This window comes from Drosophila teissieri, chromosome 2R (assembly GCF_016746235.2).
Source record: "Drosophila teissieri strain GT53w chromosome 2R, Prin_Dtei_1.1, whole genome shotgun sequence".
Taxonomy (NCBI): Eukaryota; Metazoa; Arthropoda; class Insecta; order Diptera; family Drosophilidae; genus Drosophila; species Drosophila teissieri.
The window spans coordinates 7,458,706-7,602,884 of NC_053030.1; the positions used below are offsets into that span (position 1 = coordinate 7,458,706).

Here is a 144,179-nt window from a genome sequence, read left to right on the forward strand (position 1 = left end):
AATACCAAAGTGGACATGAGGATGAGACAGGAATACTCCGAGCAGAGGATACTCCGTAGGAGCTGAAGCTTTGCTTCAGCACTGAGTGCAATTAATTAAGCAAAGCTGAAAGTCATGCTCACAATCCCATCCTTTGGTCCTCACATACTCGTACGCACCAATTTAATTGCTTACAAGTTGGAAACATGGCCAGAACAAGAAGCACAAGGGGTCAAGCAGCCAGGGGCAAATAACAATTGTAATAAAGCGTCAGAAGCAAAGCAAGAAAAATTGCAACAAATGTTGAACTAAACCATAAAGTGTGATTAATTGAATATTTCTTATGCTGCACGTAGACGCGTCGAGAGCGCACAAAAGAAATTCACTTTAGTGGCCAACGATCTCCCTCAACTCCACCATTTCCCACATTTTCCAGAAGCACCGAGAGAGTTGGAGCTCTACGGTAGCTAAATTTCTAGCTGGCGGCAATAAATTTAAATAAATATACGATTACGCGTGCGTATTAAGTTGCTTCGGGCCAACGATGCCAGTGAGTCTAGTCCCGGGTCAAGAACAATGGGCGTGAAATGGTGTGGGCTGGGTAAAAATTATAGGACCAAATGGTTTTTCTTTTGGTTTTAGTTCAGCTCACTATCTTATAATATTACTTATTCACTCGATTTGAAACTTTGATTCGATCTTAGTCTTTATTTTATTAAAACCAATTTCAACTTTACTATATAACTTATACTGGAATATTTTGAATTCGGAAAATGTAATCTGTCTTAGCTGATGGGTATAAACTGTTTACTATTTATAATTTATAAAGGATTCCTGTATTTCTGTTTGTCCATTTAATGAAATAATATCATGAAATGGGAAACGAACAAACACGGTATAAGCTAACAAGCAAAGGACAATTTTCATTCCTTTTCATACCCGTGTAATTTATTTAATTTAAAAACTTTCTAATAGACGAGTGGCGAATATTAATTTGGATTTATTTTAGTCTTATAATTTCCTTACTAGTTTTGTACTTTTTTTTATTAGACTGCACTTTATTCTAATTCTTTGAACTTTTCCCTGTCCATCCCACGGTGGCCGGTTCCAAAAGTGCCGCCTATTTTGTATTTAGAACAATGGCAGGGCCTCGGCTGCTCCGGCCGCTGATACGGCGCCCCTGCCTCCCCTTGGACCCCACACCACCAGCGTCCGCTCTGGACCGCCGCTCCTCTTCCTCTTCCTCCGGCGGGCCGCTCGTGGCTCGTTATCTGCTGACTTCTAATTCAGCCGCAATAAATCAATGCAACGTGCTGCAACGGCGAACAGTGGCAACATTTTGCGGCGCAAATGTGGAAGTGGAGTTGATGAGAGGGGATAGGGGGGCGATGTTGGGGTGGGGGAAGTGGGCGTGGACTACCACACGACAAAAACCAAAGTACACACACAGACTTAAGTTCTCGCCCCGCTCGACTAATCGAAATTTGTTGGGCATTTGTGCCCATTTTTTATACCGTCTTGTTGCCGATTTTATTCGCTTTTAATTGGCCATAATAAAAATTTATTGGCCTCAACTTGTTAATGGTTCGTTAATGTTGCAAACTTTTCACTACGAATCGCGGCTAGCCGTGAATGCGTAATGTATTTTAATATTATTACAGTTGCCAGGTGAGCCGCCAAAAGGTAGCACACGCAATTAATTGAAAACCAAACAGATTAATTAATTTCGTATATTGTCATTGCCACAACAAAAACAAAAAGAATATTTGTAATTAACTGGCGCAAATTGAAAATATTTTTGCACTATTATTTTTACAAGGGTATACTGATTAGCAATTAGTGCTAAAAACATTTTCATAAAATTTGTTTAAAAAAACTAAAACGATAATTATTTTTGTATAATTGCACGGTATATTTCGGTTCATATCTTTGGAAGAGCGGTCGTTAAGCCCATAAATGTAATTTAGAGTGGTTTAGCCAAAAAACCTTGTTGTTATGATAAGTTAATAATTCATAAATACGCACAAATTCAATTTATATGCTAAATTTAAATGGACATGTTCATAAGTTCTGGCAGATAAGCTGTCAATCGAAACGAATCATATTGAAATATAAATATTTTTTTGTTCAATATTAAATCTGATCAAAGAAAAGTTGCGTTTAAAAATTAGAAATTTTATATAGTAAATTTACTGATAAGTGTTTCCATTTGCAGAATTATAAGAGCACAAGCATGAAAATATATTTTAATTGATTTTGATTCGAAAATTAAAAAGTTGGTTTAATTAGTAAGAATAACAAGGATAACGCTGTATTTGATATAATCGCATATTAAATACCCTTTACTCAGCTACTGTAAGTACCAGGCAATTTTTGGCAAATTGATGAAAACATAAAAAAAATTTAATTTCATAAAAAATATTTCATACGGACAGACGCACGGACACACTGACAGATCGACTCGGGTAGTAATTCTGATGAAGAATATATGTATAAACTTCGTAGAGTGGGAAGCGTTTCCTTCCACCTATTACTTCCTTAGCAACGAAAGTAGGTTCCCCTTTCACTTTACGATTACCGGGTACAAAAAACAATATTATTATGTTTCACAGCATCTTGAATACAGAACACAGCTACCTAGCTTCTTCAACTTTACTTGCAGTACTTATCTGCAGCACTTAAAGTTCTGTGATAGTCTGAAAATGCATTCAAATCTCTAGCACCCCATGAGCAATAATCATCAGCCACTAGTTTGGTGGGGCTTTAGTGCCTTTACATATCCTTCTAGGGAGTGGGAAAACCTGCTACAGAGGACTTTCGACTTTCGATTTCCACCAGACATATGTTGCACTTACCCCTTTGTGTGAGTGGGCGTGGAGGAGGGGGCTTCTTTACTACCTCGTTCTTGGGATTGCCCCCCTGCTCCGCAGACAAGCATCGATGTGCATTCACATCCTTTGTTGTCACATTTGGCACGCGTCTTGGCCACGGATCATCAGGTGCACAAATGTATTCCGTCGCCAGTTGGCAATTGTTGTTCAGCTTGTTGTTGGCCATGATTGGTTTTTATTGTTGTCGTTGTCGACACACAAACACCTTTTGCTGCACCAGAGGCAGAGACAGAGACGGAGACAGAGACATGGGGATTGGGAAAAGAGAGTGGGGAAGCGAACAGGGATCCCTTGGACCCGTCGACATGCAAGCTGCTTTGCATAAGAACCGGTTACCCTCGTGGATTTAACTTTTTCTCTCTTATTTTCGTGGAGTTTTAAATTGATTGGAGGATTTAATTTCAGTGGCAGCTGCCGTCGCTACCGAAGCTGAACAAATGTCGGGTGTTGAACACCTTTTGATATTTTCTTTTTTTTGGGTCCGGTCTGGTCAAGCCTTTGCACTAAATTACCGTAAAAAAGTGCTACCCCTTCCGACGCTTTTAGTTTGGTGTTTTTTGGTATAATTTTGCACATGTTGTGTAATACGAAATGATGGATGAAAATGCTCGTCAATGAGTGGCATATTATTTTACTTGAGGACAGCCATTTGGTAGTGTTTTTGCTTTGGAATATAACACATATCCATTTAAAAATCCTGCATTTTTTATTTATGAATGTATATAAAATATATTTTTCATGTATTGGAACGTTATATGATCAAAACATTAACTGCTAATTTAGTTTATCTTTTTATACACCCACACCCAACCCCAAGTGAAACCGCAATAAGAGAAGACGGGAAAAAATTATGGTTCAATTTGTGCATTTTGTTGTCATGAATCATTTGGCTTATTATGAATAACTTTTGAGTGGCAGTTGCAGCTTTTTGCGTGCTGAAATTAATTAAGTCTGCAATGCCATGGCAACAGTACCAGATGAAGGGGGGAGGGGAAGGCGCAGGGACATAACACACCCTGTCGGCACGTCACATGCCCCTTCCCTCTCCCTTTCCCTCAATGCCCCCTCTCACTCGCACCATCCTTCAGTCACCCACACAATTTGCAGTCCGACTTCTTTTTTTTTCCAGTTCTGCTCCATTGTAAGCGGCCCTGCTTAAATATGAATTGTGTTGCAGTTTCTCGAGGTACCTAATATTTCCCATTTTTGGGAGTATTAAATGTGTTTTAAAACATTATTTTAACAAACTAAATATTTGAATAAATTATATTATCTTTATGATAACTTTGATCTTGCGAATGCACTTCATTTATTATTAAACAACTGAAGTTTTTATTTTAGTGCTAACATTTTTAAAAGGCGCTTAAGAACAGAAACATGTTTTTTTTGCTTAATATTTTATTGAGACTCGATTAAGATTTTTCCAGGATGCACCGCATTCGAATACTGACCTCATTTAAACGCTAGTTCCTGGGCAAATTTTTCACTTTCGCCGAAGGTAGTCAACCAGCGGGCTTAGCAGCAAACTAAGGGGAGGAAAGACAGAAAGTCAGAAAGCCAGACAGACGCGTGACCAGGACGAGGTATCAAGCCAAGCCGAAAGCCAGGCTGGCTTGGCCCACACAACACATGGTCAGGTCGGCACAAATATGGTTTTTATGCCGGGTCATAAATGTCAATTCCCAATGCATGTTCGCCACTATTTAGATTCCTGCTTTCCATTCCTCACAGCGTTTTTTGTTCTCGTTTGGTTTTTATGTTTTTATAGTTTTATGGTCAATCCCCCAGGTTTGTTGAACTTTACAATTGCTGAGTCATTTGGTCTGTCGCGTGCCTTTGGCCCTGGAAAATGGAAAACTGGAGGAGGAGGCGGCTACGGCTGTGGGCGTGTCTGTGGTTAGTCACAGCACGAGTGTGAGTGTGAGTGTGTGTCCTTGAGAGTGACGGAGGAAGTGAACAGGCGAGTGCACACAATCAAGGAAAGGAAAAGTGTTTGTCTGGACTGCCAGGAATCAGCACGAGTCCAATGGCGATGATAATGAGAACAAAAGCGCTATTGTCGGGGTTTTCCGGGGTGGTTATGGCTTCTGAAATAATGGAATAATTGCAGCTCTAAGAAATTGTGGTAAAAGTGTTTAGTTACTCATGGAGAATCGATGGCAACATGGTTTCTGATATGAGCTGCACCCAAATGGAATATGACATGAGGCGTGGCATTACTTACTTTAAAATGCATGTTTTCCCTTCCCTAAATGTGATATGTAAGTATTGGTTATTTTTACTTTTCTTCAAGGAAGCTAGCTATATAAGCTAATAACTCCAGAGGGGCAAAAGGTTGCCTGTTATCCCTCAGGGAAGCAGCTCTTATTTTTATTATTTTGATTGAGTCCAACGCGTCGCAGCGTCAAAAATTAAGTGGAAATGAAGTGAGCACTTGAATTTCAATTGGAGTGGCCAGAATTCAAGCCCAAGACCTCATACAAAACCAAAGCTCTGGACCAGCCATCAACCCCAAAAGCATAAAACACAATTCCAGGCCGAGTTCCGTTCCGAGCTATAAATAAGAGCCTAAACAGCAAGACGAACAAAAAGAGAACATTATTCCCCACATTATTCCACTTTTTGCGGTTGCAAAGACCGGAGAAAGGGTTCTTCTTGCTGGCCCCTGAAATGGTTTGACTAATGATTATTTAAGTGAATTACCATTAAGAGCTCCGTTCCTCAGCGTCTCTCCGGCCAATTTGGCCTGGAGTGTAATTGTATAATTGTTGACGAATGTTTTAGCATTGTTTCTCGCCTCTCCGTGCTGCCTGCTCTCCGGCTTATTAATATTAATAAAGTTGATTAAAAGGCTTATTCGGAAAACTAAACAAAGGCACTTGATGGCTCAAATACGTTCAAGTGTTTGCAAACGGTTCCCCTAAGTGGACCTGCCTTGTGTTTTCATTGTACCTCGCTATGATTTCAAATCTGGCCCATGAATTAAAATGGGTATATTTGAAATTTGGTTTCTTAAAAATTTTACCTTTAACCATTTAGATTCGTTAGCATCAACATCATTGGCGTTCCAAAAGTACTCATCATTCCCGTTCAGTGCCACCCAAGAACATTGACCAAGTTTTTGGTGCCCGTTAATCCATTGGGATTATTCACGTTTTTCCAAAGTTTATCCAATAAATTTACGTTATAAGGTTACAACAAGCTTATTGGCCCGAACAGATACGAATACTGTTAGTGAGAACGAATGAAAAATCCTTTTCCACCAACTCCCGAGTAGATTACGATTAAGTAAGCTTATTTATTAAATGCGTTAAAACTGCAACTTCCAATTAAAAAATCAATTGTTTTAATTTAAAGCTCCCTACAATTGTTAAATACTTTAATCTTAGTTCACTGCACATAACTGCTAAACAGACTTATTGCTTTATTTAATAGAAATGTAAAAGATCCAAAAAATGTTGTCCCATCAGTTTATGTCATAAAAAATGTATGTAATATTAATAACCATTAATAAATAAGGGAAATATGTATTAAAGAAAAGTGATCTGTTAAAACGTATTTAAAGTCAGTCCGAAAATATGCGTGTTCAGGATAGTACCAAGTTGCAACGGAAATGTCCGAAAGGCTATTGGGTTCTCAGAAATATCCAGATTCCTTTGTCTTGATAAATGCTTGAGTGAAGTCCAGTTCCAGACTTGCAGCTTGCTCGGTCTCGAGACTGCTTACCCGAGCGCAATTTCCCATAAACAGGCGTTGCGAAAGCGATTTGCATCGGTTGCAAGTGGGCTTCCCCAAGGAACTCCCGTTCCCAGGCCTCTGCTGCAGCTCCAAGTGCCGCCCCAGTCGGGCGTAGCATGTGGCACTAAGTCGACAGGGGAATGCGGCGAGATAAGCACAAATTAGTGGTAAATTAAGGCATCAGCATCTAGTGCACATGCTGCACTGGAAAATGTCACATTCTGCGCCGATCGAACACTTTACTACACAGAAATACCATCAAGTGCAACCATTAATCATTTATTTGGAAATTTATGTCTATCTTATAAGGTCATAATAATTGGGTTTGCATACAATATAGACAGTATACAGAGCTAAATTGATTGTTCAAAATCTAAATATTGTAATGATCTAAAATTAAATATTTTCTGAACTATTTATTTTTAGGTTGTAAATTAGCTCAAATACTAAAATCTATAGTATGTTTTCACTCTTACAGCGAGTTGAGCTCAAGATTAGTTAGATTTACAGTGTCAGCAAGACATGACAGACTCCAGGGAGCTTCGCAGTGCCTTCGTGTGAAATACCCAATCCCAATCCCGATCCCAGTCCACTGACCGCAGACCAAGTTTGATGGACGTGCACTCAACACTTTCGCCAGCTGACAGTTACACTAATAACCCCCTTGCAACCCTTTTACACCCACTTTGTGCCCCTTTGCACCTATGAAACGCTCCGCCCCCTTCGAAGTCACTTCCCCAACGGCAATCCTGCGTTGTGTGGCTTATCAGTTCTCAATCGCATTTTGACTCGAATTTTGGTACATTTCGTGTTTGTTTGCCTGACCATAAATCAAGAAGACGCCCGATAATCCTCAATTCACGGCTGCCACTTCACGTGGAGAGTTGAAAGTGCGACAGAGGAGATAGGCACCTTCCCCAAATAGATAAACATTGACAGCTTGACATGTGTTCAAATACCAAATCCATCCCCTTTTCGGAGCGAATAAGTCCTGGCACGAATCGAATACGTGGGTTAATTTTTATTGTTCCGAGGTTCAAGGCTGATCTATTTTTTTCCTTTATTGCCGAGGGAAGAGAGCAGCTGATACAAACTCGAGAACAAATGGGGAATTCGTCTTGGCTTTCCTTCTCCGTGACACGTGTCATGGAGATCACTTGCTTACTTTCCTTTAAAATGTAAGAGTTATACATATATTGCATTTATTTAACCACATTTGCATTAAAACTCTCAATTTAAATACTATATAATGTTACTGTTTCAATCAAAGTTTGTCATAATTTTGTATATTTATTTACTTATTGAATTTGGAGCACTGGTTGCGGTGGCACTCGATAACATTTTAAGCTCTATTTATTTTATTTTAGGTGCTAAATATATTTGCATTTATATTAATCTGCCAGCAAATTTTTATTAAATTAAATCAGAAGTCCGAGGAGAAAAAGGCTCACAAATTCCCCGGGCAGTTACCGAGCCATTAGCTGGTGATGTAACCACTCATCGGGTCCGTTACTTCTGCTCAGGTACAAACACACATCAACTGCCATAGAGGTCCTTCGAAGAGACTGGACTCCGACTGGAAGACCATAATAAAGCAATAAAAAATGGAGGGATCCAGGAGAGAAAAGGCGAAAGAAAGGTAAACGCCAGTGAGGCCAACTAAAGAGCCGCAAATGCTGTCTGCCCCTCCCCTGTTCCACATCCCGCTGTCTAATTTATCATCAAAGCAGGCCAGGACAAAAGGATAAAGGACATGCGGCGGTGTAGTGTAGTGACCATGGAACCAGCTGGCTTCCTGACCAAACCGACGGAACACAAAACACAGCGCCCAACTGAAACCTGCGGGTGTGCCTGGCTGCAGGTATGTGTATGCCCGAGTTTATGACTAAATTGAAACAGGTTGAGCTGAGATGCGACAGGTGAGAGGAGTCCCGAAGGATCCAGCAGTTTACTTTTGTAGGTTAAAAGATGGCGAGGAAAGGTGTTGGAAGCAAAGGATCAGTGGCAATAGGAACTAATTATAAAAGTGAAGTATATAAAGAACAGGCAGAAGAAGTGATAAGGATAAAGGGAAGTTTAGAGCCTAAAACCATAAATACAAATATTTTGAATCTTGTTCTTTTTAAAATATTGTTTTCAATGCTGAAACTCAATGACATTGAATCTAGGTGGCGGCATGTTTCAGTCGGAGCAACCTCAATAGGCGCCTTTTAGCCATTCTTCCACGAAGAGAAAACTGTTCCTTTTGAAGATCTTTTCCTACTCGTCTTGTCAATCACTTGACTTCTTCACTTGAACTGATATCTGTTTACACAGCACAATCGCGCACAGCCCGAGATCAAAGCGACACCACTTGAACACTTAAACCGAGGCGAGCCCCGGATAAATCCCAGTCCCAATCCCAACTCCGACTAAGGACTCTCGGCTGCCCTGGGGCTTATCTCACTTACAAGTAATTGTAATATTATCCCTAATAAGCAAAAGATTGATAGCATTCCGGGGAAGGACCATAAAAATGGGAGAGAGCGACGTGGCTGGGGCTGGGGAAATTATTAGCAGGGTCCGAGCAGCGAGCCTCACTCGACACCGGCTTGAAAGGACACGAAGGATGGTATGGCCGGCTATCTGCTTACTCTTCTCATCATCACTTGAGTAAACAATGTCATAAAATCATCAATCAACCCGGGGAACTCCTCCCCCCACCCCTCCCTATCCTTCCTCCCGTTCCAATCTCGGCCTTCTCGGGTTGTTTTCTTAGCCTTATAGCCCCTTTTTGTATTGGCCCTTTGTGCGGGCCCTAAACTGTCTAAGCAAACAACAACAAACTGGACACGCGTCCGGATTTGGTTTTGCCTCGGCTTACCCGTGCCCCTAGATATTTATATATGTCCCTCCCTGTCTTGTATGTCTGGGCCTGTTAATACAATTAAGTGTTAAATTTGTTGCTGCCTTTGCTAGGGTTATTTGTAAGACGGGGCAAATTGTTTTATGGGCGTGCCGCTATTTACATTATAAGTAGATATGGTCAGGAGATTTTCTTGCGGCATGTCTCAATGGGGAATTCGGGGGCAAGATGGCAATCGCCTTGCTCTTTCGGTGAATTTCGGGCCACCGGATGCGAAGGTGCTTCATTAAGTAGCTGAGTTTATGCACCAGTGTTGGATTTTCTTTCTTGTAGGAACTTAAACTAAGTAAGAAATGTATGCCGTCTTCGGTATATTTTGTACCATTATGTTGTATTTATTAATAAAAACATTGGCTACGATTTGCTTAACTATTTGTAAACATGTTTTTCTTCCTTTCGTTTTTAAAGAAATTTGTTTTGTTCCTATTTCGATTTATTATTTTTGCCAATTTGTATATGCCAAACAAATTTTGAAATGTTCCGTTCGCACTTCCACTAGTTGAGTAATGGGTATCGGATAGTCGAGGAACTGGACTATAGCGTTCTATCTTGTTTTGTTTGTAAGGACATCTGGATTTCTACCTAGTACTGGCTGGTTATCTGAAATAACCCATGAGGTCTACCTGTTTATCAGTAAGGCACAAAATGCAGGACAAATATTTTGTCGGTCATGTTCATGCTTGATCGCTTGTACTTGTGGCACGATTGGTATCCTTGTCTTCAAATAATGTGTCCATATTTCAGAGATTTACTTGCGAATTAAAAATAATAATATAATATATTTTTAATTGTGAAATTAAAAGTAATATATATTTAAATCAATTGCTATTATAGTTTCAAATTGCCTTACAACTTGTTTTAGTTTCAGGACTATGACAAATGTTTTTCAGTGTATGGCTATCTGAATTTTCATTAGCAGCCTATACTCTAAGATTCATCATAGTCAATCGTATCATAATTCACTGCGTCCACACACCTGTACCCGAAGTAGTTTGGTAGATAGATATTACAACTGAAACTGTCAACTGACTGGTTTTAGTGCCAACTTTACTGGTTTATTTGCTAGCTTATTAACGAACCACCCACATTGTGTCGACTGTATGACTATGAGGCTGCAAACTAAAAATATAAAGCCGTGAAATAGAAAATCAGCTACTGTTAGCTCTTTATAAATGGTAATCAATATGTGTTTCAATGATCATTGACAGTGAAGTACCTTAGTAGAACTCGGATTGAAAGAGCGAAAGTAAATATTTTAGGAATTGGAAGTGTTCTGCCTGCTGATGCAGTATTGTATTCCACCCTAAAAAGCGGAACAAATTACTTTCGAAATGTTTTTTTGTATATTTATGTAAAATATTTGCATTTGCTTAGTTACCTATGTACCCAAATTTAATTGAACGGGTATCTGTTCAATTAGTAGAATAAATTGTAGCAAGTTCCCTTTCGATTTTAATCAGGGAAATAAAGGAGTTGAACAATAAAAACAACATTTTAAGATGGTTTCGTTGTTTTTCTCCCAAGTTTGATTGAAGCCCGAACTTTGTCAGTCGAACATTTAGCATGTTTCTGTTTGACTCTCCTCTTCAAACATTTTGCATCGAACTCGCGCTGTTAGAACACTGCTAAGCGGTATAAGACTGAGGTTGCACATAAAATCCGCAGGAGGGCGCTGCTTCGTGGGCTGTCGTCGCCACTTCGGCTCTGGGACACGAACGTTTTCGGCTGGACACGAAAAACGGGAGGCGAATGTATCTGAAAGATACGTTTAGTCTATTTCGACGCGAGCATTGCAACGGATCGCAGGTCACGGACGCTTGGATTAACGGTACTGTAGCCCTTAGTGTCATCTGTGTGTGAGAGTGCGTGAGAGTGTGACCGGTCAACAAAAAAATTTATCAACAAAGGAAATAAACCCCACAAAACCCCCAAAAACCGCCACTCGTGCATGAGTGGTTCGAAAAGTGCATAAGTGTAGCAGTTGGAATTTTGAAAAATCTCTCCCGATATGATTTCAAACGAAATATGATCGAAAGCAGCTGATAAACAGCGGGAAAACAGCAGTAAACCAAAACCAAGTGATCGAGAGAAAGGTGCATAACCGAATTGGTAACTTGAAAAGGGAGAAAAATCAGAGGCTTTCTAAAAAGTCAAAAAAAGTAAGTGCAGCACGGCTAAATAAAACAATACCAATTTCGGAATGTCAAAATATTTATGCAAAACGTAAAATGAGTGAACAAAAAAAAAGTTTTGTGCAAATAAACAAATATTTTCCTACTAAGATAAACAATAAAACCCACAATCGGGGTGACTGCCACGCCCCCTCAAGCTACGGCCATCTCCGCCTGCAGAGGCTATCCTTTTTGCACTCTTTTTTTGGGTCAGCAAATGGATCCGAATCATTTTTTGTGGGTTTTGCTTTGCTTTGTTTGCTTGGCCGTAAGAGCGCGAGATTTTCCACACAGCTTTTTCTACTATGTTTTTGGCATATTTGTTTATGCGTTCAGCCAGTTTGCTTCGCCTGTGGGCGCGGTAGAAAATGGGTTTAAAATTGGCAAAATCCTTGGCGGGAATATATCAAGCCACTGTCAATGGATTTGAATACATTTAAAACAATCTAAGGGACTTAATCTCAGCAGAAGACTAAGACTGTTAGCCAAATCAGAAACTGAGCTTACATTTAATAAGCTGATTAAAACTATTTGTTTAAATTGGTGATTAACAAAGGCTTTGTTGATCATAGGAGGAGGATCTTAATATTGTTTTCAAAACAACACAAATGTATTTGCTTAGGGTTATCGTTATGGATTAAAGTGGTAAATAGGCAATTCATGTGTACCTATTAGCCTTAGTACTTTACTTCAGAGATAATTACTTAAAAACGAAGTCAAATAAAATTTACGATGACCAAAAAGTTGTCGTTTTAGTGCTTCTGGAATTCTGCAATACTTCGCCCTACAAAGTTATTTACGCTGTTCCTAAGGATTTAATATCTAATACTACTCCAAAGGAGGATTATTAGATCCTGTACTACAATTTCCCAAAGATCGCAAGCAAAAGTGGGCTTAGTCCTCAGACGTTGATTACTCCTCGCTTGGCTTTCATTTAGATGTCTTAATGCAGATATTGACCTTTTCGTAAGTTAAACAAATCCGAATTTTGTAAAACACTCTGCTTAAGAGGGAATATGTCAAATGAGTCTCCAACGCCAAAGACTAAGAAACACCAAGGTTCGTGCCCTATTAGCCCCCAATAAAAATTAACTCAGGTTAAAGACAGGCGAAAATCCCGCCAAAGACATAAATCTTCGAACAGGCCGCAAAGTCAAATGAAAATAGCACAAACAGAAATATTTTCATTAAGAGTGTGGAAAATATTCACCAGGGTAAGGGAGCCGCCAGAAGGGAGAATCAACATACATCAATCTGTCAGTGGGGCCTGTCAGCTGTTTTAAGCACCCACAAAGTGCTGTTGCCTCCAAAATACGAAAAAAGAAGAAAAAAATAAGAAGTTGGAGACGCCGGGCAGACATTCAATAAAGATTGAACCCGAGGAAGATAAAGCAGAGCGGTGAAAAACCCCAAATGTAAATGTGAAATTTTACGAAATGCATTTTTCGTGAGGAGCCCCATAAGAAATGTGTGTACTTGTACTCGCGCTTGTTTTTGCTTATTGAGTAAAGTTTTCCTTTGTATTTATTATGTTTTCCCTTTTTTGCTTAGCCACGCGCAAAACGTGCGCCAATCAATTCCAAACAAAACTCAAGCAAAACATAGACGAAATCGAAGACAAAAAACCTTAACCGTGTGAACATTTTTCCACTCCCACGGCAAACAAATTAAAGCAAAGTTGCGAGAAGAAGAGCCCGTCAAAGTCGTGTTAAAATTAGAGACAAAAGCAATTTGTCTTTGTGCAATACTTATACTCGAAGATGTATCTTGCAGATACATTTACATCTGAGCGGGGCGGAGAGTCGATGGTCTATTAAGCGAACGTGTTGATTGATTTTTATTTTCGGGCATTACACAGAAATCGACACAGGGCTCGAAAACTCTCTGTTCCCATTCCCATTGCGGTTTTTTTTAATGAAAATTCAACGCCGCTTTCCGCTTGTAAACTCAGATAAAGGCGGGGGAAGGGCCTGCTAAATCATTCAACACTTGAGGGTTTGCTCTCCAGTTGATTCTATTAATTACGGAACCGTACTCGAAAGTGGGTCTGTATCGACTGCCATGGAAATCGATGACTTATTAAGGAGTATCGTCTCAATGGGAATATTTTGAACGCCGTAAATTAGGGATGTGAGCATAGAAAAGTTTATTCAAGCGAATGAATAAAAATGTACAAGTATGTATAGTCAAAAATATATATAACTAAAAGCAAAAAAATAATTCAAAGTGGTCTAGTTAATTTACGAAGAGTATAATCAGTTTTGTTTGGAGATATATAGCAAAATAAATAACAAGCAACTACAAAACGATAGCCAAGTTTTCGGCTGTTGCCAATCCCAAGTACTCCTTCACACTATTTCACTATCAACTTGAGCCCATCCTGCATAGAAGTAGTCGTAGCTCCCCGCAATACTTTCCCCATTTTCCACCCCCGTCTGCACACTTTTTGTCATCACCTTGGCAAATAGATTTCGGTGTCGGAAGAGCACTTAGAAAACTGCTTTGCTGCTGCTTCCACTGGTTGCTACTGCCACTTGCCAGACCGAAAATTGATTGATTTTATTTGCACGAAATGGGGGAAAAAGAAAACGTTAACCAACTCCTTCTCTGCGTTTTCTTCCCCCGAAAATTTCGTCGCGTTTGCGGTTCGTAAAGGGGAACAAAGTTTGGTGAGGTGTCTGTAACTGACATTTTGTGGCCAACTCATTTGCACAGTTTAAATTTTGGGCTTCCCCCTGTCAGCTAGCTGAAGTAATAGAAAATACGCATTTTTTTGGGCGTCGGAATGGGAACCTCTGCCCCAAAAGCCAAACTTCAACTGTGCTTGTCTGGCCAAAGATAAAGGTGTATTCCTCACTGAGTTATGGGATGAAAATTGCTTTATATTTCCTCTAACCCCGTTTTGCTGCGGTTTTTCGTATGCATTATCGATGGGTTTTTCATTTGCAGGAAAATGCACCTAAAAGCAATCGGCATAGTTGTGACTCGGTTTTCACTACGTATTTCCAGGATGCAGCTGAGAGAAGCAAAATTGTCATGAATAAATGATGGCCAAGGCGATGACGATGACGGTTGTGTTACGGGCCAAAATTGTACACAGTAAAATCCTATTTTCTCTGCCCTGTATTCCATTTTTCTGCAAATTTATGGCATATTCCCAATTGAGATGGCCTGGGCCAAAGTTAAATAAAACCATTGTTTCTGCTTCTTCGGTAAAATTTGCTTGGAAATGACTCCTGCTCTCGGATGTCTCACAATTAATTTGAGCCCTCTGCTCTCTATGGAAATCTGTTATAGAATTGATTAAAAATATGCAATTTTGAAATGTAATGAAACATTTATGCATAAAGTGGGCGGTCCGGAATTGATTGAAAGTGTCTTATGTTTTTTTTATTTCTTACTTATTTTAAATAAAAGAAGGGAGTGAGATTGAATTGACATTAAATGTTATGCCTTTTAGACTTTAAGTACTTAGCATGGTACGCAGTTTTAAAATATTGTTTCATATGTTTGAATTATTGATGGGCAAACAATGTCTAAAACAAAGTGATCCATTTCATGTAAAGAGAGGTAAAAAGTTAAAAGTATTATTTGCTTAATGCCGGAAAATAATATTGATTTTAAGTCCCAATCTGTATGCAGAACATAACTGAAATCAAACAATAAACGTCAGCAAATGTTATAAAACAAATGGGGAATTGTGTATTTATATATAGCGAATTTACAAACGGGAAAATATTTATATGGCCCAGAAAAAACTTTTGCATTCGCCAATTGATTGACAGTCAAATTAGCGGCAAACAAATGGCGAGAAGCCAAGGCAAATAATTTTAAAATTCATGCGATATATATGCGATGTATGTGGAGAAATGACACATATACACTGTGCGCATATATGGCATATCAATCAAATAAATTATGGCATTGTGTAAGGCAAATTACGGCAAATGGGCGATCCACTAGATGCAAATCAATATGTGCAGCAGGCAATCATTCAACTCGTTCGCTCGTCAGTCAATCAAGCGCTGGCCATTAGAGGAGGCAAAAGTTGGTGAAAGGGGGCAGGGGGGATTTTTCCAACAGCCTCAAGTGGCTTCTACGGCCATAAACAAGTGCCAGTGAAAACTCTTTTCGTTTTCCGATTGTTTTTTACTTTTTTGAATTGGCGCCGGCGTCGCTGCAACCTAATTTCCCATTTATCGAACACTTTTCGGAACTGGCGCTATGGCAAATATGGCAATCATATGCTGCTTCTATCGAACTGAATGTTTACATGGTGGGCGGTGAAAGGGGGCGGGGCCAAGGAGAGGCACACGCATCATCACTCATACGTCACGTTGTCTGCCTTGTATATCAATTCGGGTGGGCTGACGGAGGAGCACCTAATAAAAGATACAAATCGGACGAACGGTCGACGAACGAATTGGAAATGCTCTGGGTTTGAAATTAGCAGGCAATTAAAATTGCTATATTGAGCTATAAACAATGTGAATGGTGACATTTATTGGCCAGTTTTAATTATATGCAATTTGGTATCACAAAGAAAGGGTTTCTTTGACCCAAAGTACATACAATTAGCGCAATTTAAAATATAAAGACATAGACTTTTTATAAACTTACCTTTGTTTAATTATCCTAATGATGTATTTTTTAAATTACCTGCATTGTTGTAATTGTTATATATATAAAATAATATGTAATAGATGAAAACATTGCATTAATTTCGAATTAGACAAGTAATTTAAATTGTTAAAGACGCTTTGTTTTACATATCATTAGTTTACATGTAAGTAAACGATGTCGTGTTAGCTTAGTAAAACAAAACACACCCAGAACAACTCTTTCACAAAGGGTATTTCACAGATCCCGCTCCTCGGCGAGGCATCTGAAAGTACGTGCCTCATGCCTCATGTTTCATTCCTTATGCGCCATGCCTCGTGGCTCAATTCAATTGCAGCCCAATTGACGTTTGCATAAATATTCCCTTTCGACTCAGTTTCGCCTTTTTTACGGCCGCCTCTCGCCCAGAGTTCGCACAGTTTATAAATTCTGTAAGTTTGCCCCTGCCACTGCCACTGCGCGCTTTTTGTTTAACGCTGCCTGTTGATTTTTTATGGCACTCGATGCGTGTTGCTCTTTAGCACAAAATAAACAAATTAAGGCGCGCAAACTGCAGCTTTTGCTGTTTATAAGTTTCGATTCTCTTTGGCGCTGATTTTGTTGTTTCCAGTTTATTGGTCGAGCGGAGATTTCTCAAATCTCGCCGAAGGGGGATGCTTTGCCCGGGTTGTTTATGAAGTTTTGAAATCGATTTGGCAACCCAGCAAGTGGCCCGCCCACACGAGCATAATAAATTCTAAAAACACATTCCTCTTTATTTGGTCTCGCAATGGAATTCTTGCATTTCCCTATCAATATAAATATATTTTGGTCTTTATGGTACAGACTTATTAATTAATTCCCATCATCATAATTATGTTGCTTTTTATTCGGGCAATTTGATCTGCCTTCAATCAAGTCAAGTGGTTCAGTGGGTGAATCGAATTAAGTGCTGCTGTTGTGGGTTAATTTTTATTAGCCCATCGAAGCTGATTTGTTGCAAATTATACTAATGATTTTTTTTTAATGTTTTTGATTACAGTTTAAGTGAGTACAACAATAAATTAGCAAAATAAATATATTTAGGGAAATATATGATATTAACAAAAGCGTATTCAATTCAACAGTGTTCTAACTAGATTTTGACCCTCAGCAAACAATAACTTCAAATAATTACAATCGTAATCTAGTGTAGTAACCGAGCTGTGCATTATTTCGTTTGGCAATTTGAACATTATTCGTTATCCCCACATTATCAGCCGCTTGGCCAAAAACCAAAATTCAATTACCTCCGTGCGCCCTGGGGCCATGAAATTGTAACCTGAGCTAAAGAAGCTCGGAAAATGTGAGATGGGCGGGGGAAAGCCGAGAAAACAAAGCATTTTGGCATATGCTAGACTTTCATTTCAAAGTGGGCGTATGTTGGGAGACTCAATCACTCAAAATGGATCGGTAATTGATAACTTTTCAATTTTCCACAGCCAAGGGCAAAACGGCAGGGGTGGGGATTCTGGTAACTTTTCATCTTCCATAGAATTTTCACACATTTCTGTTGCTAAGGTCTCGGATCTGGTGAATACCTCAGTGAGGAAAAAACGAAAGTTTTCGAGTATGATTCGTATATTTGCCGACTTTTCCTTTTGTCTTATTTCGAGCTTTGACCGTAATGACCATTTCTCACAATGAAATGTATACGTTTCCTTTTTTCTGCTCTAAAATTATTTTCCATTGTAAAAGAATGTTAGTTCGATTTTAGTCTGTACATTTTATAATGATGTAAATTATGCTGCAAACAGAAGAGCACGTGAGTGTCGCCAAGTTAAAGTTTTATTTTTATGATTAGATATATTGATTCATTTTACCATCCTATACAAAACTAGAGAACATAGAAATTTATAACAATAAATATGATTCATAAGAAATAAACACAAATAGTAAATTCTTTACTAGTCAAACTTAAATGTTTGCATCAAGTAAATGAACAAATAATTCACACGTATGTGACATTTTTATTCCAAACCCCCTACGAATAAGAATCTAACCTCGACTTTCACCAACACTTGAGGTCACCAAGGACTCATCTGGGTAAGGGTATTGCTGACAGGGTGTCATACAGCACCACTCCCAACTTGAGCCACCTAAACCACCTGAACCACCGGAGGAAACCCAACAACAGGCTGGGGAGTGGTCTCAGTCACTTGCGACAGTATCGCATTTGCGTTAAAATTAGTTTGCCAGCAACTGAAAAAAGATATATGAAAACAGGAGCGAAGTGAGGAGGGAAAATGAGACGTGTGTGACTATGTTTTGTGCACCTGTCTAGGGGGGCGGGCAGTTCACCTGCCAAAGGGGGCGGGGCGGTTGCCCATGGCAGTCGGTCTTCGCCGACTTGTTTACGGTGGCAGCGAGCAGATACAAAGGAAGCGGATAAGGGGAGCCCAGATAGAGGGATACAAAAGATACACGGACATGCAAGTCACATTACAGTCCGGATGGCCAGAGTCTAGTTTGGCGGAATTGCCCCAGCTTACATCTGCATGCAAACACTTTTCTGACAGCCATTCGAGGCTCTAATTTATTTGATTTCATTCTATTCGCACCATAAATGTCTTCTGCATTTGTCAATCAAAAAGTTTTACTGACCCACATGAGATTTATATATAAAACTTGGTGTCACAGATTTCAGATATCATGTTGGCAGCACATGGCACATCGCAACGAATTTAAAGATATAGATAGGATGCCTGCATAAAGTTTAATAAATTGTACAAAAACGTGTTATTTTTTGAATTGATAACCAAATCAATTTATAGCTAAATGTTGGAGAAGCTTAGATTTGAATCGCAAAGTGATTATGTTTTAATAAAAAGCGATTGTTTTGCAAATTTTAAACTTAACTGGGAAAAAAATGATAGAAATATTCGATCTGCCCATACACAATTAGAACACATTTTCTGAATTAAAATGAAAAATGAAAGTTTTAGTAAACCAAACATGTTTTCAAGAAACGTGGTTACGCATAATTCCCTTAGAGCCTTTTAAGTATTATGAACCCAACCAATCCCCGAAGTGACATCATCCCATCGATGGATTTTCCATGCATGATCAACTTAAGCCCATCTTATACGTCACTCAATCGGGGGATTCATTCATCTGCTGCCTGCTACACAGCCAATTGATCAGTCCTCGCCTTTGCCCAGCAAGACCTTCAATTACCTATCAATTAGAGTCACAGAAGAAGACGAGCAGAAAGGGAAAGCCAAGCCTTTCCATTTAGAACGGAAATTATTCATGACTTCCATGGAAAACCGAAAAACAAAGAGGCCAGAGGAGCACAGAAAAAATCAAATTCGAGAAGAAAGCAAAGAAGATAAATGACCAACAATTAGTCACACCTACGATGACAATCATCGAGCGATTGGAAAAGGGGAACTGTGGGGCGAACGTGGGCTTACCGCTCACCAATGGCTCTAAATCGAATTCGAATTCAAATCCCCCTGTTCCTGGGTCAGACAATGGCCACAGTAATGAAAATTTAGCAGGCCCAAAACACAAAACCAAGCTTAATTGCTGCGGGGAGAGGGAAAGCGAACGAACCAAAGGCCCTTGGCCCCCAAAAGTGCATGTGTAGTTTTGATTAGCGTCAGGTGGCGTGCCAATCGGCAATTTGTGGCCCGCCCTCAGGAAAATGACATTTGAATGATGACAGTGAACCCGTGACTGGTAACAGCTAACAGCTCACAGCTAACAGGTAATGGAACAGGTAACCGATCACAGGTGACATCTGGCGTTCTTCCGCACTTGTTTTCCAGGGTTGGGCCCCCTGCTGGAACCCTCTATACAGATATGTCTCTATTATGCAGACCAAACAATCAAACAAATTGCTGCCTTCTGTCCCGTCGCTTATAGCGACTGACTCACGGGCGCGTCTGCAGCTATAAATAATTATTTACGTATTCATTGTTTTTCATCTTCCACCGTTGCAGATATCAGAAGGAGCAGGAAGCCATTCGAACACAAATCCGACAACAATCAACATGTTTGGCCAACTCAATTTGCTGGCCGCTCTGTTTTTCATCGGCACGCTGCAAGGTGAGTTAAATCAACGCAACGGTTCTTTCATCGCTATGCTAAAATAAATGGGTTTTTTAAAAAATATATCTTCAAAAAAATGTGGAAATCATTTTTAAGAAATAAGTTAGCTAGGAGCTCACGACATATGTAACTTTCTTCTCGACTTACTACTACTTACCACTACTTACTTACTGCTACTACTTTTGCTGGTATTTACCAAATAGTTAACCTGATATATCCGTCCGACTGGCCGCCCAATAAATCAGAATAGTTTCAGCCTGTACTCAAATTCAAAAACGCACTCAACTCCGTGACCAAATGTTAGCCAATTATGCAGACTTCATTTGTCAACGTTTTGGCGAGTATTCAAATATGAAATTTCACACTCGGCCTGACATTTCCCCGCCAGCCCCCTCAGCATCGTCCATGGGCGGGTTCGAGGGGGGTGTCGGAGACCGCAACTCTGGCGCCGGCTCCATGGCGTGCCTCATAAATTAATTTACACTTGAAACTGGCCAAGCCAAACAGCAACAAAAACTGCAATAACAACACAAAAAATAAAAGTGTTTTGTTGCCCCACCAGCAACAAACAACAACGAAATCAACAACAGTGGCGAAACTGAATGCCCAGAACCACCCACGATGGGTCGGAATTGCAAAATTGCAGTTGGGAATTGGCCACGGGAATTGGGTGTCTTGAATGGGGACGTAACTAAGAGTTCGAGTACACTGAAATTGATCAAAGTACAGATATGAAACAGGGCTTCTTTCCTTTTATTAGTTTCAACTTCATTTCCTATGCGAAGCATAACCAAATCACGATTTGCCGCTAAAGTAGACCAGTAGTAGGTGACTCCAGTCACAATCCTTTCATATTTTATGATAGTTCTATATTCAAAATAAAATAATATTAGTTCATGGTTAAAGTATACACATCAACTTTTAACTGCTACGAACACTTGTTATTTTTTCATACATTTTAACTAAAGTTACAAACACTTTGGATTTTGCTAACTTGAATTGATATTTAATAGCACCCATGGAGCTGCTCCCCATTGGGGGCCGAATTAAGCAAAAGTTCTAAGGGAGTTTTTGTTTTTTGGCGCAAAACGCCATAGGACCCCCTTCATAAGTCCCCCACCACCGCCACTGCGGTCATTATCAGCTTGAGTGGGCAACGGGAGCCACGAGTCTGTTTAATTGAAATCGACGCCGGCTGCGCTTACTTTCTTCGCACATGAATTTGTTTATTAAGAATTCCCTAAAAAAGCGATAAAGAAGCTGCGTTTTTGGGGCAACGCGGGGCGAAGCAAAGCAGAAGAATGCCCAGGGATTCTGGGTAAATTGCTCTGCGACGGCACTTTGTCGTCTGTCGTAATAATTCCGTTGCAATTGAAATAAATTAAATTGCATGCGGAGCCATTGTCAGCGATGTCGCCTGTTTTCCTCCGTTATTTGTGTGCGCTTTTGTCAAGCGGAATTGTCAGTGGGTACTGTATTCAGCACCACCGACCCACCCAAGCTACCCAGGCCACCCAAGCCACCCAATCCTGCGAACCCTCCCAAAAGCACCCAACTACCCGACTTTCCGACCCTAGATGGTGCACATGCATGCCACCATCACGAATGCAGATGCATAAACCGCAGCGGCCCAAACCAAAACCCCGGCAAAGTCATCACATCGCTCGTGATGTGCACATGTCACTGCGGCATTTGTTTAATTAACAAAAACGCTCGTGTCCCTGCCCCTCGGACCATGCCCCTGCCCCTGCCCTGCCCCTTTCCCTACCCCCCGACTTCAACTGCATCTCTGTGGATTGTGGGTGCTAAGTGGTGACCCCGACCAACTTCCCGACCCGTCCGTTTGGGAGCCGAAAAAGCCTTGCGGTTGTCAGTCATCGTTTGTCTTTGTAATTTGTGCCCTGATGAGTTATACTTTTGAGTGCGTATTCCGCTGTCCGTCCCACTGTCCGTCCTGACTGATTAATGTGATGGGTGTGCTTGTGAGTGTGTGTGGATCATGAGCTCGGCGGGTAGTCGAAACTTAGCTGATGGAATTTTGAGAATTTTGAGTGCGTCGCAGGAGCAAGTGAAACCATGATTGGGTGATGAGAGTGAAAGGATAATGTAAAGTGAAGTAGGAAGCATATACTCGATATACTCGTATATTAAATTGACTCAGTGACTGACAAATGACTTCATTTGAGTGGAAATGGTAAAGGTCCTAAGTAGAGTATAAAATAAAATTCAACAGATGGAAAGGGAAGAAGAGTTTCCAACTGCGTTCACATGATTATCCACCAATAAAAACTGCCACCCAAGAGCACTTCCAATAAACACGACACCTTCGGTTAGTTTTAATTCCTTCGATCTTATTGACACTAAACACTTGGAAACAATTTGGCCAGCCACAAATCTAGACTAAGCATAAAGGTCGCCGCAAACAAAACTTTCTCAATAAAATGTTGAAAGAAAGTTAAACCGAACTGACAACCACAACACGAAAAACATTTCAGCTCCGGGGGAGGAAAATAAAATTGAAAAAGCCAAGCTGGAAGCTGCTGATGACATTTTCCAAAGGAGGAGGAAACATAGGGAAACATTAATCATTTAATTTGATAAGCCATAAACGAAGTCGCCGATAATCTTCCTACGTGTCCCATTGCAAACAAGGGAGCATATTCCACACTTTTCGAAGGGGGTTGGCTTCGATTTGGAATCGAAGTTGGTGGGGCTTTGGCTTTGGATTTGGCTCTGCCAGTGACGCATTGCATGCTGAAATATTTCAATTGATTACGCCACGCTCGAGGGCCAGCTAAAAAAGATGAGAGGCAGATCCAGGGGCCCTGGAGGAAAACTACTTTTGGCTTTCACTTCACTTGCAGACAATCGGGGGTTGGCCAAACTTGTCGCATGAAAATGCAATTCAATTGATTTATGTGCTCGATGCAATTACTTGAGAGGAAGTTCTGGCTGCGTGCCGGGTGCCAATAAAAATCCAAGCTGCCCCTGCAACTGACAGCCGCATAAATTGCCGCCCCTTCCAGCGGAAAGCCAAACAGAACCCCAACTCAGCCACATCTACATCCACATCCACCCGATTTCTTGGGCGATGGCAGCCCTGAACACCTTGTCACTAGGTGTGAAAAGTGCTCCTTGGTGCCCTGCCACGCCCACCGCGCCGAAAATAATCAATGGGCGTAACGGTAGCGGGCCAATTAAATTTATCGCCAACTCTTTTGTGCCTGCAAAATTGTTTTTAATTGTCCTTGGCAATTAAATACACGCCCAGCCGCCTTAGTCCTTGGCCCTGCCTTCGCCCCCCGCACCCTCCTCACAGAAATTAATCGAGTCGTGTGCCCAGATAAACACAAATTTAAAGCGGATAAACCCAAGGGGGTTTTTGTGGTTTCTGGGCGGTTGGGGGTTGGAGGTTTCGAGTGTGCGGAAAGGGTGGCGAAATCAGGTCTAGGGTTGGCAAATTAAACACGGGGAGGATCTTGAAGAAAGTTCTTCATCGCCAGGAAGTTTTACAAAGCGCAACATTTTAGGTACGCGTTTAAAATCATTTTTTTAATACCTCCGAGCAACATTTTCGAAATTGAAATGCAATAAAATTGGGTAATAATTATGTGCTCCCGAGATTAAAACTTTGACAAACGTCAGCAATAAAAACCTATAATCTTCCGACACAATTCATCAACACGAATGAATTATTGGACACTTTTATGACACTTTTATTGGTAAACATATCAGTTGAACATAGACCAGAATATACAAATTTATGAAATAATAGAAAAAACAAATAATTTCAACTGATATTTTTAAAGCTTAAATGATCGAGGCTTAAAAAATCCTAATTATTTCATTAAACAAATCTCATAATATCTAAGCTCCCATATCCTAATCTTTAAAGAAATTCCTAATATTCCATGAAAATCCTTCTCAATTCAACTCAATTCCTGGCTTCCAGCTTGGCAATTTGGCTTCATGCAAATGAATGATTTTGATGAGCCTGGATAAAAAGGATGAGAAAATACCTGAAGCTGCTTCGGCTGCATCAGCCCGCAGCCGAAACCAATGAAAACTTCTTTATCCTTTTACCTTCAATTTTCCCACTGACATTGCTTTTTTATCCCTGTGTCCCGTCGTCCGAGGAGCAGTGCTTAAAAGATGCAAAGTAACTGCTGTCCTGGACCAATGCTGCCACATCTTGAGGCACTTTTTGAGCCACTTGCAGCCAGTCGAGCTTCCTATTTTCCACATTTTTTCGCCATGTTTTCCCCTGCAGTTTTCTCTTTACTTAGGAAAATCCACAAAATCGACATAATGAAATTTTATCTCGGTTCTGTTTTTTTTCTTCTATGACTCTACTCCATCTGCTGCTGGTCTTTTTATATCATCTATATTGAAGTACTTCTCTTTGGTTGTCCGCTGATTTTTAAAATCATTGACAAAACTTCACGGAAGTGAAGAATAGTTTCCGAATTGAAGCACCTTTAAAATGTGTTTTTACAATTGTTTTTTTCCTTTTTCAATTTCACAAGAATCACAGTGCTCGCTTTTCAGAGTGCGGCTGATTTCGATTGTGGTTTATGTTTGCATCTACAAATCTCCGAGCCGAGGCCATAAATCAAAAGTTTGTTCTATATTTTTTGTAATCTGTTATCTATAGCTCCACACTCGTTCCTCTTATCAAAAAATACCCCGCCCCCTGGTCGCTCAATTTTTACTCGCGCATTTTATTCAAATGCAACGTGTTGCATTTTTAAGCCTGCACATCGCTCATAACTTTTCCCTGTCCAGTTGGCACTATTTTCCCCACTCCCTTGGCTTTTCCGGTTTTGTTGTCTGGTCTGCTTTAGAAAAAGCAAACACCGGTTAGGTTATGAAAAAAATGCAGGCACTGCGACCATGGCTAGTTTGTAAAATATATTATTCAGATTTAAATTCATTTTTTTGAGATTGCATAAAACTGTTATAAATGTACGTTTTAAACAGTTCCAAGGGAAATTCGCGAACAAACTACCGAAATTTTTTAATGAACTATAATTTAGCGCCGAAGATTTTCCTGCGCGAATGCAATTTGCGGGTCTCTGGCTTTTTTCCGTTCCCGGTGCATATTTATTTCCCTAGCCAGTGATTATTATTTCATTTGGCTGCCGCTTTTGGGCCCTGTGCAGAATTCGCTGCCTTTCATAATTCTTGGCGACTTGTTTGTTTGAATTGTGTGCTGCTGTGTGCTGTGTGCAATGCTGTTTTTCGATGGGTGGGTGGCTGGATTGGATTTGCTGGCATGTGGGGCAGATTGCCATGTTGCTGGCGGAGCGTTAAACGCGGCAAATTGATTAGCATTTAAATTGCCTGCGAAATGTGTGGCACAAGCAGCACAGCACAGCACAGCATAGCAATGCAACAGCAAAGCGGCAGCCCCAAAAAATTAAGCCATAAAGCTGAACGCGGACCATGAACGGTGTGCTCCTCTGTCGCCTGGCCAGCTCCAACTCCATCTCCATCTGCTTCGCCACCCACCTTCCTGCCTTTTGCCATTCGGATTCCCATGGCAGCAATGAATTGCAAATAACGCATTGACCGCACTGCACCTTTGCCGCCACCTTTTGCGGACAATTCTGGGTGAACCTCAATCCCATTCCAGATCCCAGATCCAGGTGTATGTGTATGTATGTACATATACTCGCATATGTGTGTGCGATATCTGTCCAACTTTTGCCCGACTGGCGGCAAGCGTTGCATGTTGCTGGCACAACAGCAACATAAATGGCAGCAGCAACATTCGTTGCGTTTACCGCCAAAAGCAGAAACCTAGGAGCAAAAACAATGAAAAAGGAAACCTGCACAAAAAGGTTAAAAGACAAAACAAAAATAAAACCCACACCAAAAGTGCACAACACGGATATAAAATTTTTCATGCATTTGTAATTTATGTGCTAAAATGTTATCGTTGTTATCGCCGCCTTTGTGTGAGTGTGCCAGTTGTGGCCGCTGTTGTTCAAAGTTGCTGGCCAGCGAATTGTTGTGCACTTATGGTTGGCATCAATGGAATGGCTGGCGGTGGGCGGCTGCCCTGGGAAGGGGGCGTGGCACCAGGTTGTGCCACATTTCCAGTGCATGTAAACTGTTAAAAGCGCCCTGTTGAAAACAGGACAATGAGTAAATACAACTTATCAAAATAGCTGGCTGAGCTATTTTGTTTCAACGTACTTGTCGTAATTAAGTTGCCGAATATTGTAAAACCATTTGCAAGCTCATTTTGGGTAAAAATGCTTGTTAAACGGAAATACGTAACATAATTCTTCCCGATTATCCGAAAGATTTGATAAAGCTAATTGAAAATGATAATAAAGCTCATTGCAGAAATCTTATCAACTCTCCTTTTGTCCGCACCTTGATTGCATATATTAAGCAATTTGTGCGCCTGACTTATCAGTATTTTAATATTTATTAACCGGGTAATTAAATGCTCGCATACACACACTCTGCGTTATTGTTCGCCCCAATTGTGCTGAAGTTTCTTTCATCTCTGGGGGCCTTTCATCTTGCAGCCTTCCATTAAAAATATCATAATCAATATCGATGACAACGGCGGCGGCAAGAACAACAATTAACCTTCTCCAACGGCTGCGTCGCATTCTTAATGTGAAAATACAAAATACAAATTGAGTAAAGCCAGGCAAACTACAAAAAGAAACACCAAACAACTCAATTTGCCACTGTGCAACTTGCTGTTGGACGTCTGCTGTTTATTGTCATTTTACTCGCTCATTGGCGATGCGATGTGTGGCCGCTGTTGCATATGATCTGCCATCGTTAAATCGTGGAATCTCCCCACCCTGCGGCCTCCTCTGCAAAAAAGGACGATGACGTGGCTTTGATGAGTTGCCAGTTGTCGTCCAGCCGCAAACATTCAATTGAATGGCCCATCAAACAACTGAAACAACAACATGCTACACTCGCATGCTCTGTGGTTCGATATCTTCTGAAAGGTCACCGCCGGCGGGCGACCTTTGGCTCTATGTTTTTATTTTCGTCTGGCCAGCCGCTAAGTAAGCCGCGGCTCCAAGCATTAAACTTGATAATGAAATGGGAAAATATAGGGAGCGGGCAAAAAATATAGTAATACCAACGAAATAGAAAAGGGGTTGAACGAGGAAGAGTTTGTGCTTGTAACCAACTGGTTAAATACCCTCTAATAAAGAAGTACTCATTTGTAAATACTAATGAATATCCAAATAACATTTTGATTTAGTGCTAAATAGCTTCATACGGGAAAATGATTTGGCATTCAAACATTTTGATTTTGCGTTGAATTAATCAGTAAACATAAACCAACAGGCCACTGAAGGCAAGCGTCAATATTGATACTCATGAACGGGAATATATATTCTATATAGTTGTTCAAGTTGACTGCAAAATGTTGCAGTATTTGAATTAAAATTCTCTGCTCTATTTGCCTACAGCAGCATGCATATGCAATCTGCAATATTTATGAAGTCATTTTTGCATAGCCGAAATCCCAAATGTATTTATGGGTATTTATGAATGTACAGTATTGTTTTTTAATGCTTTTATTTATTAAACATGAATACTATTTTGTGGCGCTTTAAGTGTTATTCAACTTCAAAATTAAAACGCTAGTATCGTGATTTGAACCTGCAAAGTTCTTTCTTATTTCTTTCCATACCCTGTGAACCCTTAGGATTGGCTTATAGAGTGGAACTAAGCTCGAGCATTTTCACTTAATTTTTTTTTTTAGCTGGAAGGCGGCGGATCTACATGGAATACACATCCATATACCACATATCCATATCCATTAAGCTGCCGCCGTCAGCGATTCATGTTGGCGCTCATGTCCAGACGTCGCCTCTCCATTCTCAGCACTGTGTTCTCGCTTCCTTAGGTTTCTCCACATAGTTCTCCACCCCTTTCCTCACAATGCACTGAAAGTAATTCCAACATCAAACCGGCTAATAAACCCTTTTATCGCAGAGTAAATGAACCCAACATAACTGACTCTACTTGTATTTAAAACTACATTTAAATGGCATCATGCTATTTATCGATTGCTTATAAGAATACTCCTTTGTTAGTCGGGTAAAATCAGGTAATTTTTTCCAGTGCACTATTATTCCCCTACTTTTCCCTTCTGCTGTCATCGCTTTGTTTTCGGTTTCGCTTAATGCAGCGCGCGACATGCAAAGCGGTCAATCCACTGGGCTCCTGCTCTTTGGCCCCAGTCCCTCCGCCCATTCCCCCACTCAACCCCCTTATCCCCTGCCCCTGCCCACGCCCTCTTTTCCACCCCGCCCCCGGGACTGACCTTATCTCGCCAACGTTCGACGACATAATAAAACTCGCTCCGCTTCGCTTTCCAGCATTTATTCTGTTGTTTTGTTCTTCAGCTCGCCCGTTTTGGACTCAGCATCGTAAAACATTTTTATAATGCGTTCACGTTGTTCGCCCGAAGATCGTTCAAAGGTTTTTTCTTAGCTCGCCTGGGATTCGATGGTATGGGGGAGGCCTTCCACTTCGTAAGTGGAGTGTGCGATTGCTCAATAAATTAGAAATGTATTAGCAACGCAAATCGGCTTTAAATTCAAAACAAAAAACTCCTTTTCTACTTTTCTTTGTAATTTTGATCAGTTCTTAGAGCTAACTTCATTACTTCAACCATTCATGAACTAAGCTTTCACTGCAGTTCTTCAAAACTGAACGAATGGGTAAGAAACTGTATTCCAAAACCGCTGCGAACGTAACCGTTTTACACTCATGTCACGGCCTGTACCGCGGCATATCCCTCTTTCATTTGCATTGCGGAGGTGGCTCAATTTTGTCTTCGGGCCATCAAATATTGAGCGCGTTTTAAGTGACACTTTACATCACCATTGACACTCGCAGCGAGTCGCTGCTCTGGGCCCCTATTTGAGTACACTCGTACACATCTCGCCATCTCTTTCGTTTTGCGATGCTATCTCTGTCTGCTGTTTTAGCTTTATAGTTTGCGTGAGGATCGTAAAGTGTGTTTTTTATGGTGCAAGGCTTTTTAGGAATTGTTTTTTCGGCTGCCACGCGGTTGCACCACCGATGATGAAAAACTTGTGACTTCGTTTATCGATTGACTAAATTTAATGGATTTTCTTTAGCGTACCCCTCACTTGGCTTTCCATCGATAAATTGCCTGTGTTTATGCTGGTGGTATTTTCCGATTTCTGGATCTTTGATCTTTCCCTAATTGGAATTCTCTTGGACTTTCTGTTCCGGTTTCGTCACAACGCCTGAAAGTGAACGGAAGCATTGGTTGGGAAAGTTCTCCTGGCTTTTCCCATATTCTGTGCGAGTACCACCTGCAGTACAGGTGGTGCTTAGGTGGATTGTATACAGAGTGCTCGACTAAACTTCCTTCGAGTGCTGCTACTGGCGCCTGTCAACTGGCATCGATAAAAATCTGCAGCTTCCTGCAATTTCCGCTTTCGACAATATGCGGGCTGCATACAAAGTTTCCCTCCTCGGGCTAAATATTTCCTCGCCCACTTTCCCCAGCAGCCAGGTAAATATGTATTTAGATAAGTGTCACTTATCTAGCCCAACCAGCCGGGAGTTCTCATTCTTCGACAGTTTTTCCCTCTTTGGAGGCTCTTCAGGCTGACTGCCGCACACGCAATTAATTCCCTTAATTGAAACTGCAACCGTCTTCTGCCCATTTAATTGGTAGTTGCAGTGGGCGTGGCCACAAAGAAGGCGGGCTCCGGGGGTCAGGAGGCATATCACTTGCATCGGAAAGTGGCGCCCCAAATGAAAGCAACCAGCAGAAAGCAGAAAGCAAGGGACAAGTTGCGAAAGATGAGAATCCAGAATGGGCACCGAGAATGAATGAATGAATGGTTGACTGAATGGGCACAGTGGATTACTGGAATTTATGCTGAATTATTTAAAAATATACCTCTGCTTTTTATATTCTCCTTGGAATCTTCCTCAAGAATTTTTCTTATAATTAATTTTAAGCATTCCGCTATAAAGATGCCAGGTGATTGCCACAATCTTTATGGCAGCGCATAAAACTAAACTCACCCAATGGGCCAACAGTGATTTGGGGCTATAGAATGTATTTAAATGTTATGATAATTTGATTGCAGAGCCGTTATAAAGCATTAATAAAAGTTTAAGTTCCTAGGGAGCTACAATCCAATGTTAGTCAAATGAAGGTAGAGAAGGTCATAAATGTCAGTACATTAAATAAAGCCATATTTCTAATAATCACGGAAATAATAATTGGTATTTCGTGTGTTACAATTTGTCATTAAAATCATTTTTAAGCTGGATATTTGTGCAATCAAGCCCACTGTGCATGGCGTTGGACAAATGAATGAATACATGGATTCCGTGGCAATTTTAAGGAGGGCACATGGCAAGTGTGAGAAGCGGGCGAGGCGACAAATGCAGTAACTGGAAAATTGCGCGACAATTAAAGATTTCGCGGGACGATGGGAGGGGGTGCGGTGGGGTGTTGCAGGGGCGGTAAAAGGGAAAAAACAAGGCGGAGGCGTTTTCATCTCCGGTTGTCGTTGCCCCGAATGTAAGTCAAGTGAGGCGTAAAGTGCATGCGGGATAGGGGTGAAAGTGTACAAAGGAAACCCAGTGCACCGTAAGACTCCACGGCCGCTTCCCCGTCCGATTTTTCCCCCTCCCATTTTCCGGGCCTCCTCTCGGCCGTGTTTCCCTCGCTGTAGATGTTGTCAACTTGTTGCGGACGAAGAAGCGGTGAAGATCTCTCGCTAAAGCGAATGTGACAACTTAGCTGACAAAATGCTAACAAGATGATGTGGCGCAAACTTTTTTCCAATGTCTGCCCGGTTTTTCCGTACTTTTCCTCACTTTGCAGCGTGCAACAAGCTGTGCCAACAAATGACCAAATGTCTGCCAAGTGTCGCCACCAAGAACTGCTGCAAAGATGCGAAGCCGACCACCCAGAGCGTCGCAGTTTTTCACGTAGGCTGAATTTAATTGCAAAGAACAATGTATCTTCATCTTTTACTCTCCTAAAGTGGTTATACGCAGAACTTTCCTCAATCTGCGTATTTTCTATTGAAACTTTTTATTTTGGAGAATTTGGAAATTAAAAACGGATTGGTGAATGAAGTGTAAATATATATGTCATGCTGATTAAAATAAAATCTCTTTGTGCCTTGTAAAGACAACAATTTCCAGATCAGCTTAAAGGGTATTTGGAGAAGCGAATTCTTTCCGAAACGTCAGCTCTCGTTTGCATTGAAATACTTTTCCTGCGTACAATTTATGAGCGAACAACAGCAGAGAGAAAAGCGAAAAAACGGACAAACAAATTCTTAGTGGCGGCAACGCGTCGTATGCGCAATTTTCCCCTATGCGAAACCGTAAATCATTGCGACCAATGCTTGACATCTATGAGAGTTCCTCTGTATGGGTGTGTATCTAACTGGGTGCGTGTGGGTGTCAACGCCCATCTGTGGGCGTGGCGGATGCGTGTGTGCGTTAATCTTAACTGCGACTGCAGTCGCCGCTCGTCTTCACGTTTTTCTGCCTTTGACAGCATCGGTCGGCATTTAGTTTTAATTTATGGCACATTTGCTCACTTTATGTTCATTTCTCTCGCCCAGATGAAGGCACCACCACCCACCTAGTCGCCCCTCCCCCTCCTGTTGTGCCCCGGCCCTCGAGCGGGTTGCGCCCCCGACTTAATTGCTTTGGAAAGTGCAGAAAGTACAAGACAATGCTAGAGAGTCCCCGGAGTCTTTGAAGATCTTTTGTTCTTTCGAAATCGCTTAGATGGGAGTTGGCTCAAAGATAAACCATTTTATAGTCTATTTCTGGCATTCCTTTTATGTACATAAGACAGGTGGGGTTATGCAAAATATATACAATTCATTAAAATGGTATTTAGTTTTTAAGTACTTGTAGCATATACAATGTGTATGTGCGAGTATATTGGATTTTTCAATGAACTCTTTTCCAAAGAAATCGAAGTAAATCCCATTCGTGATTTTCACTTGCTGACGCTAACTAAGTCTATTGACCGGACCTGCTATTGAACAACACGGTTGAACGACGCGGATAACAACCATGAAGCACGGGTATTAATTTGGACTATTCAATGTGCCACTTAATACCAAAGACGTGTCAATTTCATGGCTCACAGAATCGCCCGAGATGATGATGTGCTGCTCCTGCTCCTTCTCCTGCTCCTCCTCGTTGACATCCTTCGGTGGATGATGGATTGGGAGCGCGGGTCAGAGGCGGGTCGCCACTGGGGATTAATTACAGCCATCAAAAGTTATTAGACGCAATTATCGCAATGCTGGCAACGTGACTACGATTTGAGGCCACTACCATCTGCTGTCTGCTGCTGAGTGAATAACCGTGCTGCAAGTGCGATCAAATGCGCCATATATCTCTGATAAGTATCTGTCACTGGATGGTTATGGATGAATGAGCTGTGACGCAAGTAAATATTGAGCAACTATCTGCCATATTTCGTCACTATTGTCTGGCCAGTTGCAAGAATGAGTTGAAAGAATCCATTAAAGCTTGCTAATACTAGAACTAAGACAATAATAAAACAACTAAATACAACTGAGTATTTTGAAAGATATGAATGTTAACCAGTAGTTGAGATTCCGCTCAGAAGCTAGATTGCAAGTACTTGTGCTATCGTAAATATTTAGTTAGCATCAGTTCATAGACAGGAACTACTATTCAGCAATTGTGCATTCCTGGCAATCGCAGCAGCAACATTTCCCAGTACACTAGGCGGCAATCCAGCCAAAGGCACCAACAACGAACAAGGCAGTAGGAACAGTTGCAGGAAAAGCAGCAACATAAACAGCATTAGCACACTGGTAACAAGAAATAAGCAGCAAGCCGCTTACACATTCCCCTCGCCAACAGCAATTAAATTCGGCCGCCGAGAGCAGCCGAGAGTTTTCATTGCTTCCTCATCGAGAGCATTTCACCCCATTTCCCCAATAATTCCGCCCGCCGTTCCCCGTGGCTTAGTTCTCACCGAATTTCTCTGGCCGTGGCTGGTCCGCATTTGTCAAATGTTGCTGGTCTCGGGTGGCAGAAGCCGCAGTCTCTGGACCTCAACTGCCTTCCCCCGGAAGGTCCAGCCCACAACCGATGATTTGTCAGCTGCCACGGAGGAATCTTTCAGAATTTGTCGTTGCCTGGTGTAATTAACACTTTACCGAAAAATTGAACTTGCCCGGCCGCAGACGGGCCAAATATCCATTAACAATAGCTGCTGCACCCCGAATTCCTTCTAATTTTCCCGCTTTTCCAGCCGACGGGAGTGCTAAAACAATTAGAAACAGCCGCGCTTCGTCGCTTGTCGGTTGTCATTAACGCAGAATGCGACAAAAATGATCAGCAGTATGAAAATGCGGAAGGCGACAAGTGTGCAATTTTCAGTACACGGAAAAAAAATACAGACACTATATTTGTGAAAGCATTACCCGACAGACGTTCGAAGTGAGATAAAATAAACGATGGGACTAAATTAGAAATAAAATGTGTTTATTTCTGAAAAGATACATACTTCAGAATATTCATCTTATTCTAAAACAAGGATACAAAGAGGGTCAAATTTAACTTGCTAATTATTTTTCGAGCTTGTCTGCATGCTCTTAGTTGCCAGCTCTCATATTAAAAAACCATTTTTGTCAACTTTGTCTCTGGCGTAAATATGAAAACTTTTGTTGATTGAGGCAATTAGCAATTGGCCTCGCTCTTGGCCCGACCAAATGTTTGTCTAATTACACTCGGCACACACTTTACACAGCTTTCAGCAGGCTGCCATTTGTCTTCATTCTGTGGCAGCAACAGCAGCAGCGGCAACAGCAGCAGCAACTCGCTTTATTTTCCTTTGTCAAGGCAGCAACATGCAGCATGCAGCATGCAACATGCACAGCGGCAACATTGACAGACTCCGTCAACGAGACGTATTTTTTGCGGCTGAAATTAATGTGGCAAAAGTTTGCCAACGCATGGCAACTGCAGCGAACTGCCCCCGTATTTTTCTACCCATTCATCCAAGGGTTTTAATGGTTCTTTTTTGGCCCGAGGCGCCTGTGGTTTTCACTGCCATAAAATTATACTTTATAGCATATTCCGGCTGCTGTTCCCGGTTCCCAGTTCCCAGTTCCCGGCCGTATTATAAATAGGTTTATGTTCGGGTGGCTGCCGGGCCCAAATGCTTAATCACATGTGGGGCGTGGTCCAGACCCTGATCGGGAGAGGACGAGCAAAAGACTTCGCGGGAAAAGCTGACAAATTGATTGATGATCTGCTATAAAATGTCTCGTTTGTTGTGAATGTAACGCAACATAAATTTGCAAAAAATTATAGCAGGGCCGGAGAAAGGACGCAGAAAAAGTGCGGAGAAAGAGCAAAATGTGGAACAAAGCCTCGGGCTCGGAAGCCATAAAAAAGAGTGAGCCAAACAAGGGGAATTCTGCAAATATCTGAGTTGGTTCGACGAGCAGTGAGTGCAGAAGTTATAATTAAAAACATATGTGCCATGACCCAAGGCAAGCAAAAAGTCCGGAATATTAAGAGAAAGAGGGAAAGTTTAAAAAACGGGGGCGCACAAGCGTGGGGCTGGGTTAAATTCAAGTTTACTTAACCCCGAATGGGTTAATTAGAAGACCGTGGTGCAGTCAGATGGCAAAAGTGCACAGCTGAAATGAAACCAGTCAAGGTCAGATGTGTGTTGCACGGAATGAAAGATGGAGAATGGAGTCAGAGGAAAATGCAAGCCAAAGGTCACTGCATGAAAAACTAAGCGTTAGTAAAAGCATTTAACAGGGCTTTTTATGAAGTGAAAAACGTGAATGTAGCTTTGTAAAATAAACAAATTGTGCTGTGAGATATATATCTAGCACTCCTTCAATTTATCGGACATACATGTCGCAGTTTCTTATTCCACATCGAAAAGCTGGCAACTGAAACAATCTCAGCTTTATGGCCGCCATTTCTCTCCCACCGACAACTCTTTAAGCCAAACTATTCGAGTCCCGAAAAACATTCCCTGCTATCCCCAATAGCTCCCAATAGCTTCTCTTCAATCACCTGGCGGTAGTCGAACCATTTCTCTTCGCTAACAAGACCCCATTCCCAATCCCATTTGCCAGCAATGACGACTGTACTAGTACCTGTACCGAAAGTCGCTGAATCGTCACAAAATCACTTTTACGATTTTGGTTTATATACTCACATATAAGTATATATGGCAATAAAGAGGAAAAAATAATATGGCAAACTAGCCCAGTACAACTGAGAAATCTCCGTCGGTCCCAAGCTGGCTGAGATTTCCAGCTCTGCGCTGTCGTTGCAAACTTTTGGCATCCACTGTTCGAGGCTCAATAAAACTGCACGACGAAGGAGCTGCTGGCAAACAAAGTAATTTTTATAGTAGCCAACATCTTCCCGCACACATGAAGCTCAACCCACCGTATGTACTTATATGGGCGAATGCTTTACTTATATTTCCTCAACTTTTTCACCTTCCTTGGGGTTTTTCGAGCATTCATGATTTTTTTCCTCCATTCGGATCTTTATTTTTTGCCTTTTCGCAACGTCACAAAGTTGCCGCAATCTGTTGAGGCTGCTCCGGAATCCGAAACGCGAAAAAGGTGGAGTTGTCTGGTAGTTCAATTCGTTAGCAGAGGGGTGGTAAAGCAAAAAAAAAAATTGGCAGGAGAACGTTGGATATTCATAGCTGACTGCGAACAATTTACGCCTCGCATTACACAAACTTTTTTCGTTGGGTTAGCGAAAGTCAGCGTGACTTTCCAGTCGGGCTTTATGCTCGTATTTATTTACATTCATAAAAAAAATGTATTCTCCTACGCACATGTGCATCACTGTTTTCGGGCTTCCCTAATTCCGAGTGCTGCAACTTATTGAAAACGAATGGCGTGTGAAAAATGTGGGGTTTCCTTTTTTTTGGCTTTGAGTTGCCTTGAAATCGACGCAAGTCATATTGCGAACATATATCAAAATAAACGAATGATATTTGCGAAATGTCAGGGCGCACATGTCAGTTGCCTTATAAAGAGATAAAACGGAGAACAAACCTCTAAAAAGGCAGAAGCCATTTATACCAAATCGGGTCTACTATTGAGTTGTTAGAATTACTTAGACTAAATGGTAAAGTTGCTGTTTAACTTCGGTAAAATTCTAATCTTTTGTTACAGATAGTCGGAAACTATGAAAAGCTAATCAAACTTCCCAGTAGATTGGATAATTACTGTCTTCTCATACTGGCTTTCATCTCCATTTCCATACACAACTGCGAATTATCCTGGCCCACCACATAAGGCAGAAATCCACTCAACCAGAAAGAGACGAAGATACATGAAGTGAAAGAGAGGGGTTATAGGCGGAGGGAAAGTGAACTTTTACAAACAGGATGACACAAATTAGGTCGCAAAATTAGCCAGCTTTGCGGAGGGGAGGAGAGAGTTTTTCAACAGCAACAGTATCAGGGCTTTGGTGGGTGTGCCATGGAGATAGTAACAGCTTTTCCGGAAATCTTTTAGCTGGAAAATATTTAGGCACAAAATGCTGCTAACTGTTGCTCGAGCACAAAACTTGGCACAGCCGGAATCCGTTTCCGCAATTTTTGTCTACTGCTCGTGGCCCGTATTTTCTGTTTTCTGTCTACGGCAGAAAACTGTTGCACTTTCTTAGTTGCAATATTTTTCTATCCTTTTGTAGAAGTGTTGCACACTTTTTAGTGTAAATATTATTGGCAACAAGCGCTGTAAGTGCCAGGGGGGGCGTGGCGGGCGGACAATGGGCGAATGAAGTGGGTGTCTGGGCCTAACGGTTCATGGCTGGGTCGGAAAAGTCGGAAAAGCCGAGCGAGCGAGTGCTGAAGTAGCTGCTGTTGCTGTTTGTGCCGCACTTTAAATGCACTGGCAAGTGTTTGCTTATGGCACTCCAAACTCCCTCACAAACACATACACCTTTCGAACCCCACTTGTGCGGACTATATATACCCATCTACGTATATATGTATATCTCAGGTCTGGCTTGGGCGTCTTCGAGTTAAAGTTTTTAAAGTAATTTATTTTCTCCATGCAGCCTGTTTTATTTTGGAGCTGCCACGGTAGAGGTGGCAAGTTCTATCTCTTTCTTTACGGGCGTTCTTTCTTTTCCGGAATGCATTTTGATTTTTTTATAAATTCCCCCGGCCCTGTTGCTGTTTTTTTAGCTGTCACTGTTGTGAGGCGGGTTGTAGGTTTTGCAGATGTGTTGATGCTGCTGCCTTTGGCTGCTTTTTTATACCAATTTTCCTGTGTCTTTTTTGCTACTGGGTTTCCTTTATTCCCAGGCTGCTTTAATTCTTGTTGTTTTCCTGCTGATGCTGTTTGCTCTGCTGTTTCGGCTTGTTTCCCCGCTTGTTGCTGTTGCATTCACTCTGCTTTTCCTCCATGCATTTTAAGTGCATTTCGGCCGTGTCCGCAGCTGTGTGTGCTCCACCTTTTGCTGAGCCATTTTCAAGTGACTTGCAGTCGACATTGCGCCGACTACTACACAACAAATTCATTTCAATGCGAATATTTTAAGGTTCCATAGCTATGTCAACTTACAATATAAAGAGCCTAAGATAGGCTTAGGTTAGGCCAAAAACCATATGCTTGTTTTTTATTTAAAAATTAATAGGAAGGTAAATTTCTCCCTGTGCACAGACCCTGTCCGCTCCCTTTGTCACTACACTTTCACCCATTATAACCTATTTTTTATGTTGCATACTTCTGCGAAGCGGCGTTCTTTTCCCCGCTTCTTGTTCTCTCGTTTGCCAGCCATAAATCATCTTGTTGAGTGCCACACTGTGGCAAAGGCTTAAAGTGTTAAATCAGCACAAAATGCTGCCTGAAGGGGTTAGAACTGCTCCGAGGGGGTTAATCAAAATGTGCGAAGCATACGGCGGCAAATTCAAATCACATTATATCACAATATATTCTACGCTTTCATGTGGGAGAAGTTCAAAAATTAGAGACGCAAAATGCAAAAACTTTAAATATGTAGTATCAACGCGAATCGGAAAAGCAAGCGGGAAAACTAAAATTTGAAAGCTTTGTTTGTGATTTAATATTAAAAACCAACATACGTTTGAAACACGCTAGTCGTATTATTTTTAATATTTTCATTTAATTTATTTTAAATCATTTCTAATGACGACAGTTCAGTTTGGTTATCACATTAATGACATCGAGGTAAATTTCAGAGGCCACAAACCAGATATTTCTGGTAATTTGGCCCAAATTGTTACCTGTTACTCGATCTGGACGAGAACTATGATCCAATCTCAATCCCTTTAGACGTAATGAGTCCAATTCTCATTGCATAAGGTCCATGAAGGTCCTTGGAGGAAATCCCACCTAATACCCGCTATTAGCCCAGCACTGAGCCACAGTGTCAGCCCGCAGTAAACTTCCAAGACCGCACTAACCAAATGGCCCAAGCCAAGCGGAGCTATCTAAGCCAACACACACACACACACCACACACACACCGGCACAGCCAGGGGTCCTGGACCTTAGTTGTGGGCCGGATCCTTGTCCCGGGGACCGATTCCCGGCTCCCAGGCGTAGCCTTGATCCTGCGCCCTATTCGTTCAGTTGCAAATTTTAATCCCATAGTGAAGCTTAAACAAATTTTGTGCCTCAACCGACATATGTGGGCATAATTGAAGTCGAAATGGGATGCAAAGCACACGCTCAATGCCCATACACTGCGCGAAATGCTTAATAGGTTGGACATTTGACTTAAGTTCATACTTAAATGGTCAAAAATAATCAGAATTTGTCGCCTCTCAATGAGAGCGCTTTAAACTAATTTCGCAGCAAAGAAACATTATTGTCCCATTTTCGGAAGATACATTCTTCCAGTGAACGACTTCCTCATTGGGACATTGCTCACATCGTTCTATTGTATTTGCATTAGTGTAGTAAATGCAAAGTGTTATAAGCTTTATTATGGTTGCCGTAGTAGCAGCCTCCATCTTTTCGCTCTCGGCTCCCCTGAATTTTATTCCTCCCAAAATATACACCGCATATTGGAAGAAAGGTCGCTCCCAAGCACGACTCCCAGCTTACGTCTGGGAGTTTTCTGTAATGATGTGCCCAAATCCCACACACGCAGAGGAAACTACAAACTAATCCGAATTCCATCTGTCGAGATGAAAAAGGATCGGGGAGCTAGGATAAAACAATGGCATGGTTAGCACTATTCTAGACTTACCACCTTAAAGTGCAAATACTCTTATCTATTTTACAAATAAAAATGCCTTTGGTTCTACACAAATATTTTAATTCTTTTAACGACTTAAAATTTTGAATGGTACGTATATACATTTTCCAATTTCGAAATAATCGAAGTTATGCCCAATATCTCTCAACTGTATGTTAGGCATGCAAGTTCTTTTTTTCATCAAATTATTTAAGTGCCAAGCAAATTGAATCACTATTTCACTTATCCCTCGTCGTTGTTTGAGGGTAGTGAAAAACGTTTGGGTAAAACCCCAAAATGGATTGATAATATCCCGCAAATGATTAACTTGTCTAGAACTTTTTGTCAGCGCCTTGGGGGGCCTTTAGTTGGGTCGGTTGAGAGGGGTTCTTATCGAGGGACCGCTCACATATGTAAGCCCCCGTATGCTAATAGTTTTCCGAGCTTTGAACAGATTTGTCAAGCTGTCTTATGCCTGCCCCCGTGCTTTTTCTTGCCATATTATTTAAATCAATCAGACTGAAGGGAGCGGGGGAGTGAATAACTGATTGTGGGCTTCTCATCAAATTAGATCCAAATGGCATCGTTGATTGGCCTGCCTAACTGACAGTTCATAATGAGATTGGATTTTTCTCGCTAGTAATTGACAAAGGGTTGGATCTGCCAGGGTCCCCCTTGATATATGCAACTGTGTCAATGTCAAATGCTGGCCATAACTCTTTGGCCAGCCCTCGCAGCACATAAATATTGTATCACATGGCGTCATAAAAGAAATAATGATAAATATCCAAATCAGCAGAGACAGCAGCAGCAGCAGCAGCAGGCAGCAGCCCAAACAGAAGTGTCCCAAAATGACTTCATTGCAGTGGATGCGACACCAGAAATTCATAAACAAGGAGACAAGTGCCCAAGTCGTATATTCATCTTATACAGTCCCCCGATCCCAGTCCATCTTCGCACTTCTCTTATCCGCAACGAGGCGGTAATAAATCTCTTGGCAAAAGGCGAAAAGGCAAATCGTACAGATTATTAGGCCTCTCGCTCCGCAGTTTCCTCTGCCTCGATTTTCCATTGCGTCAGGAAAACATCTGGCAGCTTTTGGAGGATTTTATGGATTTGCCAGGGGAGTGGGCGTGTCCCGATAGAAATACTTATGTTTATGCGATGAGCTCAAGTTCTGACAGTGGATTAGGCTTTGCATAAATATTGAAAACAGGTTGAATGCCTAAATCATCAGCGAAATTCAAACTTATTGTTCAAGTGGGAAAGTCGTAAAATGGTTTTAGAGACTTATTAAAAAATCGATGTGGCTGAATTCAAATATGAAATTTTAAAACTGGACTGGTTCCAGTTCCCAATTGACAAATTTCCTAAAAGTTCAACTTTCAACTTCAAAATCGCAGTGCACAATGAAGCCCACTTTGGACTTCCAAAACAGCTAATTGCGGGCCATCTGTCAGCTAACCGCCAAAGGCAATCAAAAAGTTAAGGCCAGAATAGCGACAATTCGACCGCAAACTAATTTATTAATCCCCTTCCACTTCACCTCACAGCGAAAAACTAAAAGTTTTAAAGCTTCTGGCTTCGTCCTTTTGCGGGCGATGCCAACCGCTTTCGGACATGGCTAAAATATGCAAAACTAACATAAATCTCAATTTGAAGATTTATGAAAAAAACACACACGCACGCGTAGAGTCCAGGGACCCACAGCTAAAAAACGTGAAAAAGTGTCGCTGGCAAAGTAATAAAAAATTTGTAATTCCAATTCAGCGCAAAAAGAAAAGATAGAGCGTCGGAAAATAGCTAGACCACAGCAAATATCACCAAAAAATACCACAAGCAACGTAGCACCATAACAAAGAGCCTTTTAAATAAAATAACCAACAAAAAAGAATCGGAAACCAAGGGAAAAACTGCGTGGTGTGGAAAACTTGTGCTGCGCTTAAGTGTCAAATAGCAAAATGCCATGAAAGCAATACAGTCAAGCCAAATTATTACCTGTTTACTGGAAAATAATAGAAAATCCTAATCAAAATTGTTTGACTTGAATGTTTGCGAAAAATGGGAATCTTTGGGAAAGGTAATTGAATATATTGTAATACAAAATTAAGTTATGGTGTGACCAAGAAAATTATTATCTATTGCAGTAGAAGTTACGAAGCTAATGGGTAATAGATATACATAGTATTTTTACGCAGAGAAGAGAATAGAATTTTTTAACATCCTTGCCAAAAATGCAATTAGGTAAATGAATTTAATAAAAATGAATTTCCCGTGGACAAAGGCGTGCACACAAGCACTTGACTGAGCCGCCGCCACTGTCAAGATAAATTACTTACCGTAAGCTCTCCCACAGAACTTGGCGCTGAACAAATTGAAAAATAAAAAATTCAGCATTCCGCGAATAAAAAAATCCTCTGGGGACAGAACTACTAGAATGTGGGGGGCGGTGTTGGCGGATGACAAAAAAGGGTTTTGTCTTTGCCCTAATATTTTATTTGCCACCCAGCAAAGCGGCGAGAGCCACCCCAATTTTTCTACAGTCGTGCGTGTGTAAAATCTGTCGCAGATTCGACTTCAATTATTTTTTACACAATTTTCTTGTCTCTTTCCACGTTGCGCTCGCTTTTTTACCGCGCTGCTAGTGTGGCTGCACAGAAAAAAATGTTTGAAATCGGATTAAGACTTAAAAGAGTTAAAGTCTATTATTTTATTTAAGTTTATTAACCTCATTAAAAAAATTAGTTTAATATGCTTACATTAACTATAACAATCTGATAAAAATCGATTTAATTATGGAAACATCAGTTACTGAATTAAGGTGGAGTAATAGCTTCTATGTTATGGTTATATAGTAAATATCCCAGCTATTACCTTTGTACTAGGAGAAATTGGTCGCTTTAAAAGCTAAGAAATTCAGATTCATTTCAGTTCTTGTAATTACTTTGGCATACATGGTTTCCCAACACTTTTAGCAGTGCGCTTTTCTAGGCCGTGCACATTTCTCGTTCTCGTTGTTGTTTTTGGTCCTTGCATATTTTCTTTTTGGAGCTGCTCATAAATTTTGGGACTGTCCGTCGGCGGTAAAGAATCACTGCCGCTGCCTCTGCCGACTTCGCAGCTCCGGCTGCTGTTATTCTAATTTTATGGAAATTCCTACACTTTTTCTTGCCTTCGCCAGCGCCTTTTCTTTTCCTTTTCTTTTCGTTCTTTTCTTTTCAGCGCACAGATTTGTGTTTGAGAAAAATCTGTTTGTCATACGCTTCGTTGCGCCTCATTTTGCCACGGAGAAGGGGAAAAGTCGAGAATAAAAGGCAGAGGGGCCAAAAAAAATTTATTTGCCGGCCTCCCAAAAAAGCCGAAAAATAAGTAAAACTCCATTTAAAGGCTGGACAGTGGGTGCCATAAGTATGCTGTGTCTTCTGGCAGCCAACTGCAAAGGAAAAAACTTTTCACAACGCATAAATTTGCCTGCGTTAGTTTCTTCTTTTATTATTTTGCGCCACATAATTCTCCCCGAGCAGCCAGCATATGCTCAACTACTACATATAGCACCACCCCTTCAGATCCCCAGTTCCACTTTTCGTTACGGTTCCGAAGATTTGATATTAAAGCAGGCGAAAAGTGAATTTTAATGATTAAGTTCTAGGGGCGGACACATCAAAATAAAGCTAACAAACTTTTCGCTTCGTTATTTTTTCCATTTTATGCTCAATTTAATAGAAAAGGGAAAATACAAAAAAATTAAGCTAATAATGCAAAGGGATTAAGCTCTCATGAGTTCCACATAACAAGTGCAAGTGCGGAACAAAATGCATTATAAAATGGTTCACCTTCAGCAAAACCGACAAAGCAACCATTTGAGTTCAATTGGATTTATTTCGTCATTGGTAACCACACAACAAGAAAATCCCATCATTTGCCCCTTCACTAAAGCGAATAAATGCCACAAAAAAATAGCCATTTCGATTTGTTACACCTTCTACAACTAAGCCCAAACCAAAAAACAACAATCAGCGTCATTTGATTTCACATTATTAATTAATTCATGGCAACGCCAACAAATTAATTAGGAGTCCAGCGAGCGGAAAAACGAGGGGAGAATCGGGGATAGAGAGAGAGGCGTTGTAATTTCATAAATTTGATTGCCACGCCAGCGAATTAGTGTCAAGCCAATTTCAACTAATGAGCAGCCATTAAAAGATATATGGCAATATACCAATATATAATTAGGCATGTAACTTGGGCCAGGAGCATCTCCGTTTTTGCATTTTCAAATAGGAGCAACAAATGGATCGCCTAATATTTGTTGTCATTCGCCTATTTATGATAATTAAGCCCTGACATTTTTATGTTATTAATTCATTTGACACCAAGTCAAGCTCCGCCCACGTATTTCTAATTTTGTCAACGTTCAACGGATGTCGTCGACCACAAAAAGTTAATAGGCATGGGGCCGCAAGTGACCCACAAAAAAAAAATGGGAATGAAAAACCAAAGGAAAACGGAACGGGGAAAGCACTAAATGAAACAAAAAGAAACGGCAAGGTGAGAAAAGTGCGGCACCTCTGGGAAGTTTTCCCCAATTTTCCCGGCGGCATTAACCGTTGATCGGTGAGAGCATTTAAAAACTACATCAGCCTTCCAGAGGCGTCTGACTTGGCTCATAAAACTGACAATAAAAACGAGGGGGATGCGAAGAGCCTAAGTGGTGGGGAATGGCCTTTGGAAGTGGGTGTAGATATCCACTGATGCACTTACTCCCCGTTTTCCCGATTTGGAAAAGGAAATCCCTCAGTGAAAGCGCGTACTTCAACTAATAACAAACTGCATTTGTATAAATTTATAGAATTTTAGTATTGATACAATTTAAATACCTAAAATAATACACATCCCCTGCTTTCCCTTTCAAAAGGCTTCCGGAAAACTACTACTGAAAAATTGATCACCCTGCAAATGCCAATGTCAAAATCCCGACCGAAAACACTTCAACTCAATTTTCAACACTTTTCCCCTTTTTCCGAGCAGCCACCGTGCTGCTATTCCCGCCATGCACTTTCCCCCTTTCCCGGGAAGTGAAATCGGAGTTTATTTTTATAGATTTGAGGGCAGACAACAAAAAATCAATTGTCTTACACACTTGTGCATCGGAACCATCCCGAACCCCCTCCTTGTCCTTCTTTGTGCCCCGAGGGCGTAGCGTACACATGACATGTGTCAAAAGCGAGAAGGCAGCGGGGAAAATGTAAAATAAAATATACGTACGTACTGGAAAAAGTGTCATAAGAATGGAAAGAGCATCCCAACTCTTCGAAAACGAGATGGGCGTGCTGCCGACAAATAAAACTGTCGGATTTAATAACAAAACATGTGAAACAACTAGGGGAAACAACTAGATGGCGAAGTGCACTTCTTCCAGCGACTAAGCCATCTTGGGCGACCCCAACTGACTTCTCCATCTGACAGATTACAGCTGCGATGAACTAGACTTTCCATACCTAAGTATTCATATCGCTGCTTCGTTTCCAAATAGAAATCAGCCAACGCTGATAAGTCCCTTTTCCTAAAATATGTCTTCCATTTCAACTAGCCCATAAATATATCAGTTCTGTGCATATTCTTAAACGTCACTAGAAGACACAAATAGAAAATTGTTCCAGAGCTTAAAAAGTTGTAATTGGACTTTCATTAAATATTTTTGGATTTTTTAATCAGGACTAAATTCAAATAGATAGATAGTATGCACTGCAATGGAAATAATCAACTTGCGACTATATATGAGTTATAAATAAGCAAACTTATTTTAAATGTCTGTCATAATTAACCCGCTCAAAATATAATTAAAAGAGCTTCAACTTAATCTCAAACTTTAAACGTAATTTCTAACTTTGCGTTTAGCTGCAACTTTAATCAACATTTCTCTTATTCTTTCCCTTTCTTTGTCTTTCAGGTAAGTTGCCGAGAACTTCTCCAAACTCCCACCCATCGACTTCTACCATCTTCCGAAATAAGGTAAACAGGGAAACACTCAACTTCTTTGTGCCCTGTGAACAACTGTGTCGTTGTCGTTGGCGTGAAAAAATCCATTAGAAGTGGAACTATGTCAATCGATGGCAGAAAGAAAGAACGTTGAGTGGCGACGAGGAAAATGCTAAGGGCGCAGGGGCAAAGCGTAACCTGCAGAAATGAAAAGTAAAAACAGGGTGAATTCGGATAAAAACTGTTCTTTTTTTAAATTTTCATTTAATATATATATAAATATAACTGGCCGGCGAGTTTTAAGAGCAATAATAAGGAAGGCATAAAAAGTAGGAACACGATTTTATAAGCAATTTTTAATGGCTTTGGAACACTTCACTCAGCTTAATCCTTGAACTTGTATATGTGCATTTCAACTTAAAGTCGACCGAGAAATGATTGATCTAGTCACCTCAACCGTCCACCTGGGGGAGGCTCCACTGTCCCCAGACATATATGCTAAGCTGACGGCACATATGTTTGCTGGCCTGTGGTAGCCATGAATTATTTACATACCAAGCCACCCAAATGCATTTCTAATGTTGCGACAGCAGCAAAACAGAAAGTGCAAATGAGATTTGGCTTTCACTGTGCACCAGAACGAAGTTTGTTGCCGGTCATCGGACATCAATGGATATATCTTATGGTGGTCAAGACAAGTCAAGCTCTTGCCCAAACCTATTGATTTTGGTCAGAGCTCTGCCTTTTCCTGTCATTCGGTTCTATATTTGGTCTAATTTGGGGCTTAAGGGGCTCTCTCTCTCTTCTCCACCGACTTTGAGTTTCGGGAAAATGTGGAAACTGTGGCAAGTCAAAAATTCAAAATTAATTGAAATTCTATTGAATTTAATTGGCAGGCAAGGGAATTTAAGGGTGATTCCATGCTAAGCTAACACGCTATTACAACTGATCTGTGATTAGTAACTAAACAAAACTGAGGGAAGCATACGCCTGGAATTTTATCTTTCTCTCATTTTATGCTGCTATGCAAATTAAATATCACCCCTTTAAGACAATCAACTGTTTTTAAGTGGATCTTGCATTAAAATTATCAAGAAAGAAGTAAAGGCAATGTTTAAATATAATTGGTTTCACGAAATCAGTCAATGTAACTAAACAACTTTAAGGCTTCCTTCTGGTTTGAAAAGTATCATTTTAAAGCAAGGAAAAAAGTGAGTTACATTTTCCCGATTTTTCATCCGCACAACTTTCTTCGTTCGCTCCCACCATTCCATTTCCATTTTAGCACGGAATTTCCGTAATCAAAGTCAGGCGCACAATCAGTTGGCAAACAATTGAATGCCTCATCAGCAGGACTTCGATTGATATTATGGGACAGCTACTCAGGAGGAGCCCTACACCGATTGCCACGCCCCCCTGCCGCCTCCGCAGACAGCTGTTATTATCAAATAACCGCGCAGCATATCAAATAACAAGAAACAAACTTTGTCAACACGAGTGGCTTGTGTGGAGTAAAAATGCTGAGCCAGGAGCAGAATGGATGGATACATATATGTACATATACTTAGAAGTGGGAAGAACTTAACCCGACTGCAAAAAGTCTTGGGTAATGTTTGCCAAGGGATAGAGGAGGACTAAAGCGGGGATGTTTGCACATTTGCTGGCATTTGCAGGATATTTGTGTATCCCCTGGATACACTTTCCTCGGGGAAACCAAGTCGAGTGCAATTTGATATTATTGCCAACTGGCAAATACACTCGAATCATTCCATTGTGTCCGTGTATCCCTGCATCTGTAACCATGTATCCTTGCATCTCCGAATCCTTGCGTATCCCGGCATCTGGTGCATCTGATGGCTGTGGTTTTGCACATTTGTTTGCACTGTTTGAGCATTCCCTGCCCTGAAATATGATTAAATATTTCGTAATGAGACTGCGGAATCCTTACGGCACCACCGAAAGCCAGAGAGAGATGGGTGGGCTAATTGAAACTGTCAAGTTTGCTCAGTTTTGTGGCTCCAGTCACATCCAGGTGCCTCAAAACTTCGTCTCTTCACTGCAGAATGTGAAATCATGTAGGAGTATGTGCGTCTGGTATCTCGAAGATAAATATTTGCAGCCAAGGGTTTGGGGTCGGTTCATTAGGGAGATGTGTGGATGTTTAGCAAAATACAACATTTTCTCAAAGTGCAATACCATAGATAAATGGTTGGGCAAAAGTTTGACATTTTTCGGAGAACTTAGTTGTGTGTGTGGTGTGTGGCTGGAATATATGTATTTTCCTTAATCAGCAAGAAGTTTCCCTGCATTCTCGTCAAATTCCGGTCTCTAGTTTATATAAATATAAATTATCCTTAGCAGTAAAGTTTATTATGACTGAAATCATATTTTAAAACGACTAAGCTATGTTAGGAAAGTATATTGTATATGTATCTAAGGGTATTCATGATTTAAATTTCCTATTTATGAACTTTCTAGGATTTCTAGGATATCCTTAATAGTAAACCAAATCAGCCACAAAAAGTCTTCTCATATGGATGCCATTCTCCACACCCCACATCTTAATCGTCGATTTTCACTGCAAACCAGATTCCAATCAGAAGTAGACCTATCTCAACACTTTACACCACTCAAGGTCACACACAAGGACCCTTCCAATGGCAAAATAGCAAAATAGCAGGGGCGATAGATAGGGACTCATATCCAATTTCGGGGAAACATTTTCGGTTGAAATGCTTAAATTGTTTTTCGTATAAATTTCAAATTAACAAGCCCTTGACTCGGGAAGTTAACTGATTTATTTCGGATTTGTGACAACAACCGGAGGTCGTCAGGACATATGAAACCCTTTTTCAGCTAGTCAGCCAGTCAGCCAGCCAGCCAGCCAGCCAGCCCCTCCCCCTCGTCCTTGGACGCCACATGGGCCTTTTGGATTCGGATTGGATCTGATTTTATTTCCCGACCTTTTTCGTGGGTGCCGGGCGCCTTATAGGATCAAAGGATTACGCAAAGTTTGCTGATGCGTAAAATGAGTTTGATGTTGATATAAACATGTTGATGATGTTTTAATGTAAATAAACCTGAGCGGGTCCCATGATCCATTCTGAGCCATCGATTCCGTGTAATGACGTGTAATCTGTGGAGAGTTCTGTTGACCGGCATTAAGCAATTTAGTAATAAAAGCGGCAGATGGAGTGAACTTTATAGTACTATAGTACGCGTATCAGTAATCTCCAAATGTGTTTAAAGTATGCTGCTGGAAATTGGTTGACACTTCTTAAACTAGAGGACATAAAATAACCACAACTTATTGCCTATATAGTAGCACCTCTAATGGCTAGCTTAAACGCTTTCCTTTGGTATGCGATTTGATTTGACCCCTCAAACTTGACCTGAACTTTGACCGCCCTTATTGAAACTGACGCAGGAAAGTTTATTAAATGGAAACTGTCTTCGCAGGATGATGAAGCTACTAGGAAATTGATGCGTGACCGCATCACGTAGCTGGGGCTATAAATTCCCTGGCAAGTGTTTTAAAAAATGTTTATAATTTTTGATGCTCGACTAGCGAAGGGTCGAAGTTCGCCGTCGCTCTCGAAATATATCTAGGAATCTATTTTCGGCTGAGCCACACGTCTGCACCTTTGAGCCTGGCAACTCTCGGCACGCGTCTAGAGCAACTCAAATGTTGCTCAAAAATGCTGTTAACCTAGATATTTTCTAGCTACGTATAAATTATTTTGGTGGCTTAGAAAGAAAATGCCAGCTTAGCTATATTGTGAGTTGTAAAGTGGGCAGCACCATGCCAAAAAGTGGGATTTCCTAGGAATCGGAGGAGAATAGGAAGGGTTCAATGTCCCCGAGGCATCGTCTCAATGACAGCTACAACTGGGACCTGTGAGAATCATTCCTTCAGTCCTGCCTTTTGCCCAGTTGGACGTGCGTAGTTTTCCATATGACTGCTCTGGGAATTTTGTGACGTGTGTGCTACTGCTAATGTATATCCTTAAATGCGCAGACAATATTCCCTTTGCCTTCGTCGTAATGCGCTTATTATGATGATGCCACATAAAATAACAATTTGGCTGGCCATTACCCAATTTGGGAGCTCGCATATGCCCGACAGCAGTCAGCTGCTCCTCAATAGATGTCCTGCACCGAGCCTGTTCCCATGTGCCGATCATTAATCCTTAATGAATTAATCAGCACGTGGCCCCCGGCCGTCTGCCTGTTTATCAGTCCCGCTCTCCTCAGCGGGATGTGCCCGAAAGGACCTGGTTTATTGATATTGCTGGCCAGCTACCTGCTACCTGGCTGAGTTCTCCAGGTGTCTCGTGCTGGGCCCATATACATGTACAAACAAACAGCTGCCCAGTTTGAACCCCAATGTTTGATTTTGAATTGAGCAATTATAGATGCAGATATCTTTAACGTTGGTTTGCCTCTGTCTGCTTGAGCAGTTTTGTTGGCTGTACTTTCTTGGGATAACGATCCAGGTTTTAAGATACATTAATGAAATTGTAGCATATGCTTTTCTCTCCTTAAATATTCAATTCGTTTAAAAAAACAGACATAGTTAATAAATTAATAGGATTATTATATGTATATGTATATGCCATGTAGTTACTTATACAAGTCTTAAAAATTAAGAACTTCCTCAAGCGTAACAATAATTTTTTATATTTATCTATTTTGTTTTTTGTAGCTTTACATATTTTATTAAAGAGGGAACCATCCCTCGGATATAGTGGTTCACTCTTAGTTTTCCCGAATTTTCCCCACAAAATATCATCCAGTTGCAAACCTCCCACAGCTGCTGATGCGGCACTAGCCAGAAAAACAAAAGAATCGAATTCGAATTGAAAACATCTGTTCCAAGGGCATTAACGGCTTCATTGAGGGGTCAGGGGTCACAGGTCAGGGCAGGGGTTGTCCAGAGATCAGAGGGTGGGTGAAATGACCATAACGGGAACACATATGAAGCCGAACCTAATACAGCAAACACGTGACCCTGAGGACGAAGATGACACTATGGGTGGGAAGTCCGAAGGCAGATCAAATTCGGACCCTCTCCGATTTCCCTTAATTTGCTGACCTTCCGACCGGATTTGGGCTCTTACTTATTTGGCTTTCGCTTTTGTGTTTCAATTATAAATTCCTCATGGTCAATACGCTTTAATTGCTCTCTTTATTTGGCCCGACAGTCTCCACTCCTCCCATTGCAGTATGTAGTAGCCCCCCGTTTGTCCACTTTGAATGATGGCCAGCCGAGCGTGAAATACATTAGCGTGCGGACCTTGTTAGACCTCCACCGCACACACACAAACACACACCCACACACACAATCTCTTACCAATCCCACCCACACCAACACTCGGGGGCACGCAAACTCATTTAAGGCCCAAAATGGGAATCCCCAAAGAGCTTTTCTGGCCCAGAGGATGTCAACTGAACACACCGCCGGGGGAAGAGAAAAGCCATTGGAATACCCTTTGCACACCGAAGATTAGGGAATGCTTGTAACTTGTGTGGCAATCGGCCATTTGATTGGCATTTTCTGTGCACAACCAACAATGTAACTAGTTCCTTATATTGCATATGCTAAAATAAATGTGAGTTAATTATATTTTAAAAAATGTTAATGGCTTTCCTTTGTAAGCCAACGCAATTTCTCATAGTAATGATAAAACTATTTAGCCGTAAAAATAGTGTAGCTTCTTAATAGTACAATTTTTAAGGGTATTTTCCTGTTCAAACAATGGGCACTTACCGACCATCAGTTTTTTGACTGTCTCATGCAACAGACATTTGTGTTTACCACCACTATTTGCCACCCCCACGACAGCTCCCCTGCAAATGAAGTTGGCAACCCTGGTCGTCCGAATTCCTGTCTGCTGTCTGCAATTCCCAGTTCCCATTGCAGGCCGGGGCTTCGGCTATTAAATCGAAAAACGATTACAAACTATATTACTGTGTTTGTTTTGGACGCCGACAATTCTGGACATTCTCTTTTCCCTGTTGCCTGTTTCCTGTTACCCCCGCCGTATTTTCCCATTTCGAATTTAGCGTAAATGTCAATTCTACTCGGAATCCCTTCCCCGATTTAGTCCCTTCTGCGGTCATTTCATTGTTTCATTTTCACACGCAACAATAATTCCAATCTCTGGATTCCTCTTTCCTATTTCCTCTGGGACTTTCATTTTGGGCCATAAAATTGCATCAAATTTTATGTGCAATTTCGATTTTTATTTGCTTTTGATTGTGATTTGATCAATATGTTCCTCTTGTTTGCCCTGGCTCTGCTCGTTCCAATTGTTCCTGTTAATTGAAATGTTCATTGAACTGGTTTCATTGGTCATGTAACTCCCCCATGAATTCCTATTGTGGGTCAGAGCCCAAAACCAATTAATAATAAATTATGAAATTCAATGGAAGAAATTTAGAGAACTTGAGTTAGTATGATCTTGACATGGAGCTACCCTCGACGAAAGTTTACTATTATTTCAAAATTAAAATGTACAGAATGATAGCACAATATTGAAGATGATGACAAAATGTAATAGTGTTTGAAAAGTTTCTATTTAGATCTTTATACACCCACGTCGACTAGAGGGTAGCATCAATTTCGAAGAATTTGTGTTGATTCATGATTAGATGTGGTTCTTGGAATCAGCCAGCATGGAATAATAAAACGAAATTGGAGGTGGAGCCATTAAGTTAGTTTGAAGAACAATTTTTTATGATGATGAACTGCTTGCCTCCTCTTTGTATTTGTCTCGCCTTTGACGCCCATTTAATTCAGTTTCTGCTGGGCAATTTTTGTTGCGTTTCAACTTTATTAAGATAGAAATCAATTTGGTGCCTTGGCTGACTGTTCCGCATATTTGCACGGTCTCAAGTCTGTCAAGATGGCCTGGATTCCCTTTCCAACTGAAGGCCCCTGGATGCCGCTTGTCTAATTCAGGAAATTGCCACAAAACACGCCACAAGGCGAAGGCGCAAAAAGTGTCAACTAGTTGACCTCATCTCTGAAGCCAGCTGCATCCCAACCAAACTGGCAGGAAAATGGAGGAAAAACCGTTGCAGACATCAAAATGACGTGACTGGGCGAAATGGGACGGGGAGGATGTGCGAATTCCTGGTGGCTTAGGATCGGTGCAAATGAAGTTGCCAAAGCTGCTCCTGGGTATCCGCTTCTGATTCTGTCCTGGGATTGTCTCTTACCATGGGGCAATTACGATGCGACGGAGAGTCTGTGAGAGTCTGTGTTCGGGTGCTTCATAAACTCCCACTTTTTTCCTTCGGTTTCGGATTCGGTTTTCCGGAGGCTATGTGCAGTCGACAGATAAACAAGTTGCTACCACTGCGCGTGGCGTGCGGAAGGGATTCCCCCTTTCCCTCTTTCCTCCGCCTCTGTCCTGTCATTTCGAAGCTCGACGCTCATTTTCGCCTTTCCCAGCGATTTTGCTTCGTCGTCGCTGAGCTAGTTGCTTTTTTCGGCTCGTATTTGCTACCCTCGAAGGCGGTTTTGTAATTCTGATAGGTCGTTTGGACGTTACAGGATTTTACTGCCCATTTGCAAAATACAAAGTTCAATATTCTGAATATATTTCCACATACTTCTACTTATAGATCGGAAATAATGAAATCTGTTTTTCTAAAATGCTGAAAATTTGGCTCAACCACACTTAAAATATGTGCAAAGTTTTGTCAAAATTATAATTTCATTTGTAAATGCCGAAAAGAGACTTCATTCTTCTTGAAAATGGGCATCATTTTCCTAATAAATGTTTGATTAAAACACTAAAACACAACAAAACACTAGGTACCTAAATTCCCATCTAAAAGCCCTTAATTCATTCCTTTTTGGATTCTTCCTTTTTAGCTTAAACGAAAAGACCCCAATTGCTGGGTAAAGTACGTGCATCCCGTTGTTTGTTTAGGTGTATTAGTGTGAGTGTGTGTAGCTCGTATCCGTGTCAGAGAACTGCATGGGTAGCCTTTTTTGCCACCTTAATCACACTCAACAAATTTGGGTATCGGGTGCCACTCACGCCGTCACGCGGTACTGCAAACCCGCTCATATTCGTTTGTTGCAGGCATGGTGTGCGCGCACCGATCAATGCGGCACTCTAGGTAGCGGGTACCGATCACACTCGCCACTCATAACGAAGGGTAGAGAAGGCAAACATGCAGAAAAAGGCAAGTGCCCAAAAAGGGATGAGTGGCAAACACCCGGGTGTCTCGCCAAACACCCGGGTGTCTGGTAGACACTCGAGTGCCTGTGGTAGCATAATTCCTGAAAAACGAAATATATTATACCCAAAATCTTCTATTTTTGCATTCTTTTTACAGAAATTTAAACAACACGAAATAGACTTTTCTTTTTTATATATTATATTATATGTTTTGTTAAAATTTTTAATATCGGCTTCCCATATTTAACTTTATAAATGTATAATTTTAAAATAATAATAATACAATTTTATAATAAATAAAATTGTATAATAAAAAAACAAGCGAAAAAACAATAGAAATAGAATAGTTTTAATAATGTATAAATATTATTTAATAATATATAAGATTGTTTTTTGTTGAGACATTAGGTAGATCAAAACGCAAAAACATGTGCCCGACCTTTTTCTTGGGTGTTCCCTTTTTCATTAGCCGTTCCGTATGCATACAGAAAGTATGCGGTCGTTGCTTGCCGTATCACTTTTGTTGCTACGTGTTTTTGGCAATAGCAAAAGCCGGTACATTTTGTCTTTGCGGGTTCACAAGGCTGTAATGACTATCGGTTTGCCAATTTATGCAGGTTTGCCTACAGGCCAGCATGACCGCTAACCAGCCTCCATCTCGCCCTCTCCACTCGCATCTTCCCCTTTTTCGCCTAGTTTTTCCGACATTTCCCAAATCAAGTTGCGTGCCAGTGTGTGTGTATGTATACGAGTATCTTGTGGATGCTTGTCAGGCCACGAAATGCGTCAATTAGACGAAATTGCAATGTAGGAAAGTGCAAGAACTGCAACGCCTTTTCCACTTTCCCCCCATTTTTTCACCCATTGCTGTATTGTTGTTTTGAACAAAAAGTATTCATATAAATTCTCGCTGTTCTTTGTTTGTGTGCTGGTTTGCAGGCCGAGAAGAACTTTTATGAGTGTTAATTTGTGTTGTCAACAAAGTTAACATGCGACGAAATGTCGACTCTTCATGGCTCCATTCCATTTACTACTTCTAGCTGTTTTTTTATCCACCTCGGGGATGGAAAATTGTGTATCCGAATGGCATACTATGCCGGAAAAACAAAGAGGTGGCTAAAGCGAAGGCCGGACGGAGAGATTTGCTAACTAAGTACAAGGAATTATTGGAGTTTTCCATTCCTGCCATTCCCGCCCTTTCTTCCCTCCTTCTTGGAATTTATGGGTTGGTAATGCGAAGATATGTCACAGGAATAACAACAAAAATAAGCAGGGAGAGGTATTCTACACATACTCGAATGTATGAATGAATTTGCCTTTATCACATATTTTCTAAAATAACTGCACGCTCCATTCGATTGATTCGAAATCAATCAGATAATAGCACAGAACATTCTCGAATTCCTTATCACAATGGGGTCTTTACACTTTTGAACTTGCGGAGATACTCAGCAACGAGCACTTAAGGCTCTTTGTCGATATCTCTGAAACACACAGTATCTTTTCCCGACTTCCCTGCTAGGTCAAGTATCAACACCCGTAATGTTCAAGTGCAATTAAGATGCAACTTTATGCGTCACTAATCTCCGGTGGAAACCAGCTGTCAGGGGTGTCCGACGAGGGGGTTTTCAAGGGGTTTCTGGGACCGAGAAAGTGGATGAGTGGTGGTTCAGATGACCGCGAGGCCCCACAGAGAAGCCTGTCAATCAAGGAGCCGCAGTTGCAGTGCCCGCTTCGGTGCCAAGCACTTGACTCTGACCCAAGTCGAAAAAACACTCCGAGCCATAAATCAATTAAAATTGATTCCACCAAAAAAGGGAATATCTGCTGCCCCAAGCTCTCCCTTCCTGCGCCCCTTTCCCTGTATTTTCTCAAGCTGACAAAAGACAGCGCAAAATACAGCGAAAAATATGTATTTACCCGTAATGAATGAAGTAGCTGGAAATGATCCGAACTGAAGTTTTTGCTACTTAGGGAACGCAGTTGATGCCCCCAAATCCGAGTGTGTGTGTGTGCGTGTGTATCTGGGTGTGCAGTGTATCTTATCTGCAACAGACAGCGAGGCAGTCAAACGGAGCATAAAAGACGGAGACTTGAGAACGGCGAACGGCGAACCGAGAAGTGCGGAGAAGTTGAGCGGAGGAGACGCAGTCTAAATCAGAAGCAGAGTCAGGGTCGCCACTGCATTTGAGTCCACTGACAAAAAATGTAGTAAGCATTTGCTATTATAGCAAGTATCAGCAGGGGAACTCATGCCCTTGATTTGCATTAATTTGAAACATGTATTAATTCTCATATGCATATTTAACCTTATTCATTATTATTATGAAGCGAACTTTTAAGATTGAAGCCAAACACTTTTAGTGTCCACTCAACAGTGTATTTCTCCACCCCGCGCATTTAAATATTGACAGCTATTGGCCAATTGCCTCGACTCAGAAGCACTCTGCCAAGTGTCCATAATTCCGCTTGGTACTTTTGGCTCATAAATAAAGTTGCTGCTCGCTATTTTGTTGTGGCAGCATCTGTGTGGCAAGACAGTGCCCATAAAGAGGGGACTGTGCACACTGCAGTGGATATCTCGATTTGGCTGTGGACACACACATTGCTCATTCGCTCCTGCTTTGGCCATTTCCATAAATATTTCATTTAGCCCAACCGCCACCAAGCTTCACGCTTTTCCGGCTTTCCTCTTGATTTTTGTAGCCTATCGCTAGTTGGGCATCTTCCAAGCTCAGACAGCCTGTCCCCCGTTTTCATCCTGTTCCGTGGAATGCATCGAGGCAACAATTTTCCCCTCAGAGTCCTAGGGGGAATCCTGCCTGGGATGCTATTCCAATTGTTGCAGCTTGTTGCGCACTTGCAACTTGTCATGCATTGGCATAAAATAAGAGAAAAAATTCTTTTGTGACATTTTCATAGAGCATCAGACTGTGAGATAATTCGGAATTCAGTGAATTCGCAATGCGCATTGACATTCAACGGGAATTCTATTGAGATTTTCAGGGGATTAAGCAATTCAACGAAAAAACATAAGCTTATATATAAACTTATTTGCATAATCATTGAATTCGTTCTGTGTGAATTAAATTGGGCGACGAATACAAATAATCTTAAATTTAATGCACAACTTTTTGAAACTAACTAAAAATCAACGTCATCATATTCAACAAATAATTGTATTCAGTTCCTAGACCACAACTGGGTCGCTGGTTACCACATTGAGTCGTGGGCTTCAGCCGCAAGATGCGGTGACTCTTGACTTTGGCGGCCTTATCAGTGGGCAATTGGCCGCCCAACAATAGTCGGGTTAATTAGAAAGTGCCACGCCCACCGAAGTCAATTACCAGGCGATTGCTTTGGAGAAAGAGAGAAAGAGAGAGAAGTACCTGCTAATTGAAAACTATTTATAATGAGTAAGCTAGGATTAATGCTGCCTTGGTAAATGCTGCGTAAATGGGGGCCATCGGGTGGATGTATTATGTTGCTGGGACTTGAATCCCTAATGTCATTGGATCTGCCAGCCAATTGTTGTTGAGAGTTGCTGGCTGAGGACATGACAGGATAATGGCCGCATTTAGCATACATTAAAACACTAATTTCCATGAAACGAAGCAAAAACGTAGTACATTCCTCCTTTTTGCTGCTGCTGCTGTTGCCTTTGCTGCTGCTGCACAGGCGGTGCCTTTTAATAGAGCCACACTAATTACATGCCGTTAGAGTGAATGCCCAGCCAAGTGCCGAGGAGTCTCCTGCCCCCAGGAGTCCCCCTTTCACCTCCTCCGTCGGCCCTGTGTGCGTGGGATTCGCCGCTTTGCCGCGGGACAGGAGATGGATCCGGGTGATCCGGGGGATTGGGGGGATCCGTGCAACAGCAACAGCAGCAAAGTCAAATTTTGTAATTAAAGCAGCGGAATTTATGAAACGTAACATTTTGCATTTTGGCGTGCACCATGGCAAAAGAACCTATAGGTATGCTCTATATATACATCAGCACACACACATAGATACCAGCACAGACACACCGACAACTTAAGGACACTTAGTCAGCTTAAAAATAGGAATAAAAACAAATAATTTAAAATAATAGTTAAATTGATCCGAAAAATGCCCACCCTCGCAATTCCTTAAGTAGAGTAAAGGGTATCTAAGAGTCGGGGTTTTCTCTTGCTTGAATGGCGTTACCAAACAATTTGGTTTTTCCTCTCAAAGCTTTTTCATGGCAGTTAATTTTGTAGCAGCGAGACCAATGGAAATGCTTAAATTTTAATTTCTGCTTTTCACTTAGTTCTTTTGACAGCTTAGACTCTCGCACACGTGTTGAAGGAAAGGAAAACTCTTCAAGTTTTATGGCCACACAAGCGGCAGGAATCGAGCCGATTCAGCAGGATATATATATATATATAAGTATTATACAGTGTATCCTTACTTGGCGTTGGTCATTTTTCGAGGGGTGAAGCAAGGGGCAATATATAAAATTTATTAGCTGAAATTATGATTATTTCGTTGGCTCTTTGCTGCGTGTACTTTTAATATCCACTTCGGTCTTCCTCGCTTTCCTTCCGCCGACTTTTCCTTCTCCTGCATTTTAATGGCGCTCTTCGGCTGCTTCTTCATCTTCTTCTTCCTCTTATGCTGTCAGCTGCATCAATTTCCCGGCTTCGCCAGAAAAAAATTATAGGTGGAGAGCTCGTTAAGCTCGCCTTTAATTTTTACTTAAGACCATAATTTCTGCTCAGCATTTTTTGTTTTATGTGTGTGGCCCGCCATTTGCGTGCGTTTAATTGTGGTCGAGGGGGCGGCCACCCACCACCTGCAGCCACCCAACTCCCAACGCCCATGCCACGCCTTTTTGGCCATTAGGCATGGCCAAATTGTTTGTGGCTAGGAGGACGAGCTCTGCATTCTAATTGATTTGGCTTAGAACGACTCGGCACGCATACTCTTCTCTGTGGATGGCCCCCAAAATAAAATTAATTAAATATAACCGTGGAATGCGAAAAGGATTAAATTTTGATGTTCGCCAAAAATAAAATAAATTAAGACTACCCCATAAACTAGTTGCTATCAAATGCCCAAGGCACTTTACGCAATACATTTTTGTTTTAGAAGCCACATTTGTACCCATATGTTTATCAAGAATTATTGTTAGAAAATTAATTATGAACCAAAAACTGAAAACAGATATAAATATTACTAGTTCGTGTATATTCTATTATACATTATCCGCCGAATTCCACGTCCAGCCTGAAAGTATGCCATTAAATCGAAAACATTACACAGAGCCACAATAAATTGAATGATGTGTAGAAAAGCAGGTCCTGTGTGCCCTTCGAAATTATCCTGCCTAATTCTGGTTCTAATACCATTACCTGGGCGCCCCCAGAAACGCGCTCGTAAATTCTATAAAAGGAGACAAATGACCCATTAAGCGCAAAACTTGTGCACTTTCATTGCGAAAGGATGAAGGCGAGGGCAGGGGTGAAATACAGATGGGGGGCTGCTCTCGATGGAGGCAAGAAATGCAAAAATGGAGGGAAATTATTGCCCCGCAGCCAAAGACAACAAACTCTTGATTTTTATACCTGCAGCAGCCGCAACAAAAATATTAGTGCTGGGAGTGGGAGTGAGAGGGAGGTTGGCGAAAGAGATGGGGCGAGAAGAATAGAGCTGGCTCATAAAACGACGAGATATGAAACGGCGAGAAAAGGCGCCACGCAGTGTTCGTCTATTTTTCACTTCAGTCGGTTCTCTGAAAAAAAGTGGAAACTGGTAGCTTCGCGGAGAGGTGTGGTGGTGGGAGGGGTTAAAAGCGGGTTAGAGGGGTTTGTTTTAGGATTTGTTGTGCTTATGAAAGCATTAAACTTTCCTCATTTAAGGGCTGCGCACTTGAGTTGCCTTTTTTACTGCAATTTCGCTCTTCAGCTTCAGCTGCCTTCAATTTCACCTCCCACGAACAATTTTCCAGCCCCTTTCACCCTTTTCCCGCCCCTTTTTGACGACGTCGTCTGGTTATGTCGCACAGCTCGCAGCGCTTCTTGAAACTGGCAAGTTGTTTTGCATTCGCCTCAGTCAGTCATTGTCACTAGAAGGAGAGTGGGGTATATTGGTTAATCCTATTAACTTTTGTGGAATTCATTACAAATAATTTAAGTTGAACTTAGTTTTGAAGGAGGGAGCAATACCTTTTTTTGATAAAATGTATAAATAGGAAATCTTAAAAATGGAAAGGAAACTCTAATATATTAATAGATGAATGTTAGAAATAAATTATAGTTTTGAAATGAATGATGTTTGGGTATATTCAAGAGTTTCGAAGTTAACAGAAGTATGGTATATTTGTAAATTTTTGATTAAATGTTGTCCAGGGTATCATTCAGCCCAAGTGCCTCGGGTATCCCACGATGGTATTACTTTTCTTAACCCGATAAGCGTGTGGCGACAATAAGGCAGCCAGATCCTTGTCTATCCCTTCGCTTGTTTTTACGAGAGTGTGTGTGAAAAAATATTATGCAATTTCAACATTTTACGCACTTGAACATTTTCATGCCGCCCTGCAGCGTTTTGAGCTCCCAGTTCGCTTTTCTTCTGCCGTTTTCCTTTATATTCCCCATTTTCCTTTTCTAGCCTTCCCACTTCACTGTGCTCTCTTTCAGACTCTTGATGAGCTGATGTTACTCCACACACACACACACGCACTCAAACACACGTAAACACACACAGAGACACCGACACATGCATCGGGTAAATTGTTAGAAAAGTATTCGAGACACTGTCGCCCTTGTGTTTAGGATATCAAGTGGGCGTGGCTGAGCTCGGAGTGCGATTCTCCTGAGGGATTTGCAGTGTCTGTTTGTCCCCATCTTTTGTGCGTTTGTGCGCTCCGCTGTAATGTAAGGGCAAACAAATGTGCCACGCCCCCAAACTACTCACTACTCAACTACGCCCACCCGTCCCAGTCTGTTGAACTTTGACTCGTCGCGAGCTGTCGGCTTTCATTTGAATGCCACAGTTGCAACCTAAACCGCTTAGACTTCTCTCACGGAGAACAGGATCAGAAAAAGGAGCCTTAAGTAAGGAGCGAAGGGTCTCAAAGCGAAGCAACAGCAGAATGCACTAAATAAGGGACTCGAAGACGGAAGGGAAAAGTAATCCGGGAAAGGAGTTAAGATCTGGGAAGCCCCGGGCCAGCGTGCAGTCGACTTAAACGCATTTCGATGTTTACCCCCTTGGCACAGTGACTGCTAAAAGTTTGTCTTAGTAATAATTCACGCACAAACAACAGCAACAGCACCAGCACCAGTGAGACAACAACGAGCATTTTTATAGTTACAACATATTTAGCCCGAGGCGAGACGTTCATATTTACTTCTGTGCAGAGGCAGCGCCAACAATAATAATCATAAAGCAAAGAACAAGAAGGACAAAAAATACGAAATAAAACTAACGACGCTGCACGGAGAAATAAAATTACAAATAGAAATTACAAATTATAAATTAAACTCTTTCTTTGCAATTGGGGCCAAATCGATTTAAAAATAATTCATTGAATTGATAGCAATGAAAAATTTGTAAAATATATATTTATGTAAGTCATCCAACGAATAAACATTAATATTTGACTTCCCCCGTTTTTTTGAGTGCAGGAGGCTTTCCACTCAGCGACTCCCACGTGAGGAGGTGAAAAGGTTGTAGGCAAAGGGAAATAATAATAACAAAAGGCAAACAGAGCGAGCGAAAGGGAGCGAACTGGCTGCCGAGTCTCGTGTGGCGCCTCATGTGGGAATTTTCATGCGGCGCGTAGCAATTTCACACATTTACATAGTAAAACACACACTGCACCTCTCTCCATTTCCCAAGGAAAAGTGCCGTCGCATAGCGGAAGTGAAAGAAGTTGTCGCTCCTCTAGGAGCAAAAAAAAAAAACGGGGCGAGACGGAGGAGAAATGCGCAAATTATATTTCGTTGTAAGGCAGAGCAAACAAAAGTGGTGAGGGGTTAAAAAACGGAAAGAGGGACATGCGTGTGCTGCCATTACAGCAAAACAAACAAAAATGGGGAAAAATTCTGGCATATAAATAAAATATCGTAATGTGGGACAGGCACCATGGGAATGGAGTATAAATTATGCATTAAAAACCCACAAAACCCAAATGGATAATTGAAATTGCTCCGAGCCGGCAATAATAAAATTTAATAATATATATTTAAGCTGCACAAAATAGTTCCAGATTAGACAATATAAAAGCCGATATCTATCTAATCACAAAAATATGCTTGGTGTTAATTAATTAGTTGTTTTGCACACAAATTGAATTCAAATAGAATAATAAATTCAAGCATAGCGAATGGAGTTTGGAACGAAAACCAACGGTTAAGTTTTATTGTTAACCACATTAATGAAAGAGAAAAGAACTAATAATGTTCCAATTTCCAATAAATTTTAATGTCAAGTGCTCGCTTGGTATTCCATGTCTGAATGCAGAATAAATTATTAGGACAAACACCAATTTCGACACATCGGTTTTTTTAAACTTCCCATTTAAACTACGCACTTTCAGCCAGAAATTAACAAATAACAATTGCATCAATTGCTAACAATTAGATGCATAAATAATTCAAAGGTTAATTAAAATGCAAGCTAAACACAAAAAAACATTTATTTTTAACTCTAATATTGGTCGTGTACATAAATTTCTTCTCATTTGATGTGCCAAATAAAATGTTAGCGAATATTTGAGCGGCACAAACGCCCATAAATTATGTTGTGTGACATTCCTCTCCCTTTTATTTGCATTCGACGTTTGTTGCGTTTCACGTTTGAATATTTTCCACGTTGCGCTGCCCACAAAAGTAGGCAACAATTTCTGCTTCGCCTGTAACCGCAGTTTACGGTTGGGGGCGGACCGGAAGAGGGGGTGGCGTATCAGCGGGACTCCTGCTGTGCACAAATGCCATAAACGCTCACAAAACACACCCACACAGGCACACAAGCACACAGAAAGTAGACTGATGGGCAGGCGGCCTACATGACGTATGAGTGACTTTTATGTTTTAATTGTGGGCCCAAAATGGTGGGCGGATGTCGACTGCCACGCAGCTGCGACAGCTGGAAGCCTTGAGACACTCTCTAATTGGCAGAGAAAAGGCTTTCTCCCACCTCACATAATCCTTCCCCGGATGCTTATTAAAAATTTGCATAATTTATGGTATTTTTGCAGTAACATTTGATAAACTTGAATACCCACGGGCGAAACTACTGACGATTAATGATAAATGAGGGTAGTTTCCAGCAAACAAAAACCAACTCTAATTCGCATACGATTTTATGACAATATTATTTCATAATTAAAATTAAATCGCATGTTTAAGAGTGAAGAAGAAAGTTATAATTACCAACTATGCACAGTAAAAATATTTAAGCACAAACAAAAAAGGGACGCGGCAGAGCGACAGTGAGAAATAAAGGTAGCTCAAATACAATTCATTTTTGTCCCGCAGCACGGATACTCAGTCATAGGCCAAAGGGCTTTTGGCCATGTCCAACACACTGCCACCCACACAGGCCCACACAGACCCACACAGAACCACTCAGCGCCCACTCACACATACAGACAGTGAAATTAATTAAATAAGAAAAAAGGTAAACCGAGAAGTTAAATATAAAACAGGAAAAGACAAACCCAGAACAAAGCAAAAAGAAATGGGGAGAAGAGAGCAGTAAAGTGAAACTTGAAATTGAATAAAGCCCACAGCATGGACGGAAAGGGGAAGGGGCGTGGCAGCGGGCAGGTGGAAAATGGGACCAAAGACAAAGGCAAGACGACTGCAATATAAAGCCGAGACAAGCTTAAAGCGAAGAGGTCTGGGGAAATAAGTTATACAATGTGAGTCTTTTGATACCCTTTAACTGGACTTATAGTGTCAATCAAATCCTGATTCGTACTTTGCAGCATGCCATCATATCATATAATTTCCCATTTACTAACAATGAAGGTTTTATATAGATTTTAGGCATTTTGTGCATATTGAAAGCCATACAGTAAAATCTAATAGTATTCACCCAGAGCCAAAAGCCCAAAAAGAAGATTACTTTTCCCAAGAATGGGAGGGATGGGCCCCGAAGTCGTATAATTTTCAATGCACACGGCAAATTCTCAGCCAAAAGACCTCAGGGGAGCAATGTCACTCAGCCTGTTTCCTCCCTTTTCCCCTCACACAGCGAACTTGGCCACATGTACATATATTTCCCACTGCAGTTTCTTGATGACAGGAATCGGGGGTATTGGATGAAAGCCAAGTAAAGACGGAGGCGTCCACATGATTAAGGTTTCACAATTTATCTAATACAATTAGTCAGGAGGTGAGTAACTGTCATTTCAAGAGGACAAAGTGAGTCGGCGGTCTGCAGCTCAGGGTTGGGTTGCGGTAATCGTAGACTCTTGGTGCCGCATTTTCCTTAATGTCCGACAGTCTCTTCCCTTAAGGGCTTTCCTTTTCATGACTTTTGAACTTCCGATGCAAATTGTGGGGGAGTGTTTGGGACAGGGGCGGTGCAATTAGGTGTGACCTTTGTTTTTTATGGCATTGGGTGTGTTTTCAGCACAGTTGGTGCTTTATCTCCACGTTTTTTCTCTGAAAAATATTCAAATATACCAATTTCAACACTTTAAATACATAGCTGTAAAATACAGAAAAATGTAAATTTGGTCCAACGCCTTTGGAATTAAATATGATAAATAAGATTAAAGGATAAATAGGATTAAATAAAGGCTGCAATAGATTTGAAAATTTAAAATTCCGTTTGGAAAAAATATATTCATTTTGAGCAATTGCAATTATTAATCACTTATACTTTTAAATTAAAAAAAATATGTTTCTTACTGTTAGCGTTTATAGTTGTTTTGATAATTCCAATAATAATTTTTTTAGCTGATCCCTTATTTGTCTATATATATCATTGTTAGGCAAAAAACATTTGTTTTTTTGTTTGGGAACTTATATCCAGTCCTTGTTCAACAGGCAGAAATTTCTGCACTTCTTTTTCCGCGCTGCCTTCTTTTTGCGCCCACGCTTTTTCCTACCCTGCTTTTGTAGCCTTTTTGAACCATTTAAACATAGACCAATGCAATCTGTTGTCAACATTTTTTCCCACTTTCCTCGCTTTCTGTTTTTCCTATTTGTGCGTGCTTTTGTTTGTTGGCCATATCACAAAACCGCAAAAAGGCAGAAAACTTTTTTGGCCAGCAGTTGTTTATAAGGGGCATGGGGCAAGGGGCATGGGGCAAGGGGCTGAGGCGCGGTCGGGGAAAACTGTTGGCAACAAACTTCAACAACTCAATGCACTCAATCAATGCACACAAACAGCAACAGTCGCCGCCTTTTGTGGCACAAGCACTCGACTCATTCGCACAGATACTCTCGCCAGCACGCACACACATAAAGCACTCATCAGCTGAAAATAAAAACAAATTTATAGTGCCACAGATAAAGTGGGCAGCAATGGAAAAGTGGAATGGAGAGGAAGATTCTAAGGACGAAATGGAAAAATCAACAAGCGATTTTTCAAACAGCGACAAAGCAATCAGAATACAATCAAAAAGCAAGAGAAAGAGCCTGAAATATACATACATCTGTAGGCATACACTTTTATGCCTTGTAAACAGATTGATTTCAAAAATGATAATGGGCCCCAAAAGCCGACAAAAGCCCACAGCCAAGCAATCGCAGCACTGGGAATCGAGGGGCTCGGAGATCGGGGACTTGGGCAGCATTCCAACATTCACAGACCATTTGGCGGCTTAAGGTTCGCTGTCGGGTTATCGCTTAATCGCATCGCTTGCCAGCCACCGACATCGTGCACTGCAAGAAATTGGAGCTAACTAAATGTAGCATTCTTCGGTATTAAAAACTAAATGATATTATATGCATTATATCCACTTCAGAAATTTTTTGGTTTTAAATAGTCCACACAATATTTCAACCTTTCAAAGCATAACTTAATGTTTGACTTGTCTATATATAAGTAATGTTTTACATATTTCTTAAAATCTGCAGGAAAAGTATAAATAAAATATATTTGAAATCTTACTTAAATACTCTGCAATATTGTAAAACCGAATTAGTTACTTTAAACTGCTTTTGCATAACTTCTATTCGCTCAGTGTGGTCATTGCTTGTTGTGGCTGTGACTCCTGCTACTGTTGCCTTTGTTCTCTGTTTTGGTATCGGTTTCTTGTCTGTGGCTCTTACACAAATCCTCCTTTTGGTAAAACCCCCTCCTCCGCCGCTTGTGTCCTTTTGTGGCTCCCCTTATAATCATTTTTCAATAAACAAACAATTTCATGGGCGGCTTGTCTTTTGGCAAATCGGATCTAAGCCTCAATAAGCAGCCAGCGACAAGACGCACTTCCTCGATGGCCCCGCCTTCGATTTCCCGAATCCTGATGGCTATCTGGGGGCCTTGAGGTTACCGCAAATGCCCTGCCCTTACACTGAGCAACAGGAAATCAAGTCACATCCAGTTGAATTGGTGAAGTGAAGTGAAGTCTATGGAACAACAAAGTCTTAATCGATATTAAGACAATCACAACTATAATTAATTAAGATTAAATATAATGTTCATTAGTTACCTTGTATTACTTGTATAAATAATGCATTGAATTTAGCACTGTCCTTTTGTCACATCTAGTTGGCCAGTGTTCGACCAATTTCGAACTGCCAGATAGGCGATTCCTATAGATTAATAATTGTTGCTCTTTTCGGTTTCCTCCTCTAATTCCACTCTCCACTGAAATAAGATACAACTTTTTGTGCATTTTAGTGAGGGAGCAGGCGATATCCTGATAAATGTCAAGTCAAACAAATGGCTTAAGCAGGATCCGGAGAGTAATTACTCGAAGTAGCGAGAAAAAGGAGGAATGAAGGGATAACTACGGCCATCCATTGTATGTGTGTGATTCCAGCTCCGACTGTTTGTGTGTTTGAGTGGAAGAGCAGGATAAAAAATGCAGCAATTTTGCTGGTTTCGGGCTGTTGCCCTCCAGACTCATACTCCCTTGGTTTTTCACTTGACTCTGCAACGAATTGCTAAATTTTAACTGAAACATTTATCCACCAAAGCACTAAATTATTCCTGTCCCTACAGAGAAATGGGGTGAGCTCAGTGTCTCCACGGCTCCTTCGTTGTATTTGTATTCATGTGGCAAATCGGGGGCATTATCGTCAGCATCGTCATCGTCATCAGCATCAGTATCATCAGCTCCAACAGCTGCAGTTCGTGCCAAAAGTCGTAAGAACAACAAAAAATGTCAGTGGAGCAAACGAAAGTCAAAAGCTGCTATAAGTCTGTTTTCCCCCTTTCTCGGTTTTCTTTTTTAGATTGCTGCATACCCTCATTATAACAGACATAATCCTACAACCAAAGAAAAAATAATAATAATAAATAATAATTTAAGAACTGCGGCCTTTAGTCTTTGTTTTGCTGTACTGTTTTAATTAGAAATTTAATAAAGTTATCAATATCTTATCAGTAATAACACAGACAAAACAAAGTAGGTTTTTTAGCGATTCAGATAGCGAGTGATTACTGTAATTCCCTATGGCTTGACTTGGAGCCCGTCATTAATAACCGCGAATTATAAATTCCTTTTTTTCGCAGTCACTGCGGTTTCCTTAATGATGGAGAATAGCGATTGGTAGTGGGAAATCGCATTTCCAGACAGCTTCATTTTCCGGCAGAGGGCGGCAAGAAGGGGGAGGGGGGCTGTGCATTGGCTACGCATATTCGTTTCATTTGCTTCTCGTTTGTCGTTATTCGGTTTCATCCTGTTCTTTGGCTTTCCCTCCTGTTTTTGTGCCAACGTAAGCGCTTTTAATTTTCAGCTTGCATGCACAAAAGTATGCAATATGTTTTTGCTGACCCCCCTTGAACTCCACCCCTTCACTGCACCACTGCTCCACTGCACTTATGCATGCATGACATGGACGGTGGGCGAAGGGGAGTTGCAATGGGGCTATGCCGGGCTAGAGCTCGACAATAGCTTACATAAATTTTAAGCTCCATTAGCAAAATGTTTCAGTTTCAGCCCAGAGGCGACGTGTGCAACTCTGCCCCCCTCACTCCACACACCTTTATACCCCTCTCCCCCTTGACCCCCTGCAGCTGTCCCTCCCATACAGCGCCCAAAGTTCAAGTGCAGCAAAAGTTTCGGGTGTTGTATTATGTGAATTGCATATTACATAGAGTTGCAACCATTTTTGTTGGACAATTTGAAGTGAAAACTTTTGGCTTAGCTTAAGCCCCAGAGCTCATTTGTATATAAATTAAAAGGAGGTGGGAGTGGCAAAGTAAAAAGATGGTTATCAAGAGTTTGAGCCAACTACTTATGAATCCCTGGAACAGATTTGAAGGCAACACACCACACCACACCACAGCAAATGCTCAACCTTTGAGGGCCTGCAAAAAATCCCACTAATTGCAGATAAATTAACTCAGCTAAGCTAATGGGCAGGCTTAATCTTTCTCTCCGCAGAGAGAAAACCACGAAAATAAACAATTAAATTGGCCAAAGGAACGCCAACGGAACGCCAACGGACAGCCGACCAGCTGATGGCGGCATAAAAATCAATTCCAGCCAACTGAAGCGGCCAAATGAGTTGCGGAAACTATAACTTACCAAGGCCAACACCGAAGCACATCGTAAACTTGGGGGATACAGCGCCCCTGCTGCCCTCCCCCGCGCCCTTTGAGCCGCACAATGAATACAAATTGCTCGGTAAATAAACAAACATCTCAATAAGGAGCAAATTACTGACGCCAGTCAGCGAAAATAACACAGCAACAGCAGCAACAAAAGGAAACACAGTGGAGCAAACAAACTTCAGCAACTGAGCAACTGCGAAGGATAGATGGAAAATTCGGTGATGGTGATGGCGATGGGGGAGGTAGAGGGAGAGGGGCCTCAAAATAAACACAGCCAAAGGAAGGAAAAACCAGCTCACACACACACATGTATAAATATAATCGCTTCAGCGGAAGGGAAGCTCAAATGGCATACAGAAAGAGGAATGTGCAGTGCATGACAATAGCAACAATTTGGTTACTGAGCCTCTGGCTGCAGTGAAAGAAAAGGTTGTAGAAAAGACCCCTCCTAGGTGCATTACCATTAATAAGTACTGTGCATTAAAAGGTTACATGTTGTCAGATTCTTGGATACTTAGTTTGTTAAATCTAAACCCATTCTAGGAGTTTTTGCAGTGTATCGAAGTGCGAGTGTGTGTGTTGCTAATGAATATAATGGCGTTACTCAAATGACGCCCCTGCTGGCCGCTTCAGTTGTTGTACCCCTTGTTGATTCAGTTGCTTCTACTCATTCAGTTGCTGTTGGCACTGATGTGTGGGAAAATTGCTTAGCACCAACACAATCGCACATAGACTCGTCCTTACTGTCTGTGTGTGGATGGGTAGAGCAAATAATGAGCGTAAATCATGGTTTATCGATAAATATGGACAAAGGCACGGATATATAGCTTGTCCATGTGCTGGGTTTATTGAGATTCACGCAGGATGATGCCCATAAAAGGATACCGATACCCAAAAATATGAATGGAATAGGAAACTTAAGATTGGATTACCTCTAAGAAGCAAGAAAAAAAGCTTGGCTTAGATAAAGAAGTACAAAAGGTAGTGCAACGGAAAATTAATAACATAACATAACACGAAAAGTTTAAGCGAAAAGTGTAATGCAAATGGGAAATTGAGAAATGAGAAAAACGGTTGTCTTAGCGAAAATGTAATTATAATTAAACAAATCAACACACCCTGGTAAATAGAATCCAGTGCCAATTAGGGTTACTGTGGCTCTGCCCTTCGATGAACTGCAAAAATCACAGGCCAGCAAAATTACACACAATTTAAAAGCCACCCCTCCTCCCAAATTATGGATACAGAAGGGCACGCCCCTTTTCTTTTATTCCCCGGCCCTAATCAAGTCCAGGCCGTATTCTTATCTTATTGTCTCAGCAATTTAATATTTATGCAGCCGAGGGGCAGGGGAATACAGGGTGGAAGGGGGCCCTACAGTCACGGTCCAGTTTAACCTCCATTTGCACCGAGGCCCTGCGGAGTCCCAATCCCACTTCCGGGTCCAGTTGCCCAGTCCCCTGCCCTAATCATCATTTCCCCTTGTTTTCTTTTCATTTTCCATACAATTTTCCGCTCAGCCGTTTTTTTCCCACCTCCCACCCCGGTTTTGATGTTGCCCCGGGGAGGGCTGAAGTAATTGTTGCGCTGCCTGGCACGCCCCCCAGCCGGTTGCCGCCCCTCGGCTTGGCACATTAAAGTCAGGCGAAACGGGAATCGCGAATATTTGCCCATCCCAGAGGGAGGGGCGTCCAGAAACAGATAGCTTGGCTTAGTCAGAATCTGAGCTGGTCAAAATATTTGTGCTGTAAAAATGGCTGCCTTCCTTTCAACTCTTTCTCAATTCAGTTTGGCTCAGCTAGTTTAGATCATCATCATTCTCGCCATGGCAGGGCTTCTGCTGTACCCTTTTTCAATCCCAGGGAATGCATAGCCTGCAACGGGTTTTTATTAAATTCCGCAATCGAATTGCAGGCATCGCCCCTCATCCCCGAACGCCCTATCCTGGCCAGATCCTTATGAACTTTTACAGAGCCATTATATGCAAATGATGAGAGCGGAGAAAGCAAATATTGCTACCTCGGGCACTGGCCACAGTGGGCAAGCCGAAGGAGTCGAGCAGGACCATGCACACGCACTGCCATTGTTTGTCCTGGCTGGCAGGATGAGAATGCGGATGAGGATGCTCCATAGTCCCCAGTCCCCAGTCCCGAGTCCCGAGTCATGTGCAGACATTTACATAGGCAAACAGCTTCGGCTGGCGGCCTTGTTCATCTACTGGTATCCTGGTGTCCTGGCGCTCTGCCGTTCTGGCATCCTTGGTGTCCTGGCACGAACTACTAATAAACCAAAGAGCAGCAACAACAATGGCGTTGGCAGCGGATATTAAGCTTGAACCGGCCCGAGGTCCCAAAAAACGAGAGGTATCCTGCAGGCTAGGAGATAGGGAACCGGGAGCGGGGAGACCAGAGAACAGAGAAGCCAGGGAAAAACAGACAAATATGAGGAAAAAGCGGCTCGACCTTAGAAAAAGGCCAACTCCCTAACGAGGCTAACTTTTTGCCAAAGATTAAAGATGTCCGGCAATAGTGTAACGATACGGATACAGGGACCTGCCCCAAGCCATGGAGCTCCCCGCCCATCACCCAAAAATTCAGGACCTACGACACCGATGACAGCTTAAACAAGCGCCGCCAGGGGGCGCTGCAGCAACAGATGAGCTCTGGACATTTTTGAGAGCATTCCCACAGGCGAAACGGAATCGAACATGATTTGTCGCCTATTAACATCCACAGTGGGCAGGACAGTTTATTTCGGTGTTTCAAATAAGAAAGCAGATAAAGAAGCATTGAACAGTGTACACTAAAATAGTAATTAACTTATTTACGACTTAGTTGTCTCTTGCATTTATTCCTTTACTGGACTAGATTTCTTAAACGGTTATTTCGATCTTTCACTTTACTCCCAGGACCATTAATCGAGCAGGCTAAAACCATTTCCTACTTAAGTCTCGACTTGTTAGGAACTAAGCACGCGTGGCATCCTATAATATGGGGAAAGGATTTATATGAGAGGAGGTAGATCCCGCATATATTTTCGTGTCATATGTGCAAAAGTTTTCCCTCCTTCCTATTCCCCATTTGGCTTTCGCACCCTCCTTTAGTTACATACATCGTATTCGAATATTTCTGGGTATTTTTGTGTCCTTTGCAAATTTAATCACTTAACCCCAATGAAGTATGAAAGGAAACTTTTGTCGCCCACAGAAAAAGTTGGCAGAAGAAAAGGCAGCAGCAGCAAAAGTGAACGAAATTCACTTTTCCCCAAGCCAATGCACAGTCAAAAATGTTGTATTTAGCGACTTACGGGAAATTCACTATCTTCATGCCATGCCATGAAGTTACTTGAACATTTTTAATTCTCATTTAATATATTCAGTACATAACAAGAAAATATTGAAGATATTTCGCAAAATGCTATTTGTGGGTTGAATATTTTTTGGAAAGTGTGAGTGAACGGGAAATTGATTTTTGACTTGGCAAAGGTCGCAGCCTGAGCATATTAATTTCACTCAAACCCGAACTTCAACTCCGGCAGAACCAAAGGATGCGAGAACAGCTATTGTGTGCCCTGTTGACATTCTGCACGTGATGTGTGTGTATGGGTGCGTCTGTGTGAGCGTATATTAAGTGTGTTGGTGAGCGTGTCAAGGCGCCCAAATGACAAAGTTACTGAAATTACCTAAAAGCGAAACTTTGCCGAAACTGCTGCTGCCTCTATTGATGCATCAGCTGTTCGCATGCTCCTTCTGATGGTTACAGTAGTACCTCGTAGTAAACTACGACTTATCACCAGTTGATATTATCCGAAATCTCATTATATCTCTAAGGAGGCAATATATGGTCTTGACTAAACGTACAGGATTTTATTTCCAATCAATGGTAATAAATTTTTAGTTCTACCTTAAACAATCTACACAAAAACATCCTAATTGTTTTTACATTTCAAGACTATTTTTTCCCCTTGGTTCCGATGACATCAACATAACATTATTTGTATACGTTTCCCTGGAAATTCAAAAATATATTCGCTTTATGGTATTTATTTTTTTTAGGGACCTGACTATAGTACATTTTTGGCAATGCCACTGCTTTTGTGCACAGTTCCATTTGCTGTTTGATTCTTAAGCAGAATTAATGAGAGCAGAGTACGGAGGTGGGGAGCTGGTAACCTAAATTCCCTGGAAAATCAAATAAAAAGTTTTTCTGTTTATTCTGCGCTTCTGTATTTATTTTACCTTTTCCTCATGCGCATTTTTCTTTGTTTTGGATGCTGGCCAGCTAGTGCGCCAAAGGAGTTTATTTCTCATAAAGGACATGGTGCTTGCGTAGGGAATCTCTACCGAAAACTTCACCCGTGCAGTCTCATTAATGTCCTTTGGTCCTGCATCCATTTCTCCTCCAAGCTGAATGTCATTTGTTGCAACTTTTCCTGCAAATTGTGGCAAAGTACTTTCTGCAAGTGGCTGCTTTAAGTACTCGGTTTTCTCACACTTGTGGGTGTTTGTATGTGCATTTCCATGGTTACATGTACATATTCTCTATATATTGCCGCACATACTCGACTTTGAATATCCTGACAGTTTCGCCACTTATGTTCATTGGCAAGCTTGTTTGTTTGGTTGTCTTCTCTAATGCAAGCCAATTTATGTTAGATGTTTTTAGATGAACATTAACTTTAAAATATTAACAATTATAATACCAAGCTGAACTGTTCCCAGTTAAATAATAGAACCATTAACCCATTAAATAATTTACCATTTTAGTATTGGTATAGTTTTTTAACTTAATGGAACTTAACTTAATGGAACTTAACTTAACGAAATGGATGCAATTCTTTGCATTATTGAAGATGATATTTGTAGATTGACCTTTTACCTTCCCTTTACCTATTCCTATTTTCCAATTTTAATCCTATTTTTTGCACTCTAATTCAATCAGTTCGAATAGCTCATCCATAAGTTAATTGAAAATCAGTGCAAAACATATTGTCAAAGTGTCTTTCATCATACTTCAGCTCGAAAAGTGCTTATATTCTCGACTGGACATGACGTTGCACTCTACTCAACGCAACTCATCCGAAGCGACAACAATTGCCAGTCCCAGCCATGGATATAGATAAAGATAGGGATATAGATACAGATACAGATGTTGTCATTGAGATTGATATGGACTGGTGAGGGTCTTCGCCTTCCCTTGCCTGTGTGGACAATAATATCCTCTCACATTTTATTACACTTGTAATGTGCATCGATTGGGGAAAAGGGAAGGGAAAACTGTGGGCTGGAAAAGTCTGCCTCGGGTGCTGTAATAATGTGCGACCCGCCGAAGAGAGTGGGTGGGCGTGAGTGTGTTCACTGTACATGTCTCATACATTCCTACACTATGTATCTCTGCCCACCCACGGTGAGTGAGTTTGTATCATTGTCAATATTGACAATAAACAAGTTTGCCATAAAATGCTACAAGACCCGAAATAAGTCGTCGGGGATGTGGACAAAACCACAGTGAGCCCCAGAAGTATTCCGCCCCGCCCAACTTTATATGAATGAATGTACCTCAATCATGCCGCCATAGCAAAACATCAATTCCCGTCAACTCATTGACTTATTAATATGTATAATATAATTTACGGCACGTAACCACTCTCGTACAAAGCACTTTAACAAATTGAACGAAAAAAGAGTTTCCGATAAAATGGGTAAAATGTTTTTTATAAATTATAAAAAGTATACATTATGCACCAAAGGGTTCGGGGGGAGTCCATCGGTCATTTTGCTGGTCAGCTGACACGGGCTCCAGTGAAAACAAACTTTGGTAATTAATTAAAAATTTCCAGCTACATAAATCAATCAAGCGTCCTTCGTTTGCATCCCACCGTCAATTAAAGTCTTTAAGCACCTGAAAAAAGCATATTTAAAAGCTTCACTTGTACCGATTTGTTCAAAAATCCATTAGTTCTTTCAGAAGGCATTTCATTGAGATACACTCTCTCAGGAGGCATTCAATGAGGAATATGAAATAAAACAAGAGAGAACGCTATAGTCGAGTTCCCCGACTATCTGATACCCGTTACTCAGATGGTGAAAGTGCACAGGAGAGTCTTCAACACTGGCGTGGCAAAAAGTTTTTTGACAAATCGATAGAAATTTACTAGACTAATATAAAAATGAAAAAATATCAAAACATTTTTCAAAAGTGTGGGCGTGGCAGCTTTGGGCGGTTTGTGGGCGTTAGAGTGGGCGTGGCAAAAAGTTTTTTGGCAAATCGATAGAAATTTACAAGACAAATACAAAATTAAAAAATATCAAAACCTTTACAAAAGTGTGGGCGTGGCAGTTTTAGGCGGTTTGTGGGCGTTAGAGTGGGCGTGGAAACATGAATCGACAAACTTGCGCTGCGTCTATGTCCCTGGAGTCTGTATGCTTAATCTCAACTTTCTAGCTTTTGTAGTTCCTGAGATCTCGACGTTCATACGGACGGACAGACGGACAGACAGACGGACAGACAGACGGACGGACAGACGGACATGGCCAAATCGACTCGGCTATTGATCCTGATCAAGAATATATATACTTTATGTGGTCGGAAACGCTTCTTTCTGCCTGTTACATACTTTTCAACGAATCTAGTATACCCTTTTACTCTACGAGTAACGGGTATAAAAATCACTATCAATTGAAACATACAATTAGCAATGTCATTAGATATTTGTTTCCGATAAGAATTACTTTATACCATATATAGCATATACCTTACTCTTGCCAATATACCCGGAACTTCGTGTCAATACTTGGTTGAACTCCGCCTTAATTCGTTTACTCTTCCTTCTTTCATTCATTTTAACGCAGATTTCCGCGTTGCTGGGCTGAGACTGACCGAGGTTCGCATTCCGATGTACGTGATTAAGGGCACCGCGGCGCAGCTGGAGTGCCTCTACGATCTGGATGGCGAGGCCCTCTACTCCGTGAAATGGTACAAGGATGGCAACGAGTTCTACCGCTATGTGCCGAGGGACATGCCGCCTGCCCAGACGTTCCTGCTGCCTGGTGTGAACGTCGATGTGAGTACCCCGAACACGAGTATATCCTATTATTACTGGGGAAGCAAACTAAACAAAGTTTCTGTTTCTGTTGCTGTTGCTGTTGATGCTGGTGTTGGTGTCCTACTAAAACTAAACATTACAAACAGCGTTGCATACTTTTGTGGTAGCTGCCGAAAGAACAATGCATTGCAATGCAGTGGGCCAGCTTTACACCTCTCCCTCTTTGTAAAAGTTCTGTTTCCTCACATGGATAAAAATACCAGTAACATATATTCAAAATAATTAATTAACTCGTGGTTATTTTTCATATTTACATTTTCTTTTTTGCCAGTACGATTTAATATTCTTGAAAAAACACATTATTCCCCTCTTCCTTGACTTTATTCCCTGTTTTTATCAAAACTTTTTCCCGTGTACACCGCACCTATTTTTTGCGCAATGGTTGGGAAATGGTTGTGCAGTGGCAAAGGTGATTTGGTGAGAGCAAAGTATAGGAGTCCTTGTCTCAGTAGACAATGCGGAGTCTTCAGTGCGAAAACTGCGAGAGAAGAAATAAAGGACAAAGGAAGTTCTACACTTGGCTTTGGGCTTGAATAGCAAGGAAGGGAACTGGGCCTCTGCTTGGTCTTGAAAACAGAAAAGGAGAGAATTTAAAAACATAAAACACAAAACAAGAAATAAACACCTTTCAATCTAATTTCATAATAAGAGCAGACAGCTAAAGGAACAGAATTTGCTTAATTGGTAAAAAGTACAAAACTAAAATGACAGAAAAGTTTAGGAACCGCCTTCAGCTCAGTTATTTAAGATTATTGTGCAAAACACACGATAGTAGCTTAACAACTTTTGAATGCCAAAACTTCACCTTTAGTTATCTGCGAATTATGCTGTACCCTATGCTGTCAAACTCCCACACTAAAAACATACAACATATATCCAAGGTACATGCGATTCTCGAAATATAACAAAGTTTTAGCTTAATATGCCCTGAATTTCGAAGGCATTACGAATTCTACTTCACTGGAACTTCGTGAAACGCTTGAAGCCAAGTTAAGAGCTTTGGAAGCAGATACAGATAGCTTGTCAAACATATGCCAAGATAGATAAAACATTCGCAGATCGAACTGTTTAATCGACCGCAAAAATAGAATGAGTGTAGGGCACTTCTTCGGGCGTTGCTCCATTATTTTAGCCACCAAAACTTTGGCACGTAACAATGCACTAGACGTTAACCCACTGACGACCCCCACGCCCCCTGGAAAAGCGGAGAAGGGAGTGCTGTGGGGGAAATTGGATGAAGGGGTGCTGGGGCTGGAAAAGCGAGTTTCAGATAAGCACGTGAGCAGACAATCGCAGTCAGTTGATGGTTACATTCGACATGCCACGCTCGCTTTTCCTTGCCATAGGACTTCACATTTTCCCGCATTTTCCTCTAGTTGGCCACCGAAAAAGTGAAATCTGCTTTCCCATGCATGCATCCCCCCCCTCCCTCCGACCCTGTCGCTCGTTAAGTGCAATAAATATTTCAAGTTGCGCTTTTGCGTTTGCTGCCGGTAGAGGGCGTGGTCGACGGAGTGTCCATAAAGCGCGTTGGCCTCGCCGCAGAAAATTCCACACTCGGCGATCCACGCTACCCATTACCACTAAACGATTTCCGCTCGCCACTACAGTGGGACTAGAGAATTATTGCGGTCTAATCGAATGGAAGATGGTAGAGGTGCGGCTGCATATCAATCCACATTTGTTGATATTTTAAATGGAACCAAGTAAAGATGTATTGAGAGTGACATTAATTGGAATTCCAGCGTGACTTAGTTTAAATAATACTTTATATTATTAAACGCAGTATTCTAATTACCGCCCGTTTTAGGACTTTAAGGTTCTACACTACCAATTAAATGAGACCCTCGTATTCCTTTATCACCTTTTAATAGGCACATTATTTCAAGCACTTAATTCACCAGCGCACCCCACTGTGCGCCGTTCTTTTCGCCGCTTGGCGGTAAACTTTTTGATGTTGCGGAGGGGAGGAGGAGGGGAGTACGATGGGACCCACAGAAGATGCCAGTTAGCGATAACCAATTGAAGCGGCAGTGTGTGCTCCGGCTCCATTTGCTGGATATTGTTTTAGCATAATCGATTTGAGTGACTGCGACGGGGAGATATATGTACGTGAGCGCAGGGGGTCTTCTGCTGCTGTTCTAGCTTGTTTTATTGCAGTTGGCCAATAGTTGGCTGTTACTCCGGCCAACTTAGGACTTAGACGTGCGGTTTACCTGGGCTCAACTCTCTGGCACATCCGTGTGTTTGTGTGGTAAACTATAAATTAGGTTAAAACAACACGCTGGAGGGGTGGGAGGGTGAGGGCCGGCAAAGAATGCGCAATAAAAGATAACAAAGTGCACTTTTCTGCTTGGCCAGATAACAAAGTGTGGGTGGTGTGGGTGGCCTGTGTTCTGGGGTTAAACAACACGCAGCTGATCTCCTTATCCCACACCAATGGCCTCTCTCACATTTAGACCCGGATTTAATGGCTTTAAGTTCAAGTGAAATATTTGCCTAACCCTTTTTCGGCCTGACATTCAGCGCTGACCCTTCGAGGGGCCCTATTTTTTAAGGTGCAGGAGGCGCTGGACATCTCGGACATTTAAAAGGCATTTACGGCAAAAAACAAGAAAAAGAAGGGCAAGAAAAAAGAAGGCCAGCCTGAAAACAAGCGAAGCTGCGGCAATTTTCAAAAGCAATTACTTTACATTAATGTCCAAAGTGGCTGCAGCAGCCCCTGCCCCTCAACAAGCCCCCCTCTCCAGCGCCTCTGGCTGATGGTATTGAAACTGCCAATGACAACGCCAAGAGCTACATTGAAAAGGGGGTTCGTCGGGGCAGCTGCAACTTTTTCCCACTTTTCGTTACATTAATTTTAACCAGCCATCTCCTGCGTCCCCATCATTCAGCAATTTCTCTCGATTCAACAAAGTCTTTCCTGCTACCCTATTTTTAAGTACTCTTTTTTTTATATTTAAATTAGACTATATTTTGTAATATTAAATAATTATACTTTGATCATTTAAGAGAATATTATTTAAGATATACCGTTTGAATGGTTGATAATGTATATTAGTTTGTGTCTACATTTCAGGCGATACATATTCATCAATCCTGCAGATTTCTGTGAAAAGAGCATGCAATATTTCCCTTAAAATACTGCCCCATCTGATATTTTCCCAACTTCTGACCGTTATTTTCTGCTCTCGTTTTTAATTGCAGTTGCACAACTCGAGCGACGCGATTGTTACGCTGCGCAACGTCAATCTGCAGTCGGCGGGCCGCTTCCGGTGCGAAGTTTCTGGCGAGGCACCCTCCTTCCAAACGGTCACCGAGCACGGCGACATGATTGTTGCATGTAAGTAGCATATATATAGTCGCCAGTTCCTCTCCTTCCTTCCTTCCCCACAGCGCAGTGAAGTACATATATATGGCTGGCTGGGGGTCGGGCGAAAACTTATAACTCTAATTAGAAATTGCGGCCATTTGGCGCTGACTGCTGGTGGCCCAGATGCTGTGGCAAAAACCGGGAAACGGGGCCCTGTCGCTGACTTTGACTTTTGCTCTTGGAACTTGTCACGGGATGGCAGTATTAACCCTATACTAGCACAATTCGGATCGAACTCATGGACTGAGGGGTGTCTAGAGTTCTTCATGCGTATTATATTATGTGCTCCTAACCTAGTGAATTCATTAATGTGCATCAAGAAACATTCCTTCGACTCCTAGTTGAATTTGAATAATATATTGACTGCAAAAACGACTCTAGGAATGCAGGAAAGAAAACTAATTAAAAAGCTTTCAGAAATTAAAAGAAGAAAATTTAAATCATAAAATTCAACTCAACAAACGGAATGAAATGAGCCATTGCTAAAACTTTGCGCATTACCCAGCACTCTAGCCACCAGATCTCTGCAAAAAGTTTTGCTTAGGCAAGGAGTCTAATCAGGTAAACACACTCACCCCATTAATCGTCGCCCAACTGTCTTAAGCTTGGCCTTGGCCTCGGTCATCTACTTACTTACTTACCCCCAAACTAAATTGGTAATTGGTAACTCCAGCTGATTCCAGCAGCCTGGGCGGCTCAATCAGCTTTATTCAATCGGAATTGTGTTTACTTAGTCAAAAGCATTTGCAGTGCATTTGACAGGCTTCATTTGATTTCATGCTTCTAATGCCAAATAAGCTTACTGAACTTCGTCCGGACTTCATCCCACTTTCACCCCGGGCAAAACTTGCCAAAGCTTAACGGTTTAACTCAATTTTGGAGGTTGTCTGTCTTCGGCTCCCGTGGCTCTTGTCTTGGCCAAAATTCCTGCAGGGCAATGCCAAAAATGTTATCAAGACGCCGCCGCAAAGCTGAAAACGCAAACAAAACGTCAAGTGAAGCCGAAACTTCAGGTGCGCGTTATTATTCACCGACCCACATTTTGCACGGGAAATAGTTTTCACTGCCTTATCTACCAAGTATTGCTTTAATTGCGAACTAATAAATGGCAATGTTTGAATTACACTAATAAGCACAAACGGCCACCTTCACTGATGACTGTAACAACATGTATAAATTGTAGGTCATAAACCTTCCTTCCACCGATTATTTATTTCCCAAAAATCCACAATGTGCACATAAACTAGCTTACTTTTCTATAAAAGTAACAAATTAATTTAAATTGGCATCCATTTTGCGCCACCTTTTGATTTTGAGTGCACAAGTTTCTGCCAGTGTAGCACACCCACTCACTACTACACTTGCAGTGGGGAGCGCTTTGAACTGGCGTTGACATTTCGTTTGTTCAATTATAAAACTTTAGCGTGGGCGTGTCGACACGCCCCCTCACCCTCACCCTCCCCCTCCCCATCACCCTCGCACCGCCCTTTTTTTGCAATGGCTGGCTCCCTTTTATTGTTTAACGTGGACTCTGTCTTTGTTCTAAACGGGGGCTTTTGTTGTGCTTTTGTTTCTGGCTTTCGGATGTTTTGTTGCTGGTTGTGCTCATACTGCGGTCCCATCCCGGCTGGCTCTGTTTGGCTTTCAATCAAAGTTTTTAAAAGCTTCGGCAGCAGAACGGGCTGGGCATATGCCACGGCTCACAGCTCACAACTCACAACTCTCCGCCCACCATCATGGCATTTAGGAACTCGCCCACAGATGCCTTTTTCGGGGCCCCCTGGCAAACAACAACAAGTCGAAACCATTTCCGTTTCCGTTTTGCAGAGCCCGGAGATCCATAGAGATTCCCAGGGATCTTTTTGGGCCATTTAAACTGCTCGGTCAGGCCTTGATTTGTTTTGGAGGTATGGTTTCAAAAAATAGCAGGAAACTTCTCTCTCAGTAATTAATAATATTTCTGAAATTATACAAATTTCATTAAAACACTTCTTAAAGGTTTTTGAAATTGAATCATATCTTTTATAAATAATTACTATTGAAATTTGAAATACAAATTAAATTTGAATCGTATCCTAGAATCCCATTATTATTTTGATTCACTTTTGCAGAGTGTTGACACTTTGGCTAGACAGTTTTTATTGGTTTCCTTGATTTTCGCTTTTCCGTTTGCAATTTCATCCAAAGTCCGTCAGTGCATCAACGGCTGGAACTTTTATTGAATTTCCGGCTGCGCTCCGTTGAGTTTGCTCTCCCTTTAGAGCGGTCCTCGCTCCCTTGTTGTTTCTGTGGTGGCTTAGGGTTATTGCAAAATTCAGTTACAATCCCTCGCTAGCCACAGTCACCGCTAAAGGTCTGTGGCCGTAAATGAAATTTCCGTTTTGTTGGCAGCCTTTAAATGATGTTTTTCGCATATTTTCATCTGATTTTTAGATCTTCCGGATGAGGGATCACCGAAAATCAGTGGTGGACGGCCGCGGTACCAGATCGGAGACTACGTTCGGGTCAACTGCACCGCAGGACGATCCAAGCCCGCTGTGAAGCTATCCTGGCAAGTGAATGGAGAGCCCGTTGAGCTGCAGAAACTCCGCAAGTACGACACCATTGTATCGGGACGAGATGGTCTGGAAACCTCCGTGCTGGGCCTGCAATTCCGGGTGGAGCAGAAGCATTTTCGCAAGGGCAACATGAAACTTAAGGTGAGTTGTACAACTCAACTGTCGGACTCTTGTGGCTCAAAACAATCGCAAAAACAATGTAGAATTTGCTTTGGGTAGAGTTTGTACTCTTCCAAATCGCGATGTTATATTTTCGACGTTTATTATTATTTATTTTAGTTTTACAAAAATATATACTCTTATTTTCAGTGAACCCCTTCCTTAAACCTAACTTTAGTTTTCAAATAGGTTTTCGTATTTGAAATATTATTTTAATGTCCCATGAGCGTTATATGTTACTTTCCATCAGAAGTTAGATTGTTTTTGCCTGTTTTGGAGTTGCGCAAGTCCGACAGTAGTTCGTACTGCCAGATAGCTAACCACACATCTGTTGGATCTTGCAGTGCATAGCCGAGTTGTCGACCGTGTACTGGAGGTGCAACGAGGAGTCCGTCGAGGGCGACCGGCCGCAGAAGGCGCCCGTGCTCGAGTCCCGGGAAACGGTCTACGCCAGCAACTCGCGCGCCGATCCCGTGCAAGGTACGTCTTACCGGGAATTATTTGTGACCAAAATCTTATCGCTCTTGTTCGTCCAACCAAATGCAGCCAGTTCCACGGCTCCAGCGCCCTCCACACCAACCACGCCCCTCGTCCTCCTTCCGGTGGCGCTGGCGGTGCTGGTGATGGCAACACTGGCGCAGGGAATCGCGAGAGATATAGATACAGATAAAGTATCCACGGATCGGACAGCGCCTGGAGGGATTGGGATGGCGAAAGGAGCTCAGCAGGCGAGAGAGTTGCTGGCTGGCCGCGAGGAGAAAATTCGCAGGACGAGTCACGGAAAATCCGCAACGCAGCTGGAGAAAATGGCGTTGGCTGCACGGTAGCTGCATTAAGCCAGTAATCGGCTATTTCCCTCCACAACACACACTTTTCACCGATTTTTCCGTCTTCGCTTTGCATAGAAAATAATGAAACTCATTGAGAATCAAAAACAGGAAATTACAAAAAAAAAATCAAAGAAAATCAAGCAAAACGAAAGAAACGCAGCTAATTTCTTTATGCCGTTAACAAAAGCTTTTATGAATTTAATTTGAAACATACCCTATCTAGAGAATAAATTACATTTACTTGTCTGAGAATGAGAATGAGAAAAATTGTATGTGAAAGAGCGTGCTAATGGATTAACTCTCTAAGGAAATGTTAAAACCTGTGTCGAAATGTGTCGAAAAATGCAAATGTAAATAGTTAATGTTTAATATATATATTTATGTAACTGTATTGTATGTTATTTCGGTTAGGCTCATTCATACACAAAACAGAATTTAAATATCACACGAATAGAACAGAGGGAAGGTGAATGGAAAATCCTTCAACAAAAGTTGGTCAAGGCAAAATACGAGTTTAACAGAACAGAAAAAAAGAGTAATTATAAATAAATATTTAAGAAAAAGTATTGGTAAGATTGTTTTAGCTAAGAGGAGACGAAGGGGAATTTTAAGCAAACACGTGGTTAATATTTTGTGAAATATACAGTGCGTAATGAAAGTATGTGAACTTCATTAGGCATGTCTCAATATTACGGAAAATAGGCTTTCTTTAGTGCCGAAAAATAAATTGTTAATATAAACTTACAAATTATGTACGAATTAAATTCAACTTTTTTTATCAGTCCACATTGTATGCGTATAATAAAATTAATTTCAACTCGCTATACTTTCGTTAGGTACTGTATAACTGTCACTCGAATTCAACCAGAACAACTAAAATGTCTTCTTTGATTAGATGATTTGTCTATAAAACTTCGTTGTTCGTTGAGCATGCATTAAACAATGTAAAATTGTAATTAGATAAACGTAACGAATGCTAACGATAAGAAATCACATTAAACAAACCAAAAAGCACTTAATTTTAAATTAAACAAAAAAATTGAGGAACAGAGAGAAAAACTAATCAAAGTTAGGAATTACAACTTGGTGACTGTTGGAAAAGTCTTAAAACTAACAAAAACATATCGTACATTTATATGAATTGCCAAAGTCTTAATGGGTATTAACTAAAACGCGTGCGTGCTTCTGTGTGTGTTTGATCCTTTTTGAAAAAAAAAACTAATAACATTCCGGGTTCGACTTGGCCATCATCAAGAGGAAATGTAAACCGTTTAGTTAGCCAAATGTTAAAAACAATAGCAAGAGTCAAAGGAGCATGAGTAATGAACACAAATTTAAACAATAGCAAAATGATTGTGATGAAGCCTTAAAAACATAGTTGAACTCAATTCGTATGTGAAATTAAGTGAAATGAAACGAAATCAAATGAAATGAAATGAAATGAAATGTATTGGATTTTATTGTGTAAATATAAAGGCGATTTGTCCATGGATTCCATAGTTTTTTGCCCTTTGATGTCCATAAATTCTGTGTGTAAATATGATTATGAGCTAACTAAATTAGAGTTAAGACGTCACCAGCAGCAAACAAAATCATGGAACGAAACAAAACAAAAGCCAGAGCCAATTTTAATTATAAGCGAAAACCTAGAGAAAAAATTTATAAATTACACATTTAAATACCGATGAGCGAACATTCAAATGGTAATTGAGTACAATTGTGGGGCCTGAATTGGTGAATGTGTGTGCGAATGGGAATTAAAATATAGATATAGTATACATTAAACACACATATACAAAATCTGCATTGTTGTCAACTGTAACTGATTTTTAAATCTTATTTAATATCGATGCCATTAATAGCAATTAACAAGAAAACTACTAAGCATAAAAAAGATGAAAACAATGCAAAAGTACTAAAAAAAACTATAAATTGCATTAACGTTGATTCGAAAAATAAAAAAATAAATGTGTGGTAATTGTAAGTGTAAATTATTTGTGTATTTAAATAACAACTTTTAGATGTATTAAAAGGCAAGAAAATAAAAGCAAAATGCATTCAACTCTATACGATAAACTCTATGTGAAACCGTAAACAATTCAACCTTAAAGCTGCCATGTAAGCAAATAGGAATTATTTACAACTCAACTCAAATCAAATGCCATAAAGTAACTTCAACTGAATTTAAACGCCAGACAAGGGCAGACGTCTCTGTAAATATCTTTAAGCCTCATTCAACTTGCGATAATTACTCGCAGGCGATCAAAAACTGAACGAAGAATTGTGAAGCAACCGAGTGGAAATTCATTAATAAAACATATTTGTTTCAAAATCACACACAATATGCGTTTCAATGGCCCTTTATGGTCTATGATTTAAGAATGGATACTACCTTAGTATGTCCATTTCCCTCTGAATTCGTTCTTTGTATATACATATATCCTTGACATTAAGCCAGCTTCAATTATTTCGCTCACCCAGGACCAGTTACCCCGTCCGATTGCAGAATGCTGCTTCAGTACTCCTTTTATTTTGGTAGAATGCAACACAAAGAAAATTGGGTAATTTTAAGAAAATATTTCAAATACGTGAAAATGTTCTCGCTGGACGTGACAACAACCTCCAACGACAAATAAAAAAGTAATTGAGACCGGGAACGGGAACCGGGAACAAAACATTTAGCAGTAAAATAAGGGCAGTTACCAAAATAAAGGAATGCCAAAAATAGACAGGCACTGGAATGCGAAGTAGATATATGTACACATATTTGTGCATAACTTAAACCAAGGTGTTCATTTGAGGAGAGTGAAAAAACACACAAAATTTATTCGACAAGGTAAAAAAGTTGGACGAAGAGAAATATGAATATTGTCATTCAACTGAATTAGAGTTAACATCAATGCTTTTTAAACCATATTTCCATTTAGGCATTTCTATTTGCCATACTGTTTAATTTTGTTTATTCTTTCATTCATTCATGGAAATTATATCAATTCAAAAAGGAAAGAAGGACCTTTTCTTAAATTTAGGTAGTCTAGAAATTAAACCACATTCTCATAAAAAGTCATACACCCAACTTCTAAGAAAAAACACAACACGAACGAAGCAGCACAATAAATAGAAAATATCTGCGGACTTATCCGTAAGTCGCACCTTAGCTTTTCTCGCCGGACTTCACTAATAAGCTGCCAACGAAGTAAGAACATTTGATAAATACCGAGGACAAAGCCAAACAAATTATAAGTGTTGGCGATGTACGATGCAGGATAAAGGGACTGAGCAGATTTATTAGCCAGCCGACAAATGGCCGCAAATGTGCCACCTGGTATACTTGCCATCAAATGTCGCATAAATCAGATTTGTCATCTAATGAAAGCAGCGTAAAGACTTTCCGGGAAATGCTAATACACCCAAGCTAATTCCCCATTTTGGTAGCCATTATTCCAGCTCCACTTAAGCTGTAGTTCTTGATGTCATCGCCAGGTATCCGAAAGATACTTTCAGCATATTAAGGCCAATTGTCTGGGGCTTAAAAGTTTCATGTTTGATTTCGCACAGATAAGAAGGCATCAATTTGCGGCACAGGTAAACTTTTCGATTGCCTCCTCTCACCTCTCACCTGTCGCCCACACCCTCCACACACACACACAATGATAAGTTAAGCTGCTCATTAAAATGGGGCGCAGAGTTACTCAAGTGGGCGAGGAAATCTGTTAAAAACTGATGCCGATATGGCCCAAAGCGTAATTGGGCTCGTTCAGTTGGAAGGCATATGCTATTTGGGGTGTGATGTCTCTCCACATTTGGCTGGGCAAGGAATTCGCTAGACGGGGTCTTGCACTTTGAGAAGCTTTACGTGGTAATCAATTTGGAAAAGGCTAATGCAAATTAAAGATACAAATTTAAATTGTTTTTGTTGACCTCTTCCTCCACCCTCAATCAATTGCCAATGCAATCAGTGCGAAAATTCCTAAATCATCTTCTATCCAACCCCTAGATCTCCAAATGGTTCATCCATTACCCTATCGACTTGAATTGTCAGTGGCAGGCAGACAGGATGATTGCACCTTGAATCGTTTTCCATGCAGCTCAAGGAAAATGGGGGAAAATGGGGGCCACAATCATCACACAATGTCATGTCGCCGGCTGCCATTATTTGTTGCCATTCGGAGTTGTCGTCTTGTACTCGTAGTGTTGTTAGCATTTGCAGCTTTTGAAATGATTTGCAATAAAAGTGTCTGCCACTGTCCACCGTCCATTGGCCACGCCCCATTGCCAGATTACGTGCCACTTCAACAGCTGTCCATTGGTGTCGCTGGTGTTGCTGTCCCTGGTTTTGTTGTCCTTGGTATTTGCGTTGCTCGTGCAGCTTATCTGGGCTCTCTAGCATGGGCTGGCATCGTCATTGTCCGTGCCACTGTTGCGTAATTGTCTTTTGTTTACTCTGCTCTCATCTCATCTCCTGCGTCGCCCCACACACCTTGCCTCTTGCCCCTTGGCCTTTACGCAAATTTCAGGTGCGCCAGAGGGCAGTAAAGTATGGCCGGGACCTTCAAAACCTAACACTTGTCAAAATGATTTTTGCATATGCTCTTTACACAATAAATATTCCCTTCGTCGCACAATGGCGCAAAAGATACAGATACAGATACTATACAAAAATCAACGGATTAACGATCAACGGACAACGGATCGTTGAATCCAAAAATGAATCAAATCGGTTCAGTATTTTAGAAGTTACACGTGTTCATAGTTGAACCTTTTTTGGGTTTTTTTTTTAGAAAATTCAGACTTTGCGGTCGATTTTTAGGTCAAATATGTAACCGATCGGCTTGGTTATGGTCTCTATGGAAAGGGTCATAAAATCTCTTTGCACGTGCAGTCTTACCTGTTTTACCGAAGTACTAATTTTCACATATTTTTCAAAGAGATCGCGTCCCCCACGTCACACCCCGAATTTCCCAGGCAAAAGATACTTTCAACTCAGCGTAAAAAACGCGCGGCTTAGTGCAAATTCTGCTACAAGCACATTTTCAGCGCGGGATCAGCGCGGGAACTACCAGTGAATTTCAGTTAGCGATTGAAAAGGAGTTGGCTGTACCAATCTCACCTGAAGACACCAAGAAAATTCAAAGGATATAAATCCTTCAAAGAAAATGGGTTGCGGCATCATATGCAAAGAGTCGATTTGCAAAGAGGAATTCCACATGGCTAAGTGGAATAAGAACGTTTGCAGAGAAACAAATTCGGAACCCGAACCCAGCACATCCCAAGGATGCCCCAGAGGACGTCCAAAAAAATTATTACAGGAATGTTGCGAATTGGCGAGGAGGAGAAAATTGCAATAGACCACGGATCAGGATCAGTACAAAACAAGGGCTCAACTAACAAGAGTCATAGAGACTGCAAGCCCGGAGGAACTCCAGAGGATTAAAGAAAACATTTCTGGACCTGCGAAGCTATTTCCTACCAACTACACCCCTGAGGAGGCCTTCGTATTGTTTAAGGAATTGGGACTCTTGAAGGAAAAGTATACAGTTACGAAAAAAAACAAGAGAGAACGCTATAGTCGAGTTCCCCGACTATCTGATACCCGTTACTCAGCTAGTGGAAGTGCGAAGGAGAGTCTTCAACACTGACAATTTTTGGCGGTTTGTGGGCGTTAGAGTGGGCGTTGCAAAAGGTTTTTCGGCAAATCGATAGAAATTTACAAGTCTAATACAAAAATGAAAAAAAATCAAAACATTTTTCAAAAGTGTGGGCGTGGCAGCATTGGGCGGTTTGTGGGCGTTAGAGTGGGCGTTGCAAAAGGTTTTTCGGCAAATCGATAGAAATTTACAAGTCTAATACAAAAATGAAAAAAAATCAAAACATTTTTCAAAAGTGTGGGCGTGGCAGCATTGGGCGGTTTGTGGGCGTTAGAGTGGGCGTGGCAAAAAGTTTTTTGGCAAATCGATAGAAATTTACAAGACTAATACAAAAATGAAAAAATATCAAAACATTTTTCATAAGTGTGGGCGTGGCAGTTTTGAGCGGTTTGTGGGCGTTAGAGTGGGCGTGGCAAAAAGTTGTTTGGCAAATCGATAGAAATGTACAAGACTAATACAAAAATGAAAAAATATTAAAACCTTTTTCAAAAGTGTGGGCGTGGCAGTTTTTGGCGGTTTGTGGGCGTTAGAATGGGCGTGGCAACATGAATCGACAAACTTGCGCTGCGTCTATGTCCCTGGAGTCTGTATTCTTAATCTCAACTTTCTACCTTTTGTAGTTCCTGAGATCTCGACGTTCATACAGACAGACGGACAGACAGACGGACGGACAGACGGACTTGGCCAGATCGACTCGGCTATTGATCCTGATCATGAATATATATACTTTATATGGTCGGAAACGCTTCCTTGTTACATACTTTTCAACGAATCTAGTATACCCTTTTACTCTACGAGTAACGGGTATAAATAGCACCACCATAACGTATTTTGTTCTCGATCAAATAAATTAAGGTTGAGGTACCGATAGTACCAAATTCTGATTTTTCGCATAATGATAGATATTTTTCCTATCCAAAAATGAAAAAAAATTTTAATTGTCCATACCTTGATTTTTTATAATTTTTTTTGGGCGGCAAGGGTAAAATGAGGCGAAAACAAAACAAGAGAGAACGCTATAGTCGAGTTCCCCGACTATCTGATACCCGTTACTCAGCTAGTGGAAGTGCGAAGGCGAGTCTTCAACACTGACAGTTTTTTTTGGTTTGTGGGCGTTAGAGTGGGCGTGGCAAAAAGTTTTTTGGCAAATCGATAGAAATTTACAAGTCTAATACAAAAATGAAAAAATATCAAAACATTTTTCAAAAGTGTGGGCGTGGCAGTTTTGGGCGGTTTGTGGGCGTTAGAGTGGGCGTGGCAAAAAGTTTTTTGGCAAATCGATAGAAATTTACAAGACTAATACAAAAATGAAAAAATATTAAAATATTTTTCAAAACTGTGGGCGTGGCAGTTTTATGCGGTTTGTGGGCGTTAGAGTGGGCGTGGCAACATGAATCAACAAACATGCGCTGCGTCTATGTCTCTGGAGTCCGTATGTTTAATCTCAACTTTCTAGCTTTTGTAGTTCCTGAGATCTCGACGTTCATACGGACAGACAGACGGACAGACGGACGGACGGACAGACGGACAGACGGACGGACAGACGGACATGGCCAGATCGACTCGGCTATTGATCCTGATCAAGAATATATATACTTTATATGGTCGGAAACGCTTCCTTCTGTCTGTTACATACTTTTCAACGAATCTAGTATACCCTTTTACTCTACGAGTAACGGGTATAAATAGCACCACTATCGATTTTTTCAAATATTCAATACTTGTCGGCGGTTTGTTTTGGTGAAAAGCACATAGTTATAAAACTTGACATTTCTATTACTATTTCCAACATTATTTTTGAAACCTACCTTATAAAAAATTATTAAAATGGGACGAGGAAAGCATTGCACTTCAGATAAGCGTGACATGGCCAAAAAACTAATTTCTGAAGAAAAATCACACAGAAATATTGGTCTAATCCTTCAATGCTAAAACAAAATGATAGGAAATGCAATCACCTACAACGAGAATTCCGAAAAACGTGGGAGAAAACAATCATTGGGCACCCATCTCTTTCAAAGGCTAGTGCCCGAGAGCAAGAAGGTTCCATTTAAAGCTGCTACCGAACTGAAAAAGGATCTCAACATATTCTGTTACGAGAATCTCTAATTAGACATAGAGTCGAAGTTCTGCCGAACTATAAAACCATTACAACGGGACAAAAAATGCTGGCACTCCCGAAATAGAAATTACAGAAGATAGATTTACAAATGTTAATCAATATTAAAAAAAAATGATTTTCTTTAAAATGAATTTATTTTTTGTTTTTAAAACATATGGTATACATATTAGCATTTTCAGAGAAAATTAAAAAAAAATTGAGAAAACTGCCTCCAAAAATATTAATTTTCGAGTACAAAATCTACTATTTATCACACCATATAGTATGACCACTTCATCGAAATGTACTAAAATTACCTTTCATTAAGATAAATTTATACTAAGAAAATATCTCAACTGGTTCAAGAGTTATGATTTTTGTATCCCTAAAGTATCTAAGGCGCCACTGTGCGTCGTCTGGTAGCCCACAGCTTGTATTGAAAAACTTGCACAGGAGAAATCCGCTCCTGAAATAGAAAAAACACAAAAAACCATAGACGGAACGGCATTGGGTACAATCATCTTTCCTGCATTGCCATAAAAATGCGTGGCAACGAACAAATTACTCATAAAAATAAATAAAAAATTGCTGCCTTCCCGTCAGTTGCTGTTTTGCTGTTTTGGCCAGTCGTTGTGCTGCCTGCAATTTCTGGCACATCATTCGGGATTGCCGGGCCGTAAATTATATAGATTCTGGCCGGCATTTCTACACTTTTGGCATACAGGCAGCAGAAGACCTTAGATGTCCCCGGTCCGCGCCATTAAAAGCCGTTTTGTCCGGGGAAATGGAAATGATTTCGTGTCATTGCAGTTACGTGTTGGTGAAAACTCCAACAAATTCAGGAAACAGCAGCAAAGTATTGATATTTCTGCATGGTCTGCATACGTCTTTAACATGGGCAACATTTTTTTTAAACTTGAAGAGGCTTTCAGTCAGCGATTAAAGGATTTGAAGTCTTTAATACCTTTTTCCTAACTCCTTAAAAAACTTCAGCATATGTGCCCCAAAAATAGGCCGCCCATAAAATCAGTTTCTCCAATTTACATTTTATCGACTTGGCACTTGCTCGGCTCATTATGTTGGCCATTTTTATTGGCTTCCAAAGATTTGCAGCTCGGACCCAACTCTCAGAATCGAACCTTAAAACAGAAGCCCGCACATGCGCTGATTTAATCAGGAAATACATTTCGTTACCTGGAATTTTTATGGCCAACCGGAGAGGAGGTGGGGCAATGTGTTTTGGCAATTTTCATATATCTAAACAAAGGAAAAGTTCCCCGTCTCTGCTTATCTAACCGCAAATGGTTGATGCCATCCTAAGACTCTGCCGATATTTGATTTTTTACGACCTCAACCCACACTGAATCCTTTCTCTGCGATTTACTCTCGCTTAAAATAACAATTTCAAATTGGTTTTACTGCCTCGAGGTTGGATTTTCTCCTCTCGTCCTGTGTTTATGTCGCCTCGCATTTTGATCGCTTTGCATAAGCGCCTTTCAGCAATTTGCTTTGCCTCTGACCATTTGCTATATGCGGCTTAAAGGGGCGTGCCCCGCCCACCCCTTTAACCTCACTCAAAAGTCAAGTGCATTAGATCCGGAAGAGCTGCACTCGCAGGGTTGAAAACAGGAGACTCTATTTTCGAAGGGGTTGAGGGCTGGAGAAGCTAACTTTTATGCCCCAGACAATAATTGAAAATGCTCTCCCTGCTGGTCGAGTTTGCTGGCCAAACTTTGTGTGCTGGCATTAAATTTATGTTAATTGAAATTTATGTGCTCTGGCCACAGCTCAAGCTCAAACAAATAAAATTCAAAAAATAGAAAAAAGAACCAGGGCAATGGAAAATGGCAAACTTTTCCTGACATTGGCAGCAAGCCTGGTTAGTTCGCGCCGCATCGAAAGGCCAAAATATAAATTAAACTCGCCATTCTCTTCGCTTTAACAATACATTATTTGATTGTCATTCGTAGTGAAATATAAATCACATTCAAATTAAATTACTCTATTTTGGCCAAAGGCAATTTGTGGCTAGTACAATTGTGTGCTGTAACAATTTAATTTGACATTTTTACTTTTGTGTCTGTGTTTGGACTAGAATGTTTCCAAATTCATACAATTTACAAAACTTATTATAATAGTTTATGGCCATTTGCCATAATATACTGAACGCAGCTAATGGAATTCAGCACTGTACAGAAGAAGAAATTCAGGACGAAAGGACGTCCGCACACCTGATTAACACTCATAATCTGATTTCTAATGGGCTGTGCCCTGAGCTGGAGATCGAAACAGGTTTGCTGCAATAGAGGGCTGTAGATTATCAGGAAGATTCTTCACTGCACACTTACCAGATTTTTGAGCTCACTGGTAAAGCTCATATCCTGCTGTTTAGTTTTTTCATGTCTTAGGTCGATTAACAGAAGCTGAAAATTAAGAAAGCCCTGCACTTGGACCAATCGGTCATTGAACAGACCAATGAGTAGAATCCTCAACAAGGGTGCCAGTGCACCGCCCAGATATTTCCAGAAAATGATGCTCCATTTCTCCATCACATTCAGGTGGTGGAAAAACAAGCATCCGATAATGGAAGACCAATTATCCACCAGCTCCACAATATTCGAGAAAAGCATGCTTGCCACTGGAAGCCAGAGTAATTTGATGTCCTGGTGGACATTGCTGATTTTGGCATATACCCGCAGCAGCCGAAGGAGCTTCTTGCGTTGCTTTCTGTTTGGCTGCTGCTCCTGTTGGAAGTCCTGCAACCATAACAGTCAGAAACAAGAGAATCTTCCATTCTAGTAAGACATTTTAGTGTTTGGTTCTTACCTTCAGAAATCGATTAATAGCAGCGATCCAAGAGAGCAGCAGCATCTGGTAAGCCACATAGGCATTGCAAACTAACTCCAGCAGCAGGGTGTTCAGTATCACCATTATATAAGGATGATTGAAGGTCTGCAGCAGAGCAAATTGCAAGTGCAATACATACAGAATCAACAGCGAGATACCTTCCAAGGTGGGTGGACCCAAGATTGATTTCAAATGAGCGTCCACTCGAATTACGTCATTCACGCGATTCACAAAGGAGCGATTCCAGGATAGGCTATTCAGCCAGTAATAAAGACGACCGGTGTTCCAAAGCGATATTTGCACTCCAATTGCGTCTATGAGGTTATCGAAAAGGGATTCTTCTGGTGTTATAAACATCGGAATAAACGCCATAATTAAATATGCTATGATAGAATAATCACAGACCAGTGCGAATATCTTAACGAGCAGAGCAACCCGCTTCGTCCAAATATTCCTAGGGTGTATGATCATTTTCCCTTCTCTCGGATCGAACTTTATTTGCCCAACCACCCAGCCGCGATAAATGATATAAGAGGTCCAGCAAATGGAGGAAACTGACCATCGTAAAAGTCGCGATAGCCACTTATTACGGGAGTTTCTCAAAGGGATCCCGTGACCCTTCTCCGGCATTATGTAACCACTGAATGAGTCCCATGTTCCCGGTTGATTCATAATCGCTTTCATGTGGGCTGGAATGGAGTGGGACCTGGAAGTTATGACCGTGTAATTACCCAAAGCCCAATAAAATCGCTTTTCTTATTTCACCAATCAACTAACCACCACTACTGGAAACATAATCAATAATTGAAAAGATTCCATTAACACAACATTTCCATCAGTCATCAACGAAGTTTGTATTTTAAGAGACAAAAATAAAGTACTTAAAAGAGTGTTTAACATTGCTGTTCATTTAACGCGTGAATATTCTCAATAATGTTCCATATCATACTGGATTAAAAAAATGGAATGCGTGATCAGGTTTCCGAACATGGCCATCGTAGTGCTGCGAGTGACGCTATACAACTCAGCAACCTTTATTTCTAAGGGATTTCGTATTAGCTGCAGGTTAAGGCACTCAAACTGACGGTAAGACACAAATGTTTTGAAAATAAAAGGAATATATAGATTAGAATATATACATATATACTTACGGCTTCTTCGAGGCGGACATCCAAACCAACAAAAAGTGTCCGCTCCGCGAGTATTTGCATCATTTCCCGGTAGTCATCTTGGATGTCAAGCATGACACGTAAGTTCAGCATGCCGTCAAGGTAGTAGAAAAAACACCAAAGGAACACCAGGATAACAGTACTCAGAGTCATGTTCATATTCTCATAGCCATGTTTGAGGATACTATATGCCATGTAGCTGTTGCCCACCGAGGACAAGTAATAGCCCCCATATATCAAGGCCCCCCGAATGGCGAATGCCTTCTCCAACTGGCTCACAATCGTCTGCAGTTGGCTCTGCACTCTGGCTATATTCTCCAACTGATCTGCCAAGGAACAACACCTCGTCATGAAGACTCCCTGATGTCGGGGGTTCAACTGTAGTTCCCTGGCTTCCTCAACCACCTGACGCAGTTCGGTGTTAAGTAGCTGGAATTGTGTCCGAATGAAAAGGATTATCATGTATTGCTGCACCATAGCAATGTTGAGAATGGCGGACATCCAGTACTGCAAGCCCAGTCCCAGGAAGGATTGCGGGTCTACGCGACTCATGGTATTCAAGAAGATGGCCATTTGGAGAGCATCAGTCAGGGACCCAGAAATAAACTTGGTGAGAATGCCCCAGCGGGACATCCTCTTCACCTGCGGCCTGGCCATAAACATGCGGATCACTTTTGCGGCCAAGTCCATCATCTCGCCACGCTGGTACCATCTGTGAATCAGAGTGAAAAGGCCTACAAGTACAAAAGAAATTAACCATTTAACTTATTCAACGGCTACTTGATCCTAATTTTTGCTACCGGTAAGAATTTTAAGTCCGGTTATTATGATGACAACATATTCGTGCAGCAAACTTGCTTTGCTGAAGATCCCATTTGCAATGTTTATGTTTCCGGTCCAGTGATACATGTATAAGATGAAAATACAAGAGTCCGTCGCAATTGGGTACAAAGTACTCCATTTGGATGTAAATACACGCCCTGTATTCCAGTCAAACTCGAACGTACTGAGCCCGATGAACAGTCCATAGTAGTAAACCGCTCCCAACAAAAAACTTTCCAAGTCCATTATTTCTACGCACTGAAAGTGTGCTCAACGTGGTTTGCCCTGGTGTGGAATAAATTTAACTCCAAGCGCAATATACTAATTTCGAAAGATATCTGCTGATAAGATTGGACCAAGGTTGAACCAAACAGAGTAATTATATGATAAAGCTCAGATAATATAAAATCATTATTTATATTTGGAAAGAAGCATGATAATCTTATTCTAAGCTATTAATTGTAATGTTATTTCAAAAATAAAACCAATGTCAAAATGATTTGAGTTACTTCTTTTAAAAGTATGCCATGTCGAATTGAATTAGAAAAATCGAGTTCAGTATAATAGAACCGCACATAGCCGCAATTGTGCCACGTGTGACAGGGAACATATCCATTACATTAATTTTTAACGGGTTTCGAACCAGCTGCAACTGAAGGCTTTCAAACTGAAAGGGAGTAAGTATACTTTTAAAAATATCGATGGGATATTAGAGTATGCTTACGGATTCCTCCAGGCGAACGTCCAAGCCAGAAGCAAACAGCGTTCGTTCCTCCATTAGACCCAAAAAATCCCTGTGATGTTCCAACACATAAAGCATATTGCTGCAGTTGATCATGGCATCAAGGTAATATATGATAATCCAAAGGCAGGCGATGATCGAGGTGTGAACTGATATTTTCAGATTATGTTGACCATACTTATATATGCTATACGACATATAGGTTATACCCACGAAGGATATGTAGTATCCACTATAGGCACCAAGCCCTTGCATGCCGAATACCTCTCCCAGTTGGCGGACCATGGATTGTATTTGGCTCTGGACCTCGCCTATATCTTCCAGCTGATCAGATAGATAGCAGCACCTCGTCATAAAAGCTCCATTCCGCTGCTGCAGGAAGCTCAGCCTCCTGCTTTCCTCGATCACCTTTCGCAGCTTTCCATTTACACTCCGATACTGGGCCCGAAGTAAAAGCATTACTAAAAAGTGCTGGGCTATGGCCAAATTCATTATGAACGAAACGCTCAATTTGACAACCAAGCCCATCATCTCTTCGCTTCCTTGGTGATCCCATGCATCCACGGAGAGTGCCACTTGAAGGAGATCCAGTGCAGTACTAGTGAAAGCTTTTAGTAGAATTCCCCAGCGAGTCAAACTCTTCGACTGCGGATTGAGCATATATAGACGGATGACGTCTTTCACTAGGTGCATCATCTGGTCACGCTGAAGCCATCTATTAAGCAACGTAATCAGGCCTAGAAAATATATAATCAGCCTGAAGAATAGAAATGTTCTATAGTTTTACCCGCCGCTATCTTTAGACCGGACATTATGATGATAACATATTCGTGCAGCTTATTTGCGCTTTGAAAAATTATATTGGTATTACTATAAGCGGTGAAATAATAAACAATTGTAATCAAAACAAGGATGTTAACCATAAGGGTGTATATAGTACATCGCCACGATGTAAACACGCGTCCTGTTCGGCAGTCGTACTCAAAGTTACTTAACCCTATCAAGTAGCAGTAAATGCGGACTGCCCTCAGCAACAAACCGACCCAATCGACCATTTCGAAGAACTGAAGAGAGTCCTGATGTTTACGAGCAGCTTAATTAGCTAATGTCAATGGCAACCATAATCTGATATCGAGCTCAGATTTTATTTCTGATTGGCAAACAAGGTATACACAAAAAAAAATTAAACGGAACAAACGTATAACAAAACAAGAGAAAACGCTATAGTCGAGTTCCCCGACTATCTGATACCCGTTACTCAGCTAGTGAAAGTGCGAAGGAGTCTTCAGCACTGACAGTTTTTGGCGGTTTGTGGCCGCTAGAGTGGGCGTGGCAAAAAGTTTTTTGGCAAATCGATAGAAATTTATAAGACTAATACAAAAATGAAAAAATATCAAAACATTTTTCAATAGTGTGGGCGTAGCAGGTTTGGGCGGTTTGTGGGCGTTAGAGTGGGCGTGGCAAAAAGGTTTTTTGGTAAATCGATAGAAATTTATAAGACTAATACAAAAATGAAAAAATTTCAAAAAATTTTTTAATAGTGTGGGCGTGGCAGTTTTGGGCGGTTTGTGGGCGTTAGAGTGGGCGTGGCAACATGAATCGACAAACTTGCGCTGCGTCTATGTCTCAGAAGTTAGTATGCTTAATCTCAACTTTCTACCTTTTGTAGTTCCTGAGATCTCGACGTTCATACGGACGGACAGACGGACAGACGGACAGACGGACGGACAGACGGACAGACGGACGGACAGACGGACATGGCCAGATCGACTCAGCTATTGATCCTGATCATGAATATATATACTTTATATGGTCGGAAACGCTTCCTTCTGCCTGTTACATACTTTTCAACGAATCTAGTATACCCTTTTACTCTACGAGTAACGGGTATAAATATACATTTCTGTATTTGGGTGGAGTATATTTAAATACCTGTTACTACTAGTTTCGCTGAAAAGTATGTAACAGGCATTTTTGATATAAATTAATTAAATGAATTAATTTTATTAAATTCGTAATCAGGATCAGAAGTCGTGGCCGGTCTGTCCGTATAAATTTGGGAACTATAAAAGCTTAAAAGTTTTTCGTTTTATTTTATAACGCTCACCCCCATGTTTTCAGTTTTGTTTTTCATTTTACTCTTTTTATACTAATCATATTTTTGGTGTCGTACTTAAATTCTTTAGCGACTAGATGCGGTGGATTGAATAGGAATATGCATTTGTAGATAAATTCTATAGGATCCGGTTATCACTAGTTGGATTTGGGGGTGGAGGTCTTGCCCATATTAAATTAACTTAAAAGAACATAAAGAGCATTTAAAATATTCAAGCCGTCGTTATACGATACTTAAATATAAATCGTATTACGAGGGTCGTTTGATAAGTCCGTGACTTTTTGTATTTGCCGCGCACCTGCTCTAAATACAACACTGCTCCTGTCAGCAGTTATCGATTAACAGCTGACTGTAAAATTTAGAGAAAGCTGCGTTTTTTGGTTTGCGTTTTATAGGCATTGAAAGCAGACGATCTCGTGAATTTTTTGTTCCATCAGGACAATGCACGGGTGCACACGTGTGTAGTCAGCATGGCAAAATTTCATAAATTGGGCTACGAACTGCTACCCCATCCAGCATATTCTCCAGATTTAGCCCCCTGTGACTATTTTTTGTTTCCAAACATGAAGAAATGGCTCGGCGGTAAGAGATTCGGGTCAAATGAAGAGGGCATCACAGAAACAAACGACTATTTTGAGGGCCTTGAGAAAACCTATTATTTGGAAGGAATAAAAAAATTGGAAAAACGCTGGACTAAATGTATAGAGCTAAAAGGAGATTATGTTGAGAAATAAAACGCTTCTTTGACGAAAAAAATATATTTTATTCAAAAAGTCACGGACTTATCAAACGACCCTCGTATGAAAATATGAAGTATATTTATCGGACAAAGTAGCTGCAACATAATTCAATTTAAAATTTAGCCATATAGTACTAAATATAAATAACTTGCATTAATTTCTCTACCTCATTTAAATCGCACTGAACTGAACTTTTTTGATTTTAGTTAAATAAAAGCAACAAATAGGACATACATATATCACCTTTAGGCTTTGGAGATTACTAATTGATCTTGCTCGGGATTCCGTTCATTTAATTTTAATGCTGTTTAAGCTCGCTTATATTATCTACGAGTTAGGTAATGATAATAGGAAAGCATTATAGACCACAGAAAGCATTATAGACCACAGAAAGCATTATACAAAAGACATTCGAATAACAAAATGCCCTCTCTTTCACCTCACGTAAAGTTTAGATCGTAAAAATCAACAAACTGTACGCACTTTCTTGAGTGAGTTAAACACATGATCTAAGAAATTAATTAATTATTTAAAAATTTATGTCGTGACAATTATTTTTGTAGAGGATTTTTTTTAATATACCCTAGTTAAAATCGGCGCTCGAATTTATATGTTTATTATTAAAAATATGAAATAATTGGTAACCAGGAAACTCCATGGGGAGACCATTACTATTGTTATAAGGTCTTTGCTTTACAATATTTTTTTTTATAAATAGTTGCCGACATTCAAGACTGCCAAGTCATCCCCACAAATTGGTTGGACCCCAGCGCCCCACTGAGTCCATAGAGATGACAATTTTTGAAGTCGCTGCCGATGAATACAAAAATCTTAGTAAGAGCTGCTCAACGGGACACTTACTTCACATGCGGCTTTAATTCATTCAGCCATGCGTATCAGGTGAATTCCCTGGCGCCATCTGCTAAAAATTGCAGAAAGACTATAAAAATATTGTCAATTAATAAATTCCTTAAATTGAATATATAGGGCTAAGCGCCCTGATTGATCATATATTAGTGCAGCCGGTTTGACCTTTTTTAAGTACACATTGAGATTAATTTGTTCAGAGATTAGCAAAACTAGAACCACACAAAGTACGATTGACTTTTTTGCCCAATAAAGTGCTTATTGTACGTGTAGTAGACTGTCTTTAATAATAAATCGACCAGGTCAAATATGTCCATGAACTGAAAGAAGCCTCATTTTCTGTTTCACCAAGCGTAATTCATTTGTGTCAATGACTTTCGCTTATCTGACGTATGTAGTCAGGTATTACTCCTGATATCCTGTGTGTGCTGAGGAAAAGGACTTTCACAAAATGAAGTATTAATAAGGTTTTATATCACATTGTCTGATTAAGTCCAACCGAAAGTGTGTTTACTTTAGTTGTTCTTTTTATTTTGAAAGCCAAATACTTATGTTTTCTCATCAAGTTATTGTATCTAAGAAGTGGAAGGAACGAATGTTCACGGATAATCTATACTGCACACAGCCCAAGGCGTTTAGCAGTGCGCAAAAGAAGAAGTCGAGTACAAACGAACATCCGCATTCCTGATTAACGCTCATAATCTGATTCCTGATCGGCTGGGCCCACAGCTGCAGATTGAAACAGGTTTGCTAAGGTGGAGAGAATATTGTTATGAAGGCAGGAAGACAGTACTTTGCACACCCACCAGATTATTTACATCCCATTTGAATTTCTGATCCAGCTGATCCTGGACCTTTAAGCTAATAACCAGGAGTTGCAATCTAAGGAAGCACTGCTGTAGTGCCAATCGATCGTTGCAAAGACCGAGAAATAAAATACGTAAAAGGGAAGCCTGGGCGGCGGTAACGGGTATTCCATATTTCCAACTACAATCGCCTCCTTCGGCAAAGTTATCGAACAGGAAGCAGGATATGACAAAGGACCAATTGGACACTAGCATTAAAATGTCGGAGAAAATAACACTCGCTAATGGCAGCCACAGATGCTGGATTTCCTGGTGAATAATGCCAATCCTTGAATATAGATTAAACAGTTCAAGGAACTTCAGGCGCTGCATTTTGGAAGGGTTCCATTCCTGTGCGTATACCTGAAGTTAAAAGAAGGTATTTGTCAACGGGATGGCAATACAAAGTCTTAATGTAAGATGTACTGCAGTGCTACAGGAAATATTTCATTAAACAGGACATTTATTTTGTATATTTTGAATATCTGAACTACCTGATATATTATATATCTACTTGAAGTCCTATCCCACCTTTAAGAACCTATTGAAAGCAGCGATCCAGGACAGTAAGAGCAACTCGTATACCACATACGTGTTGAAGAAAAGCTCCAGGATTAAGTTGTATAGGGAGAAGAGGTGTAGTCCAACTTGACTATACCCAACCATCTGCAGCAGAGTCAGGTCTAACTGAACTATGTACAGGATCAGCAAGGAGGTACCTTCCAAGGAGAGCGGTCCCACAATGCCATCTATCCGTGTTGTTACGTGGATCACGTTGTTCACTAGTTCCACAAATTGTCGATTCCAGGACAGGCTACTCATCCAGCAAAACAGCCGAAAGACATTCCAAATCGTGACATGCATAATGATAGCAGACATCAGTACATCGAAGAACCTCGGGGAACGGAAAAGTAAACCTCCATTTTTCAACGGAATGAATGGGGCAACGGCAAGCACTATATAGTCGATGCCAAATTGGTTAAGGAAGAGTAAAATAATCTTTAGGCCCAGGGCAAGTCTTTTTGTCCAGACGTTGCGGGGCTGAATAATCATTTTCCGCATTTTTGAATCGTATTTAATTTGACCAACCACGCAACCGCGATAAATAATATATGAGGTCCATGATATGCTGACAACAGACCATTTGAACAGTCGCGATTGCCATTTTTTATTGGAGGTCCGGATGGTTAGCTCGACCATCATCTACTAGTTCTCTATTTGTTTGCGAAGACTTACTTCCCCATAGATAATGGAATGGCATTAATGGCCCAGTCATTTAGGCTAATTGTTATTCGACCTTTAATGTTAAATCAATTATTAATAGTGTATGAAGCTAGTTATGGGTTGAGCTTATCAAAACCAAAGAGGTATATATTCTTTTTCTTTTAATACCCGTTACTGACCTGCTGATACTTTTATAATATTGTACTGATGAAAGTATTATTGTGCAATTTGGTTGGCCTGGGCTGCGGGGTCCGTGGTCTGGGCTGCGTGGTGCGGGGTCTGGGCTGCGGGGTGCGGGGTCTGGGCTGCGGGGTCTGGGCTGCGGGGTGCGGGGTCTGGGCTGCGGGGTGCGGGGTCTGGGCTGCGGGGTGCGGGGTCTGGGCTGCGTGGTCTGGGCTGCGGGGTGCGGGGTCTGGGCTGCGGGCTGCGGGATCTGGGCTGCGGGGTCTGGGCTGCGGGGTCCGTGGTCTGGGCTGCGGGCTGCGGGGTCTGGGCTGCGGGGTGCGGGGTCTGGGCTGCGGGGTCCGTGGTCTGGGCTGCGGGGTGCGGGGTCTGGGCTGCGGGGTGCGGGGTCTGGGCTGCGGGGTCTGGGCTGCGGGGTGCGGGGTCTGGGCTGCGGGGTCTGGGCTGCGGGGTCTGGGCTGCGGGGTCCGTGGTCTGGGCTGCGGGGTCTGGGCTGCGGGGTGCGGGGTCTGGGCTGCGGGGTCCGTGGTCTGGGCTGCGGGGTGCGGGTATCTGGGCTGCGGGGTGCGGGGTCTGGGCTGCGGGGTCCGCGGCCTGGGCTGCGGGGTCCGTGGTCTGGGCTGCGGGGTGCGGGGTCTGGGCTGCGGGCTGCGGGATCTGGGCTGCGGGGTCCGGGGTCTGGGCTGCGTGGTGCGGGGTCTGGGCTGCGGGGTCCGGGGTCTGGGCTGCGTGGTCTGGGCTGCGGGGTGCGGGGTCTGGGCTGCGGGCTGCGTGGTCTGGGCTGCGGGGTGCGGGGTCTGGGCTGCGTGGTGCGGGGTCTGGGCTGCGGGGTCCGGGTCTGGGCTGCGTGGTGCGGGGTCTGCGCTGCGGGGTCCGGGGTCTGGGCTGCGTGGTCTGGGCTGCGGGGTGCGGGGTCTGGCTGCGGGCTGCGTGGTCTGGGCTGCGGGGTCCGCGGCCTGGGCTGCGAGGTGCGGGGTCTGCGCTGCGGGGTCTGGGCTGCGGGGTGCGGGGTCTGTGCTGCGGGGTTTGGGCTGCGGGGTCCGGGGTCTGGGCTGCGGGGTCCGGGGTCTGGGCTGCGGGGTCCGGGGTCCGTGGTCTGGGCTGCGGGGTCCGTGGTCTGGGCTGCGGGGTGCGGGGTCTGGGCTGCGGGGTCCGTGGTCTGGGCTGCGGGGTGCGGGGTCTGGGCTGCGGGGTGCGGGGTCTGGGCTGCGGGGTCCGTGGTCTGGGCTGCGGGTGCGGGGTCTGGGCTGCGGGGTGCGGGGTCTGGGCTGCGGGGTCCGTGGTCTGGGCTGCGGGGTGCGGGTATCTGGGCTGCGGGGTGCGGGGTCTGGGCTGCGGGGTCCGCGGCCTGGGCTGCGGGGTCCGTGGTCTGGGCTGCGGGGTGCGGGGTCTGGGCTGCGGGCTGCGGGATCTGGCTGCGGGTCCGTGGTCTGGGCTGCGTGGTGCGGGTCTGCGCTGCGGGGTCCGGGGTCTGGGCTGCGTGGTCTGGGCTGCGGGTGCGGGGTCTGGGCTGCGGGCTGCGTGGTCTGGGCTGCGGGGTGCGGGGTCTGGGCTGCGTGGTGCGGGGTCTGGGCTGCGGGGTCCGGGTCTGGGCTGCGTGGTGCGGGGTCTGCGCTGCGGGGTCCGGGGTCTGGGCTGCGTGGTCTGGGCTGCGGGGTGCGGGGTCTGGGCTGCGGGCTGCGTGGTCTGGGCTGCGGGGTCCGCGGCCTGGGCTGCGAGGTGCGGGGTCTGCGCTGCGGGGTCTGGGCTGCGGGGTCCGGGGTCTGGGCTGCGGGGTCCGGGCTGCGGGGTCCGGGGTCTGGGCTGCGGGGTCCGGGGTCTGGGCTGCGGGGTCCGGGGTCCGTGGTCTGGGCTGCGGGGTCCGTGGTCTGGGCTGCGAGGTCTGGGCTGCGGGGTCCGGTGTCTGGGCTGCGTGGTGCGGGGTGCGGGGTCTGAGCTGCGGGGTCTGTGCTGCGGGGTCTGGGCTGCGTGGTCCGTGGTCTGGCATATCAAACCCACCATAACAGCACCCCCAAAAAGAGCCTTTAACCTTCGGCGTCATAAATCAAGAGTCGCGGCAATTAAGCCTCACACCTTCATATGCACACTCACCCAATGAATCATGGTAGCAAGTATTGGTATTGGTATTGGTAGGCGGAAAAGGGTTAGCAAAGGGCGTAGATGCAGTTCGTGTGGCGTTTCCCTTGGTCATTCATGGTCAATAAGCGTGGCTCATGAGGGAGTGAAGCAACAAACACTAGTTGAAATGGTAATTACTTTAGACAATGTGTTTATGCTGCACTTTCACGCGGTTTCAACTAAATTTGTTTAAGAGAGGTGGTGGGTTCATGCGGTCAATTGTTAATTTATGCATTCAGTCCGACCCCCGTTATTGCGAATTATCTATGCGGCCGTAATTTAGTTGATCGTTTTAAGCTTGTTTAGAACCAAACGCTTGAAAATTTAAAACTTGCAATTCTGAACAGCTATAACTTTTGAATTGGTGTAATTCCCCTACTGTAAAATAATATTATTGAAATTTGAACACAGTTTTTTATGTCGGGAATGTAGTAACATATAGTACCTACCTGCAATAATCAGCTGCCAAATTATTTTATAATTTAAGAAGCACTTGTATGAAAATAATGCTCTCCCCCAATTACAGCTGCCGCGTAAGCATGTGCGTGGCACTTTTATCAAATTTACGCTTATTGCATTTTAATTAATTATAAACAGGTAATTATGGTAAACAGACTGGGCCACCGCCGACCCATAAAACGGGGCTTACAAACATTACCAATTTACGAGCCAAGTGCTTGGCAGTTCCGCAAAGTGCCGTCCTGGGACGGGCAAATCGTATATAAAATTAATTTAAACACGCCACAAGCCCTTCGCAAATCCCCTCTCTGCAATGCCATTTCCATGGATATCCATTGGCTGGCTGCAACTTTTAATGTTTGTAGTTGTTAAATGCCTAAATGCCTCACCCAAAAATTTTACAGCCACGCCCACAATGGTAGATAATAGTATTTAGGGGATGGAGAAATATCAACAGGTGTAGGAAAGATGGCCCAAATATCATAAATTGGTAAAGATATACAACTTTATTTCAATACTTGAGACGGACTTATTTACAAAGGTAAAATAGTATTTTTAAAATTGATTTCTCAGGTTTTTAAAAATAACATTTAAGCCGTAACTCGAAACGAATTTAGAAGCAGAAGAATAATTCCGATGGGCGCACACTGCCATACTCGCCATTGGTCGTCTTGGGGTACTTATATCCTTTCAAGTGGGTCATGGATTCATTTGCGTACCGGATTTTTGGCCATGTCGTCGTCCTTGGCTTAACAGTGTACTCTGCGCGAAGACGGTTTCTCCTGGCGTAGTATCCATATTTTTCATCTCCGTATTTTTCCCTGCACTCGGCGTAAATGGACGCGTATCGGGAGTAATTCTCCCTTTGCGCATCTGCAAACCAAGCGCTATTTTTTTCCCAGTTAATGCGAGTCTTATCAATCTGACTGGCCACGACGCGAATGTGTTTAAGCTGATCCACAAATATCACCTCCCCGTACTCCTTCATCTTGGATTAGGAAAAAGCAACTCAGATATAAGGGGATTAAAAAACCATTAAAAATATAGTGAGAAGTTTTAGTGAGACTTTTTACAAGCACATTTCATATTCTAGCCTTTGGAAAATGGTGAAAAACAAATCAGACAAGCACAAAAAGGCCTGCTTTGATTTCATAGGAAAAACGGGAAGTCTATTATCCAATTTGTCTTTATGCAGCCTGATAAATATGACATCTAAAATATTAACCTGGCTATAAAAACAAACAACAAAATTATTAAGTATGTAAAGAGACCTAGAGAATCATCATATATAATATGTTGATAACATATTGGATAAAGGCAAATAAAGATAAACGAAAATGCGATCTCCATTAATAAAAAGACGCAGCATTTTGCTTGTTTTTCTTGACTTAATTTATTTTTCATTTTTATGTTCAGTTTTACAAACTATCTTGTTTTTACTTTCTCTGTCAAACATTTGATTTTCCAATACTTACAAATAAATGGTAAACTAAAGTATTAACAAAGTTCATCGATGAAGGTTAATGAAGGAAGGTTAGTTCTTGACTTAGCTAAAACCGACAAGGAATTCTTATTTTGCGCCCCTTCTGGGCTTGGTTTAGTTATGTTTTTTGTTTTAATTTTGAATTTACAACACGCACAAGATTTGCTTAGATTTAGACGTAGATTAGCTTACAGAGTTGCCGAGGATTTATTTCGCTTATACCCTAAGTAAATTTGAGTTCAAACGTCGCTGGCTATGTACAAGAAACATTCATTTTGGCTAAGTTGTAGGGGTTCTACGCCCCCTGCCAGTCGATCAATGCCAAGCTGAGATGTCCGAGATAAATTTTGGCCCAGACCAGCAGCTGTTTGTGGGCCATTTGTAGCCGACGCCTCGGTGCCTTTGGCCCACAATCGAACGGCTTTGTATGCAAATGAGCCATTGAATTGCATTTCTCACGCCCAGGTGAGTCCGGCAGACATGCGATGTACCTAACCATATGCATATGGAAACCCTAGTCATCGCATGAGTCATGAACTGCTTTTGGCCTTTTGTTTGCTGCTTGGTTACTCTGTTTGGACTCGAATGCATTCGATTGCGGTTTGTGGCGCGTTTTCGCATTTTGCATGTCTCCGACAATTTCCACCTTTTTTGTTTCGCCATAAACTGCTCGGTATCAGACTTTGGGGAACTCTGACTCAGTTTGAGCCACATTAGCATAAGGCAAAGGATTTGTATCATGCATGTGGCTAATTTCTCAAGGGAGAAGTTTAATGTTACTCATTGGAAAGAATGACTAGCCTCAAATGGTTTTTTTTCACCCTTTTTCCCGCAAATCTTTAAAATTGCCATACACGAATATTTTCTTTTAATAAAGAATATAAAAATGGATTATCCCTCCTTAAAAGTGAACAATATTTGAATCAATTCGAAATACAACTGAATATGTTAAATAAACGATGTCATTTTCTTTTATATTTAAGGGAATACACCTTACCGCCATATGGTTCGGTATATGTTTATTTATGCTAGTGTTCTATCATAGTATTTTGTAAATGTTACAATTTTATGCGTTTAGATTGCTAAAGCCATTGAAGGAGTTGCATTGGCCGAACACTTCCGTACTCCCCGTTTGAAGTTGCTGACACCCTATAATCCTTTAAATGGTCCATGGGTCTATGAGACCTTCTCCTTTCCCGACGTCTATATGATTTGGTATTACCTATGTGTTCCTCCCTCAAGCGATTTCTATTTGCATAGAACTCGAAGTGATCGTTGCCGTACTTGTCAAGGCTCTCCTTGTAAATTTCGGAACACCTTGCTTCCAAATACCTTTGGGCAGCCGGAAACCAAGAGCACCGCTCCTCCCAATGGCGCCGTGTCTCCTTGATTTGGTTGCCCACAGATCTGTGGTGCAAGAGCTGTTCTGTGAATATCACCTGGTCATAAACCTTCATTATATTGTGTTCAGTGTATGTGTACGGAACAGTGTGTGCAACGATAACAGCCCTCGAAAATGATTAAAAACAACCAGGCTTAGTTTCCTTTCCTACAACATTTTCAAAGGTAATTCAAATTTTGAAATGGCATTTCGACATTTCTCAGCTCGGCACTGATTAAACCGGCTACATACAGTTACATACACGCTCATTTCAGGACTTCTGCCAAACTTTAAAGTTTTTAACTTGCGCAATCCTTGGCTTCTTAACTGGCTATTTACAGCTTTCTGATGAAAATACTTCTCCATAATCTTTCTCTTTGAGGAATTTTTGGAATGCAAATGCAAGTTTTGCTTAGTCTTAGCTTAAATTACTTTCTGGCGGATATTACTTATTTTTTCATTAGTTTAAATCTATAAAGTTTAGACGTTTTGCTTTACAGTTTTCTTACACTTGCTTAAAATCTTATGTTAATGAAAAATTGTGTTGGGTTAAGTTGTAGACTTGTCTTGGTATGTAGATCAAGGTGCGAATATGTTTTTTACAATCGAAATGTATTGTTGCTTTTGATATGCCCAAAATGGATGATATATTTGAAAGGATTTTCAGAATTAAATCAAGTATGTTGTATGCAAATAATTTTCTACTCCGTTTTACTTCCTATCGCTTTCAAAATGAAGAAAATATCACATAAGATCAACGAATGATTTGCCTAAACAACAATTTCTTAGAGCTACATACAATTGCCTAATATTAAGAATATTATTTACAATTTCTTAGCCTCTGCTTAAATGCTCGCGTTAAGTAGTTACCATTTCGATATTATAGTGAAATATCTGGCTCTTAATTAGGTAATATATCCCCTTTTTTCATGCACACATACATCGATTGAATTTTGAGTTAAACCAAAGGCTATGATATAAATAAATCCTTTGGCTTCGGTCTTAAAGTTTTTGGCGTAGGATATGTCTGCTTTTACGAACGAATGGCTCTGCTAGTTAATGGGCTTCAGTTTCAGCGGTCCTTAGTGTTGAAAGAGTTAACTATTTCTGGGCCAGTTCCAATTTTGAAACAGCTGCAGCAGGATAACAGGTGGCAGTAATGCAATCAGACTTGATGTCAGCTTTGAACCGGCGGCAGCTGAAAATACAAAATATTAGCGTGGCGTTCCTCAAAATACAGCGAATATTTAATATTTGGGGATATACCAATCGTGCTGGACTTGGCAGCTACCGTCTCCCGAGACTCCAATGCCGGAGCCCGGTGCTGGCGATCGCTTTCCACACTCTCCTCGTTGCTCTGCAGATACAGTGAGCTGATCTTGGCCACGCACTGCGGGGAAATGTATTGCGATTAAGCTAGATACTCATGCAGATTGTATTCCAACTCACCTTCAGCTTCATGTCGCCGTTCTTGAAGTGGAAAGTCCGCACCCGGAACTCCAGTCCCAAGCGCGCCATCTCCAACCCATCTCGATTCACCACCACCTTGTCGTACTGCCGCAGGTGCGCCTTCTGCACCGGCTCCCCATTGATAAGCCAGCTGAGGTGACACACGGGCTTGGACGGCGACGAGGTGCAGTTCACCCGGACGATGTCTCCGATTTGGTAGCGCGGCTGGCCACCAGTAATTTTCGGTCCGTGGTTGGGAGTCACTGAAATGAAGGAAATATTCACTACTTGGTGCACAAAATATATATTTCGTATATAATCTTCAATTTTTTTTTCGTGAATTTGATAAGTTTTGATTTGGTTTGATTCTTTAACAGTAATGCACTACTTTCAGTTGCAACCACACTGTATTTACTAAATAAAACTGTTATTATTTGAATTTCTTCTGCAATTGCACCTAAAATTGTGCTTGGCCGACACATAAATCTCTAGGTTGGCTGAAAGTTGTTGTACTTCAATTAAGTTCTCCGAATTCATTCCATTTCTCCTCTCACAGAAAACTCACACAGCGTTACCTCGATCCCCCAGGCATCCCCTCAGTTATTCAATTTTAATGAGCCGGGGAAATTGAATAACTCCTAGACGAGAACTAGCTGGCCATTTCTGGCCACGTTCTCCACTTTTCCATCCACATCCTCCCACCCTTCCGGCTGTTTTATTATTTTATATGCAGCATCGCTTATTTGCCCCACTGCCCCAAAAGTAAAATCAGGCAGTATGAAGGGGAGTGTACTTTCCTCATGGAGGCTGGCAAGGCATTTCCAAGATTTATGTGCAGATTTTCGCCGGGCGAGTGCGGGTAGAAGTGAAATTGGAAGAAGGAAGGTACCCATAACCCAGCTGAATAAGAGTAAGAACTTTCGTTTTGGGCTTACGAAATGCTTATTCAAAGTTTATTTGACCAAGTGTGTCCTGCAATGTTCATACATATGTGTGGGTGATTCTGTTCCTGGCCATGTAAGTGTTTTTATGGGTGGAAGTATTTGGAAAGACGATGGTTTTGGGCCAGGGCCTCTGTCCATCACCTATTAATGCCTTGGGTATAGTTCCCAGGCATGCCTAAAATCCAAGAAATCATTACCGAAATTAAAGCGAAAGGAATTTAGGATTAAAAAAACATTTTTAAGTTCAGACAGCTGTACGCCTTTATTTCAGATGTAAATATAATTTCACAAGTCAAACGCAATTTGATAAATTAAATCTAAATCTTCCTGAATACCTATAGGTTTGTACGAAACTATTACATCAACCATATCCATTGTCTTTTACAACTCACTCCGTCTGTTTTATCCTTTTCCACATAACGTGCACAGAAATGAAAACCAAGTCAAGTAGGAACAGGACTAGAATCAGGGCTCCTCCTTAGGCGATGCCCATGTCCCGTATATCTGCAAACCACCTCCTCATCTAACTCGAGTGTTTTCTGTATTCATTAAAAATATTCCTTCTCGCAAAAAAAAGAAAAATTGAGAGGGGGATTTATGTTCCTTATAACATTGCGGCTTCACTGAGTATTCATGTGTGTATGTAACTCATAAAAGAAAATTAATTTTAAATGGTTTTCAAAAAATAAAACTTCCTTAGAACTGGTTGCAATAAATCCGTCCTTGCTTAAAAGATAAATAATAAATGGTCAACTTTATGAGCTATTGTAGCTAACTTTAGACATAACTCAATTAAATGCTTGTAGTAATTTTTACTTTCAATAAGATATTATTATTCTTCTTAGTGTATGCGTCCTGGTCAGGTTGCCCTTTTTCGGGATTGCATTTCCCTTTCCCGTTTGCTTATTTGTAATTTATAAAGTGAAGTTTGCTTTGCTTTGGCCCTGCTCTCTCCCATGTAAACTTAATTTTCTCCAAGCAACTGACTTTATGGGGGAGGATGGGGTAAAAGTTGGTATGGGAAGCACGGAAAAGACCTATAACGGCCAGCTTTGGTGCAATCTGAAAATCCAGCTTGGAGAAATGCATTTTTGATAAACGCATTTGGACAGATTGAAAATATTATTTCATGGTTCCACTTTGTTGCCATTCTAAATTTCATTCTTTCATAGAAAGCAGCTGCAACTAGCAAAAAACCCATTACTTCTGTTTTTATTCATGTTTTATATGCGTCAGAAATAAAAAATAACCTTTGAATAGTTGCTTTAAAACAAAGTAATAATCATTTGAATTTAAACTTAAGAATTTGCCTGACAGCCCAAAACAGCCTTGAACTCTTCAATGTTTTTTTGCCTTGCCAAAAAAGAAAATCCGAACTTCAATTAATTGATGGCTAAATAAATTCAACGTTATCTTGGCCAGATATTTATTACCCCAAATGTATTTGCTACCGTAACTTTTAGCTTTGCTGGCTTTAAGCCTCAGCTCACCTTCTTGTATTGGGGTTGTGTTCGGTAATTGTTTATATATATTATGTGAGCATTTTTTAAGTCAACGCCGTATTGTCGCACTTAAATTTTATATTGCGGCATAAATCTATGGAGACAAAGCGGTGGAAAGAGAGGGGTTCCTTGAAAAAAAGGACACGTATGTCTGTATGAGTTGGCAATTTATTTTGGCCAGACTTAGCACGCAACGATAAAGGACACACAAAAGGAGGAGGGCAAACCGGGGGCAATCGAGCCAGATGAGGAGAAATGTGTGCAGATGGGGAGGAAAGCCCTCAGGTCACAGGACCTGCAATAAGCCGAAAACTAAAAGCTAAAAGGGAAATGGCCGAATGTCGAATAGCCACATGCTTCAAGTATATTTTCGGCATTTTCCTATGACTAAGCAGTTTCTGTTGCCGCAAGAGGAGAGTGTAGTGGTGGGAAAAAATAGTGCGGAGGACACCTTTTGTGCATTGGTCGGTAAAAAACAAGAAAATAAGTGTCTGCAGCACTTCCCCAGCAGCAACAACGAAAACCTAGAATAGAGATTTGGTAGATTTGGAAGGTACATTTTAAATACCCTTCTATGTTTTATTTAAACAATTAGTGGTGCTCACAAAAATAAAATTAAAGACAATGATTAGCAAAATTCAAGCGATTAATGCAAACGTACAATAAAATAGTTCCTATTTGCCTCTAATATTTCGTATTTTAATCGTTGGCTATATAATATTACTTGCTGTAGAAGAGTAGGCATATTCAGAGCAACCAGAGCAACTACAGTGAGCACTGTAAGTGGGCGTCTATCTAGGTTTTTTTGCATGACTTTCCTGCTCAGTTGGGGGTCTCCTTTTAATGCGCTGCGGTATATTTTTTGCTACCAGCCAACGGACCCCCTAAAACCGCCCCCCTTTTCGCTCGAAGCGCACTTGGCAGCTTCTTCTGAGCAGGTGATAAGCCAGGTCAGGTGGTTGGGATTTTGGCAATGAGGGTGGTGGGGACGAGGGGGCGTACAGTAGCACCCCTCTAGGCATTCACCTGCTCCATTTGCAAAGGACCCATCGCTGAGGGGTGTGTGTTAGTGTGGAGGTGTGGATTATGCACATGTTGAGCATTTCGCTTAAGTGTTTTTTTCTGTCTTCTTTAGAGCTGGTTCTAAAACCTAAATTTTTGGTATTTCTGTGGGCTTATCTCTATCTCAAAAATTTTAATAAAAATTTTCTGAAATGATTTACACTCCATTATATTAAATGAATTCAACCGAAATGCAGGCGACAGCGGTCTTGTATAAAATAATATGTTAATATGTACAAAAAATTATGTAAATAAGCCATTCCAATGCTCAGACGTCTCGGCTCAAATATAAATGGGGTTTCCCTTCTATCGCTTTCTTTTAACTTTATGTAGTATTTGATAAATTCATTACCACGGGAGGACACTTAAATGTGTTAAGCTTAAGTTTAAATTATAAAAATCAGAATGCGTGTCATTGTAAAACACAAACAAAAAAGGAACGAAACTTAAGTGTCCGATGTTAAGGGAAAACCGTACTGAACTCCATTCGGAACTCGACTTCTTCGTGCCACTTCCCACTTGCACATCCGTTTCATTTCCCGTGTCCCAACCACTTTACGCCCCGTTTCATTCCGCCCATTCCCATTCCCTCCGAGTTCCCTCCGTTTTACTCCAGTGACATTCCTCGTTTGTTATCTTTAATTTTGCATATGGCAACGATTTTTAATGCACGATACGAGTCCTTCCCCCTTCCGTTGGATCCTTCGGTTCAGTTGCGGCATGTTTGAGTTAAGACAACATTACAGTTACCGTTATTTCCGCGGCTCTTCCGTATCCTCATCTGCATCGGACTCTCCGATTCCACGGTATGTGTGTTTATACACTGCAAAAGATTTCGGCGAAGTAGCGAACCAAACGCTCTGCTCTTATTTTTATTACACATATAAACCAACACCTTTCCGACTTTTATTTATACATTTTATAAAAGATTGTTTTTTCAAAACAAGTATTGAGCAAGGAAAAATTATCACCAGCTCACATAGGGATACCATTTTGGTTAAGTGCATTTGTTGCGTATCTCGCGTTGTTTTATAATTAATGAGCACGCGAGGCTCTCAACGCTGGGCAGATGTCCTGCTCTCTCCGCCCGACGTCCTGGGTGTCTCTCTGGGTCCTCATCCTGTTTCTGAATTTATAGTTAAGTGCACTTTAAAGGACAAACACACATATAACTCACTTTACCCGCTGAGTTTCCTCGCTTCTTGGTCTTTCCCTTTTTTCGGAGACCCCCTCCTCTCGGACACTCTCATGCACAGACGTACACATAATGTGATCGCTTATCGATTTTACAATATAAAAAAGCAATTGCCTGCATAAAGGTCCTGGAACAAGGCTCCTTACTTACAATCGCAGGCCACCTCCCACTGGCAAGCAAAGTTAAATGTGATTTTTATGAGCTATGAGCGAACTTTGGGGCCCAGGAAGCTGGGGGCGGCACTCTGCCGTGATATTTATTATTGGTCCTTGGCCTGGTCACCCTAATGAGCTGTAAATTATCCAAAGGAGGCCAAAGGCAAGGAGCTCATTAAAGCCTAGGGCACACACAGTTTCTAAACGTTACCGCCCAAGTAAATGTCCTAATTTATCAGTTCTATTTCAGGGAAATTACTTTTGTTAGGTGTCTAAGCAACACAACAAGTTTTAATATTGAAAATTAAACCATGAACCGCAGAAACCCGAGCTTTAAATATTATAATTTCTTTGAATTCCTCCCGCAGACACTTTACGATCGCCAAATTAGCGTAGTCAACTCCCTTTGGGAAATATCGGCTTTCACTAGAGCATATTTCATGGCTCACTTGCATTAGCAGGACGAAAATCCCTCGCCACAAACTCTTGCTCCTACTTGCCGGAATTTCCTTCTCAGATGATGCTGACACAGTTCTTGAGGATGAGGCTACATCCCACTCAACCAGACTCTCTTATCCTTACCACCACCTAATTCTTTGTGCTTCCTTATTTTGCTTCGACTTGCAACGCCCACAGTTCGCTTTTAGAACAGAAATCGACTGGTTAAATGAAATTCATATCTAGGACCCAAAAAAAAAGTGTATATCTATATATTTTATGTATATATATTTATTAATTGTATTGAATTTGTTAGCCTTGCTCAATTATATCACTTGATATTTGGCGTATTCAAGATTTTCGAGTACCTAGTGACCACTGTATCCTTCTGGATTTGTGCATCCCACTTTCTGTGTGCCCTATATTTTTTGTGCCTTGCTTCTATATCTTCGGTTCGAATATCGTTCAATTTGGCTACCCAGACACATTGTTTAATATGCAAAGCCATTTCCCATTTCCCCGGCATTCCAATGCGTCTTCTGAAAGAAGGAGGAAATGGGCAGATGTAAGGGGATTTCGAGAGTGAGCTAAGGGAATAGCCCAAAGGAAAATCAGCATGAAGTGTGCTCAGTGAATAGGCAGGGGCGGGGGCGTGGCCGCCTTTCTCGGCGATGTCCTGCTCCTTGCTGCCATAAGTTAATGCAGGTTCCTGCCCCGAGGACAGCGGCTTCCATTGATGATTTCGGTGGTTGTGCTTCGGTGTACCCAAGGGGATTCCCTTACTTAGTCACTGCTGCTGGTGCTGCACACACTGATAACCGTTTGATTCTTTTATGAGTTTATAAATTTGTGATTAACTTCTGGCGCATTCGGCAAACTTGATTGGGTTGTGTGAAAACTTCCATGAATTGGTTGTAAAGTATGAGTTTTAAGAGGGCGAGCTTGTGCGTGGGAAAAAAGGCAACTTTTTTAATATCTATTCAACTAAATATTTTCAAGACTATACACAGTATGTTCATGGTATATAAGAAAAGAAACTGTTTTCCCAAGTGTATTCGTTATCCTTCGCATATGTATGTAAATGGTGATAGGATAAACGATCTTTTTCTGCAGGCCAGCCTCCGCCAGATGGCGCCTTTGTCTTAGCCCCGTTTTTACCCACTTGAAAGTCGGACATGAAAACATAATTTTGCTTCAAAAATGCGATGACAGTGGCACCCGGGCCCGCCCACTTCAGCCCATGACCACGCCCCTTCACTGTACACACATGTGCGCCTTTTGTTGGCACTGCGTCGACTGCGACTGCAAAAATTCTATTTCAATTGTTTGCCTAGATTATGCAGTTGTATTAAGAGTGTGGGGAGGCATAAAAAACCAAGTGTGGAAACGGGGACAGGAGCAGGACTATGAGGAGTCTAGGGTTGCCAAGGCGAAATGAGAAGAAAGGCGAAAAGAAACAAGTGCAGGATGAAATCCTTTAAAAAGCAGCGAACAAGAGAAAAGTGAGTGAGTTTACAAGGAGCCTGGGAGTTGAGACGACTCGACAATGCCATTTGCAACGCATTGCCATATTGCATGAATTCCATTTACGGACTGCGACTGAAACTGGAGAGTGGAGACTGGCGACCGGAGACCCGACCAGGTGAGACGCCATCAGGAGCTGCCCCACCTGCGGGAGCCAGCCTCTTTAAGATGACGTGGGGAAGCGTAAGGAATTTAATTTCATTAAGATGATTAATGCGGCCTCAAGAACGAGGTATTCACCACCAGTGTGGTGTTTGGATGTAGTAGATAAATTGTGATAAGGAAAATCTTTCAAAGCAATGTTGAAGAATTTAACTTGAATTTCTATAAAGATTCATTACTTGTTTTTAAAATATTTATAATTTGTATGGTGTTTGGATTTATTGGATAGATTTTGGTTAGAAAAGTCTTTCGACGATTTTTATTCATTACTTATTTTTAAAATATTTAATATATATATATTTAAATTTATTACACTAAGTCTTTGAATACCACAATCGCAAAGCTCTATTACTTTTTCTTAAAATCTTTCTCCTAAACATAACAATTTTAAAATTCAACAACAAATATTAAATCTTCAGCTTAAAGCGTTAAGGTTTATAAAGCTTAAATCGTTTGGAACCTTTCTCCATCTTTAAAAGGCAGCTGCTTTAGTATCCAATTTGAGACGGGTCTGTCTTGCCACTTTGCTTTTCACCTCAACATAACACTCCCCATATGAAAATGGGTATTCTTGTATGGCACTGGATTTTATAAAAGGGGGAAGGCCATCAAAGAGTCCTTGACAGGCGACAGGGAGCTGACAACCTGCATGCAATTTACATTCAGCAGCCTCAGATTTCGGCTGCCTTGCGTGCGCTCTTAAATGGTTTCGCCTCGATTCCAGTTTTTCGGCCCGGGGACAGGAGCAGGAGTCCTTGGCCGTTATCCTTTAACTTTCCGCTGTCAATCCTTGTCGGCTGCCTTCGGGCTTCTCCGCTCCTTATCCACTCCCAGCAATTATGTTGCACTTTCGGGATAACTCAGCATCCTTCATTCTGCTCCCTGCAACTTCTGATGCCGCATCACTTGCCACTGTCATTCACAACATTGTTTGCTGCCCGGCACTATTAGCATTTTAATTAAATTTTCTGCTGTCGCCCGATGTCCAAGTGCCTCGCCTTTCGAATGCCTCCTCCCCTCCCATTTGCATTCACATTTCGCCGGCATTTATGCCCCGCCCTTATGTTAAACTCACCCACAACGGTCATGGTCTCCGACTCGGACACGGTGTTGAATGCGGGCGCCTCGCCGGACACCTCGCACCGATAAAGTCCGGAACTCTGCAGGGTGACGCGGCGCAGGAGAATCTGGGTGTCCGAGGAGTTACGCAGCTGTAAGAAAGAAGGGGTGTGGGTTTCCATAAGTATTCGCACATATCGGTTGCTATACTCTGTGTACTTAAATTAAGTAAATAATGATCTATATTTATCCATATTTTATTCATATTTACATGTACAGCTATATTCTATTGCTATTGTCTGCTAAATCTGAAATAAACTTAAGAACTTTAAAGCAAACGGCATTAAGTTCCGTTTGTTTTTCAATAAAGAACCCAAGCGAGATAAATTGCGTGGCAATGAATCGACATAAAATCAAACGCAATTAGAGTTGAAGATTTTCCATGGATGATTTTTAACATTCACAAATTCTAGGCGAAATTAAGATTGATGATGGGAAAGGCGGTTTATTATTAGTTTAGCCACACTGTAGGCGAAAAATGTAATTTTCTCAAGGGCCGCAACGCAAGGAAACGCAACCCCAAGCAAGAGGAAAGCAAAAGGAAAGCAAAAGTCATAAACCAAAAAGTCGGAAGAGCCAAGACCGAAAAACCAAACAAGCAAATGAAAATTAAATATCTAGAAACAATCGCACAAGGGCCTGAATAAAAGATAGAAGATACGCATGCGAGGGCGGTATGTTGTAAAAGTCACTCGCACAGTTTTTTCCTGTGCTGGCTTTTCATTTTCCCTGGGCAACAATTGCAGTCAAGTCAAGTCCTTTAAGTTGCACTTTTATTATCGCACACACATGCGGGAAGAAAGTTTCATTTGATTCGAGCAAATTTTTATGAAAATTCTTTGCTCTCGCTTTGTGCTCTGCCCGCTCACAATTCCCTCCAACCACTCCACTCCACTCCTCACTCCACTCCTCTTCTCCGGCGTAAACAATCACAAAAGTCACGTTCAACATTATTTTTGGTTTGTTGCTTGTTTTCAGCTGTCCCTGCCCCACCCCACTCCACCTCCCTTAACCCGTGGCTGGCCCTTTGGTCCTCTACAATGACTGTGGACTGGCTTTTGTTTGTTGCCTTCTTGGCAGTACTTAAGCCGATTCTTCTACCCATTCTTCAGCTGCGTCTTCGTCTTTTTGCCAATTCTTGCGCCACGCTCAAGTTGTCAGCACCCCCTGCGAAAATGTTGTTGAGGGGGTTGTTTTCCACAGGACCGTTAGGGGGGTTGGGAAAGTTGTGGTGGGGGGAATGGCAGTGCTAGCCAAAAAACCAAATCTTACCGCAATTCAAATTGCAGTCTCCCTTTATTGCTTTCTCGGCGTCGCCGTTTCGCTCATGACTGCAGATTGAAGTTGTTATTTGTAATTCCAAATTTGGTTTGGCTAAAAAGAATCAGGGCTCTAACCTTGTTTATTTGCCCTGATTGAAGTGGCCAACAAATAAAAGAGGGACATTCCGACTCGGAATAACTGAGGAGTAAGATGCTACCGCAGGAAAATACATATTTACATAAGTCCAAGTCTTATGGTAATGTACATATATTCTTGGGTGTAATTACGTAACTTTATGATACAGCTTTTAAAGAGAGCCAGAGAAATACTTATAAAATAAATATTAAATAATATCTGGCTGGAAAATTATCTAGGAGCGACTGTCTATCCGTTTTATAAAGCACTAAAACCTGAAAATATTACCAAATAGTTTTAAATGCTTGCACACTTCTGCTTACATTTCCCACCGATATCCTTTATTAAATAAAGTAATTACTTTATTCAGTGCAACGAGAGCTCATATGAAAATGCTTATCAAGCTTTTCCCAGCCATAGCACAACAACATCATTACTATAGCCCGCAGAGCCCGTCTTCTGTTCTAATAATGTCCCTCCACTCAACTCGACCTTCAACCCTTTCTGAGAGGGCGGCGATGAAATGCAGATATTGAAACCAAAAGAAAATTATGCCGCATTACGCATTATGCTTACACTAAAGGAGCCTCCCTTAGCTAGCGTTTTTCTTTCCCTTCCTTTCCCCGTCTCCGCCCCATTTCCTTGTATTTTCCGAGTTTCCCTTTCCAGGCGCTTGGCCACACGCACACAGGCCATAAAACACGCTGGCACATTGCTCATACGCCACGTTAGCCTCTACAATTGACGGGATTTACTTTTCTGCGCACTGAGAGAATTATAGCTTTCTAAAAATAATTTTAAGAAATTAGACTTTACTAAATTTTTGAAATAACTTTTGCATATATGTGCATAATTCTTTACTATCTTTAAAAAATTGATGAATTATGAAAGATTTTACTATAACAATACCACCTTTGCCACAGTGCTCTCGCACTTTTCTTATCCTCATTTCGCTTTGACTGCTCGCCTTACGGAGTAGACGCACTTAAGTGCTTTTGGCAAATTATTATTATTAGAGCGGCACGAAGTAAGAGGGCCAGCAAAGGGATATCAACTTTGTCTGGTATATTGACAGCTTTAAGTGATTTCCGTTAACCTTTTCGATCGCAAGGCAAGCAGAACAACACGTGACCTTAGCTTGGCTTGGGCGGGGAGCTGAAAATGGATGGCCGGCGGGGTGGAAAGCAACCCAACCAGACACACATTTTTATGGGCAACTAAGGAAGGTTACATCCACATTAAATTAAAGTTAAATGGCAAAACTACGTGGCAGCAATTTTCATTCCAGCGAAGACGTAATCAGCAACAAGCAGAGTGAAAACAGGGGGCGAAAGCGGGCGGAAAACTTGCGAAAAGAGCAGAAAGAGCTTCCCTCGCCATTGTGGCAATTACATGTTTTAAAATAATCATTATGATACGGTCGTAACACTAAATCCAAAGCAACGGACCCCACCCCACCCCGCAAAATCAGCGCCATAAAGTGTAATAAAATTTGAAATTAAATTTTTCCGCTTCCTTTTTTTAGATAAGCAACACCTGTTGCTGCTATATTCGATTAGCACTGGGAGAAAAATTGTTTTTGGTCAAAAGAGTGCCTACGATTTCAGCACACTAATTTGATCGTGCAGAAATTAAAATCTCGTAATTGAAATTTTTTTGAAATCGTGCAGAAATTAAAATCACAAAGGAAAAAGTCAAAATTTTAAACACCTTAAACATGAAATATTTTATGTTGTTTTGCGTTGTTGATAAAAGCTTCTTCGCATTGTAATTTCTAATTATTTGTAATTTATTTAATCTATATTTCTAATAGTAACTGTAATACTATTAACTGATACATAATAAAGTCGTTAATAAAAGTATGTTTTCGCATGCAAAAAATCATACAATCAGCTTATAATTAGCTAATAAGAAATGTACTTTCTACATCCTGTTGCCGTGCACTTACATCGATGTTGACTCCGGGCAGGGGGAAGGACTGTCCGGGGGGCTTATCGCGTGGCACATAGCGGTAGATCTCGTGGCCGTCCTTATACCACTTCACCGAGTACAGGGACTCCCCGTCGAGGGCGTAACGGCAGCCCAGAGTGGCGCTCTTCAGGCGCATTATGTGATTGGGTATCTTCACCTCGGTCATTGTCAGCGAGCTGCTAATGTCTGCAATTAGCGTGGATAGAGAAATAGAAACGGATGTTAGTGAGGCGAAATTATTTTTAATGGATTCCCCCATTCTCAGTCCCATTCCCATTCCCATTTCCATTCTCAACTGCACTTGCACTTGCACAAAAGTTATCCCCTTAATTCGAATGCCCTAGCCCACTTTCATATTTCAACTGTTATGATTCCAGCTGGCCATATTTTCCCACCAAAATGGCCAGAAGGCAAACACAAAAAACCTTTTGCGGCCCTGTCACATGAATTTGTACTTGTCCTGCTGGACTCTGGCTACTAGATCCCGGGCAAATCCAGTGCACGTCACTGCAGTCCACAACTCACGTGTAAGGCGAAACAAAAATACATGCGCCAAAAACTCAAAGGTTCCACAAAAAAGCACGCATTTGCAAGTAGAATTTGAATGCCCTATATGCATAAAATGTAAATATATACAAATCCTGTTCCACGTTCACAAATTAATAGACCATTTAATTTTAAAATAGTCATATTATAAGATGTTTAAGTGAAAATGTAAGAGACCACAAAGATAAGGGAGTAACACGATTGGATTTTAAGATTAACTTGGGTACTATGATACTCGTAGTTTTAGTTTTTGCGATGTCATAGGATGACGAATTGGAAGTATACCCCGACGAAGGGTAATCAAACCCAAACAGAGCCAAAAGCTTTTAAATCACAAACAGCAAAACCTGGCACATATCCCCATATTTGCCTTTGGCGACATTTGGCGGCTTTTCGGCGAGTCCCGAAGGACTAGAGGTACCCGTAACGGCGGTTAGGACGCTAACCGTTATATTTTCAGCTGTGTGGGTGGGTTTCCGCCCACTTATTTAATATACCGCTACACTTTTCATTTTTCCAAACGTCAAACGTGAAAAAGTGAGTTCTTCCGTGGCAAAGCGGGAAAAACAAATACTCACGCACACTAGCGCAGACACTACTCCTCAGACGCATATGTATATGCATGTGTGTGGGAGTGGGTGTGTGTGTGTGCGGTGTAACGTGCAGCGCCGCCATTGAATTTATCACATTCACATGCAAATTGCGCCAAACGACCTTATTATGCAAATTGCCAACTGCAAATGGAGAACGAAATTGATTTTCCTGCATTCGCCGCTCCAACAACAACATCACGAATAAGCCAAGGGAAAGTTGCGGATAGGAAAGGAAAGGAAAGGGGCTCATGCACAAGGAACTGGAGGTACAGTGGTTACCTGATAAGGCAAATGAATTACTACACGGAAATGTGTAGCTTGCACGATCAGTTAAATTGGCGAAGCGGCAAATGTGAATTTAAGGACGAAAACGGCGGGTCCTTGGGATAAATGTGACGGATTTGCGTATCAGCACTATTATTTTACTCGAAGAAATGCCATTAGTATGGTTTCAAATGCTATTACTTAATATATTTACTTTGAAATAGTATTTTGCATTGATATATTTGTTTATTTATGCATACTTTGCTAGCAGTTAGGAGCGACGATCTCCTGTGGTGGGTGTTGGCACTTCCGGATCTCCTGTTGTCTATAACGTCGTTCAACAGTTTTGCGGCACGGGGCATGCCACCACCTTTATATGACAACTTGTGAGGAAGGGGCAGAAAACACCAGCTCAGGGGAAGGGAAGCGAAAAGGGGAGACAGAGTGTGTGGTTTTCACAGCGACAAATGGCGAATATATTGAGCTGTCAGACGCCCAACGCAAAACCCGAGCCGGAGGTCATGCACACGGAGACATTGGCACAGTGGCATCTGTAGTATTGAACAATGGGAACACAAGTAGGACAGCGAGACACTCCAAAAAATAAGTGCCGACAATGAGTCAAACTTTTATTCATATCGAATATGCCACAGGGCGAATGAGTAATCTTACTAGGCCATTATGTGATGCATGCTTGGCGCAGAAGTAGATTATTAATATTACTTTTATTTACAATTATTTAACTTGATATCGGCAAAAGTATATTAAACAGTTTTGTTGCTGTTCCATATTAAGTTCTTCATTAATTACCAAGAAGATACAGATATGCTGCTTTAAAGCCCGGAGAACAGTCAAACTTTTCTCCAAGTGCACTGAAAAAGACAAAGGAAGGGGACGCAAAAAGAGAGCAGCGGATTTGCAATCGGAATCAAAATCGCAGCCGCGCCTTCAATAAAAAATACGCTGAATGCTTTCAGCATGTTTGCTTGCACGTGTGTGTTGCCCCTTTAGTGTGTGCGTATGTATGGGTGTCCGTGGGCTGGTGGCAGACAATTGGCATAAAGGGGAGGAGAGGCAGCGATGGCAGCCACAAAATGAGTTAGTTGTTTGCCTTTTTGCTGTTCCACAGACACACAATCACACACAAGCACCCACGCGCACACACAAAAACACACAAAAATACACAAGCGCACATGCAGTCCGCTCTTTTTGGGTCCGAATATTTTATTGCCCCAAATACAAATCGGCAGCAACAACAAACATCATGCATTAAAAATTCATTTCCGTGTCGGCATATTTTTGTTAGCCCAACCGAAGGAAAAGCCAAATAAATGGAGTAGATGGTGCCATAAAATGTGCTAATAAGCTAAGGATTTGTGTCAGTGTACAGGAAGAAGGGAAATACGGTCGTGTACTCTTAAGGTTTCAGAATATTGTAGAAAGTATCATTTGCAGCACGAAGTGTGCAAGCAAATGGAAGTTAAATTCCTTTACCAACTACACATTTCAGTGAATCACGATCTAATATTAAATACCATATGTACTATTTAATATTTATATAAAATATCTTTAAACAGGCATTTAATCGACATGATCTTAAAAACTATAACTTAATTAAAAATTTCTGTAAGTACAATGTAGAATGCATGATCCTGGTAATCTAAGAACGGCTCATCCATGTCCTGTTGGGATACGCCTTGCGGTCCAAGCGCCTTAATTGCAGTTGACTGGCATTTGACTTTGCAAATTGGCCTGGCACATTTCACCCCCATTCCACCCTCCCTGTCACCCCTCTCTTTTTGGCACTGGCGGTGCAGGACATACTGCGTAAATGGAGTGTGTCCTTTTTTCTACTGCAGACTACGGCAACAACAACTGACTGCACATTAAAAATTAAAAAAGCCAACAGAACGGCAAGGAAATTTGAAGCGAAGCGGAGAGCAGTGTCGTACTGGGGATTTAGTCAAAAAGGGGGTTCCAGAACTTATACTAATTAATATTAAATTGCTTGTTGTGACTGTTATGCTGAACATCATAATACTAGACATCCATAGTTATTCGATTTTTTTTACATAAAACCTGAAGCTCATCGCGCTCTCAGTGCTTTAGGGTAAAGCCCCATGACTACGCCACTGTGTGTGCGAAATGGAAGAAAGAACCCGATCCACTCAAAGTCAAAAGCCAAAAGCTAAAGCTGAAGTCGAAGAAAAGCAGAAGAACGGGAGGGAAATTAAGGGGAGTAGCTGCTAAAGAAAATTTGCCTACGACAACGAACACAGCAGGAGGAAAAGTTAAAAAAGAAGGAAAGTAATTTCATGCATCGTTTAATTTTCATTCGGGTTTAATTTGTGCAACGCCCCCACAACATAACCCCTCTTTTTTCAGGGTTCCAGCTCCGCCGTTCTCACCATATCACCATAAAGAGTTCCTTGATGGCGTTTCTTCCCCTTTTCGCCGGAATGTTTGCAATTCCCCATTTAGACCTAATACTCAACAGCCACTTCCAGTTCAACTGACAATTGAAACAGCAAATAAAGTGGGGCCAAAAGGGGTAGAACAAATGTCAGACCACCAGAAACACAACAGCCCTCAAAAAATACAATATCACGGAGCCGAAACTGACACCAGCCAAATTTGAAGGGAAATAAAATTAAATGAAGCGCAGCTTTGCATTCATGTTCCACTGAGTAAGCATTTTGCCTAGAAAAAGTTCCAAATCATTGATATCGAAGTATATTCATACTCGTAAAACCTCAGTTTGATAAAACATACATACCAGTTAAGTGTAATATACATACGAATATTATACTTGTTCCAGAACATAATACCCTTTTTTTAACACACTCCCCACTTTCCGCAAGTCCCAAATAGCCGACTTGCGCCATCCAAAAATTGTTCGCCTTTAATGAAGTCAATTTTGGAAGTTGTTCCTGACACAGCCATATTTCCCCTCCACCATACTTTGGGTGTTCATCCTTAGGAAAGTCTGTACCCCTTTCTCGTAATTGAAATTTTTATAGTTGTCGCACAGTTTGGTATCTCGGGCAAAAGAAAATGGAAGAGACAAACTTTTATCAGCGCCTGGCGCATTCTTTAAAACAATTTCCAGTGACTACCTCTCCCACCCACGCAACGTCCCTTTTTGCGCAACAAATTAATCCCTTTATTTGCATAATTGAAAAACATCAACTGAAGCAGTCAAAAAATATCAAGAACTCCAAGTTTAGTGGCCAGCGGGCAAATATCCTGGACAAAGAGACTAAGAAGGATACACTTAGATTTTAAAAGTGAGAAAAATAAATGTGGATTCCTTGAATTAGATATTATATAACTAAAGAGGGGGTATATACTGCATGCAAATGTGCAAATATAATTTAAAAATCAATTAAATGTAATCGACAAATTTACGCAATTGCCATAGATTTCCTCCAAATCGTTTTCGTGGTTCTAACAGATTTTCCCAGTGCTTCGGCCCGAACTTTCGCCACATTTTAATGTTGTTGGCCGCATCGCTGCCCTGGGGAGCTATTTAACATTTTTCCAACACTTTGATAATCGCACTTTGCGGGCAGATTAATTATTTACGAGCGGCGTGTCCTCTTCTACCTGAGTTCACTCGCAGCGTTTAACCCGCAGACAGACGGAAGACATCCGAGAGTAGACGACAAAAGCCCAGAAGTTGCTGTTAAATCATGGTAATGCCTAAAGCTCCTCCCCCTCTTCCAAATCCCAAACCTCCAATGCCAGGCCAGGTATATTTGTCGCCGGTCTTAAGAGATTGCGGCGCACAATTTCCGCGCTTGGCTTGGGGTCAGGGGGCCCCTGCCCGCCTTCCTGGGAGATTTTCCGGGGCGGAAAAGCAACCGCAAGACATCAAAGCGCGCGCAGCGAGGACCAAAAGCCAGCGGAGGCCACGTTCAAGTATGAGAAGTATGCGAAGGCAATGAAATGCCAAAATTATGAACAATATTCCGAAGTATTAACAGTATACTTTAAAATGTATGAATCATGATGTACGCTGCGCCATGAAAGGCTTAAATGTGATTAAAAATATTTATAAAATGTTTTCATAGTTCTAAATCTTAAATAATTGTTACCAGTTTTTTGATAATTTTTATGTGACATTCCTGGAAAATAAAGCTTTGGCAACCTTGACATACCCGGATCTCACTTGCTTATCAAGTGGTAATATTTCAATTGTGACCTGACCTCCGGTCCATATTAAAAGGAAACAATGCTTACAGAGAAGGGCCTAGATCATCTCGGGTTATAATTAAAGGGTGGCGGGGCTAACTGCCTTAACTCCTTTATATCCTGTAGGGTCCCGCGGCGCAGTGAAGGCGTCAAATTAATGCGCTAAATGCAATTTGCGGCGCTGAAAAGACGGCTTAAGGCGATGCCAAGTGCCTGGTTCTTTGAGCCAACTAGCAGCCAAGGCAACTTTGCTCCCTTTTCCTTTGCTCCCGTCCCTTTGCCATATGAATTATGCAGCCAAGGAGAACAAGACAGGGCTTGGCAGCAACATGAGATGAAAATCGGTTTAGGTTCTTTAAGCGGTGCATACTTAACAGCTTACGCATATATCAATTACAGCAAAGGTATCCATTTTATAACAGCTATTTAAAACCGGATTTCTTAAAGTATGCATAAATACCTTTAGAATTTTTCTCCTAATTGATCATCGTGTATGCAGCTTGTCATTACTTATTAAAAAAGTTGGACCATCGCACTCTTGCGAAATTCACCACTGAGCCTCCATTAACATACGTCCCACTTATTGCATTCCCTTCTCGGACTTCCTTCCTAGCCACATTAATATTTGATTACTGCTCCCAATTCAAGTTTCTTTCGAATAGAACCGAAAAAATGTTCTATGCCCCGAGGCCGCGACCGAAAGTTGAGCTACAATATTGGCTTCCAGACTGCCATAGAATATGTGCCCAAACATATAGCAGGGAGTTTAAAATAAAAGGCCATAAGCACGCTTCCTCCAGCCAATTTTCTTTACTTTCCTTCCCTTTTTTTGTGTTTTTGACTGCTTCTGGCATAATTTGAGGAACTTCCTATTCAACTTTCGCCGACCAGCCCCAGGGGACGGACACTCACCTCAGAGGGAGGTGTATATATATTTATAAAGACAATTTGGCCGTGGCACATTACCATGCCGAGGGATATACGACGTCTTGGTCGGTCGAGAGTATTATAAATAATTCAGTGGCCCGGCTCAGACCGGAGGCACTTTAATGAGGCCAAAACGGACTTTGACCATCACGAGTTTAGGCAATTTTGGTAGTCAGGCGAAGGTAAAGGAATTTATGAAAAACTTTCTCTTTTCAATCGGTTCTGCTTGCTTTCTTTGGATATCACTTGGAAAAATCAATTTCAATCAATCAAGCTTAAATCTTCAATTTAATTGCATAAAATAATTAATTGCATACTTAAATAATGCAAAATATCAAATATATTTATATAAAACCCATAAGATTAAAATGATTAGAAAATAACTTTCACAAAACTCTTTTTTTGTTTCGAAAAATTTGCCAGTAGTCTCCGATCTGTGAGCGTCGAGGAAAATCAACCCATAAAGGTGAGTATACATGACATATCCAAATGTGGGCGGAGTTTGTCCGGGGCGCAAGTTGAATGGGCGTGGCAAAGGGGAAAATGGGGGTAAGAAGCCGCAATGCGTTAGGAAAATCAATTTCACATAAAAAATTCAAGCAAAATTTTATGCCAACCTTTTTTCGTCGTTGCTGTTTCTGCCATAGCTTAAGTAAAAGTTATTGCCACAGAGTGTGTGGATGTTGCAAGTGTGTTTGTGTGGCGGCATGTGAAGTTAATGATTATGCAAATTGGCCTATAAATCGATTGCCAATCGTCGGTATTGCTGCCAATGGTCGATAGTTTTTACATATTCCTGACATAGCGACCAAAAAGGAACTTTTGCCTATATTCGGCCTGGTTTAGAAATCACATAAAGTTGATGGCAAGGCAAAAATATTGTACATAGTTATGGTCAGGCACATTGCTATTCCTGTTTTCATAATCAGCAGATACTGGCCCTACACCAAATATCACAGGTCTCTTCTCGTCTTGCTTTTCGAGCTCGTCAACGCACTATAAAAATATCATTATCAGTGCAAAAGTTTGCTTATCAAAGACGACTTCGGCAACAGCAACAGGACGAAAACAAAAAGTGCCAGGGAAAATTGTGGCAAAGAATTTGCATATTCCTCAAGCCGTGAGGCAGAAGCCACAGACACGCGGCTCCCACTGTCGTTGAAGTTGAAAAATGAAGGCCAGGAAAATTGAATTGCCAACTGGTCGTCGGGTTCCTTTCCCCCTTTTGATTTCTCATCGTCTCGTAGAAAGCTTATCATTAAATTCAAATATCAATCAATTTATCATAAAAAGGAACGGGAGCGTCAACAAAGAAGCCAGCTGAAAGGAGGAACAGGGGAATTATGGAACTGCATCTGCATCAGAAGTAGGAATAGAGAATCAATGGAGGAAGTGGTCAGGTCATTAGCTCTTTGCATTGCAATATACATTCAAATCGGTTTAATAAGAACCAAATAGTGAGAGTAATTTAAAAACTGAATACTCGGTAACAGTTCTTTCAGCTGTATGTAAGGATTATAATCTTGCTTTGTAGCAGCTAAATATACTCCATGAAGCAGTCGCTTTAGAAGTGTAAAATTCTTCTACCATTAGGTGGAAATTCTTTAATATGTACTAGGCTAACCACTTTTAACCACCGAACCGCAAAAATTCCGACCTCAAAAGCCTTCTATTAACCAGTTGACACTTGTGCCTTCGACTGCCTTAAAGCCCTTAAGTAAATTATTGCTAATGGCCTTACAGATGGGAATCGCTTGCTAGCAAAGTAATCACAACACGTGATTGATTGAAATCAATTTCCCGTCAGAGACATCTGTGAGTTGTGTGTGTTTGATTTTCGGGGTGGTGTTTGTGTTTATGCATACATTTGCTATCATTCGGTTACTTTCTCTTGTGGCAACACTTGAAAAAAGCGTTCCTTACCGGGAACTTTACAACTAGAAAAGTTTTCTTTTGTAAGTCAATGCAAGCTGTTTAGCAGTACAGAATGCTAAGCAATACTCAATATTTTAAAGCCTAGATCAATTATGGAAATTTATGATTACATTAAATTAACGAACATCTTGTTTTTGCTTGTGTATGAGAGGTGTGTTCCTATATACTATTCTTTTTATGCTTTTAGATAACGATACGTTTGAAATCAAGCATGTTGAATGAGGGTCCCTATTCCGAGATTTCTCCATTTCACTGATTCTCCACGAGAGTTGCCATAGATGCCATTTGCAGACGAGCGACAAGAGACAAGCTCAAGTTCAGGTCGTTATCCAGCCAAATTTTCACCGTGCCTTTCGGGTACTCATCTCATCTTTGAGTTGCTGATTTATTCCGCGAAATTAATTTCAAATGAGTGGCTGATTGTCATTATACGGAGTCATATATGAAGAAGCGAAAGTGCATCTATCTGGAAACCTTCGATTCGCTCCAGTCCCAATTTCCGCCCACATTGTTGGAAGAGAAAGCAAAAGGAGGCGAATACGTGGCTGGGATTTTTATAACCAAATCAGGACGGGACCAGCCATCCTGTGAGATACAGCTGCTTTCTGGCATTGCCTTTTATTGTTTTTTATGATCATTTGTATTCATCAATTTTGTATTGATTTGGCTGGGGAAAGCCAAGGCGGAGGAAGCGTTTATATGCCACAGCGGCGAAAGGATAAACAAAACTTGGCAGAGGCCAATGAATTCTGATGTTTTGTTGCCCGCCTCGTCCTTTTCGCTCCGGTTTTAGCCGCTTTCTCCGCTCCTTGGCAATTCCGCACAGCATCTTACGAATTTATGAGCTATAAAAACATCTGCCAGAACGGACGCCCCCTCTTTTTGTTACCCCACTTTATTTTCCCTGTGTGGTGAGGACAAACAAAAGTAAAGTGCTCCACTTTTTGATTACTTTCGGTTATTGTTTTTATGATTTTTGTTTCCTTTACTTTGCTTTTATTCTACATTTTGATATCACTTCTTCCGGAGTTTGTGTGTCCTTTCTTTCATTGCGTAATTTTAATTAGGCGCCAAATGCATACTAAAATACATATTTGTTTTAATGGATGGCATGTGTGTATCGGTTTGGCAAATGGATCTGAAAGTTGAGTGGGTTGTAAAAAATATTTTGTAGACTTCTTTCAAAAAGCTACAATAATATCATTTGATTTTTTTTGTAATTATCACTTTAATGTGAGAGAATTTCATTTAGCATTCGAAGATTGAATTTAAAAAAAACATTTGCGCTCTTTGAGACTTTTCAACTAAATGGAAATTCGCGCTTTATGCCATTTATTGAATTTATTAAGTTCAGAGCAAATAAATATGGATGGTAATTAACTTTTAACAGGCAAAGAGAGCACATCCTGAAGAGACTGGGACTATTGAATATTTTATAAAGCTGCGCGCGCATATTAAAATTGCATTAAAAGTGTCAGGGAAACGCTGCCTTCTTTTTTCTCCCACAGAGCCAAATTAATCCAGGAAAAGCCAAGGGGCGGTTTGAGCGGATAAAGGAGATGCCGAGCTGCGGTGGGAGAGCGAATAAAAAAATTGAATATGCAGCCAACGGAATAACTGAATTCATAAAACGCATCGCAGGCGAAATGAAATGCGGCAGAAATGAAATGTTAACAACGCCAAAAGCCGAAAAGTAGTTCGCCCATTTTCCAGCGAATATAACGAAACGGGGCATCTGCGGGCGTGTAATAAATAAAAGAGAGCAAAGAGACTTTCGGCGACATCAAAGTTATTGACAGCTGTAAAGTTCGGTGTAATCTCTACTCCCATTCCCGCATGGTAAAATGTCAGAATTCAATTAAAATTTTATGATATGCACAAAGCAGCAAAAGCAGCAAAAAGCGGCGACTCTGGGAGTCGCGCAAAGAGTAGAAAAGGAAAGTGAAGCAGGAGAAGGGAAAGTGGATGCGAAATTTCCCTGTCATAATGAAAGCAGCTGCATGCCCACTCACTCGCCTGCACTTTAGCACACATACACACACTCAAACGCTCATTGAGGCCATTGGCAGTTTCCCCGCTTTTCCCCACCATTATGCGCTTTTCCCAGCTTTTCTCTTTACTTTGTGGCGGCGACAACTGCACACAAGTGCTGCGCATTTTGATATAAATTTATGAATACCCTACCCGCAGGCCAGAGGGCACATATGCCTGCATAGCAGTTACATTTTATTGATTACTATGAGCATTACTTCCAATTATGTGCTGGTGATATTAAGAAAACAAGCTGGGACAATATCTTATCTTTGTATGTATCGTCATAATCTTGAATATTTCATTTTTGTGTTAACTATGGCCAAGAGGCAGTAATGAAATTAGGAACTTTACAATACTTCAAAAGCCCAATGCTGGCAAGAAGCTCTTTCAAAGGACGTTCTGGCCGATACCAAAAGTACTTGCCCCGACAATCTAAGCATTTTTTTGTGATGCTGTTATTGCTGTTGGCCATCTTGAGCATCATTTGTTCGGCGATTTTTGTGCTGAGCACTCGGTTTTTGCGGCAGAGGAAATAAACCGAAACGAAAATAACCATTAAAATGATGGTTATAATTTAGCTAACCATTTCGGCTGGCATTGTTTTGTAGCTGGGCCAGCTGCTAATGCGACTTTATTGTTATGGATGTGACGTTACTCTTTAGCTTTTTCTTTTTCAGGACCACTGAGTGTGCTCATGTGCATGCGGATATGCAAATGGGTATGTTAACAGGATGTTGCAGCATGTTCGTCATAAATTCTGTTGGAAAGCCGTGGTAGTGAGGGCCACAAATCGACCATTTGCAGTGACCTTTCAACTGGCGCCCATAAAACTGTCTCTCAACCGCCCCTCGCCCCCTTTGCAACCCTTTTTGGCCACTTTACAGCTTGAAGACCACGGCGCAGACCCAAGAGCGGATGTGATAAGCCTAACCCATCCGCACACTCAGTGGAGGCATTGATTACCAGCGGCCCAAATAAATTACGAGGGCTCAGTACTCGCTGGTCCACTCAAATGGCAAACTTTCCCCTGCAACTTTCACTTGGGAAGCAGCGAGACGGGGAATGGCGAAAGCAAAGCAGCCACCGGAGGCGGAATTTTTCCGCTCTATTTGCGCTGCACAGTGACTGCCAAAAATCCACTGCAGGCACCTAACACACGAAAAGATCCGAGCAGAGATGGGCAAAGACATTGACTACCAAATACCCTGCCTTAGAATTATTTTTCAGGCTTTAAGCAAGAGAAGTTCGCTGTAAATGTGAGAAAATATAGAAAAATGGCAAATGATTAAAACTGTAATTATTCAAACAAAATGTATTCTTGTTTGGGTAAAATTAAAAACAAGTAAGTGCGGTCTAGTGTATTCATTACTTATTAAAAAAAATTAATGAATTAAATATAATGATCACTTTCAAGCCACATCCTTGGGCCACCACAAAGTAGAGCGAAAAACCAACTTTGAGCTGCCATTTGCCATTTGCCATTTTCCAGGGCCCCTCTCGAGAGCGTCTTGGCAGCGATGGACGCGTGTCGGGCGGGGGCGGGGGCGTGGCAAGCGATGCGTGAATAAATCAGCTCGAGTTGCAGGCACATGTAAGTAATGTTTCCTTGGCCAGACACGAGCCCATCCCTAAACTTGCGAAGGAATGTGTTCGAGGAAATGACACAAGTGAAAATATTTCAAACACTTTGGTCCGATGTGAGCAAGGAACTTACCCAGAGTGTGATGGCGATTGTATGAGTATGCGCCATCGATTGAATTGTCTTTACGCTTTGGTGAGCGGCTTACACGACTCAGCCGAAGCTTTGATTGTGGCTGTGTGGGTGTGTGGTTGTGAGCGTCTTATTTACTCACACACCCACACTTTCTCCGCCCGGAAGTCCCGAGCCTTTACTTTCGCTTGCCTGCTCTTTCTCCTAATCAAGTGCTTTCTTCCGCAGAGTGCATATAACATTTAAAAATAGTCAGAAGGTCAAGGAGATTGGAAAGGTAAAGCACAGGCCCTACAGAAAATCCACGAAAATATGTTATCCTTTTTTATAGAATTTCCTTATTGACTTATGCTCAATGGTGTATTTGAAATTAAAGCTGAACCTTTTTCAGTGTAATTAAATTCTAAGCAATAGGAATTTAAAAACGTTCTTGAATATTCATTAGTGCCCATGCCAAACGTAAAATGTAAAATAAAAGAGTATGCATGTTTTTTAGCTTCACAACACTTTATCCTCTTGTCGTGGACCCTCATCAGATATGGTATCCTTATTAATCTTCCATTCCTGATCCCAATGCCTCACACAGATTTCTCCACTCGATTTGCACATTTGATAATTTCTGACTGCGAATCAAAATCAATTTGCTGGCCATCAACGCCCATGAGGTTGAGGTTGATGCCACGAGGTTTGACCTGGAAAGCCTTTTAGCCCAACATTTGCCTTTTCCTACGCCCTCCGCACAATTTCCTCCCAATTTCCCGCACCCATCCTGCGGATCCTTTCCTTGACTGTGCTGATTATTTTATGCCTGGACGAACGGTCAGACGGTGTCATGTTGTTGCCGGCCCCTTAGATTTTTTGATAAATTTTCCATATCGTTAGCAGCAGCAGCTGATGATGAGGAGCCAGCGGGGAGGACCACAAGGACCGTTTCGAGGTCCGTTTTAAAGGGTGTTCTCTGCCTGTTTTGGCCTGCTCTTTTTATTTACGGGCCAGATGCACAATTTGTTGTAATACAATATTTTGGCCATTAGGAGCCCGGAGTTGGGAGCAGAACAGGCAAATGGCCACTGACTTTGTTTGCTGCGCAATGTTTGCGCTTTTCTGTTTTTCTGTCTACTTTTTTTTTTATTCAGTTGCCTACACTTTGAACCTTTGCACGTGCCCCAAGTGATGGGTGGAAAATTGAGAAGACAGAGGTGCAGGATATTTAGTTCAGACAATGAAGGGGTAAATCTTCTATTTGGAAGATGACTTCTCATGTTGAATAGTATGAAATGTTGTAAGTAAGTTTGCTTTATATAGTAATTTACTATGATGCATAAACACACACAATTAAACATACTTTGATATATATTGAAAATACTAAATAAATATATTTTTAACCAATTTGGATATAACTTTATCATGAAAGTTTCAATTCTTCAGGGATTAGAGAGTATCACGATGCCTTTGACTTTGGTAATTTAACCAGTTTATTTAGACATGTTTCTGGTTTGACCCAAGCGTAATCCGACCAAGATGAGAAATAAGGATTCCAACATTTTTGGGGAAATCCCTCACACATCCTTCTTCTGTCTTACTTCTTCGTTCCTCCCAACTTCTAGTCCTTGACTGCTTAATGGAACGTAAAGTCTGCATGATTAATAGGCGTCTGTCGGTCGTTCGTCTGAGCCTCGTCAGACATTAATGCCAAGTCCTACCGAGTCCGAAAGTATACACTTTTTGTTCCCTGCCTCTACGCTCTAATGATTTCAATAAAAACACACAAAGAATGCCCGAAAAAGTCAACAGAGGGCATTTTTATTTTGTTTCAATTTGGTTAGGGGCGTTTTCTGACCGGATCGGACCAAATTGAACCGAACTGAACCGAAAAACTGGGTCCCAAACTGTTTGCTTTGTCCTGTGTTTTTTTTGCCTTTTCGAAATTTTAATAAATTGCAATCACAAACTTTTGTCCATATTAAGTATCATATTTAAAAAAAATTAGAATCCGTAATACTTGAGTATAATTCTTTATCGAACAACTTAATGATAATGTTTCGTATTGGATTTCAGTCGAGTTTTTAATTCGCGAATACTGTGTTAAACTTATCAGTTAGAAACGAGCCGATACATAACTTTCACACCAACAGGATCCATTACCGACTCAATATTTACATTTAGGGCCTTTGTATTGGACACCAAACTCATTTCATGCAATTTGTTACAGAAAAATGCTGTCATGTCAACGAAAAGTGCCATGATATATGTAGGTGGAGATTTATTTGCGTTTTGGGCACCTGAAGGTTATGTCAACGACAATAAATGGAAGTGGAAAAACAAAATTGAGGAAAGAAAATAGAAACAATCGAGGGGCTTTCATCAATTGGCCAAATGCAGAGATAAACTTCAACAAAAGCTTAGTGGCTCAAAATGTTTTTGTCTCGCAAACACAGGACATTGATACAAATGCGAGTGTATGTGTGTCCTATCTATTGCAACCATCGGAGTGTGCGTGTGTGAATAATCAAAGCAAACACAAGGTGGGGGAAAAACACTTAGCCGCACAGAGACTCAGTTGCTTCGGCCATTGCGGCGACACAGTTTTATTTAAACAAAAGAATACTTGAGCTTATGCTCAGTTTGCCGGCATCAATTTAATGGCAGTGTATGGGTGAGGGGGGTAGGTACAGCGCAGGGATATAAGTGTGTACTTACGTAGGCCGTAATGCCCACATATGCATCATCTGCAACTTTTTCGCAAATATAAATATTCTTGAAATACTTATTTTATATAGAATATCTCTTAAAAAGTTTATTTTAGCATTTGAAACCAGTATCTAGTACTAAGCTGGAGAGAGAGAAATATATAGCATACTTATATGGGTTCGGCATTCTCACTTTGAGACATTTTCCTAGAACTAATCAGAGTTTGGTAATCAAACTTTTGAAGCTTTTCCGAATGACACAATTTTGAACATTTTTCCTTACAAAACAATTAAATCGACATCGATTGCCACAAAATATATATGTAAATACAGAGAGAAAGAGAGGGAGACCCCACACTCTTCATATGATTATTAAGACCCCTGTCGACTTTTTCTCTTTTATTGTGTGTTCTGAGTCAAGGGCGATTTCTAGGTGGGCTTGACTTGATTAATGCGAAACTGTGCTACCCTCTAATGAGTCGCTGTCAGAAGCAATCAGGCTGCAGGCGCTGCTCGGCAATATCAAAGAGCGTATTAACATGCAAAGCAGGACCCACAACCAGAGTCGAAGTCAGAGCGCCAAACTGAAAAGTAGTAGGTATGGGTTGAGTAAAATACAAAACAAAAAAATGAAAAGAAAAGAAAAAACAGACTGGAAAATAAGGAGACGCGAACTTGACTTGCCACAGAAGGCGCAACAAAATTGAAAACCATTAGGATTAATGTTTAGTTGAAAGATTTGCGCGTTAAGCCATTTTTACATGGCTGCCTTCGGCTGCTCCGATTGCTAATGTAGTTTATGTGTAGGAGTGGGTGGTGCGGCAGCGCCTTTGGATTTCCCGATGCCAGGATGGCTTCAAGGCTCCCAGGGAGTATCCTTAACGCTAACTGACGTTGGCTTCTGCTGCGGATGCTGTTACTGCTGTTAGGCTTAAGGCGAGACGCTCAAACGACATGTAAAATGTGACATTTTAATGTATGCAAATGAGACGTTGAATTAAGCCAACGCACCCACACAGAGGCAGGCAGGGAGACAGGATAGGGAGAGAGGCGGATATAGGGAGAGCCGCAGGACCTGCAAGGATCCCCGCTGGTGTGCAAACATTCACTTGGCTCCATATCCGTTTCCGCTGCTCAGCATTCCCATCTCCGTGCACTGCCCTTTGTGATATGATTTGAAAATAATGAAAAGACAGTTACAGCCTTCCCCCTCACTTTTTCGGCCCTATTTTTTCGCCACCCCCATTAGTAACCCCCTCACGTTCCTGCCTGGCCGGAAATGTCAACTTAACTGGCTTGAACTGAGAAAATGCGACAAAGGCAACGCCACAGTTAATTGAAAGTACTAAAGATAAAAATATAAGCAATATGAATTTCCCTTTAAAATATGTATATGACTGTATATATTTCTTATGTTGGTAAAGAAGATAATATTATATATACCGTATTTAACTAAAGAAATACTTTTAGAGCTGGTTTGTAAACATTTGGTAATATGAAGCAACAAAAAAATAGAAAAACGAGAACCCCTCTAGTAATGAACCATAGTAAGTCCGAGTGGTGACTTTTTGCCAAATTTATTAATTTCTATTCTGTCTGCGTGCCCCAATTTGTCCTTGTCGGCGCTTTTGTCTTTCGCCAATGGATTTGTTCGATTGTTTTGGTCTTTGGCTTTCAATTTGTTGATTGTTTTTCTTGGGATTTACCCAGGAATTTGTTTTGAGGGAGCTGGATTTCCGTCCACAGAAACAATTCTGTAAAAATGTTTGAGTATAAAGTGCGTATACTTTTTGTTTGGCGTCAGATTTTCTGAGAAATGCTGGGAAAACATTTAAGATATTTGTTACTTCACTTGAAAGTTGTTCAGAAGTAAATAGAATAAAAGGAAACTGACAAAGTGTTATCTTAATTCCTTGTTTGGTAGAAACTTTGTTTGATTACAGTTATTTGAAGACTATAAATTGGTTTTAGCAACATTAAAAGCTATTCTCAAATTAGCTTTTGATTAGTCTTTAGTGTAGATGTGAATTCCGCAAAAACACATTATTAACCCTGTTTGGAAGGAAAAGAAAACCCTTTACTTGAACTCAGGGGTACACTTATATAATTAGATCCCACATTTAAATTTATGCCAACTACTTAGAGTTACCCTACATGCAAACATTTGTGGATAGAATAGAAAAAAGATGCCCACAGCCCAGGCCTAGCATTAATTATGACCCATCTAAAGCGGTGCCCAAAAGAACCTTTTGTATATGCATACATAGTAGAAGGGAGATTTATAACTCACCGATTAGGACTAGTATCACATGTAGGATGTACCAGATCTGCAAACTCGTGGCCGCCGTCCTTCCTGTGGCCGATTTTCTCACTCCTGGAGCCCCGTCCTGTTGCTCCATGTTCATCCGCAGCTGCTGGAGGCATTGGTGGTGCTCGGTTTTATGGTGGTGTGGCAGCTGGTGCTGGGTAAAGGGATCCTCCGCACACATCTTGGCCTCCGTTAAATGCCCCAAATGAGCCACGCCCACACGCACTAATGTCTTTATTAATTTCGGTGTGAAATTTTCACTTATTTCGTTTGGACATTAAGTTGTTGTTTTGGGGCTCCCCCTCTGCTGCTGCCTCTGTGCGGTAATAAAATGTTGGCTATTAATCACTTTTAATCGCGACGCGAACAAAAACAACGCAAAGTTAACGGCAAAAACTATGAAAGGACCTGCGGCCCTCGCCCCATTTTGCTGTTCCATCATATGGAGCGGCACTGCAGTCAAGTTAAAGACATAAATTTTCAAGCATTTTGGGAAAAGATTAATTACACAGCAGCCTTTTCTCGGTTCTGCGGCGGAAAAAGCGTGGAAAAGCGGAAAACGAAGGAAAGACTTTGCCACATAAATTCAAAATCCAGTTGCCGCTCGCTCCTTAACCCTTTGGTTGATTTAGAGCGTCAGGAAAACGCTTCCCAGGCAATTGAGATGGTGACTTACAGCTAAAGCGCCGGGGTGAGTTGGAAATTCACTGAAGGTCGCCTTTTTTATTTTAAACGGTGTCGTAGCATATGCCTATTGCTTTAACTTCAACAAGCCCAAAACCGTTAAGTGCCTTGTCATTATACTGATTTATAATCCAAGCTGGATGTGCAATTATCATAAACTGGTTAAGCGCTGTTTATTAAATGAAATACCGGGAATTTGGTTGCGGATTGGGGTCGAGCCCAATTCCGAGTTCCCCATGGCTCGTATTTCAAGATTGACAAAATTATGGCCTCATCTGAGAAGTACGCTATATCGAAATTTATTGGCAATAGGGTTATTTGTTTCCCAATTGTTATTTTATTTATGACAGCAATTAAGGTTCAATAATATGCGGGAAACCAGATTTGGGTTCATTAAGTTGAATTGTGATCAGTGCAAAAATAAAAAACATCTACGCATGCCGCTATGAAAAGGATTTAAAACATTAAGTTGGAAATAGAAAACATTAGGATTTAATAGAGATAAGAGATTTCCCAAAGTGGCTATACAATAAACTAAACTAAATAAAAATAAGTTTTGATCACCTAAATCATTGTCATTTTGTACTTCTCATTAAAAATCAATTAAACACGTGCTTATATGAATTACACACACCCGCATTTCAGCAATGCTGGAGATGATTTATGGGCATTTACAAATCCAATGACAGCACGAACAATTAACAAATATTTATAAATATTTATAAATATACTGTCATTCCCCGACAGATAGCAATAATATTAAACTTTTTCCGATTAATTCCCTTTTTTGGCATTTCGCTTTGTTAAAGCCAACAATGCCTGGATAAACACAAATAAATAGCCAACAAGTCAGGTGCAGATAATAAAGCAACAACATCGGCAGCTGTTGTTATAATTACAGCAACAATAAAGTCGCCTACACCCGCAGAAACAAAAACTGTGGAAACTGGAGCGCCTGAAAACAGGCAACGCTGAATTGCCAGGACCAGCCTCATATACAGGACACTATATCTACTCCAGCACGCCCAAGCTACATAATTAGCCTAAATTGAAGCAGGAGCTAAAACAGGGAGGCGGTGGAAGCAGCATGCCGAGAAAAAATCACAAAGTATAATTAAACAATAAAATGTTCTCCAGCTGAACGTGGAATTTATGGTGGTAAATTTTCAAGTTGGTTTTTCTGGCGCGAATCAGAGAAGTCAAGCCATGTTTTATGAAAACTTAATTTTATGTATAAAAACCAAATTCAGGATACCGCTTTAATCATTTAATAAACAGACTGCTTAAACGTTGTTAGTTTTGAATACAGAATAAATACGATCGATCTGTAAGTCTCCAGACTAAATAACTTTGTATAAAAATCTATATTAAATAAATAAAGAAAGCTTTTTCTTTCACACAACAAACATTACATTTTCCTATGTAAATAAAAACATGGTTCAATCCGTAAAACCAAATTGTTTTTTCTTCTTTTAAGAAATATGAAACCCACTACAAAATCTGACGATGAAAAAGTGTAGCCCTCGCCCTTTACAAGGCTCAGTTTTTGGTTTCCCCACTTTTCCGGTTGGTTCGACTATTTTGAATTTTTGGTAGTTTTGGGGTCGCCAGATGATTACTCCTTGTGTTCCACTTTTCGCGCTTTAATTAACCGCAACCGCAACAGTTTTCTCAGTTTTCCCAGCAATAACAACAAATGCCTGACAAATGTTCTCGGCACGCAACAAATGCGGCATTTCGAGCGGGGGCTCAAAGATTTTTCATTTCCACGACCTGCACTCGCTCACATTTTCATTGAATACGTTTTTGTTATTATTGCTGCCACACTTGCACTCTTTCGTTTTTATTTGAGAGCATTACGCGGGCATTTCCTTCTTTTTTGTAAACACGATATTACTTTTAGTGACCACTCGCTCACGCACACACACGTACACAAGCTTTGAAAGTGTGCGTGCTACTCGATTGGCTCAGTTTTCAGTTTCGGGTTTCGTTTGGCTCCTTCAAAAAGAGGGGATTGTAACAACGCGCGCGACAAAAACGACGTGCGTTCACTTCAAAGTTGAAATAGCGACTAAAAAAAACTCGTGCTCACAGTGCCCAGTACGCGAGTGGCGCCCTCACTTGGCCAACGCCGGAAGCTACTTGGTGGAATGTCCTTCGACGCCGCAAAGCGCGAGAGAAAAAGCTCACTTTGCTCTCCTGCCTCTTCCTTCCCCTTGTTTGTGCCATTTCCAACTGGTTCAGCCAACAGCAGTCTGATGTTAACATTGGAACTTTCCTATAAATTCTCAGGGCTTGTGGTATCTCAATATGACAAAAATTTATGGCATTACATTTGGCAACAATGTATAAAGTCCGCCATAAGGGGATTTTCCTAGCATGCGCAATTCTGTTAGCTGTCTTGGTATATTTTTAATAATTAATAAAAATACAGAGCCGCTGAAAAAAAGTTAAGTAAAATCATTATAAATTTGTTAGAAATATGTAATAATATTTAAATATCTATAAAAAATGTAAATACAAAAAATACATTGACTATTATTAATTACAGATTAAAAATGTAGTTCAAATTCGTAACCGCGTGCCGTTGTCCTTATGCACTATTGGCTTAACTTAATTTCAAGGCTAGCGAAGCAATGCAATTAATTTGCACATTGTTTTCTGGTGCTCAATTAAACGCCATTAAACGAAGGACAAATAAAATTGTATATGCAAATAAACAAATGCGAATGTATAAGTCCAAATGAGTGTGGGCCGCGAATCAAATATAAATGGCGCATTGCTTAATGAAATAAAATGTAAATTTCACTGTCACTGTAAACCACTTAAAAATAAATATGAAAAATTATCACAATATTTAATGAACCAACAGACCAGAAAGCCAAACTCCAACTGATGACGTCAGAGCAGCGGGGATGGGGCGAAGGGTTTTTAAATTGTCCCTGATATATGACTTTATCTATGCGATGCACACAACTGAACGAGGGGAATCGGGTTAAATGAGCGACTTTTGTTTGCCCACCAGCAATGACAATGAGCAAAAATGGAATTCAAATTGAAAATGAAAAATAATGCAAATAATTGCACTTTGTGCGAATTAATCGAGTTAAAGTTTCGTTTTGCATGAGAAATTTAAACATTCGTTAAACCAATAACCAACTGCCGACCTTTATAAGGTTTTTTGGCGAACTTTCTTCCTTCCTCTGAGTTTCCTACCTTTCCCTATAAAATTGCTGACCAACCCCACACTCTCCAAATAACACTTAGAAGAGTGTTTCTTACATGTAGAACAACGTGTATATAAATCAGTTATTTATTTATTTAAAGTACCTCTATAAGAGTTGCTCGTGAAGCAAAAGGGTATCTAGGTTTGTTGAAGCGAATGCAACTGCTTCTGGATTTTGGTAGAAACATTTGGTACCCAATTTGAGTATAGAACTCGAGGTTGCGACTCTGGTACAGGTTTTTTTATGAGTAACAAATATTTCCAGCAAACCCCCATAATTCTAATTGTTATATACATTTATACATATTCCCCACGCTGAATAAGGGGTATCTGATAGTCGGAGATTTAGACTACAGAGATTTTTTCTACATTAATTTAATGTTTGCATAATATGAAATCTACAAGTTGTACCAAATACAAAATTTTAATATTAAATCTATAAGTAACTAGACTTTTTTTGTCTGCACATTCCTGATGCTTGCCCCTTTCATCCCAACTGGAAACTCTCCCCGGACAGTGGCATTTCACTTCATTTCTGTGCCGGGTTGAAATCGGTGCAGCACTTGAAATTTTTAAGCTCATGTGGCTTTCAAATGGGGCAAGGCTATGAGAGGGTTAAGGGGCTGGAAGAAGCATTTAGCTCTCCTCTCTGTGTGCTTAGCTAATGGTTCAGTCTAGCTTAGGTAGCCCTAAAGGAGATTCCATTCCAAGTCAGAAACATTCGGGGCCTGCATAGAAAATCCACCAACCAATAAAAGTACTAAGAGAAATATAGAAATCTCCAAATGCAGATAGAGTAACCTACTTTAAATAATACTCAACTTACATTTGCAGAATGCTAGTTTTTGGGTTCCAACATTTCCTCAACAAAAGCGTGTAGATGGGATTTGGAATGAAATTTTATATGAAACGAGTCGGGAAGAGATTTTATTTAAAATAAACAAGAGAGACCGCTGTAGCCGAGTTCCCCGAGTATCAGATAATCGTTACTCAGCTGGTGGAAGTGTGAACGAGAAATATCAACATATCTGGCATATCGATGGAAATGAAGAAAAATAACAATAAAATGAACAAAATTGTAAAAATTTTTAATTGTGTGGGCATAACAGTTTTGAGTTTTGTAGGCGTTTAAAACGTAGTGGCCAAAATATTTTTGGTTTACCGATAGAAATTGGCAAGACTAATAATAATAATTTAAAGTGTAGATGTGGCATATCTTTAGTATTTATAGTTCCTGACATTTCGACCTTCATACGAACGGACAGAAGTTTAGACGGACAGGAGAAGATGACCAGATCGACTCGGCTAGTGATTCTCATTAAGAATATATATTTTACAGGGTCGAAAACGCTTCCTTTTACCTGTACTTATCAACGAATGTAGTCATCCTTTTATTCTACGAGTATCGGGTATAAATATAAGAAAACCAATTAAAGTTCAGCTTATCTTATAAGTTAAGCTGAATAACCTACTCTTATTACGAAAATGTCCTATAGTATTGTTACCCATATCGACGGCCTTCAAAGTAGGCTCTCTGCACCTCCACCGAATCGCACTTACGTGTGATAACTTTACGCGCAGCTGTCATAAAAAATTCGCGCAAAGAATTTTTTCGGCCTGGCCCAAAGGGAGTGGATATGGGAGTGGGGAGTGGGGGTAGGGTTAAGGGCACACTCATAAATTAATACGAAATACACTTAAACAAGAACAGCAAGAGAACGTGAAATAGGTGGGGGGAAAACTTTTGTACTCATTGATTTATAGCGTTAATATTTCTGCTTTAATGCATCAAATAAATTAAATTGTCTTACGCACCTTTCAGCAGTCGAAGAAGGGAAAACTTTGATGCCACTTCGGGGCAGGGACGTGTCTAACAGAGCATTATTTCCAGCAAGAAAAGAGCGAGCGGCAAATGCATAACTTCGATTTTGTAAAAACAAATAAATATTCATAAAAAATTATTCTTTTCTCTCCCCCTTACACTCTGGTGTCTCTCTTTTCGTATTTCAGTCTTCGAAAAAAAGCACTTTGCGGGTCTTCAGTCGCCGCCGCTGTTTTGCATTTCAGAAGGAAAAAGTATGGGCAAAAGGCGTTTGAATTATAAATATTCATTTATGCTAAGCAAGGTGTTCGTGGGCAGGGCAGGGCAGGGGCTCTGGGGGCGGGAATTTCTCCAGGTGTATTCGGGGGCGTTACCTTCGTCACGGCAGTGCCTTGCCGCTCTTTTTGGCTGCTCCTTTCACTTCTGTTTCTGTCTTGGCCTCTTTACCAACAGGTCGTATGATTGATTTAATTACGGTGTAAAGCGTGTTATTTTCAGCCATTGCAGCATTCTTCTTGTTTTTACGTTGGGAAAAGAAAATATGCCCCAGGTAGACTTCTGTTCTTATCCACATTAAATTATTGATAAAAGTTTCGTTTGCTAGTCTTAGATTCGAAATCAAGAGCATCCAAGCTAATACATTGAATAATAAAGGCCAGGCATCGTGGGAGTATCATACCAAAAAATATATTATTCATTTATGTGTTGTCTCGGTCTAGGAGCAGATTCTATTATCAAATCTAAAATTAAACCTCCTAATTGGAGATTTCTCGTAAGGGTGTTGTGCATATTTTTGGACTTGCCTTGTTTCAGTTGTAGTGGATTCCCACTTTTCGCTTATCTGCGCTTTAGTAATCTAGGTAGGTCATTAAACTCGTTGCTCCCCTTCCTTTCGGCAACGGATTGCTTATCGCGAAACAGCCAAATGTTTGCAATTTATGGTCCTGCTCATTGTTGTTGCCTTCTCCGCTGCCACTTTACCACTCTGTTGTTAATGCCGAATGAAAAGCTCAGCTAAGCGCCAACGCCCG

General features: G+C 41.2%; 8 protein-coding genes across 10 annotated transcripts; 1 reads left to right on the forward strand and 7 right to left on the reverse strand.

Moving 5' to 3' along the window:
• The first annotated feature begins 11,301 nt into the window (after positions 1-11,301).
• On the forward strand, positions 11,302-84,839 carry LOC122612990. 3 transcript variants are annotated; one of them, XM_043786933.1, is made up of 7 exons: positions 11,302-11,672; positions 20,270-20,375; positions 75,377-75,588; positions 78,838-78,973; positions 81,437-81,702; positions 82,065-82,200; positions 82,267-84,839. In XM_043786933.1, the coding sequence occupies exons 2-7, from the start codon at positions 20,321-20,323 to the stop codon at positions 82,545-82,547; spliced, it is 1,086 nt and encodes a 361-aa protein (XP_043642868.1). In that variant the 5' UTR covers positions 11,302-11,672; positions 20,270-20,320; the 3' UTR covers positions 82,548-84,839. The 3 variants fall into 3 exon arrangements, with proteins under 3 accessions (XP_043642868.1, XP_043642867.1, XP_043642866.1); XM_043786932.1 differs by having other exon boundaries at positions 11,302-11,676; positions 82,065-84,839; XM_043786931.1 differs by having other exon boundaries at positions 82,065-84,839.
• Positions 84,840-92,428: 7,589 nt separating this feature from the next.
• Positions 92,429-93,776, reverse strand: LOC122614413 (uncharacterized protein CG31750). Its single transcript, XM_043788980.1, has 3 exons — positions 93,126-93,776; positions 92,648-93,055; positions 92,429-92,596 (listed from the first exon to the last, which is right to left on the reverse strand). The coding sequence occupies exons 1-3, from the start codon at positions 93,774-93,776 to the stop codon at positions 92,429-92,431; spliced, it is 1,227 nt and encodes a 408-aa protein (XP_043644915.1).
• A 292-nt stretch (positions 93,777-94,068) lies between these two features.
• LOC122614381 (putative gustatory receptor 36c) lies at positions 94,069-95,383 on the reverse strand. Its single transcript, XM_043788951.1, has 3 exons — positions 95,116-95,383; positions 94,298-95,049; positions 94,069-94,226 (listed from the first exon to the last, which is right to left on the reverse strand). Exons 1-3 carry the CDS (start codon positions 95,381-95,383, stop codon positions 94,074-94,076), a joined length of 1,173 nt encoding a protein of 390 aa, XP_043644886.1. The 3' UTR covers positions 94,069-94,073.
• Positions 95,384-95,634: 251 nt separating this feature from the next.
• LOC122614378 (putative gustatory receptor 36b) lies at positions 95,635-96,934 on the reverse strand. The gene is made up of 3 exons (XM_043788948.1): positions 96,667-96,934; positions 95,862-96,616; positions 95,635-95,804 (listed from the first exon to the last, which is right to left on the reverse strand). Exons 1-3 carry the CDS (start codon positions 96,932-96,934, stop codon positions 95,652-95,654), a joined length of 1,176 nt encoding a protein of 391 aa, XP_043644883.1. The 3' UTR covers positions 95,635-95,651.
• A 3,229-nt stretch (positions 96,935-100,163) lies between these two features.
• On the reverse strand, positions 100,164-101,500 carry LOC122614415 (uncharacterized protein CG31750-like). The gene is made up of 3 exons (XM_043788982.1): positions 100,979-101,500; positions 100,409-100,810; positions 100,164-100,352 (listed from the first exon to the last, which is right to left on the reverse strand). The coding sequence occupies exons 1-3, from the start codon at positions 101,498-101,500 to the stop codon at positions 100,164-100,166; spliced, it is 1,113 nt and encodes a 370-aa protein (XP_043644917.1).
• A 3,460-nt stretch (positions 101,501-104,960) lies between these two features.
• LOC122614593 lies at positions 104,961-105,534 on the reverse strand. The gene has a single exon (XM_043789197.1). The coding sequence runs from the start codon at positions 105,417-105,419 to the stop codon at positions 105,045-105,047; it is 375 nt and encodes a 124-aa protein (XP_043645132.1). The 5' UTR covers positions 105,420-105,534; the 3' UTR covers positions 104,961-105,044.
• A 1,345-nt stretch (positions 105,535-106,879) lies between these two features.
• On the reverse strand, positions 106,880-107,467 carry LOC122614383. Its single transcript, XM_043788953.1, has one exon. It carries the CDS (start codon positions 107,369-107,371, stop codon positions 106,997-106,999), a length of 375 nt encoding a protein of 124 aa, XP_043644888.1. The 5' UTR covers positions 107,372-107,467; the 3' UTR covers positions 106,880-106,996.
• Positions 107,468-108,070: 603 nt separating this feature from the next.
• On the reverse strand, positions 108,071-137,597 carry LOC122614193. Its single transcript, XM_043788714.1, has 6 exons — positions 137,399-137,597; positions 120,192-120,400; positions 116,802-116,937; positions 108,745-109,007; positions 108,562-108,685; positions 108,071-108,493 (listed from the first exon to the last, which is right to left on the reverse strand). The coding sequence occupies exons 1-6, from the start codon at positions 137,595-137,597 to the stop codon at positions 108,393-108,395; spliced, it is 1,032 nt and encodes a 343-aa protein (XP_043644649.1). The 3' UTR covers positions 108,071-108,392.
• Positions 137,598-144,179: the final 6,582 nt, after the last annotated feature.

Bases quoted from the DNA above. Each gene is read 5' to 3' on its own strand.
- LOC122612990 (XM_043786932.1), top strand. From the start codon at position 20,321: ATGTTTGGCCAACTCAATTTGCTGGCCGCTCTGTTTTTCATCGGCACG. The intron at 78,974-81,436 runs GTAAGTAGCATA...TCTGATTTTTAG, and splicing joins CGGCGACATGATTGTTGCAT to ATCTTCCGGATGAGGGATCA. The intron at 81,703-82,064 runs GTGAGTTGTACA...TGGATCTTGCAG, and splicing joins AGGGCAACATGAAACTTAAG to TGCATAGCCGAGTTGTCGAC.
- LOC122614415 (XM_043788982.1), bottom strand. From the start codon at position 101,500: ATGATTATTCAGCCCCGCAACGTCTGGACAAAAAGACTTGCCCTGGGC. The intron at 100,811-100,978 runs GTGGGATAGGAC...TTTTAACTTCAG, and splicing joins CTTTCAATAGGTTCTTAAAG to GTATACGCACAGGAATGGAA. The intron at 100,353-100,408 runs GTGGGTGTGCAA...TCTCCACCTTAG, and splicing joins AATGGGATGTAAATAATCTG to CAAACCTGTTTCAATCTGCA.
- LOC122614381 (XM_043788951.1), bottom strand. From the start codon at position 95,383: ATGGACTTGGAAAGTTTTTTGTTGGGAGCGGTTTACTACTATGGACTG. The intron at 95,050-95,115 runs GTAGCAAAAATT...TTGTACTTGTAG, and splicing joins CGGACTTAAAATTCTTACCG to GCCTTTTCACTCTGATTCAC. The intron at 94,227-94,297 runs GTAAGTATATAT...TCTTACCGTCAG, and splicing joins ATGTCCGCCTCGAAGAAGCC to TTTGAGTGCCTTAACCTGCA.
- LOC122614383 (XM_043788953.1), bottom strand. From the start codon at position 107,371: ATGAAGGTTTATGACCAGGTGATATTCACAGAACAGCTCTTGCACCAC.
- LOC122614413 (XM_043788980.1), bottom strand. From the start codon at position 93,776: ATGCCGGAGAAGGGTCACGGGATCCCTTTGAGAAACTCCCGTAATAAG. The intron at 93,056-93,125 runs GTAAGAACCAAA...TTATGGTTGCAG, and splicing joins CTATTAATCGATTTCTGAAG to GACTTCCAACAGGAGCAGCA. The intron at 92,597-92,647 runs GTAAGTGTGCAG...CCTCTATTGCAG, and splicing joins CCAGTGAGCTCAAAAATCTG to CAAACCTGTTTCGATCTCCA.
- LOC122614193 (XM_043788714.1), bottom strand. From the start codon at position 137,597: ATGTGTGCGGAGGATCCCTTTACCCAGCACCAGCTGCCACACCACCAT. The intron at 116,938-120,191 runs GTAAGTGCACGG...TCTTTCTTACAG, and splicing joins TGCCCGGAGTCAACATCGAT to CTGCGTAACTCCTCGGACAC. The intron at 109,008-116,801 runs GTGAGTTTAACA...CCTTCATTTCAG, and splicing joins GGAGACCATGACCGTTGTGG to TGACTCCCAACCACGGACCG.
- LOC122614593 (XM_043789197.1), bottom strand. From the start codon at position 105,419: ATGAAGGAGTACGGGGAGGTGATATTTGTGGATCAGCTTAAACACATT.
- LOC122614378 (XM_043788948.1), bottom strand. From the start codon at position 96,934: ATGGTCGATTGGGTCGGTTTGTTGCTGAGGGCAGTCCGCATTTACTGC. The intron at 96,617-96,666 runs GTAAAACTATAG...TATATTTTCTAG, and splicing joins CGGTCTAAAGATAGCGGCGG to GCCTGATTACGTTGCTTAAT. The intron at 95,805-95,861 runs GTAAGCATACTC...ACTCCCTTTCAG, and splicing joins ACGTTCGCCTGGAGGAATCC to TTTGAAAGCCTTCAGTTGCA.